General features: G+C 48.2%; 3 protein-coding genes across 7 annotated transcripts in view; 2 read left to right on the top strand and 1 right to left on the bottom strand.

The window, feature by feature from the left end:
• LOC137344340 (DENN domain-containing protein 2D-like) overlaps positions 1-15,426 on the top strand; it is a 74,242-nt gene extending 58,816 nt beyond the window's left edge. For all 4 annotated transcript variants that reach the window (XM_068007207.1, XM_068007210.1, XM_068007209.1 and 1 more), the window contains exons 9-13: positions 3,037-3,214; positions 9,237-9,278; positions 10,250-10,334; positions 12,712-12,948; positions 13,838-15,426. In XM_068007207.1, coding sequence (XP_067863308.1) covers positions 3,037-3,214; positions 9,237-9,278; positions 10,250-10,334; positions 12,712-12,948; positions 13,838-13,893 — 598 coding nt within the window. In that variant the 3' untranslated portion in view covers positions 13,894-15,426. The remainder of the gene's footprint in view (positions 1-3,036; positions 3,215-9,236; positions 9,279-10,249; positions 10,335-12,711; positions 12,949-13,837) is intronic.
• Positions 15,427-37,363: 21,937 nt separating this feature from the next.
• Positions 37,364-105,791, bottom strand: dram2b (DNA-damage regulated autophagy modulator 2b). Of its 2 annotated transcripts, XM_068007205.1 has the most exons (8): positions 105,454-105,791; positions 88,369-88,575; positions 78,482-78,549; positions 74,213-74,355; positions 62,868-63,045; positions 55,574-55,656; positions 44,028-44,120; positions 37,364-41,026 (listed from the first exon to the last, which is right to left on the bottom strand). In XM_068007205.1, exons 2-8 carry the CDS (start codon positions 88,497-88,499, stop codon positions 40,916-40,918), a joined length of 807 nt encoding a protein of 268 aa, XP_067863306.1. In that variant the 5' UTR covers positions 88,500-88,575; positions 105,454-105,791; the 3' UTR covers positions 37,364-40,915. The 2 variants fall into 2 exon arrangements, with proteins under 2 accessions (XP_067863306.1, XP_067863307.1); XM_068007206.1 differs by lacking the exon at positions 105,454-105,791 and having other exon boundaries at positions 88,369-88,643.
• Positions 105,792-108,124: 2,333 nt separating this feature from the next.
• LOC137344318 (choline/ethanolaminephosphotransferase 1-like) overlaps positions 108,125-144,179 on the top strand; it is a 140,416-nt gene continuing 104,361 nt past the window's right edge. The window contains exons 1-3 of the mRNA XM_068007179.1: positions 108,125-108,170; positions 136,484-136,627; positions 137,311-137,381. Of these exons, the coding sequence (XP_067863280.1) occupies positions 108,125-108,170; positions 136,484-136,627; positions 137,311-137,381 (261 nt within the window). The remainder of the gene's footprint in view (positions 108,171-136,483; positions 136,628-137,310; positions 137,382-144,179) is intronic.

The following is a 144,179-nucleotide window of genomic DNA, read 5'->3' as shown; positions in this document are numbered from 1 at the left end:
TCAGAAGGTCGTGGGTTCAGGCCCCACTCCAGTGACTTGAGCACAAAATCTAGGCTGACACTCCCACTGAGGGAGTGCTTCACTGTCAGACGTACCATCTTTCAGATGAGACGTTAAACTGAGCTCCGTCTGCCCTCTCAGGTGGATGTAAAAGACCCCACTATTTGAAGGTAGAGCAGGGGAGTTCTCCCCCGTGTCCTGCCCAATATTTATCCCTCAATCCACACCACTAAAACAGATTATCTGGTCATTTATCTCATTGCTGTTTGTGGGATCTTGCTGTGCGCAAATCGGCTGCCGCGATTCCTACATTACAACAGTGACTGCACTTCAAAAGTATTTAATTGGCTGTAAAGTGCTTTGGAACGTTTTGAGGTTGTGAAAGGTGTGATAGATATGCAGATCTTTCTTTCTCAGCAAACTGCGCACGAGTCAGTTACACAATGTGAACCGGTACGAACGATATCTGGGAAGTGCCAGTGCAGTTCGTCACCACATTGCCTGTGCTCTGAGCCCAGTACACAGCAGTACCCTGGCATCAGAGGGTGTGGCACAGAGCCTGCCCCAGGGTCTGAACTCTGTGTATTACAGCCTGGTGGGTACGGAGGGAATCGAAGAGTTGGGAGGAGCCCTTGACGCTGGTGAGAGATTAAACATTCAGTAACGGAAGGTATTTGACAGGAAACCACTGAAACCATCTGTTGCTGTTTACTGCTTGCAAAGTTATCAGCCTTAGAATCTCCAACCCAGTAAGAGCGAGATGGGGCTTGGGGTTTTACAACTCACCACCACCAGATCCTCAGGAGCACTGAGCCAGTGTGCGAGAGTACACAGTGGGCACTGAGTGACTGACACAAGCCGGGGTAGACAGGCCGCAGTCTCGGTATCATCAGTCGAGGGCCTTGCTGGTAAAGTGTTGACGTGAAGATTATAGAGAACTCAGAGTATGCCGCAATGGTCAAGACAAGGACATTACCAGGCACTGAGCTCAAACCAGTAACCCAGAGGGGAAATTGGTTTACAATGTGAGAAGTGCCTTTAGACTTTGTGTAATGTCACATCTGTGGTACTTACAGCATCAGGGCTAGAAAGGTAAATGACGAGGGCAGGTTGCATAAACTTGGCTTGTATTCCCTTGAGTTTAGAGGATTGGGGGGGTGATTTAATTGAGGTGTTTAAGATGATTAAAGCATTTGATAGGGTGGATGGAGAGAAACTATTTCCTCTGGCTATTTCACCGTGTCCCCAACAGTGGATCCAGAGGACGAGGCCTGTGCTTGAAGGGGGTGAATTCAAAAACTAATCTGCAGAAACAGTGGGGTCGATATTAACCCCCCCCCCCACCAGAGCGGGTGGGAGAGGGTCGGGGAGGGTTAAAATAAAATATCGCGTCGGCTGCCGTTTTTTTTGGCGGTGAGTTTTGAGCCGTGTCTGCCCGCTCTCGAGAGGCGGGACACCTCATTATAATATTTAAATCAGGCTCCCACTGCGCAGTTGGGATCCTGATTTAAATTTAACGCTGGCCGGCCGGGTTACCCAGGGCTCAGGAAACCCGGCAGCGAAATGGAGACGGGAGCAGCCGGATCCAGCAGGTAAGTACTTTCTCCAGCACTGCCTGTAGGCCGGGAGGAGGAGGAGCAGAGCTTCCCCACGGCCCCTCGAGTAAACCTTCTGCTGATCGAGGGCCTCTCCTCGCTACCGCGATTGGTCGACCTCCCCTCCAAACCCGCGATCGATCACTCCCTCCCGCCCGCCCCGCCCGCCCCTCCCTCCCTCCCGTCAGTCCAAACCCCCGCCCGCCCGCCCGCCCTTCCTCCCGTCAGTCCAAACCCCCCCCCGCCCGCCCGCCCTCCCTCCCGTCAGTCCAAACCCCCCCCCGACAACAGCAGTCCCCAACTGCAGCCTTCTGCTGCTGGCTTTCCCACCCAGCAGTCAGCCTGTCAATCTGACCTGATGCCAGGCCGGAAACACAGTAATAAAAAAGATAATGAGGTCCTGCTGTTAAATTTGCCAGGACCTCCGTGTCCAGGCATCTCCTGGCTCCCCGCAAACACACTCCCTCCTCGCCTCCCCTTAAATATCGGGGCCAATATTGCAGTGAGTGAGTGGTCAATCTGTGGAACAGACTCCCGAGGGATCCTGATCGATGAATGCTGACAGTTTGCGGATTCCAAAGAGTTGAGGCCTGGAGATCTCTCTACAGCCATCGAGCAGGTGGTGCAATCACTCTGCCCACTGCCCACCCAATACCCGGCCTGTACAGAAATCAGCCCCTCCAGTTCTAACTGTGCTGTACCTGCCCTGGGAGTGTTTGATGGGACAGTGTAGAGGGAGCTTTACTCTGTATCTAACCCTGTTCCTGCCCTGGGAGTGTTTGATGGGACAGTGTAGAGGGAGCTTTACTCTGTATCTAACCCTGTTCCTGCCCTGAGAGTGTCTGATGGGACAGTGTAGAGCGAGCTTTACTCTGTATCTCACTTTTATGTACCCTACTTGGGAGTGTTTGATTCTGGCTCTGTGCCAGAAATGGAAAGAGCCTGTTCCAGACAAACAGAACGCTCAGGGAGATGGAACCGAGATGAGAGTTACAGTAATTCATAGAGCACAAGTAGTGAAGTGACGAGGGCAATGGGGGTGGGTTTTGGAAGAGGGATCGGGTGTTGGGGGTCGGGGCGGGGGTGGGAGAGAGGGGGGAAGGTCACTGGGAGAGTGCGAGGCAGGTAGTGTGCGGGTCATGGAGAGGGTGGGGTAAGGACGAAGGCAGTGCAGAGACAGGATAGCACAAAGAGAGGGCGGCTGAGGAGCATTGGAACCCTGTGGAGCAGTCGTTGTCCTGGTTTGAAGCTGGTTTCCGTGAATGTAACAAGTTTGAAAGCATTAATAGGTGGCAACATGGCTTCACTAACTGGAAGTGACATCCCAGGTTTCTTCGCCCTACAATGGATTGTTGCCGTCCCATTGGCCGTGGTTGAGTGCCTGTCATCTTTTGTTGAGCTGTCTCTAACTGCGGGATCTTTCTGCTTCCTCCCCCTCCAGCGTCCTGTCTCAGTGTATCCATGCCATCGCTGCTCTGCTCTACCCATTCACCTGGCAGCACACCTACATCCCAGTGCTGCCCAAGGTAATGCTGGACACAGTCTGCTCCCCGACACCTTTCATGGTGGGCGTCCAAAGGCAGTTCCTGGACCAGCTACAAGAATTGCCCATTGAGGAGGTAAGTGTAAAAGAGCAGACCCCTCACCCGCTCAGACCCAATTCACTCAATGGCTAGCGCACAGGTACAAAAATCAATTAAAAAGGCTAATGGAATGTTGGCCTTTATCTCGAGAGGGCTGGAATACAAAGGGGTGGAAGTGATGTTCCAGCTGTTCAGAGCTCTGGTTCGACCCCATCTGGAGACTGGGTTCAGTTCTGGGCACCGCACCTCAGGAAGGATATATTGGCCTTGGAGGGGGTGCAGCACAGATTCACCAGAATGATACTGGGGCTAAAAGGGTTAAATTATGAGGACAGGTTGCATTGACTAGTCTTGTATTCCCTCGAATATAGAAGATTAAGGGATGAAATAATTAAAGGATTTGATAGGGTAGATAGAGAGAAACTATTTCCTCTGGTGGGGGAGTCCAGAATAAGGGGGCATAACCTTAAAATTAGAGCTCGGCCGTTCAGGGGTGATGTCAGGAAGCATTTCTTCACACAAAGGGGAGTGGAAATCTGGAACTCTCTTCCCCCAAAAAGCTGTTGATGCTGAGGGTCAATTAGACTTTTCAATACTGAGATCGAGAGGTTTTTGTTGGGTAAAGGTATCGCGGGATGGGGAGTAAAGGCGGGTAAATGGAGTTGAGGTACAGATCAGCCATGATCTAATTGAATGACGGAACAGACTGGAAGGGCTAAATGGCCTCCTCTTGTTCCCATTGTTCCGAGATGCCATCCTCATGCCCCCTCTACACACGTACAGACCAAGGTCCCACTGCAGACAATCCAGCTACTGGGTCAGCAATAACATTCGGTAGTTGTTGGCCACAAGGATGACTAGGATTTAATGCACACTCGTAATCAGCCGGGGCAAGGCTTAACCCTTCAACTGCCAGCAGCCTGAAGGACATTCCTGTCCCACTGACCAGTTTGGTTTGTTTTCACTTCATAAAATCCTGGATACGCTGATACTGAGCCTTCAGACTTAGGGATATGGGGATTGGGCGGGAAAGTGGAGTTGAGGTCGAAGGTCAACCATGATATTGAATGGCGGAGCAGGCTCGTGGGGCCATGTGGCCTATTCCTGCTCTTATTTCTTATTATTGTTCTTGTTATTGCCGTGCACTGTATGGAAACATGAGGACCGGACACTGACAAAGATCATCGCCTCCTGTCCCCATAACTAATAAAAGAAGCACTAAAAACACGGTTTATAATCAATAAAAATACTTTTGAAATTCTCTGGGTTCGATTCTCACTGCCTTCACCTGGTGTAAACTGGTCAGTAACGGCCTGAGAATGGGGTCAGTGCCCTCACCCATCATCGCCCCCACCCCCCCCCACTTCCCTCACCTCCTCCACCCCCTCACCCACCCCACCCCCTAATGATACAGCAGTGGGGGCCTCCCGCCGGGTATCCAGAGCGCCCGCCTGTTTCAGGCGATCGACCCCTTTTAATCTGGAAATCGGTATCTTGTGATGTAAAATGGACCTCAGCCGCCATTTTAGGCCAGAGCTGGGCGGGGCCAGCATCGCACTCACTCCCACATGGTCAACAGGCGATGGAACCAAAGAGGCCAAAGGTCAGGATCCAGTTATTATTGTGGGTCTCAGAGGAGCAGAAATGAAAACTAATCTGAGCCACTGCCACCCTGAGACCCTCACCCTCCGCGTTCGAGGCTGCCGCCTGCCGCGATCGAGAGCCCCCCCACCCTGGCGATCGAGATCCCCCACCCTTGCCTTACTGGCGATTGTCCCAATCTGGAGGCCTATATCCGCCAAGCTGCACCAAGAGGCCTGTTTGACTCCCACGGATCGCCGGCCGGATTTAAATGAGGCCGGAGCATCAAAAGGGCGGGGGCCTCTTCATCCCCGGAACGGACGAGCGACCAAACGTCAAAATGGGCGCCCTTAATTCAACCTCCTGTCATCTCTTCTCCTCCTGCCCATTCCACTCTTCCATTCTCCATCTCTCTCTTCTGTTTGATTGTGGTTTTTCTATACCTGGTGATGTTCGGACTCTCCCCCGATCCACACACTGATCTCTGACTGAGATCACAGCGAGCCGAGTGGCACCAGGCCACCTGATCTTTGACCGAGGCTCAGGGTGACTCTTCCGGTGACTCTCTGTGAATGAGCCACACTGCTGGTCCGTTTGGGAGAGGGGAGCATTCAGTTGCTCCAATTTTAGTAATGTGGTAACTGAAAGAAGAAAGACTTGAATTTCTGTAGTGCCTTTCATGACCTCAGGACATCTCAAAGCACTTTACAGCCAATTAGGTAGGTGGTGCCTGACAAACCTGATTGAATTTTTTGAAGAGGTGACTAAAGTAGTGGACAGGGGAATGTCAATGGATGTTATTTATATGGATTTCCAGAAGGCATTTGATAAGGTCCCACATAAGAGACTGTTAGCTAAGATAGAAGCCCATGGAATCGAGGGAAAAGTACGGACTTGGTTAGGAAGTTGGCTGAGCGAAAGGCGACAGAGAGTAGGGATAATGGGTAGGTACTTACATTGGCAGGATGTGACTAGTGGAGTCCCGCAGGGATCTGTCTTGGGGCCTCAATTATTCACAATATTTATTAACGACTTAGATGAAGGCACAGAAAGTCTCATATCTAAGTTTGCCGATGACACAAAGATTGGTGGCATTGTAAGCAGTGTAGATGAAAACATAAAATTACAAAGCGATATTGATAGATTAGGTGAATGGGCAAAACTGTGGCAAATGGAATTCAATGTAGACAAATGTGAGGTCATTCACTTTGGATCAAAAAAGGATAGAACAGGGTACTTTCTAAATGATAAAAAGTTAAAAACAGTGGATGTCCAAAGGGACTTAGGGGTTCAGGTACATAGATCATTGAAGTGTCATGAACAGGTGCTAATGGAATGCTGGCCTTTATATCTAGAGGACTAGAGTACAAGGGGGCAGAAGTTATGCTGCAGCTATACAAAACTCTGGTTAGACTGCACCTGGAGTACTGTGAGCAGTTCAGGGCACCGCACCTTCGGAAGGACATATTGGCCTTGGAGGGAGTGCAGTGTAGGTTTACTAGAATGATACCCGGACTTCAAGGGTTAAGTTACGAGGAGAGATTATACAAATTGGGGTTGTAATCTCTGGAGTTTCAAAGGTTAATGGGTGATCTGATCGAAGTTTATAAGATATTAAGGGGAACAGATAGGGTGGATAGAGAGAAACTATTTCCGCTGGTTGGGGATTCTAGGAGTAGGGGGCACAGTCTAAAAATTAGAGCCAGACCTTTCAGGAGTGAGATTAGAAAACATTTCTACACACAAAGGGTGGTAGAAGTTTGGAACTCTCTTCCGCAAACGGCAATTGATACTAGCTCAATTGCTAAATTTAAATCTGAGATAGATAGCTTTTTGGCAACCAAAGGTATTAAGGGATATGGGCCAAAGGCAGGTATATGGAGTTAGATCACAGATCAGCCATGATCTTATCAAATGGCAGAGCAAGCACGAGGGGCTGAATGGCCTACTCTGTTCTTATATTCTATGTTCCTATGAAGTACTTTTGAAATGTAGGAAACGTAGCAGTCAATTTGTGCACCGCAAGATCCCACAAACAGCAATGTAATGATGACCAGATAATCTGTTTTAGTGATGTTGGTTGAGGGATAAATATTGACCAGGACACAGGGGAGAACTCCCCTGCTCTTCTTCAAATAGTGCCTTGGGATCTTTTACATCCACCTGAGGGACAGACCGGGGCCTCGGTTTAACGTCCCATCTGAAAGACGGCACCTTTGACAGTGCAGCATTCCCTCTGGAATGAGACTTGAACCCGTGACCTTCTGACTCAGAGGCGAAAGTGATACCATGGAGCCAGGGCTGATACTGTAGTGACGGCAAGTGCTCATGAAATAAGATCGAAGTCTGAACTGGAGAAGCTGGGGTTGTCCTCCTTGGAGCAGAGACGTTTAAGAAGAGATTTAATTGAGGCGTTCAAAATTATATGGGGCTTTGATAGAGTAGATAAGGAGAAACCGTTTCCAGTGGCAGGAGGGTCGGTAACCAGACACAGATTTAAGAAAATCGGCAAAAGAACCAGGGGTGAGATGAGAATTTTTTTTACGCAGCGAGTTGTGATGATCTGGAATGCCCTGCCTGAGAAGGTGGTGGAAGCAGATTCAATAGTAACTTTCAAAAGGGAATTGAATAAATACTTAAAAATGAGAAATTTGCAGGGATATGGGGTAAGAGCAGGGGAGTGGGACTAATTGGATAGCTCTTTCAAAGAGCTGACACAGGCACAATGGGCCGAATGGCCTCCTTTTGAGCTGGGAGATTCTATGAAAGGATCTGTTTTGCTTTCTAAAGCAGCCCAGACCGATCCTGAAAGCATTCAGCAGAAAGGGAGAAAAGTTGAAACAAGAGGGAACCTTTCTCCTGAGGGTTTTAATAAACAGGGAAGATGAACGACTTGGAATAGTTTATAAACACGAGTAGAGTTGCTGGGAAAAGGACTGGCTGGTATCCCAGCCTTTCCCAACAATCAGGAATGGACATTCCCCTGGGGAATACCAGCTGTTATCTGGCAGAAGCACAGTGGAATTTTTCCTCCAGTGTGATTGAAGGAAGAGAATTGAGGAGCTCGGGCAATTGTCCAGAGGCTGTGCTCCCCGTTTTTGTGAAAGGACATGTAAGGATGTTTTTATTAACAAGCCCTCGGTTCAGGGAACGCCCTTCAGAGGGGGGAGGGTTTTCACACAGAATTTGCAGCACAGAAACAGGCCATTTGGCCCAACAGGTCTATGCCAGTGTTTAAAATCCACACGATCCTCCTCCCACTCTAATCACCCCTTCCCACCCTGCACCCCCCCATTCCTCTGTTCCCTTCTCTCTCGTATACGCATCAAGCCTCCCCTTAAACCCATCAATGCTATCTGTTTCAGCCACTCCATGAGGCAACAAGTTCCACATTCTCACCGTTCTCTGTGTGTAAAGAAATTCCTCCTAAGTTCACCACCCTATCGAACCCCTTCATAATTTTAAAGTCCTCCAACAGGTCTCCTATTAGTCTCTTTTCCAGAGAAAAGAGGCCCAGCCTGTTCAATCTTTCCAGATAATTACATCCCCTCAATCTCGGAACATCCTTGTAAATCTTTCCACACTTTTTCCATTGCTTCAATATCCTTTATGTGGTATGGAGACCAAAACTGCGCACAATACTCCAAGTGTGGTCTAACCAAGATTCTATATAAATCGAACATTAGCTTCCTGTTAATGTTAGATTTATATAGAACCTTGCTAATATTCGGAGAAGGTTCAGTTTTGAGGTTGTGCAGGGTTCCCTCTGTGAGGAACCCACCTCCTGGGTGAAGACTGGATCAGAGCTTTCGCAAGGCCCATCACACTCTCCTACACAGACTCAAGACTGTGGATCTCTCAGTCTCCCTCGGTGTAATCGCAATCTACGGTCCGAGCTCGGCCCATCAACTGAGGCTCCGCCCGATATAGTTTATACTCTACACTCCTGACTGTTCCTGCTGAATCCGGATCTTCCAATCAGAGTCATTCTTCAGCCCCCAGTTACCCACTTCCCCCTGGGATTAAAATAATCCCGATTGGAACATCCATGGTTTGGTCACTAGCGATTTTGAAGAGGCAAAATTCACTTACTGCAGATCAGTAACGTGTGCTGTCAGTGAGTGTTCCTGAAATAGAAGTGACGTTTGACCCTCCAATTCCATGAAATTAGAATCAGTTTCACTTTCTGTAGCAGCTCAGACTCCCAGAATCCAGACCCAATCCCTTTTAATGAACTGAGCAGCCATCCTTCTTCAGCCTTCTGCTTTTTTAAACACTCGCTCAGTGTCACTCAATCACTGAATCACCTTGTCTCTCCATTGACCAGCCACCCTACGCCATGAGCCTTATTATTTCTGAGTAACGAAAGCATAGTTGAGTGTGAAATGGTGTAGCTGTACTTCTGTGTTTCCTTGCCCGAGCTGCACACACTCTCCTTGTCTTATAACTGCTTCTGTTTTGTGCTGTTCTGTTTTAGGGTTTAATGGTGGATTTACGCACAGGGCAGTTCTTGAAAAAAGTAAGTAACTGCTTTCTGAATTTAAGTAGACCTTCCTACAAATGTCTTGCAGAGTTAGTTGGTAAGAATTGCTTTCAAAGAGCTTGCAAGCCTGTGTCGCGGCCTTGGGCAGGATCCACAATTCCCCCTCCACCTCCTTTACCATTTTCTGATTAAGGGAGTGAATGAGCATCTTGATCTCAGGAGCCTTGAGTTGGCAGGAGGCAGGTAAGAGAGGAGTTCGGTCTGGGGTGTTAACTTTGCTGGAAGCAGCTCCTTGTCACCCTCCCGTCCCGACCGCCTGACTGAGTTCAGGACTGGGATCTCGGAGTGGGAGGTGTCCTGGCCAAGGTTCCATGGGAATAATGTTCCCCCGATCGCGGTCCCCATTGGCTGCTTCAGGACCCACTCCCGTTCATGGCATCATTCTTTGGTGGCCGATACCTACACAAGAGTTGCTCAGCCGTCTCCCGCGGGCTACGGTCGGTGGGCACATCCCGCGAGGAAGGTTCGGGTTGCTGATTTCGAGACACATCTGGAACTAGCTGGATGTCAAAGCCCCCTGGTGGGCTGGTGCAGATAGCCCCCTCCCCATAGTTCTCTGGTGGTTTAGTAGAGAGAATGTGTCCAAGTTCCCCATTGGAGGGCGAATATGTGCAATTAGGTTCCTTGTGGGGAGGGAGGAGTCATACTTATTAAGAATAATAAGGCAGCTTCTGGATCTAATGGGTAACTGTTACTCAGGAGTAAATGTTATGATTCCATGTTCCCAGTACAGAGCTAAGCGTGATAGACTTGCTGACCAGGATTTTGAGCGTGATGGTCAGCGCAGGTTCACGGCCCAATCCAATCTTTCATCTGTTAATTGGAAAATCACACGCAGACTCTCAACAGACACTCTCGTCCCGCACAACTCTGCTCTGTTGGACAATGTACCCGTGGAGACGCTGACTGTGTGGGGGATTTTAATACTTTGCTCTTTCTCGCTGCAGGTTGGTGATGAGCGTGATATTCTGCCCCACAAGCTGCACAAGGAACTGCTGGAATCTCTGCAGAGCCAGAAAAAGACCTCCCAGTGTAAGAGACCCCAGTGCCGACCCAGCTCCCAGTGTGAGAGGCCCCAGTGCCGACCCAGCTCCCAGTGTGAGAGGCCCCAGTGCCGACCCAGCTCCCAGTGTGAGAGGCCCCAGTGCCGACCCAGCTCCCAGTGTGAGAGGCCCCAGTGCCGACCCAGCTCCCAGTGTGAGAGGCCCCAGTGCCGACCCAGCTCCCAGTGTGAGAGGCCCCAGTGCCGACCCAGCTCCCAGTGTGAGAGGCCCCTCGGTCACTGGAACTCTGTATTTTATCATTTTGGTGATTGGTTTCACACTACATTAGATGTGTCTACATTTGCAGGGTCTGTCACAGTGCACTTCTTACAAACAAAAAGTAACATTGTGATCTTCAGGTTGTATCCTAGTTCATTCTTTAATGGTTGCCTAGTTTGTTCTCAAATCACTCTCTCTGTGCTTTCACTGATACCTCATCCTCTGAATTTCTCTCCAACGACTCTGTCCTCTCTCCCATGGTCTTCCTTCTCTATATCAGTGGCCTCCTGCACTCATCGTCCATCCTTATCCCATCTTCTGACAACTCCACTCTGCATTCCTCATCTTCCTTCACATCACATCTCCTCAGTGTTTCCAGTCTCCCTCCCGTCTCCCCCCCGGACGGGGCGGCGTCTCCCTCCCGTCTCCCCCCCGGGCGGGGCGGCGTCTCCCTCCCGTCTCCCCCCCCCCCCCCCCGCCCCGGCAGGGTGGCATCTCCCTCCCGCCTCCCCCCCCAGGCGGGGCCAATGAAATCTTTCTTCTTTCACTTTTTCAAAGACACAGTTTCTTCAGGTCTCTGAGGTGCAGCCAGTGGCTGAACCTCTTAATGATGAAGGCTCTTCTGTTAGTCCTTCCAATCCACATTCTCGGTCTCACTGTCTTTTCTGATCTCCAGTGGAGCTCCATGTGTCCTCCATCACTAAAGCTTCCTCCAAGAAGCTCAGATTTCTCTTTCCTCTCAACACCTAAATCGGTATCAAGCTCAAGGCCATCCAAGACTTGGATCCTGCTCCCATATCTGGGGCGAGTCTTCTCGTACCTTTCTTGCACACCGGGATGGGATGCACGAAGAAGCTTATAATTTGATCAATTTTCTCCTCTCTTGTCCCTCTCCACACTGTGGTCAGTGGTGCTCTAAACTCTACTCTCTTTAAAGCTCCAAGAGCTGCACTCTTCAACCTCCCGCATCCTCATTCTGTTGAAATAAAACTCATCGCACTGCCTCCTACTCAAAAGCATTCTTTCCTCGAACCTCAAAACTCTGCACCTCTCTCTCTCTCTCCCAGTCTTCCCTCCTTCAGACCTGAAACTTGGTGTCACTTAATTGCTGTTATCTGATAATCTTCCCTTGGGGAACAGTGTGAAGTAGTGGAAGGAATCGCAGGCTGATTAACAGTCTGACAGGTAGCGATGTAAACACTCCTTCCGTGGCCATAACCATCTTTACACCAGTCTATAGTGGGGGTTAGTCCTATCCGGCAGGAGGGTCTTTGGGGCTCCCACACCCACACCCATGAGTATCCCGCTGGATGTCAACCCAGAATTCAGAGCCAGAGCTTCGGCCTCCCCTCGCCGGGACCGTCTGGAGCTCCGGCCTCCCCTCGCCGGGACCGTCTGGAGCTCCGGCCTCCCCTCGCCGGGACGGTCTGGCGCTCCGGCCTCCCCTCGCCGGGACGGTCTGGCGCTCCGGCCTCCCCTCGCCGGGACGGTCTGGCGCTCCGGCCTCCCCTCGCCGGGACGGTCTGGAGCTCCGGCCTCCCCTCGCCGGGACGGTCTGGAGCTCCGGCCTCCCCTCGCCGGGACGGTCTGGCGCTCCGGCCTCCCCTCGCCGGGACGGTCTGGCGCTCCGGCCTCCCCTCGCCGGGACGGTCTGGCGCTCCGGCCTCCCCTCGCCGGGACGGTCTGGAGCTCCGGCCTCCCCTCGCCGGGACGGTCTGGAGCGGGGATCGAACCCTGCACCTTCTGGCTCAGAGGCGGGAATACTACCACTGAGCCAAAGACTCACTCCACAGTTTACTGGTCACACTAAAAGACACCCACATGATGTCTATTTGCACAACTGCCTTTTAAGCAGCTGTGGGACGTTTTACTACGTTAAAGGCACTGTATAAATGCAAGTTGTTGTAGAATGGAGAAAGTTAGCATTTTGTGTCCTATTGACAAGGACCATAGTGCAAAGCACCAGCAAGGTTGACAAGAGTAGGAAGAAACATGAAGTGAATTAAGAGGTGCAGGTGTGGTGACGCCAAGTATGATCTTTAGGAGATGAGGACGGCCTTCCCTCTGAAGGGACAATATGTAGTGAGCCTTCCTCCAGTGACTCCATGGTGATATTAACCTGTCTCTCCATCTCATGTTTCCCACAGCCAGCCAAGAGTTGAACGATATGGTGACAAACACCTTTGTGCTTTTCTTTGTTAAAACTGTCGGACATTACTCCGCCTACCTCAAGCGAAACAAGGATGGGGCCACCTTCCAGGCCACGCCCTTCCGCAAATCCGTCACGTCCAAATCCATCCGCAGGTTTCTCAAAGACTTCATGGCGACGCAGATGTTCTCGTTGTTTATTGAGGAGCTCCAGAGGCACCCTGGGTCTCAGGAAGGTAAGACAGGGCGATCGGGTAACTCTTGGAACATTACTCCTCGTAGGGCCATGGGGAATGGGCATCAACAGCACATCACCCACAGACCCCGAGGGAGCCTGGCACAAAGCTCTCTGGCCCTGCACTGCCCAACCACAATTACACACTTTCTCTCCCATTCCTATCAGGCCACTTTCCATCCTGAACCCACCTCGTCCCCCAACTCGTGCTCAGAATCACAGTGTGCAATAAAACACAGAGCATCAATGGAGGAACCCACCGCATAAACACCTCCTGCCCTTAAACAGATTCCTCCCGCAGCCCACGGACGCCCTGCGCCCGCTCCTCCCGCAGCCCACGGACGCCCTGCGGCCGCTCCTCCCGCAGCCCACGGACGCCCTGCGCCCGCTCCTCCCGCAGCCCACGGACGCCCTGCGCCCGCTCCTCCCGCAGCCCACGGACGCCCTGCGCCCGCTCCTCCCGCAGCCCACGGACGCCCTGCGCCCGCTCCTCCCGCAGCCCACGGACGCCCTGCGCCCGCTCCTCCCGCAGCCCACGGACGCCCTGCGCCCGCTCCTCCCGCAGCCCACGGACGCCCTGCGCCCGCTCCTCCCGCAGCCCACGGACGCCCTGCGCCCGCTCCTCCCGCAGCCCACGGACGCCCTGCGCCCGCTCCTCCCGCAGCCCACGGACGCCCTGCGGCCGCTCCTCCCGCAGCCCACGGACGCCCTGCGGCCGCTCCTCCCGCAGCCCACGGACGCCCTGCGGCCGCTCCTCCCGCAGCCCTTTAATCTCCTTGCATACCACACCGATTCTGGGTCCAAAGACAGGCCCAGATGAATTTCTGCCTCATTGAGTCGGGGATTATTTCCACATGTTGAGAATGAATATCTGACTTCTCTCTCCACAGGGTTTTTTGAGCAGAAGATAAGAGAACATCAGGAGAAAGGGAAGAAGGAGAAATAAGTGACTAGGCACCAAACGGAGGAGATGTCATCAGGAGGACCGCCTGATATTGGCCTGCAACCTCTCCCTGTAAATGGAAACCTCACTCAGAAGCAAAGGGGGAAATTACAGGCCACAAAATCCCCAGGGTCAAAGAGGGAAGCGGATACCTCAAATCACCTCAAATCATTGCAAACTGCTTGTAAATATTTAATGCTTGTATTTAAATGGAGTATTTTCGGAAAGGACTGTTTGGAAAAGAGGATGTGATATGGAGGATATCTTCGAATATCATCCACCATGGTTTTATTGACCTCTTTGTACCCTGACCTCAAACTTTGATCCGTCTTTTTTTTTATGAATGTAGAATCAAGGCTGGGCAAACAATGATTACAGCCATCTGCGTTGCCCCTGCCATGCATGGATTCAGGGGTCGATTTGAACCCAGTGGGCAGTTGGGAACGAGCGGGTTACTGTACCCACTCCGATCCTGACTGTTTCCAGTTTTAATCTGCGGGTGGATGTGGAGGCCGTCTAAAGCAGGCAGGAATCTTGTAAATCTCTGCAAGCAATGGTCCTATTACACCAGGACCTCGGCAGTTTTAACCGGGACCTGAGCCGGCAATCAGCTGCGACTTTCGCACCAGGTAGTAGCAGGTCTGAAGAGAGAAAAGGCCATTAAGGTCAGTCTGAGACTCCTCTTTGGGGCCAGGTGTGCTCCCCTGACCCCCGGATTCCCCGCCCCTTCCCTTCCAGAAACCCCCCTTCCTGCCATCTACCCGGAAACCTGGGTGGGGGTGGGGTGGAACTGCCCTTGACGCCCGGTCTTCCCCATGTTAGTAGTCACTGTGCAGTGTCAGCTGTGGCTCTGTTGTATCACTCTCACCTCTGAATCAGAAGGTCGTGAGTTCAAGTCCCACTCCAGAGACTTGAGCACAAAATCTAGGCAGACATTCCCAGTGCAGTACTGAGGGAATACTGCCCTGTCAGAGGTGCCGTCTCTTGGATGAGATGTTAAACCGAGGCCCCGTCTGCCCCCTCAGGTTAATGTAAAAGATCCCATGGCACCATTCAATGAAGAGCAGGGGAGTTCTCCCTGCTGACCTGGTCAATGTTGATCCCTCAACCAACATCATTAAAACAGATTATCTGGTCATCATCAAATTGGCGTAAAACGCTTTGGGACGTCCTGAGGTCATGAAAGATGCTGTATGAATCCAAGTCTTTCTTTCTCTTCACACCTGTTCTAAGTAGGAACTGCGAGTTAAAATGTCTCAGACCTGAGTGCGTTTCGCCCAACTATGACCCCCCACCCTGGTTATAACCCACCCAGTGGTTTCTGTGCCACTCGGGCCTCTCTGTGGGGTGTTCTATAATTCGGACAGTGCGCTGTGATGTGATCGAGACTATCGTTAATTATGCCCACTGTGTTGACTTGTTTCTGATCCTGCTGTGATTTCTATTAATGCACAAATTATGGTGACACACTGGCTGTATATACTGTAAATAGCATTGGAGATGGAGATTTTAAATAAAATCCTTGATTCAAATCCACTTGCCGTACTACCGTTGTTTTAAAAAAAAGAGACCACGGAAGACTCCTGCAGACCAGGAAAGTTCATGGTTCAATCCCAGCCATAGGTTCGGGATTTCAAATGATGCCACCCTGGGTGAGTCTTGGTGTGATGCATTTTACAAATGCTACTGTTGACTAAACTTGGCTTTCGAGGTTAAATTGACAGGGCAGCAGGACTGGTGGGTGTATATTGGGTTTCTGCCGGGGTATCCTGCTCTGACCTTCAGACAACAGAAGATATTGTGACATTTCAGCGACTTCTTCAGCGATAATCCTATTTGAACTCATATGAGTTGTTGTCGAGTTAGGCTGGAGGATTCCGCTCTTGGAGGGGAAATGGGATAGTCAGTTTTGACTCTCGGTCATGGCTCAGTGAGTAGCACTCTTGCCTCTGATGCAGAAGGTCATGGGTTCAAGCCTCACTTCAGAAACTTGAACACAAAATCTAAGTTGACTCTAGTGCAGTACTGAGGGAGTGCTGCACTGTCAGAGGTGTTTCTTGAATGTGTTCAGGACAGCTTCCTGCAACAATATGTCCGAGAACCAACAAGGGGGCAGGCCATAATAGATTAAATAATGATTAATGAGCCAGATTTAGTTAACAGCCTAATGATTTATCTAACAGCAATCATAATATGATAAAGTTCAATATTGTGTTTGAAAGGAAGAAACCAGTAACAGCTACTAAGATTCTAAATTTAGCTAAGGCTGACTCCAAGGGGATGTGACAGAGACTGACCACAGTGAACTGGGCAAATCTGTTAATGGATAAAACGACAGAAGATCAGTGGGAGGTGTTCAAAATAGAATTTAACGTGATACAGAACCAGTTTATACCTCGAAGGGGCAAAAACTCTACTTGCCAAAAAAAAACAGCCATGGGTGATAAAAGAGGTAAGGGACAACATAAAACTAAAAGAAAAACATTACAAAAATACAAAAAATAGCACAGATACTGGCCACTGGGAGATATACAAAGAACAGCAAAGGGTGACAAAACAGATAAGAGCCACAAAGAGGGAGTATGAAAAGAAACTTGCAAGGGATATCAAAATCAACATAAAAAATTACAATTATATTAGGAAAAAAGGTGGTCAAGAGCAAAGTGAGCCCCTTAAAAACTGATACTGGTGATATTGTAAATGAAAATAAGGAAATGGTAGACATGTTCAATAATTACTTTGCATCAGTATTTACAGAGGGGAAGAGGAGAGCATGCCGGTCACCCCAAGGAAACTAATTTTGAATCAGGGACGGGGACTCACCATAATTAACATAAGCAAATTAACAGTAATGAAGGAAATAATGGCACTAAAGAGTGACAAATCCCAGGGTTTTAAAGGAAGTAGGTGAGAACATTGCAGATGCCCTGACTATAATCTTCCAAAGTTCTCTCGATTCAGGAACTGTTCCTTTAGATTGGAAAATTGCACGTGTCACTCACGGAAAGGTGAGCGAGAGAAACCAGGGAATTATAGACCAGTTAGCCTAACATCTGTTGTCGGGAAATTACTAGAGTCTATAATTAAGGATAGAGTGACTGAACACCTTGAAAATTTTCAGCTGATCAGAGAGAGCCAGCATGGAGTTGTAAAGGGTGGGTCATGCCTGACAAACCTGATTGAATTTTTTTGAAGAGGTGACTAAAGTAGTGGACAGGGGAATGTCTATGGATGTTGTTTATATGGACTTCCAGAAGGCAGTTGATAAAGTCCCTCGTAAGAGACTGTTAACTCAAGTTGAAGCTCATGGAATCGAGGGCAAATTATTGACCTGGTCAGGAAATTGGCTGAGTAGCAGGAGACAGAGAGTAGGGATAATGGACAGGTACTCGAATTGGCAGGATGTAACTGGTGGTGTCCCACAGGGATCTGTGTTGGGGCCTCAACTATTCACTGTATTTGCTCATGACTTAGTTGACGGGATAGAGAGCCACATATCCAAGTTTGCCGATGACACAAAGATAGGCAGCATTGTAAGCAGTGTAAATGGAAGCATAACATTAGAGATATTAATAGATTAATTGAATGGGCAAAACTGTGGCAAATGGATTTCAATGTAGGCAAGTGTGAGGTCATTCACTTTGGACCTAAAAAGGATAAGATCAGAGTACTTTCTAAATGGTGAAAAGCTTGAAACAGTGGAGATCCAGAGAGAGTGCCTGAGGTAAGGAGGGGACCTGTTTGGAGTCAAGGGCTGAGCGCAGAGTGTGGAGAGTTCGGGGCTTGAAGGAGTGAGGTAAGAAAATCAAGAGTGACGTCAGCACAAGCTAGCATTGGCTGCTAGCTGGTGAGGTTTTCTATTTCTGGTGAATGTCTTTTTTTTTAAGTCTTTAGTTTATTTTTGTTAAGTTTAGTTAATATAATAAATCGAGGCATGGTAGGGCAGCTCAGACCCGTGGAATGCGCATCCTGTACCATGTGGGAACTCCAGGACGCTGCCCGTGTCCTGGACAACCACAGGTGCAGGAAGTGTCGTCAGCTGGAGGAGCTCGAGCTCCGGGTTTCGGACCTTGAGCAGCAACTGGTGTCACTGCAGTGTATCCACGAGGCTGAGAGTTTCGTGGATAGCACATTTCAGGAGGTGGTCACCCCACAGCTTAAGAGAGTGCAGGCAGAGAGGGACTGGATGATCACCAGACAGACAAGGAGGACCAGGCATGTAGTGCAAGAGACTCCCTAAGGCCATCTCACTCTCTAACCAGTATTCAGTTCAGGGGGGAGGAGAAAGGTCAGGAGAGCAATTGTGGTAGGAGAGTCCATAGTTAGGGGAACAGACAGGCGTTTCTGCGGCCGCAGACGTGACTCCAGGATGGTATGTTGCCTCCCTGGTGCCAGGGGCAAGGATATTACTGAGCGGCTGCAGAACATTCTGGAGGTGGAGGGTGAACAGCCAGAGTTCGTGGTCCATATCGGTACCAACGGCAAAGGCAGGAAGAGGGATGGGGACCTGCAGGCAGAGTTTAAGGAGTTAGGAAAGAGATTAAGAAGCAGGACTTGAAAGATAGTAATCTCCAGATTACTCCCGGTGCCACGCGTTAGTGAATATAGAAATTGGAGGATAGAGCAGATGAATGCGAGGCTGGAGAGATAGTGCAGGAGGGAGGGCTTTAGATTCCTGGGGCATTGGAACCTGTTCTGGGGGAGGTGGGACCTGTACAGGTCGGACAGGTTGCACCTCAACGGAGTTGGGACCAATGTCCTCACGGGGAGGTTCACTCGTGCTGTGGGGGAGGGGGGGTTTAAACTAATTGACAGGGGGGTGGGCACCAGGATGTAGCAATGGAAAGGAGAAACAAGGTGCACAAAGGATCAGGAGAGACAGATAGCACTAGAGCAAGAAATAGTACAGTATTAGGTGGGGTCAGACTGAGAGAGAATACAAGAAGGTCTAAGCTAGGTTTACAGTGCATGTTGTAAACACACGAAGCCTGGTAAATAAGGTCGGTGAGCTGGAGACGCAAATAGTCACATGGGATTATGATGTGGTGGCGATAACGGAGACCTGGCTCAAAAAAGGGCAGGATTGGGTACTAAATATTCCGGGATACAGGAAAGATAGGGAAGGAAAGAAAGGAGGGGGAGGGGTTGCAGTATTGATTAAGGAGAATATTCCAGTGCTGGAGAGAAAGGATGTCCTGGAGGGGTCAAGGACAGAATCTATTTGGTTAGATTTAATAAATAATAGAGGTGCCATTACACTACTGGGTGTATTCTATAGGTCACCAACTAGTGGGAAGGAGATAGAGGAACAAATTTGCAGGGAAATTACAGAGGTGTGCAAAAGCCATAGAGTTGTGATAATGGGGGACTTCAACTATCCCAATATAGACTGGGATAGTAATAATATAAGGGGCAAAAAGGGGGAGGAACTTTTGAAATGTGTTCAGGAGAACTTTTTCAACCCGTACATTTCCAGCCCAATGAGGAAGGACGCATTGATGGTCTTGGTTCTAGGGAATGAGATGGGCCAAGTGGAGCAAGTGTCAATGGGGGAGCATTTAGGGAACAGCGATCATAGTATCATAAGGTTTAGAATAGCTATGGAAAAGGACACGGGCCACTCTAAAGTAAAAATATTCAATTGGGAGGAGGGCCAATTTCAATGGGATGAGAACAGATCTGGCCCGGGTAAATTGGAATCAAAGATTGGCAGGCAAAACTGTAATTGAACAATGGGGGCCTTTAAAGAGGAGATGGTTCGGTACAGTCTAGGCACATTCCAACAAGGGAGAAACGCAGGGCAACTAAAGCCAGAGCTCCCTGGATGACAAAGGAGATAGAGAGTAAGATGAAGTGGAAAAAAGGGGGCGTATGACAGATGTCAGGTTGATAACACAAGTGAGAACCAGGCTGAATATAGAAAGTTCAGAGGGGAAGTGAAAAAGGAAATAAGAGGGGCAAAGAGAGAGAGTATGAGAATAGAGTAGCGGCCAACATAAAAGGGAATCTAAAAGTATTCTATAGATATGTTAACAGTAAACGGGTAGTAAGAGGAGGGGTGGGGCCAATTAGGGACCATAAAGGAGATCTACTCATGGAGGCAGAGGGGATGGCTGAGGTACTAAATGAGTACTTTGCATCTGTCTTTACCAAGGAAGAAGATGCTGCCAGAGTCTCAGTAAAGGAAGATGTAGTTGAGATACTGGATGGGCTGAAAATTGAGAAAGAGGAGGTACTAGAAAGGCTAGCAGTACTTAAAGTAGATAAGTCACCCGGTCCGGATGGGATGCATCCTAGGTTGCTGAGGGAAGTAAGGGTGGAAATTGCGGAGGTACTGGCCATAATCTTCCAAACATCCGTGGATACGAGGGTGGTGCCAGAGGACTGGAGAATTGCGAATGTTACACCCTTGTTCAAAAAAGGGTGTAAGGATAAACCCAGCAACTACAGGCCAGTCAGTTTAACCTCAGTGGTGAGGAAACTTTTAGAAACAATAATCCGGGACAGAATTAACAGTCACTTGGACAAGTGTGGATTGATTAGGGAAAGCCAGCATGGGTTTGTTAAAGGCAAATCATGTTTAATCAACTTGATAGAGTTTCTTGATGAGGTAACGCAGAGGGTCGATGAGGGCAATGCAGTTGATGTTGTGTATATGGACTTTCAAAAAGTATTTGATAAAGTGCCACATGGTAGGCTTATCATCAAGATTGAAGCCCATGGAATAAAGGAGACAGTAGAATTGGCTAAACGACAGGAAACAGAGAGTAGTGGTGAACGGTTGTTTTTTGGACTGGAGGGAGGTGTACAGTGGTGTCCCCCAGGGGTCAGTGCTGGGACCACTGCTTTTCTTGATACATATTAATGACTTGGACTTGGTTGTACAGGGCAGAATTTCAAAATTTGCAGATGACACAAAACTTGGAAGTGTAGTGAACAGTGAGGAGGACAGTGATAGATTTCAAGAGGATATAGACAGGCTGGTGGAATGGGCGGACACGTGGTACATGAAGTTTAACGCAGAAAAATGCGAGGTGATGCATTTTGGGAGGAAAAATGAGGAGATGCAATATAAACTAAAGGGCACAATTCTAAAAGGGGTAAAGGAACAGAGAGATCTGGGGGTATATGTGCATAAATCATTGAAGGGGGCAGAGCAGGTTGAGAAAGCGGTTAAAAAAGTATACGGGATCCTGGGCTTTATAAATAGAGACATAGAGTACAAAAGCAAGGAAGTCATGATGAACCTTTATAAAACACTGGTTCGGCCACAACTGGAGAATTGTGTCCATTTCTGGGCACCACACTTTAGGAAGGATGTGAAGGCCTTAGAGAGGGTGCAGAAGAGATTTACTAGAATGATTCCAGGGATGAGGCACTTAAATTACGTGGATAAACTGGAGAGGCTGGGATTATTCTCTTTGGAACAGAGAAGGTTGAGAGGAGATTTGATAAAGATGCTCAAAATCATGAAGGGTCTGGACAGAGTGGATAGAGAGAAACTGTTCCCATTGGCGGAAGGGTCAAGAAACAGAGGATGATATGAGGAAAAACTTTTTTACACAGCGAGTGGTTAGGATCTGGAATGCACTGCCCGAGGGGGTGGTGGAGGCAGATTCAATCATGGCCTTCAAAAGAGAACTGGATAAATACTTGAAACGAAAAAATGTGCAGGGCTACGAGGATAGGTCGGGGCAGTGGGACTAGCTGGATTGCTCATGCATAGAGCCGGCGCAGACTCGATGGGCCAAATGGCCTCCTTCTGTGCTGTAACCTTCTATGATTTTATGACTTAGGGGTTCATGTACGTAGATCATTAAAATGTCATGGACGGGTACAGAAAATAATCAAAAAGACTAATGCAATGCTGGCCATTATATCTAGAGGACTAGAATACAAAGGGGGTAGAAGTTATGCTACAGCTATACAGGGCCCTGGTTAGACCACACCTGGAGTACTGTGGTCAGTTCTGGGCACTGCACCGTAGGAAGAATATAGGAGCATCATGAACTTAGAAGCATCATGTCGCTTTCGAAATTCACTGAGGCGGGGGCGTAAGGTGATGAACACTTTCGTTCAGTCTGCAAGTGTGATCCTGACATGCCAGTTGCTTGCTATTTTAATTCCCCGTCCCACTCCCACTCTGACCTCTCTGTCCTCAGCCTCTTACACTGTTCCAATGAAGCTCAACATGAACTCGAGGAACAGCACCTCATCTTTCGATTAGGCACTTTACAACCTTTATAACAGGCTATTTTAGATCTTGTAGTGTGTAATGAGATAGGGTTAATTAGTAATCTCACAGTAAAAGAACCTTTGGGGAAGAGCGATCATAATATGATAGAATTTCACATTGAGTTTAAAAGTAACGTACTTAAGTCAGAAACTAGAGTCTTAAACATAAATAAAGTCAATTAAGTTGTCAAAGGTAGATTGGGAAATTAAATTAAAGGGTTTGACAGTTGAAAAGCAATGGCAAACATTTGAAAAATATTTCAATATTCTCAACAAATATATATTCCATTGAGAAATAAAACTCCACGGGAAAAGTGATCCACCCGTGGCTAACTAAAGAAGTTAAGGAGAGTATTAGATTGAAAGAAAAGGCCTAGAATGTTGCCAAGAAGAGTAATAAGCCTGGGGATTGGGAGAGTTCAAGAAACCAACAAAGAACAACCAAAAAAATGATAAAAAGGGAGAAAATAGAATATGAAAGTAAACTAGCAAGAAATATAAAAACAGATTGTAAGAGCTTCTACAAGTATGTAAAAAGGAAGAGAGTAGCGAAAGTAAACATGGGTCCCTTAGAGGCAGAGACAGGAGAAATTGTAATGGGGAATCAGGAAATGGCAGATGAACTAAACAAATATTTTGTATCTGTCTTCAGTAGAAAACACAAAAAGCATTACAGAAATAGTGGGGAACCAAGGGGTAAATGAGAGTGAAGCACTTAAAGTAATTATTATCATTAGAGAAAAAGTACTGGACAAACTAATGGGACTAAAAGCCGACAAATCCCCTGGACTTGATGGCCTATGTCCTAGGGTTCCAAAAGAGGAGGCTGCAGAGATAGTAGATGCTTTGGTTATGATCTTCCAAAATTCCCTAGATTCTGGAATGGTCCCAGTGGATTGGAAGGTAGCAAATGTTACCCCGCTATTCAAGAAGGGAGGGAGAGAGAAAACAGGGAACTACAGGCCAGTTAGCCTGTCATCGATCGTCTGGAAAATAGTGGAATCCATTATTAAGGAAGTGGTAACAGGGCACTTAGAAAATCATAATATGATTAGGCAGAGTCAACATGGTTTTATGAAGGGGAAATCATGTTTGACAAATTTATTAGAGTTTTTTGAGGATGTAACTGGCAGGGTAGATAAAGGGGAATCAGTGGATGGAGTATATTTGGATTTTCAAAAGGCATTCGATAAGGTGCCACATAAAAAGTTGTTACACAAGGTAAGGGCTCATGGGATTGGAGGTAATATATTAGCATGGATAGAGGGTTGGTTAACGGACAGAAAAGAGAGAGTAGGGATAAACGGGTCATTCTCAGGTTGGCAGGCTGTAACTAGTGGGGTACCACAAGGATCAGTGCTTGGGCCTCAGATATTTACAATCTATATTAATGAATTAGATGAAGGGACCGAGTGTAATGTATCCAAGTTTGCTGACGATACAAAGCTAGGTGGGAAAGTAAGCTGTGAGGAGGACACAAAGAGTCTGCAAAGGGATATAGACAGGTTAAGTGAGTGGGCAAAAAGGTGGCAGATGGAGTATAATGTGGGGAATGTGAGGTTATTCACTTTGGTAGGAAGAATAGAAAAACAGAATATTTTTTAAATGGTGAGAAACTATTAAATGTTGGTGTTCAGAGAGATTTGGGTGTCTTCGTGCAAGAAACACAAAAAGTTAGCAAGCAAGTACAGCAAGCAATTAGGAAGACAAATGGCATGTTAGCCTTTATTGAAATGGGATTGGAGTATAAGAGTAAGGATATCTCACTACAGTTGTACAGGGCATTGGTGAGACCTCACCTGGAGTACTGTGTACAGTTTTGGTCTCCTTATCTAAGGAAGGATATACTTGCCTTAGAGGCGGTGCAACATAGGTTCAGTGGATTGATTCCTGAGATGAGAGAGTTGTCCTATGAAGAGAGGTTGAGTAGAATGGGCCTATATTCTCTGAAGTTTAGAAGAATGAGAGGTGATCTCTTTGAAACATATAAGATTCTGAGGGGGCTTGACGGGGTAGATGCTGAGAGATTGTTTCCCCTGGCTGGAGAGTCTCGATCTAGGGGGCATAATCGCAGGATAAGGGGTCGGCCATTCAAGACTGAGATGAGGAGGAATTTCTTCATACAGAGGGTTGTGACTCTTTGGAATTCTCTACCCTAGAGGGCTGTGGATGCTGAGTCATTGAATATATTGAAGGCTGAGATTGATAGATTTGTGGACTCAAGGGGAATCAAGGGATATGGGGATCAGGCGGGAAAGAGTTGAGGTCGAAGATCAGCCATGATCTGATTGGATGGCGGAGCAGGCTCGAGGGGCCGTATGGCCTACTCCTGCTCCTATTTCTTATCTTCTTATGTTTCAGACCTAACAATGATTTCAATAACTTCAGATCATAATCACTGCTCCATTTTTTTGGGGACAGCAGGTGCTGGTAATGCTGTTACCATTTACAGCTCCTCTAGGCCCATCGTTTGTTTTTTTTAAACTTATCCCATTACCACCCTTCTTGCCTTGCACCATCATCCTTTTTGTCATTTAATCACTCCTGCCCTCCACCCTATCACAGACCTTCCCTTTTGTTTTTTCCTCCCCTCCCTCCACCCCGCCACCCACCCACCCACCCACCTTTCCCAGCCTCTGTACTTGCTTAAAAACTGTTCAATCTTTCACTTCTTCCTGTTCTGACGAAGGGTCATCGACCTGAAACGTTAACTCTGTTCCTTTCTCCACAGATGTTGCCTGACCTGCTGAGTATTTCCAGCATTTTCTGTTTTTATTTCACAAGCTAAGGTTGTATTCTCTGGAATTTAGAAGATTAAGGGGTGATTTGATCGAAGTATTCAAGATATTAAGGGGAACTGATAGGGTAGATAGAGAGAAACTATTTCCGCTGGTTGGGGAGTCTAGGACTAGGGGACAGAGCGTAAAAATAGAGCCAGGACTTTCAGGAGTGAAGTTAGGAAACATTTCTACACGCAAAGGGTGGGAGAAATTTGAAACTCTCTTCCACAAACGGCAGTTGATGCTAGCTCAATTGTTAATTATAAATATCAGATTGATAGATTATTGTTAACCAAAGGTATTAAGGGATATGGGGCTAAGGCAGATATATAGAGTTAGGTCAGAGATCAGCCATGATCTCATTGAATGGTAGAACAGGCTCGAGGGGCTAAATAGCCTACTCCTGTTCCTAGAGATGCCTTCTTTTGGATGAGATGTTAAACCGAGGTCCCATCTGCACTCACAGGTGGACGTAAAAGATCCCACGGCCTCTGTTCGAAGAAGAGGAGGGGACTGTGAAGAAGAGAAGGGGACTTCAACTATCCTTATATATACTGGGATAACAATAATAATATAAGGGGCACAGAGGGGAGGAATTTTTGAAATGTGTTCAGGATAACTTTCTTATCCAGTATGTTTCCGGCCCAATGAGGAAGGAGGCATTGCTGGACTTGGTTCCAGGGAATGAGGTGGGTCAAGTGGAGCAAGTATCAGTGGGGGGAACATTTAGGGAGCAGCGATCATAGTATCATAAGGTTTAGAATAGCTGTGGAAAAGGACACGGACCACTCTAAAGTAAAAATACTCAATTGGAGGAGGGCCAATTTCAGTGGGATGAGAACAGATCTGGCCCGGGTAAATTGGAATCAAAGATTGGCAGGCAAATCTGTAATTGGACAGTGGGCGGCCTTTAAGGAGGAGATGATTCGGGTACAGTCTGGGTACATTCCCATGAGGGAGAAAGGTAGCGCGTCTAAAGCCAGAGCTCCCTGGATGACAAAAGAGATAGAGAGTAAGATGAAGCAGAAAAAAGGGGCATATGACAGATGTCAGATTGATAACACAAGTGAGAACCAGACAGAATATAGAAAGTTCAGAGGGGAAGTGAAAAAGGAAATAAGAGGGGCAAAGAGAGAGTATGAGAATAGACTGGCGGCCAACATAAAAGGGAATCCAAAAGTCTCCAAACAGTAAACGAGGAGGGGTGGGGCTGTGTCCATTTCTGGGTACCGCACTTTAGGAAAGATGTGAAGGCCTTAGAGCGGGTGCAGAAGAGATTTACTAGAATGATTCCAGGGATGAGGGACTTTAGTTACGTGGATAGACTGGAGAAGCTGGGATTGTTCTCCTTGGAACAGAGACGGTTGCGGGGAGATTTGATAGAGATATTCAAAATCATGAAGGGTCCAGACAGAGTAGATAGAAACTTCCCATTGGTGGAAGGGTTAAGGACTGAGGACATAAATTAAAGGTGATTGGCAAAAGAACCAAAGGTGACATGAGGAAAAACTTTTTTACACAGCGAGTGGTTAGGATCTGGAATGCACTGCCCGAGGGGGCGGTGGAGGCAGATTCAATCATGGCCTTCAAAAGGGAACTGGATAAGTACTTGAAAGGAAGAAATTTTCAGAGCTACGGGGAAAGGGCATCGAGCCAGCACGGACTCGATGGGTCGAATGGTCTCCTTCCGTGCTGTAACCTTTCTAAGATTCCATCATTCTAAGAGCAGGGGAGTTCTCCCCGGTGTCCTGGCTAATATTTATCCCTCAACCAACATCACTAAAACAGATTATCTGGTCATTACATCATTGCTGTTTGTGGGATCTTGCTGTGCGCAAATTGGCTGCCAAGTTTCCTGCATTACAACAGTGACTGCACTTGAAAAGTACCTCTTTGGCTGTGAAGATCTTTGCAATGTACTGAGGATGTGAAAGGCGCTATAGAAATGCAAGTCTTTTTGACTTAGATCTGACACTAGAGTCTGGCTTTTAAGGAGAGACAGACACCGAAAAATGACAGTCAAGCTTTGGAAACAGGAGCATGATCAGACAATCGGACAGAAACGGGTTGCAAAAGACAGGAGACTGCAAAGAGAGAGTCACTGGGCTGTAGAACAAAGTACAGAGGAGTTATTTTGTTTTGATAAGATGACTAACTGAAGTAGGGTAACGTAGCCCAGTTCATTGTTTCCATAGGATCACACACAGATAAACTGTATTGATTGAACTAAGTGAATTTGATCATAACTGCAGCTCTGTACATTCACCACACTGGAAAGAAGCAGCCCCTTGATTCCGATTAAAGATTTGAACCAAGTCTTGCCTCATCCAGTTTCGATTCTCACTGCCTTTGGTCAGAATGAAGAAATATATGTGTGAAATACACAAATATCCAGTCCACATCACAGGGAGGTTCAGTGTTACACCCCCAGGTCCCAGGATCATACAGGCGGATATATGTCAGCTAACTGCCATAAAAGTCAGATACTGCCAGGAGCATCTGATGTCGTTGAATCTGAGATGGTATCGATGGGCCGCCTGGAATTTGTAAAACAGCGCACTACGATTGACCTCAGCGATCCTGGGGTTGGGAGAGGAAAATCAGCCAGAGTTCCTGCTCTTGATCACTGACCTGCCAGCAAGTTCCTGTGTGCAACACCAGGTGACAAACCTCACATTGTGAGGCCCAACATGGTCAAATAGATCCAAACCCAAAATACGCTATTGGAAGATTGTCAGAGCTAGAATGCAGAGCACCTGTCTGATAAGCAACGTTTCACTGAGTAGCTCTTTCAAAGAGCCGGCACAGGCTTACTGTCCTCCTTCTGTGAACCTTACAAGACCTGGGAGTGATTATACAGATCGTTCCTTCAGGAGATTAAATGGGTGGGTAGAGTCAGTGATAGGGGAGAGTGTAAAATGTGGTGAACTTCGACCACTGAACGGTTGCAAACCGATATTCCAAATAGGAGTTTGGTGGTGCCTCCTGAGAGATCTAGCCCCCCCCCCAATTTGAGGTACAACATGTAGGAAATGTGCAAGGAAGCCTCTTAAAGCTGGCTGTGTGTATTTTTCAGGCATTTGTTTTGGACGTTTGTTGCCCTATTAGATCAGAACAAAGCTCTGTAGCCCTCCCATCTCCAGTCGAGAATGAGTGTTGGACAATCAGACAACTAACAGGAGGCTTCAGAAACATTTCCCTCCTCGAACATGGTGAAGCCCAGCTCGTGAGTGCAAGAGGTGAGGCTGAAGTGTTTGCAAGTGTCTTCAGCCAAAAGTACCAAGTGGATGATCCTACCTGGAGTCCCCCCCGAGGTCCCCACCATCCTTGGGCCAGAATCTGGTCAATTTGATTCACTGCATGTGACATTAAGAAGCAGCAAAGTGCAATGGACACAGCAAAGGCTGAGGGCCCCACTCTCCCCTCACTCCCCATACCCTTTAATATCCCACCCAGTCTAATCCCACTCTCCCCTCACTCCCCATACCCTTTAATATCCCACCCAGTCTAATCCCACTCTGCTGCTCTCTCCCCATACCATTTAATAACCCACTCAATCTAAACCCACACTCCTACCCTCTCTCTCCATACATTTTAATATCCCACAGTGTCAAATCCCGCTCTCCTGCTCACTCCCCATACACTTTGATATCCCACAAAGTCTAGTCCCACTCTCCTGCTCATTCCCCATAGCCTTTATTATCCCACCCAGTCTAATCCCACGCTCCCACACTCTCTCCATACCCTTTAATATCACACCCTTCTAATGCCATTCTCCTGCTCCCTCCCCATACATTTTAATATCCCACCTAGTCTAATCCCACTGACCTGCTCATTCCCCATACCCTATAATATCTCCCCTCAGTCTAATCCCACGTTCCTGCTCAATCCCCATAACCTTTAATATTCCACCCAGTCCTGCCCCACTCTCCCGCTCACTCCCCAGACCCTTTAATATCTCACCCAGTCTAATCCCGTGTCCTGCTCCCTCCCCAGACCCTTTAATATCCCACTTAGTCTAATCCCACTCTCTTGCTCATTCCCCATACCTTTCGATATTCCTCTTTTCCAGGGAATTATTTACTTTCCTGTTAAGGGAATGTATAGATGCTGCTTCAACAGCACTTTGTGGTAAATAATTTTAAATCTAACCACGCTCTGTATAAAGTAATGTTTTCTAACCCCCTCATTAATTCTTTTTGCGATTAGTGCCCGTTTGTTACCATCCCCCTGACCCATGGAGACAACCTATTGACCTCATCAGCACCCTTCATGACCTTGAGGACGTCTATCATCAGGTCAGCCCTCAGCTCGAGTAAAGACCTTACTTTTTGGCCTAGAAACTCAGCCGCACAGGGCCTGTTTTTCAGCCGCTAAACTGCCTCCTAAACCTCCAATATGACGCACAGGAAGCACACGCTCATTACGAGCAGGAAGTGAGCCACCCACCATGACGGTAAAGGCCAAGAAACGTCGGTGTCTAGGGGCCTAACACTGTTTGAGGCCTCCACCGGCCTCCACTGCGCGATTGACTTGCCTGAGGAAGCCAGCGCCGGTGCCAGGAACACCAGGTCTACCTGGTGAGGTAGATCTGCTCGAGTCCAAAGGCATGTGCTTATGTAAAAAAACTCATCTAAACACTGCGTTCCTTTGGTCTCAGTGAAGAATTTTTAAAGGAGCTGTGAAAATAAGTACAATATTATTATCTTTCATATTTCTTCACACAAAGGGTGGTGAAAATCTGGAATTCTTTCACCCAAAAAGGCTGTGGATGCTGGGGGTCAATTGAAGTTTTCAAAACTGAGGTCGATAGATTTTTGTTGGGTAAGGGGATCAAGGGATATGGAGCAAAGGCGGGTAAACAGGACCAGGCAGATGTGACTTGTGCGTTATGAGGCCGGCTCTGCTCGTTAATTAACTGTGGTAGATCACCACAGCACAGCACGTTCACTGAAATACAGATGTATAATACTGCTAACGTTAGCTCTGCTCGTTTCCTGTGTTCCAACCACATCTCCTGTAAGATGTGTTGTAATCTTAATGACAACGAAGCTATGCTTCTGTTAATTCTCTGGTGCTGGGGTAAATATCCAGCGTGTGGTGCAAGTTCTCAGGCACAGAAAACTTTTACCGGGCTTTTCTTGGAAGCTGTGACTATACAAGACTCCGTGCCTGCTCACCAAGTCCTGACCCTGCCTGCTTCACTCAGTCAGCTGATTTAGCCCATTTTACGGAGTGCCCTCTGGTTCTGCTTTGTGGGAACTATACCCCAGTGATTGTGGTACATGGGAATCATATCCCAGTGATTGTGGTACATGGGAATCATATCCCAGTGATTGTGGTACATGGGAATCATATCCCAGTGATTGTGGTACATGGGAATCATATCCCAGTGATTGTGGTACATGGGAATCATATCCCAGTGAACCTACCTCCTGTAATACCCATGACAATAGTGTTTTCCTCGCTGCAGTGGCCCCCATTACTGTAGTTCTATTCGTACCCCCTGTGTTTCCTTTTACTATTCTTAGTTCCGGTGATACCTTTTACAGTAGCAATATTCCTACCTCCTGTGATTCACTTGACAGTAGTATTATTCCTACCTATAAAAACACAAAATGCTGGAAATACTCAGCAAGTCAGGCAGCCTCTGTGGAGAAAGAAACAGAGTTAACGTCTCAGGTCAATGACCTTTCATCAGAACTGGAAGAAGTTGAAGATTAAACAGTTTTTAAGCAAGTACAGGGACTGGGAAAGGGCGGGGGGGGGGGGGGGGGGGGGAGAACAAAAGGGAAGGTCTGTGATAGGGTGGAGTGATTAAATAACAAAAGGGATGATGGTGCAAGGCAAGGAGGGTGGTACTGGGACAAGTTAAGAAACAAAAGATCAGTCTAGAGGAGCTGTGAATGGCAACAGCAGAACCATTACTTTCTGTCTGAAAAAATGAGAGCAGTGGTTCTGATCTGAAGTTATTGAAATCAATGTTGAGTCCGGAAGGTTGTAAAGTGCCTAATCGAAAGATGAGGTGCTGTTCCTCGAGCTTCTGTTGAGCTTCATTGGAACAGAGGCCGAGGTCAGAGTGGGAGTGGGACGAGGAATTAAAATGACAAGTGACCGGCAGGTCAGGGTCACATTTGCGGGCTGATCAGAGGTGTTGAGCAAAGCGATCACCCAATCTGCGTTTGGTCTCCCCAGTGTAGAGGAGACCACATTGTGAGGAGTGGATACAGTATAGTGAATTGAAAGAAGGACAAGTAAATCGCTGCTTCACCTGGAAGGAGTGTTTGGGGCCCTGGACGGTGGGAAGGGAGGAGGTGAAGGGGCAGGTGTTGCATCTCCTGCGCTCGAACGGGAAGGGGCCGTGGAAAGGGTGTTGGGGGTGAGGGAAGAGTGGACCAGGGTGTAGTGGAGGGAGCGGTCCCTTCGGAATGCAGAAAGGGGAGGGGAAGATGTGTTTGGTGGTGGGATCGCACTGGAGGTGGCGGAAATGGCGGAGGATGATCCGTTGAATGTGGAGGCTGGTGGGGTGGAAGGTGAGGACAAGGGGGACCCTATCATGGTTCTGGGAGGGAGGGGAAGGGGTGAGGGCAGAAGTGCTGGAAATGGGATGGACATGGTCGAGGGCCCTGTCAACTATAGTGGAGGGGAATCCTCGGTTGAGGAAAAAGGGAATACAATTCAGAAGCACTGGTGTGGAAGGTGGCATCGTCAGAACAGATGCGATGGAGACTGAGAAACTTGGAGAAGGGAATAGAGTCCTTACAGGAAGCGGGGTGGGAGGAAGTGTAATCAAGATAGCTGTGGGAGTCGGTGGGCTTATAATAGATATTGATTGACAGCCTCTCCCCAGAAATAGAGGAAGGGAAGGGAAGAGTCGGAGATGGACCGTGTGAAGGTGAGGGAGGGATGGAAATTGGAAGCAAAGTTGATGGAATTTTCCAGTTCAGGGCGAGAGCAGGAAATGGTTGCTTCCTGTGACCCATCTTTTGTTTCTTTACTTGTCCTATTACTACCCTCTGTGCCTTGCACCATCATCCCTTTTGTCATTTAATCACTCCTGCCCTCCACCCTATCACAGACCTTCCCTTTAATTCTTTCTTCTCCTCCCCTTTAATTCTTTCTTCCCCTCCCCTTTAATTCACCCCCCCCCCTTTCCCTGTACTTGCTTAAAAACTGTTTAATCTTCAACTTCTTCCAGTTCTGAAGAAAGGTCATTGACCTGAAACGTTAACTCTGTTTCTTTCTCCACAGATGCTGCCTGACTTGCTGAGTGTTTCCAGCATTTTCTGTTTTTATTTCAGATTTCCAGTATTTTGCTTTTGATTTTACATTATTCCTACCTCCAGTGATGCCCTTTACATTAGTACTATTCCTACCTCCTTTTATTTCCTTTACAGTAGTATTATTCCTAGCTCCTGTGATACACTTTACAATCTACTGAATAATTACCTTGCATACATATTTACCTGGGACACTAACAAGGTGGGCAGGACATTAGAAGAGGAGATCGAAAAAGATATTAAAACATTTAAGATAGAAAGGGGGGAGATAATTGATAAACTAATAAAACTTAGGGAGGATAAGACCCCAGGTCCGGATGGATTGCATCCGCGAATATTACAAGTTAGGGTGGAGATAGCAGAGGCACTATTACATATATATAAAAAATGACTAGAAAAGAGAATAATGCCAGAGGACTGGCGGACAGCTAATGTTATTCCTATATTTAAAAAGGGAGAAAGAACAAGTCCAGGGAACTGTTGACCAGTTAGCTTAATGTCGGTGGTAGGAAAGATAATGAATCTTTACTCAAAGATGTAATAGAAAAACATCTAGAGAACAAAAATATAATAAAGATAGTCAGCACGGATTTCAGAAGGGAAAGTCATGCTTGACCGACCTTGTTGAATTCTTTGAAGAAGTAACAGAAAGAGTAGACATGGGTAATATAGTAGATGTAATATATTTGGATGTTCAAAAGGCCTTCGATAAGGTACCGCATTGTAGCCTCATGGCTAAGGTCAGAGCATGTGGAGTCAGGGGACAGGTAGCAGAATGGATAGCAAACTGGTTACAAAATGGAAAACAGATAGTAGGTGTTAAAGGTAGTTACTCAGACTGGCAAAAGGTAGGAAGTGGTGTTCCACAGGGATCGGTGCTGGGACCACTGTTGTTCAAAATTCACATTGGATTCGGAAATACAATTTTAAAATTTGCAGACGACACCAAATCGGAGGGTGTAGTTAATACAAAGGAAGAATGCATCAAAATACAAGAAGACATTAATAAACCTGCAGAATGAGCGGGTAATCAGCAAATAAGTTTCAATATAGGTAAGTGTGAGGTGGTGCATTTTGGTAGGAAGAATAAAGAGGCCACATACTGCTTGGATATTAAGGGGGTGATTTTAAAACGGAGCCGGGAAGGGGGCGGGGGGTCAAATTGAGGTCAGGAAACCCATTAGTACGGGTTTCCCGGACGTCCTTACGATCTTGACGTAAGGATGTCTTTTATTTTTTATTGTCGGTTTCCCGTCCGACTGACCAGCTGATTGACAGGCTGGTCTCAGTCGGACGGGAGAGCAGCCAGGGAGAGGACGTCCTCAGGTAAGTCTGCAGATAAGTCTTTGTTTGTATGGATGGGGGGCACGGGGGGCATGGGGGCAAGGGGCATGGGTGGGCAAGGGGCATGGGTGGGCAAGGGGCATGGGTGGGCAAGGGGCATGGGTGGGCAAGGGGCATGGGTGGGCAAGGGGCATGGGTGGGCACAGGGGGCACAGGAGTTGCGAGTCATGGAGTCAATTTGAAAATTGAGCCCTAAGAGTCTAAACGGGATAGAGAAGCAGAGGGATCAAGGGGTACAGATACACAAATCACTAAAAGTAGTGATGCAGGTTAATAAGGCCATAAAAAAGGCAAATCAAGCACTAGGGTTAATTTCTAGAGGGATAGACTTGAAAAAGAAAGAAGTTATGTTAAACTTGTATGGAACCCTGGTTAGACCACGCTTGGAGCACTGCGCACAGACCTGGTCTCCATAATTATTGAAAGGATATAGAGGCTTTGAAGAGGGCCCAAAAAAGATTCACAAGGATGATACCAGAACTGAGAGGATATCCTTATCAGGAAAGGCTGAACAGGCTGGAGCTCTTTTCTCTGGAAAAGAGAAGGCCGAGAGGTGACCTGATAGAGGTCTTTAAGGTAATGAAAGGGTTTGATAGGGTAAATGTAGAGAAAATGTGGAGGAGTGCAAAACTAGAGGTCATAAATATAAAATAGTCGTTAATAAATCCATTAGGGAATTCAGGAGAAACTTCCTTGCCCAGAGAGTGGTGAGAATGTGGAACTCACTACCACAAGGAGTGGTTGAGGCAAATAGAATAGATGCATTTAAGGGGAAGCTGGATAAACACATGTGGGAGAAAGGAATAGAAGGATATCCTGATAGGGTTAGATGAGGTAGGGAGGGAGGGGGCTCGTGTGGAGTATAAACACCGACATAGACCAGTTAGAATCATAGAATGGTTACAACACAGAAGGAGGCCATTGAGCCCATCGAGTCCCTGCTGACTCTTTGTAAGAGCAATCCAGTTAGTCCCACTCCCCTGCTCTTTCTCCGTAGCTTTGCACATTTTTTCCCTTCGAGTATTTATCCAATTGCTTTTTGAAAGCCATGATTGAATCTGCTTCCACCGCCCTTTCAGGCAGCGCATTCCAGATCATAGCTACTCACTGCATAAAGAAGTTTTTCCTCATGTCCAGGGCGGACTGAACCCAGAAACTGACTGAACCGAGACGGACTGAACCCCGAGATGGACTGAACCCCGAGACGGACTGAACCCCGAGACGGACTGAACCCCGAGACGGACTGAAACCCGAGACGGACTGAAACCCGAGACGGACTGAAACCCGAGACGGACTGAAACCCGAGACGGACTGAACCCCGAGACGGACTGAACCCCGAGACGGACTGAAACCCGAGACGGACTGAAACCCGAGACGGACTGAAACCCGAGACGGACTGAAACCCGAGACGGACTGAAACCCGAGACGGACTGAAACCCGAGACGGACTGAACCCAGTGACTGCCCGAACTCCTAGAATGACTGAACCCCAAAACAGACTGAAGCTTGAGACTGAACGAACTCCGAGACAGACTGAACCCCAAGACTGACTGAACCCCAAAGGCGGACTGAACCCAAAGGCGGACTGAACCCAAAGGCGGACTGAACCCAGAGATGGACCGAACCCCAAGATGGACTGAACCCCGAGATGGACTGATCCCAGCAAATGACTGAACCCAGTGGCTGACTGATCCCCGAGACTGAACGAACCCCGAGACGAACAGAACCCCGAGACGAACAGAACCCCGAGACGAACAGAACCCCGAGACGAACAGAACCCCGAGACGAACAGAACCCCGAGACGAACAGAACCCCGAGACTGAACCAACCCCGAGACGGAATGAATCCTGATATGGATTGAACTCCGAGACGGTCTGAACCCAGAAACTGACTGATTCCCGAGACGGTCTGAACCCAGAAACTGACTGAACCCTGAGACGGTCTGAACCCAGAAACTGACTGAACCCTGAGACGGTCTGAACCCCGAGACCGAACGAACCCCGAGACCGAACGAACCCCGAGACCGAACGAACCCCGAGACCGAACGAACCCCGAGACCGAACGAAACCCGAGACCGAACGAAACCCGAGACCGAACGAAACCCGAGACCGAACGAACCCCGAGACCGAACGAAACCCGAGACCGAACGAAACCCGAAACCGAACGAACCCCGAGACCGAACGAAACCCGAGACCGAACGAAACCCGAGACCGAACGAAACCCGAGACCGAACGAAACCCGAGACCGAACGAAACCCGAGACCGAACGAAACCCGAGACCGAACGAAACCCGAGACCGAACGAAACCCGAGACGGACTGATCCCAGCAAATGACTGAACCCCGAGGCTGAACAAACCCCGAGGCTGAACGAACCCCGAGATTGACTGACCTCAGTGACTGTCTGAACCCCGAGACTGACTGATCCCAGCAAATGACTGAACCCCGAGACTGCCTGAAACCCGAGATGGACTGAACCCCCCGAGATGGACTGAACCCCCCGAGATGGACTGAACGAACCCTGAGACTGAATGAACCCTGAGACTGAACGAACCCTGAGACTGAACGAACCCTGAGACTGAACGAACCCTGAGACTGAACGAACCCTGAGACTGAACGAACCCTGAGACTGAACGAACCCGAGGTTGACTGAAGCCTCAGACTGCTTGAACCCTGAGACTGCCTGAACCCCGAGATGGACTAAACCCAGAGACTGAACGAACTCCAAGACTGACTGAACCCAGAGGCTGAACGAACCCTGATATGGATTGAACTCCGAGTCGAACTGAACCCAGAAACTGACTGAACCCCGAGATGGACTGAAGCCCGAGACTGAACAAACTCCAAGACTGACTGAATCCAGAAACTGAACGAACCCCGAGACGGATTGAACCCCGAGACTGAACAAACCTTGAGCTGGACTGAAACCCGAGACGCACTGAACCCCGAGATTGACTGAACCCAGTAACTTACTGAACCCTGAGACTGAACGAACCCCGAGATCAATCCCAATTACTGTCTCAGATGGCCTCGCTCGGCTCAGACCAGACACTGATCTTATGTTCGGACCTTCCGAGTCTGTCTAACCTGGTGGTACATTAGTTGAAGCCTTTATCCACTCAGCCATTGGGGATGATTCGGTTCACCTGGAGGAGTGCTCTCACTCCATCGATACAGTACGTACATGCAACAGCAACTTATTCTGTCCCTTTGAGGGTGTTTAGCTGCCCTGTGACATGAGTGGGTGTACACTGGGTTTACTGATTGATCGATGGCAGCTGTAGATCCCTCAGAACTGGTGGGGATTCCTGTCAAGTTACAGCTTTATTTCAAATGAATTCAGATGAGAATTGAAGAGATTACAATCTCATTAATCTGGCATAAACATCCACTTCCTCCCCCACCGGCGCACTGTGGCTGCAGTGTGCACCATCCACAGGATGCACTGCAGCAACTCGCCAAGGCTTCTTCGACAGCACCTCCCAAACCCGCGACCTCTACCACCTAGAAGGACAAGGGCAGCAGGTACATGGGAACAACACCACCTGCACGTTCCCCTCCAAGTCACACACCATCCCGACTTGGAAATATATCGCCGTTCCTTCATTGTCGCTGGGTCAAAATCCTGGAACTCCCTTCCTAACAGCACTGTGGGAGAACCTTCACCACACGGACTGCAGCGGTTCAAGAAGGCGGCTCACCACCACCTTCTCGAGGGCAATTAGGGATGGGCAATAAATGCCGGCCTCGCCAGAGACGCCCACATTTTGAGAACGAATTTAAAAAAAGTTCCTGCCTGTTCAGGGCCATGATTAGATACATGCCTGGACTCAGCTGGTTTCATGTAAAAATGGTTTATTTGTGAATTGAGGCAGTCTCCTTCAGTTAAAAGCACATCCTGGTTACACATCAGCCTGACTGAATAAAAAGCAATTCGACAGAGATCTACCACCCTGGACTCAGAGCAGAGTCTGTCTCACTGTTAAAGAACATACAACTCCCTCAGCCTTGGAGCAATGCAACCATATTCCTGAGCTGGTTATAGAAAGATATTGGACCCGCAATTTGACTGAGGCACTCGACAGTGTCAGCCATGACTCAGTGGGTAGTACACTTGCCTCTGAATCAGGAAGTTGTGGGTTCAAGTCCCACTCTAGAATTGATCCTATAATCCAGGCTGACAGTGTAGTGCTGAGGGAGTGCTGCACTGTCAGATGTGATATTAAACCGAGGCCCCGTCTGCCCTCTCAGGTGGACGGAAAAGATCCCAAGGCAGTTTTCGAAAAAGAGCAGCAGAGTTCTCCTCGATGTCCTAGCCAACACCTAAAACAGATTATCTGGTCATTGCTGTTTGTGGGATCTTGCTGTGCGCAAATTGGCTGCTGCATTTTTTACATTACAACAGTGACTACACCTCAAAAGTACTTAACTGGCTATAAAGCACTTTGGGATGTCCAGAAGTTGGGAAAGGCGCTATATGAATTCAAGTCTGACTTTCTTTCTAGACATAAAGCTAGTTAAACTCCAGTCAGATCCAGGAGCACGATGCTGTGATCACACGAGTGACAGGATGGCATTTACTGTGATTTACAATCACCTGCAGTACTTCAGCACCAATGGGAGCTGCTGGGTTTTCTTCTGGTTAACGGGTTACTGTTTGACATTAACTGTTTAATTACTTTTGTTGCATCCAGTGAGTAATAAATGCTTTGAAACAAGAAAATGCCACTTGGTCTATCAAATCCACGCCTCCCACAGCCCGTGTACACTCTCTCCTATCATGGACTCTACCCACCCATTTAATCTCCTCCCACAGCCCGTGTACACTCTAACCAATCATGGACTCTCCCCGCCCATTGAATCTCCTCCCACAGCCCATGTACACTCTCTCCTATCATGGACTCTCCCCGCCCATTGAATCTCCTCCCACAGCCCGTGTACACTCTAACCAATCATGGACTCTCCCCGCCCATTGAATCTCCTCCCACAGCCCATGTACACTCTCTCCTATCATGGACTCTCCCCGCCCATTGAATCTCCCGAGGGAAAGTTCTGTATACATACTTCCTGTTTTGCAAAAGTGATGAACTGAGACTCCAGAATATTTGCCCAATCCTTTCTCTTTCTCAGCTCATTCACAAGTTGACAGGATGCAGCTCCTATTCTTAGGTGTAAAAGTGATCAATAAGGGTGATGGGGCATAGCTCATGTGGGCATGAGAGATTGAGAGTGTGAGAGAGAGTGAGAGAGAGTGAGAGTGAGAGAGAGTGAGAGATTGAGATAGTGTGAGAGAGATTGAGATAGTGTGAGAATGTATGAGAGATTGAGAGTGTGTGAGTGCATGTGAGAGTGTGAGAATGTGAGATTGTGTGAGAAATTGGGTAAGTGTGAGAATGTGTGCGAGAGATTGAGAGTATGTGAGTACGAGAGTATGTGAGATTGAGAAAGAGCGTGAGAATGTGCGAGATTGAGAGTGTGAGAATGAGTGTGAGAATGTGTAAGATAGATTGAGTGTGTGAGAAAGATGGAGTTTGAGACAGATTGAGAGAGTGAGAATCACAGAAGCACAGAAGGAGGCCATTCGGCCCATCAAGCCTGTGCTGGCTCTTTGTAAGAGCAATCCTGTTAGTCCCATTCCCCCGCAGCCCTGCAGATTTTTTCCCTTCAAATATTTATCCAATTCCTTTTTGAAAGCCACGATTGAATCTGCATCCACCGCCCTTTCAGGCAGTGCATTCCAGATCATAACTACACTCTGCGTAAAAAAGTTTTTCCTCACGTCGCCTTTGGTACTTTCGCCAATCACCTTAAATCTGTGTCCGTCGGTTCTCGACCCTTCCGCCAATGGGAACAGTTTCTCTCTATTTACTTTATCGAAACCAGTCATGTGTGAGAGAAATTGAAAGTGTGTGAGAAAGTGTGAGAGAGATTGAGAGAGCAGGTGTGAGAGAGTGGGTGAAAGAGAGATTGAGAGCGTGTGAGAGTGAGAGAGATTGAGAGAGCGGATATGAGAGTGGGTGTGAGAGAGATTGAGAGTGTGAGAAATTGAGTGCGAGAGCAAGAGAGAGGGTCAAATTGAGAGTGTGAGACAGAAATTGAGAGAGTGAGATCGATAACGTAACAGGATGTGGTGTGTGTGAGAATGAGAGAGATTGATTTCCACATCTTGTTCTGTTTTGTCTCTTTAAGACTATAGCCATGATTTTAATTCCCTTGTGCTCTACTCACCCAATCCTCACTGGCCTCACTCCAGCACAGATTAGATACAGAGTAAAGCTCCCTCTACACTGTCCCATCAAACTGTCCCGGGGCAGGAAAGCATGGGTTAGATACAGAGTAAAGCTCCCTCTACACTGTCCCGTTTCTGTACTCTATCCCTTACCTAAGGACCAGTGTCCCACACTAGCCACTCTTAAGACCTCTCTGAGTGAGACAATCAATTTTGTGTCATGTGAGAAGCAATTTTTTTGTGGGAACATGGGTTGAGACTGAGGCCTAACTTATTTCATAGCAGGAGAGGAGAATTTCATGCCATCGTGGACTGGATTTGAACCCAGATGCCAGGGGTCACTCTCTCACTTAGCAAATTAATTTTAATGACAATAATTAAACTTGGACTATTAGAATATGGGGGCTGACAGTATTTACCCTGGATTCACACAATGAAGGGTTGGACTGTATCGTCATGGTAACTGGCAAGGCCTAAGCTACTGGCCTCAATCCAGCCAATGGTGAAGAGGCTACGTTAGGATGTGCGTAGATAAATTCTGTTCCTCCTTCATCCTGTCAATCCACTGGCCATCAAGCAACCGTCCCACACTCAGAACCACCGGTCGACACACCCGACCTCAGCGTACGAAAGCTGAGGCGAGGCCCTGCTCCAAACCAGTCTCCAGGCAACTAGGCAGATTCTCCCTGTAGGTTGCTGCAAGTGTCTTTCCGTGAAATTACTGACCTGTGCCCACTTAAATTTTTGGAGGGTTTCTTTGTTCTTTCTCTTTAATCCTGGCTGATCAGGGTTGATGAGCCCACTGTGTTTAGTCCAATAATGGTCTCCTCCATTGCAAAGCATTCTGGGCTGCGACCTAGTCACCTGAAGACTGCTGGTCACTGTGGTAAAGGCCTCTCCGAGGTCAGTGTTAGAAACATCAGCAGTCTGATCGTTATTACATTTAGTTCACAATTAAACTGTAAACTATTAATATTCTATAAAATTAGAAGGAAGGATCCATTTGTAGAATAAGTCCACTTGTGACATAAAACGGGTTAAAAAATGACAATGTAAAAGAGCCCAGCCGTTGAGAGGCAGGGGCTGGGCACTTCGGGCTGGTTTGGTGGAAAGCTCATGGTCTTGGAGGTGCTGGCGCTGAGGTCAATTGGGTGCATCAGGTCACAGGCTCCCCGCCAGGAGCGGAGAGTGCTCTCCGCTGTGCGTGTGCCCCTGGAGCCTGTCGTACAGAGTGTCGCTCTGCAAATCCACCTCTGTGTGCAAGGTGATCTTCTGTTCAAGGTGGGAGAGAGAGAGAGACAGAGGATTAGAGGGAGTTTCTGCGGCAAATATCAAATCGTGCAGCCCCAGTGTTTATATTTTAATCCATTCCCAGCCCTGTATCATTGCCTATAGTTATCCCTTTATTCAGACATGTGCTTGTTACAGGACTGACAGTTCAGGGCAGAGTCGAGGGGCATGCTGCACTGTCGGAGGTGCCGCTGTTTGGATGAGATGTTAAACCGAGGTCCTGTCTCCCTGTTCAGGTGGGTGTTAAAGATCCCATTGCACTATTTCAAGAAGAGCAGTGGGGTTCTTCCCAGAGACGAGGGGCCAATCTTCCTCCCTCAACCAACACCACCCAAAAAACAGATTAACAGGTCATTCATAGAATAGAATCATACAGCACAGGAGGCCGCTGTTTGGCCCATCGTGCCTGTGCTGGCTCTTTGAAAGAGCTATCCAATTAGTCCCACTCCCTTGCTCTTTCCCCATAGCCCTGTAATTTTTTCCTTTTTAAGTTTTTATCCAATTCCCTTTTGAAAGTTATTATTGAATCTGCTTCCACCGCCCTTTCAGGCAGTGAATTCCAGATCCTAACTCGCTGCGTAAAAGAATCTGCCGTCTGGTTCTTTTGCCAATTCCCGACCCTCTCACTGGTGGAAACAGTTACTCCCTATCTACTCTATCAAAACTCCTCAGTGCAGGGTGCCGGATGTTATTGGGACTGAACGACTGTATCCTTTGCTCAATAAGTGATTGCCCTTCAGAAAGGAACTCGCTGTAGGGGAATCACTTTGGGAAGTTTTGATCAGTTGCTCTATAAATGTAAAGGAAAGAAAAAGAACTTGCATTTATATAGCACCTTTCACAACCTCAGGACGTCTGAAAGCATTTTACAGCCAATGAACAGTGTAGTCTCTGTTGCAATGTAAGAAATGCACAGCAAGATCCCACAAATAGCAATGAGATAAATGTTTTAGTGATGTTGGTTGAGGGATAAATATTGGCCGGGACACTGGGGAGAACTCCCCTGCTCTTCTTTGAATAGTGCCATGGGATCTTTTACAGCCACCTCAGGGCAAATGGGGTCTCGGTTTAACGTCTCATCCCAAAGGCAGCATCTCCAACATTGTGGCACTCCATCAGTACTGCACTGGGAGTGTCAGCCTGGATTATGGGCTCAAGTCTCTGGAGTGTTTATGTGATCACTCGCAGGCATAGTGTGGGGCTGTGTTCACTGTCGTTTGTTTGCTGGTGAAGCAGTCTCAGGTCAGACCGACACAGACTCTCCGCGAGAACTGGTTGCCAGTGATGAGGCTTTGTGATCGGGTTCACACTTCACACTCGAACCTACAGCAATTTGATTACTGACGGAAAACCAGAGCCCGCCACCTCTTAAAGGTGCAGCACACGACCTAACTGTAACACTTGCTGCCCAAATTCACTGTAACATTAATGGGAGTGAAGTGCAGTGTCTGGGGTAGAACTTGGACCTCATTGGGCCCGATTTACGGGCATAAAACGGGTGCAATGAGGGTTAATTCCGGTGCCAAAGGAAGCTTAAAAGACATCCGACCCGATATTGGGTCGGGCGATTTTTCACGCGTTCCTGGTGGTGAATATGGCAACACAGAACATTCTGGAAATACATAGCAGGTATGTCAGCGTCTATAATAGAGACGACAAGTTAGTGTTTCAGGTGGTTTTGATGAAGGGGGCCCACCTTAAACCATCACTGAGGTTTCTCCGTCACACGCTGATTCACTCACTCTCCAACTCCAGAATATTCTATTTTATTTTTAAAAGATACGAGTCAATCTCGTACGGATTAACACACAGGGAGTCAAGGCCAAGTGTAGTCTTAAGGCCAAGTGGGGTAGGAGGGTGGAGGATAATTCGGCAAGAGTAACTGAGTCTCCATCTTAAAGTCCTACATTCTGCCCTTATTTTTATATATTTATATAGCACCTTTAATGTAGTAAAACGTCCCAAGGCGCTTCACAGGCGTGATCTCAGTCAAACAACTGATACCGAGCCAAAGGAAGAGATATTAGGACAGGTGGCCAAAAGCTTGGTCAAAGAGGTAGGTTTTAAGGAGCATCTTAAAAGGTGGAGAGAGAGGTGGAGAGGTTTAGGGAGGGAATTCCAGAGCTTAGGGCCTAGATGGCTGAAGTCACAGCCTCCAATGGTGGAGCGATGAAAATCAAGAATGCGCAAGAGGCCAGAATTGGAGGAAGAGTGTTCTCGGTGCGTTGTAGGACTGTGTAGGACTGGAGGAGGTTACAGAGATAGGGAGGGGCGAGGCCATGGAATGATTTGAACACAAGTATTTATAATTAAATAGCAAAACTTGTGGCAATTTGGGATGCAGAGTAGAGTTGATTGGAGCACAGGAATCCTGCGCAATACAGGCTGAGCAGCTGGGAGACAGCAAACTGAGGCACTAAAGCACCGCCACTGACAGGAGGGTATAATTACAGTGTGACAAGTTTACATAGGGAGTTCCCATTATAAATGTGAACACGGGAATTTATAATGGAAAAAAGTTGACACAAGTGTGACAACAGAAAGTAGGGCTTTTCAGGCAGGCATAAGATTTTTAACATAGTTTTCAAAAATATATAGGCGGAGAGGGACACTGTGGAACATCCAGTGGTAACGTGCTGTAGGATAGGGAAGATGGAGTGAAATTCCTAGCCGGAATGTGGAGTCCCAAAGAGCAAGTACGGGCCATCTGAAGAATTGTTCCTGGGCTGTGACGGGCCGTAGTGGTTCTGGCCCAGCGCAGAGCAGGACATTTCCCACCGCCCATGTGAGCACTCCCAGGTCCACTCTGATGCTGCCCCCAATAGATGAACCTCTTCCTCACTTATTCTTGAGGCCCACAAATAAGAGTTAATGGCCATATTGGTGAGACCTTCACAGTCTGAGCGGGGTTTCAGGACACAAGTTCCTTTGAGCTCCACCGACGTACACTGCACCAAATTAAACCTCGCTCAGCGGGACTCACCTGAAAATCTCGGATGTAAGTCAGGAAGAAACTGAGAAAGGAGAAGGCGAGGGACCATTCAGAGACCGTACTGACCATGTGCAACGTGTAACCCTGTCAGAAAAACACGAGGCCAACAGTTAGCATCAATACATCTAACCCGGAGAACATCCAGCCTCAGTCCAGACCATGGCATTAAATCCACATGAGCCAGCACAGTCAGGCCTTCAGGGCTGTCATTTTTACTTCACAATTTGGGAATCCCCAGTCACACATTCCTAGTGGGGCCAACAACGTCGCATTTGATGTGCGAATATACAAAAATGGAGGGCAGGAAGTGACCAGCTGGCCCATCAAGCCTGCCCCACACTCCTCGTGGTCGGAGCACCGTGACTGGACACTCCCTCCCCCTCCCCCCTCCCCCTCCGGTATATAATCTCATGGTCAGAGCACCGTGACTGGACACTCCCTCCCCCCTCCCCCTCCCCCTCCGGTATATAATCTCATGGTCAGAGCACCGTGACTGGACACTCTCTCCCCCCTCTCCCTCCAGTATATAATCTCATGGTCAGAGCACCGTGACTGGACACTCCCTCCCCCCTCTCCCTCCAGTATATAATCTCATGGTCAGAGCACCGTGACTGGACACTCCCTCCCCCCTCCCCCTCCCCCTCCGGTATATAATCTCATGGGTCAGAGCACCGTGACTGGACACTCCCTCCCCCTCCCCCTCCGGTATATAATCTCATGGGTCAGAGCACCGTGACTGGACACTCCCTCCCCCTCCCCCTCCGGTATATAATCTCATGGTCAGAGCACAGTGACTGGACACTCCCTCCCCCCTCCCCCTCCCCCTCCCCCTCCCCCTCCGGTATATAATCTCATGGGTCAGAGCACAGTGACTGGACACTCCCTCCCCCCTCCCCCTCCGGTATATAATCTCATGGTCAGAGCACCGTGACTGGACACTCCCTCCTCCCTCCCCCCTCCCGTATATAATCTCATGGTCAGAGCACAGTGACTGGACACTCCCTCTTCCCTCTCCCCTCTCCCCTCCCGTATATAATCTCATGGTCAGAGCACCATGACTGGACACTCCCTCCCCCCTCCCCCCTCCCCCCTCCCCCCTCCGGTATATAATCTCATGGTCAGAGCACCGTGACTGGACACTTATATAGAATCATAGAAGTTACAACATGGAAACAGGCCCTTCGGCCCAACATGTCCATGTCGCCCAGTTTATACCACTAAGCTAGTCCCAGTTGCCTGCACTTGGCCAATATCCCTCTATACCCATCTTCCCCATGTAACTGTCCAAATGCTTTTTAAAAGACAAAATTGTACCCGCCTCTACTACTGCCTCTGGCAGCTCGTTCCAGACACTCACCACCCTTTGAGTGAAAAAATTGCCCCTCTGGACCCTTTTGAATCTCTCCCCTCTCACCTTAAATCTATGTCCCCTCGTTATAGACTCCCCTACCTTTGGGAAAAGATTTTGACTATCGACCTTATCTATGCCCCTCATTATTTTATAGACTTCTATAAGATCACCCCTCAACCTCCTACTCCGCCAGGGAAAAAAGTCCAGTCTGTCTAACCTCTCCCTGTAAGTCAAACCATCAAGTCCCGGTAGCATCCTAGTAAATCTTTTCTGCACTCTTTCTAGTTTAATAATATCCTTTCTATAATAGGGTGACCAGAACTGTACACAGTATTCCAAGTGTGGCCTTACTAATGTCTTGTACAACTTCAACAAGACATCCCAACTCCTGTATTCAATGTTCTGACCAATGAAACCAAGCATGCTGAATGCCTTCTTCACCACCCTATCCACCTGTGACTCCACTTTCAAGGAGCTATGAATCTGTACTCCCAGATCTTTTTGTTCTATAACTCTCCCCAACGCCCTACCATTAACGGAGTAGGTCCTGGCCCGATTCGATCTACCAAAATGCATCACCTCACATTTATCTAAATTGAACTCCATCTGCCATTCATCGGCCCACTGGCCCAATTTATCAAGATCCCGTTGCAATCCTAGATAACCTTCTTCACTGTCCACAATGCCACCAATCTTGGTGTCATCTGCAAACTTACTAACCATGCCTCCTAAATTCTCATCCAAATCATTAATATAAATAACAAATAACAGCGGACCCAGCACCGATCCCTGAGGCACACCGCTGGACACAGGCATCCAGTTGAAAAACAACCCTCTACAACCACCCTCTGTCTTCTGTCGTCAAGCCAATTTTGTATCTAATTGGCTACCTCACCTTGGATCCCGTGAGATTTAACCTTATGTAACAACCTACCATGCGGTACCTTGTCAAAGGCTTTGCTGAAGTCCATGTAGACCACGTCTACTGCACAGCCCTCATCTATCTTCTTGGTTACCCCTTCAAAAAACTCAATCAAATTCGTGAGACATGATTTTCCTCTCACAAAACCATGCTGACTGTTCCTAATTAGTCCCTGCCTCTCCAAATGCCTGTAGATCCTTGTAGATCCTGTCCCTCAGAATACCCTCGAACAACTTACCCACTACAGATGTCAGGCTCACTGGTCTGTAATTCCCAGGCTTTTCCCTGCCGCCCTTCTTAAACAAAGGCACAACATTTGCTACCCTCCAATCTTCAGGCACCTCACCTGTAGCGGTGGATGATTCAAATATCTCTGCTAGGGGACCCGCAATTTCCTCCCTAACCTCCCATAACGTCCTCCCCCCTCCCCCTCCCCCTCCGGTATATAATCTCATGGTCAGAGCATCGTGACTGGACACTCCCTCCCCCTCCCCCTCCCGCTCCCCCTCCGGTATATAATCTCATGGTCAGAGCACAGTGACTGGACACTCCCTCCCCCCTCCCCCTCCGGTATATAATCTCATGGTCAGAGCACAGTGACTGGACACCCCCTCTCCCCTCTCCCCTCCGGTATATAATCTCATGGTCAGAGCACAGTGACTGGACACTCCCTCCCCCTCCCCCCTCCCCCCTCCCCCTCCGGTATATAATCTCATGGTCAGAGCACAGTGACTGGACACTCCCTCCCCCTCCCCCCTCCCCCTCCCCCTCCGGTATATAATCTCATGGTCAGAGCACAGTGACTGGACACTCCCTCCCCCTCCCCCCTCCCCCTCCGGTATATAATCTCATGGTCAGAGCACAGTGACTGGACACCCCCTCTCCCCTCTCCCCTCTCCCCTCCGGTATATAATCTCATGGTCAGAGCACCGTGACTGGACACTCCCTCCCCCTCCCCCCTCCCCCCTCCCCCTCTCCCCTCTCCCCTCTCCCCTCTCCCCTCTCCCCTCTCCCCTCTCCCCTCCGGTATATAATCTCATGGTCAGAGCACAGTGACTGGACACTCCCTCCCCCTCCGGTATATAATCTCATGGTCAGAGCACAGTGACTGGACACCCCCTCTCCCCTCTCCCCTCTCCCCTCCGGTATATAATCTCATGTTCAGAGCACAGTGACTGGACACTCCCTCCCCCTCCCCCCTCTCCCCTCCGGTATATAATCTCATGGTCAGAGCACCGTGACTGGACACTCCCTCCCCCTCCCCCCTCCCCCCTCTCCCCTCCGGTATATAATCTCATGGTCAGAGCACAGTGACTGGACACTCCCTCCCCCTCCCCCCTCCCCCCTCCGGTATATAATCTCATGGTCAGAGCACAGTGACTGGACACCCCCTCTCCCCTCTCCCCTCTCCCCTCTCCCCTCTCCCCTCTCCCCTCCGGTATATAATCTCATGGTCAGAGCACCGTGACTGGACACTCCCTCCCCCTCCCCCTCCGGTATATAATCTCATGGTCAGAGCACCGTGACTGGACACTCCCTCCCCCTCCCCCCTCCCCCCTCCCCCTCCGGTATATAATCTCATGGTCAGAGCACCGTGACTGGACACTCCCTCCCCCTCCCCCCTCCCCCCTCCCCCTCCCCCTCCGGTATATAATCTCATGGTCAGAGCACAGTGACTGGACACCCCCTCTCCCCTCTCCCCTCTCCCCTCCGGTATATAATCTCATGGTCAGAGCACCGTGACTGGACACTCCCTCCCCCTCCCCCCTCCCCCCTCTCCCCTCCGGTATATAATCTCATGGTCAGAGCACAGTGACTGGACACCCCCTCCCCCCTCCCCCCTCCCCCTCCGGTATATAATCTCATGGTCAGAGCACAGTGACTGGACACCCCCTCTCCCCTCTCCCCTCTCCCCTCCGGTATATAATCTCATGGTCAGAGCACCGTGACTGGACACCCCCTCTCCCCTCTCCCCTCTCCCCTCCGGTATATAATCTCATGGTCCGAGCACCGTGACTGGACACTCCCTCCCCCCTCCGGTATATAATCTCATGGTCCGAGCACAGTGACTGGACACCCCCTCTCCCCTCTCCCCTCTCCCCTCCGGTATATAATCTCATGGTCAGAGCACCGTGACTGGACACTCCCTCCCCCTCCCCCCTCCCCCCTCTCCCCTCCGGTATATAATCTCATGGTCAGAGCACAGTGACTGGACACTCCCTCCCCCCTCCCCCCTCCCCCCTCCGGTATATAATCTCATGGTCAGAGCACAGTGACTGGACACTCCCTCCCCCCTCCCCCCTCCCCCCTCCGGTATATAATCTCATGGTCAGAGCACAGTGACTGGACACTCCCTCCCCCCTCCCCCCTCCCCCCTCCCCCCTCCGGTATATAATCTCATGGTCCGAGCACAGTGACTGGACACCCCCTCTCCCCTCTCCCCTCTCCCCTCTCCCCTCTCCCCTCTCCCCTCTCCCCTCCGGTATATAATCTCATGGTCAGAGCACCGTGACTGGACACTCCCTCCCCCTCCCCCCTCCCCCCTCTCCCCTCCGGTATATAATCTCATGGTCAGAGCACAGTGACTGGACACTCCCTCCCCCCTCCCCCCTCCCCCCTCCCCCCTCCCCCCTCCCCCCTCCGGTATATAATCTCATGGTCAGAGCACCGTGACTGGACACTCCCTCCCCCTCCCCCCTCCCCCCTCCCCCCTCCGGTATATAATCTCATGGTCAGAGCACAGTGACTGGACACCCCCTCTCCCCTCTCCCCTCTCCCCTCTCCCCTCCGGTATATAATCTCATGGTCAGAGCACCGTGACTGGACACTCCCTCCCCCTCCCCCCTCCCCCCTCCGGTATATAATCTCCGGGAAGACACAAAAAACCCAGAGGGCCCAAAAGGGAAAAACACACCGGAGAGTTTCTCTCCACCCCCTCAGGCTCCCTCTCTGGTTCCACCGAAGCTCTAATTATCCAGTTCTATAAACTCCACCTCCTCACTGAGACTCTTTGCACTGTCGCCCCTAACCTGTTCTTTCCCAGGATTCAGAAACCATGGAACTCCTTAACCCCCCTCACTCCCCACTTCCTCCTCCGCTTGCTGGGCTTTTGGAAACCCAAGCTTGGCGTCACCTAATCACTACCATTCGATTTATCCCGTCTAATCCGAGCTCGGCGTCTGGCACTAGGTCCCTTTCTCCAGTTTCGATCCCCCGACTCAATGCTCTGAGCGGAATCGTTCCCTGGGAGATCCCAGGCCCCGAGCCTGCCATTTTCCAAACATTCAAATCAACAGTTGGAAAATCATGGCCTGGGGGAGGGTGCGGAATTTCCTGGCGTCTGGAAGACCCTGCCCCTCTCCCAGCAGAGTCTCTGTGAAATAGTTTGAACAGCATTGTGGATTAACACAGTTAAACAATCACCCAGACTCAGCAATTTAGCACAGACTAGGCGTTGGACCTGGCACCTCAGGTATTTCTGTATTTTAGTTGCTGATTAAACTCTAGGGGCCCAGGCAGCAGCTGCTCCCTCTGCCAGAGGTGAGTGATGGGCAGAAACAGTGGACTCCCAGCAAACTCCCAGCCCCTGCCTTTGTGTAAATGGGAGTCTCCCATCTCAGTGGATCCAAGTCATTTGGTCTGGAGGAGAATCAGGAACAAGAGGGCACAATCTTAATATCTGGTCACCTGTCCTAATATCTCCTTATGTGGCTTGATGTCAAATTTTGTTTGATAATCGCTCCTGTGAAGCACCTTGGGACGTTTTACTACGTTAAAGGCGCTATATAAATGCAAGTTGCTGTTGTTGTTGTCGAGCCAGGCCGTTCAGGGGTGATGTCAGGAAGCACTTTTTCACACAAAGGGTAGTGGATATCAGGAAATCTCTCCCTCAAAAGGCTGAGCTTTCAAGACTGAGATCACTAGACTTTTGTTAGGTAAGGGTATCAAGGAATAGAAACATAGAAAATCAGAGCAAGAGTAGGCCATTCGGCCCTTCGGGGCTGCTCCGCCATTCAAAATGATCATGGCTGATCGTCTAACTCAGTACCCTGTTCCCGTTTTCTCCCCATATCTCTTGATCCCTTTAGCATTAAGAAATATATCTATCTCTTTCTTGAATACATCTAATGACTTGGCCTCCACTGCCTTCTGTGGTAGATGTAAGGAATCTTACAACACCAGGTTATAGTCCAACAGTTTTATTTGAAAATCACAAGCTTTCGGAGGCTTTCTCCTTCGTCAGGTAAGTGTTACATAGGAACAGGAGTGGGCCATGCAGCCCCTCCAGCCTATTACATAGCAACATGAGGAAGCCATTCACTCACTCACCTGACGAAGGAGGAAAGCTCCGAAAGCTTGTGATTTTCAAATAAAACTGTTGGACTATAACCTGGTGTTGTAAGATTCCTTACATTTGTCCACCCCAGTCCATCACCGGCATCTCCACTCCTGTGGTAGAGAATTCCACAGGTTCACCACCCTCTGAGTGAAGAAATTTCTCCTCATCTTGGTTCTAAATGGCATACCCCGTATCCTGAGACTGTGACCCCTGGTTCTGGACTCCCCAGCCATCGGGAACATCCTCCCTGCATCTAGTCTGTCTAGTCCTGTCAGAATTTTATATGTTTCGATCAGATCACCTCTCATTCTTCTAAACTCTACTGAATATTGATCAAGGGCGGGTAAAAGAGTTGAGGTACAGATTACCCATGATCTAATTTAATAGTTGGAACAGACTCAAGAGGCTGAATGGCCTCCTCCTGTTCCTGAGCAAGAGGCTCGAGGGCTGAATGGCCTCCTCCTGTTCCTGAGCAAGAGGCTCGAGGGCTGAATGGACTCCTCCTGTTCCTATGTAATGGGCCCGAGGGGCTGCATGGCCTCCACCTGTAAAAACCGACGACTGAACTCTTAAGTGTGTGGGAGAGAGCTGTGCCCTCAGGTGTTAACTATTAGTAAATGTGCCTTAGTTGGCAATGGGTGATTGTATTTCTACTTCAGTTGACCTTTAAACGGTAGACCTGGTTGGCCAGCACCAGGCTGCATTGTATGTCCTTCAGTAGAGGCCCAACCACTGACACATGTCAGGGAACTCAATGCCTCTCCAAAGCTACTCCCATGGCTCTGTACCTGGTCTCCCAGGGTCTGTACCTGGTCTCCCAGGGTCTGTACCTGGTCTCCCAAGATCTGTTCCTGATTTTCCTGGGGTCTTTTCTTGATCTGCTGGGGTCTGATCCTGGTCTCCCAGAATCTGTTCCTGGTTTTCCCAGTTCTTATTTTTTCTGGGCCCAGTTCCTGGTCTCCCGGGATGTTTTCCTGCTTTTCCCAGTTCTGTTCCAGGTTTCCTGGGTTCCTGGTTTTCCAAGATCTGTTCCCCGTTCTCCCGGGCTCTGTCCCTTGTTTCTAGGGCTCTTTTCCCCATTTCCTGAGCTCTGTTCCTGGTTTTCCAGATTCTGTTCCTGGTTAATCTCCATTCTTTTCTACCTTCCCTCCTCTCCTGATGCTGATGACTATTAGGGTAAGTTTTACGAAAGCATTCCCTTGTATGGTTCCTGTTTGGCCCCTGCCTCCGCAGCAGCATTTACCACGAAATCCCGCTTGTGCCCCCGACCTCGATATGTGCTCCTGTGATTGGGGGAGTGAGGGTCCCATGCGGTCGAACTTCTCCATAACATTTACCCTATCCTGGGGAATGACCCGGGGGCTGGTGGCCCTCCAATACTTTGCCCAAGTAGCTGTTCACATTTGTATCCTTAGAGTGACTGTTGGCAGGATACTGAACTGTGGCAACCATCACAGAAAGTCCATTTCTGCCCTCACCTGGCATGGGAACAGGACAGAAGCTGTGTTTATGGAGGGCACATCACCCTTAGATAATGAGGAACATTGGGTGGGAGGCAAATGACCTATCCTTCCAAATTCGTCTTCTTAAACCTGGCACTGGGACGTGCACTCCTACGGGAAGGTTGCATAAACTCAGAGGGAGCTGGGTTTGAGGCTGTACATATAACAGTAAACAGCTGTAAAAACTGCGCTAAATTTCCTCTGAGCTGAGGCTTTACGCACAGTAAGCACTCAGGCTCTACGTCAAGCTGGTCTCCTTAGGACGGTAACTAAGGCTGTGGTCAGCAAGGTGACCACCGAGGAGCACGAGTCTGATACATGGTTTTGTAAGAATAGTCTGAAGCTGAAGTCCTGGTCTATGTACCAGAAATGAGGTTCTAGACTCAGAGTCAAACACTTGCAAATTCATTAAGAGTTACACGAACATCCAAACACACGGCGAAGATCACACGTTAGTCATGGAGCTCAACTTTCTCGATCTCTGGAGAACCTAGAACTTCTTGATAAAGTCTAGTGATAACCAGTGTAAAGTGTATCAAGATCATGTAAAGTAATGTACTAAACACTCCCGGGTTAGGGAGATGGGTTCGTTGGAGGGGAAGCAGCGCTTTATTCTACTTCAACAGCATGTCTCAAACCCAACGTCTGATAGCAGCTCTCCTGAACCAGTGGGAATTTTCCACTCTAACACAAGGCACCTTCTGTCAATTTAGAAGCAACTTGTGCAAATCAGGCTAGTTTTGTGCCTGAAACCAGCAACTGGGTTGATTGATTTTTTTTTGCGAGTCTGACATTCACAGAATCTCATTACTAAGCTTTAGGTTAGAAACTAAACCAGTGAGAAGCCCCTGGGAGCAGAGTTTCCACCTTCCTGACAACAAGTGCACACCTTACTGACCTCAGCCCAAGAACTTAAGTGCAAGTTAGCAAAGATCTTGGAGGCCCTTCACCCAATTTGGACACGATTACTGCTGGAGTGAACTGGCTAATACAACATGGCTTACTGCTTGCTCCTTGACATAGGAATATAGGAACAGGAGGAGGCCATTCAGTCCCTTGAGCCTGTTCGGCCCTTCATTTAGATCATGGCTGATCTGTATCTTAACTCCATCTACCTGCCTTGGTTCTGTAACCCTTAATACCCTTGCCTAACAAAAATCTATCAATCTAAATCCAGCCAGGACAACCCTACTTGTTGGGGCTTTGGGTCGCAGTGTGGGAAGAAGCCCCAGTGATACCTTCACCTTTCTAGATCCTATCAATGAGGCAGACTGCTCAATCATCGACCGCTCCCTTGGTCCTTCCTCACTGATTCTGATCTCCCATTGCTGGACACGGTTAGCTTTTTTTCCCCCAATTTGTTCTTAGGATGTGGGTAATACTGGCAAGGCCGTATTTATCACCCACCCTCCTAGATGGGCACGTTTATTGCTCATCTCTCATTGTCCTGAGAAGATGGTGGGCCTTCTTCTTGAATTGCTGCAGTGATGGTTCTGGTGGTAGGCAGGGCTTTGTAGTGATCATTTTTACAACTAAGTGGCTTGTTACACTACTAAGAGTCAACCACATCGAATCGGGCCAGGACCTACTCCGTTAATGGTAGGGCGTTGGGGAGAGTTATAGAACAAAGAGATCTAGGAGTACAGGTTCATAGCTCCTTGAAAGTGGAGTCACAGGTGGATAGGGTGGTGAAGAAGGCATTCAGCTTGCTTGGTTTCATTGGTCAGAACATTGAATACAGGAGTTGGGATGTCTTGTTGAAGTTGTACAAGACATTAGTAAGGCCACACTTGGAATACTGTGCACAGTTCTGGTCACCCTATTATAGAAAGGATATTATTAAACTAGAAAGAGTGCAGAAAAGATTTACTAGGATGCTACTGGGACTTGATGGTTTGACTTATAGGGAGAGATTGGATAGACTGAGACTTTTTTCCCTGGAGAGTAGGAGGTTTAGGGGTGATCTTATAGAAGTCTATAAAATAATGAGGGGCATAGATAAGGTCGATAGTCAAAATCTTTTCCCAAAGGTAGGGGAGTCTATAACAAGGGGGCATAGATTTAAGGTGAGAGGGGAGAGATACAAAAGGGTCCAGAGGGGCAATTTTTTCACTCAAAGGGTGGTGAGTGTCTGGAACGAGCTGCCAGAGGCAGTAGTAGAGGCGGGTACAATTTTGTCTTTTAAAAAGCATTTGGACAGTTACATGGGTAAGTTGGGTATAGAGGGATATGGGCCAAGTGCAGGCAATTGGGACTAGCTTAGTGGTATAAACTGGGCGACATGGACATGTTGGGCCGAAGGGCCTGTTTCCATGTTGTAAACTTCTATGATTCTACGATTCTACGATTCTACATAGCATTAGAATTGCGTGTAGGCCAGGCTAAGGACGGCAGGTTTCCTTCCCCGAAGGACATTAGTGAACCAGTTGGGTTTTTAAGACAATCCAGTTCCAGCCCAGAAATTCCCAGATTTATTGAATTCAATTCCACAATTTGTTATGGTGGGATTTGAACTCACAATCTCTGGACCATAAACACTGCACTATCGTGCCCCTATATTATGACATCTTGGAGCCCACCCGACCCACAGATCCTGCTTACTTATACCACCCAAGTAGGATAGTCACCATCAGGTCATTAGACCATCTGAGAATTGTAGGTTTGAGCCCTCGTTAGATGGATGGCAGGTACTAGGAACTCCTCCTGAGTGATCAAACTTATTCTAAAAGGTGTGAGTTCATTGTACCCATAGAATGGGCACTCACCATACCCAGAGAATGGTGCTTCCACCAGTTGGGGGGTACTACAACAACAACTTGCATTTATATAGCACTTTTAACATAGTAGAATATTCCAAGGCACTACTGCCCAATCTCATTTCACAAAGCCAACGGAGAGAGAAAACATTCATTCCATCAATCTGAATAGATTCAAACCCAGGTCCCAGAAGTGACAGCTCTCTGTGCCACCTCGTTCCTTATTCCACACAGCTTCAAAAACCTCACAATGAATTACAATTGCACATTGGGCAAATTCAAATAGCCATGGACACTTTAAACACGGAGCACAATCAATCAACAACATTAGAGCCACATATTCCCAGCATTGCATCCTGACCTATACCCAGCAATCCTCATTTGAACATCAAGATTTTAATGTCTTGCTTTGATCGTAGCACCAATTTGAGGGGGCAGTGGTTTCAGAGATGTCCCTGAATCACTCGCCCACTCATGAAATGGGGATTTAATTTTCTCTCCTCTATCTACTGGAGGACATGTGGTGCCCGAGGAATCAAACCTCAGCAGGAGAGGAGTGAGAATAACGAAGGGGAAAATGATGCTAACCGTGTAACTATTACACTTTCGACACAGCCTGGATGGAAGTAGCTGCATGGATTGAGACATTCACTTAGTCGAAGCTTACCTTCTCTGTTGGGTTCCAGTGTAGCTTCATTGCCATCTCAATGGTAGGAATCGTTGTGTAGAGAGCCACAGAGGAGATAAACACTGGACAGAAGGGAGTCATGGAAATGACATGTAGCATCAGGCAACTTTAGAAAGCAGTTACTTTTTACACCTTGAACTGGAACTGGCTAACCGAACTCAGCAAAAATCAATGACCACACTTTAACCAAATGAGACTTTCAGCGGATGAGTGGGGGACCGACAGGATGGTGTCCGATTGAAGAGTGGGGGACCAACAGGATGGTGTGCAATTGAAGCGTGGGGGACCGACAGGGTGGTGTCCGATTGAAGAGTGGGGGACCGACAGGATGGTGTGCAATTGAAGAGTGGGGGACCGACAGGGTAGTGTCCGATTGAAGAGTGGGGGACCGACAGGATGGTGTGCAATTGAAGAGTGGGGGACCGACAGGGTAGTGTCCGATTGAAGAGTGGGGGACCGACAGGATGGTGTGCAATTGAAGAGTGGGGGACCGACAGGATGGTGTCCGATTGAAGAGTGGGGGACCGACAGGGTGGTGTCCGATTGAAGAGTGGGGGACCAACAGGATGGTGTGCAATTGAAGAGTGGGGGACCGACAGGATGGTGTGCAATTGAAGAGTGGGGGACCGACAGGGTGGTGTCCGATTGAAGAGTGGGGGACCGACAGGGTGGTGTCCGATTGAAGAGTGGGGGACCGACAGGGTGGTGTGCAATTGAAGAGTGGGGGACCGACAGGATGGTGTGCAATTGAAGAGTGGGGGACCGACAGGGTGGTGTCCGATTGAAGAGTGGGGGACCGACAGGGTGGTGTCCGATTGAAGAGTGGGGGACCGACAGGGTGGTGTCCGATTGAAGAGTGGGGGACCGACAGGATGGTGTCCGATTGAAGAGTGGGGGACCGACAGGATGGTGTCCGATTGAAGAGTGGGGGACCGACAGGGTGGTGTCCGAATGAAGAGTGGGGGACCGACAGGATGGTGTCCGATTGAAGAGTGGGGGACCGACAGGATGGTGTGCAATTGAAGAGTGGGGGACCGACAGGATGGTGTCCGATTGAAGAGTGGGGGACCGACAGGATGGTGTGCAATTGAAGAGTGGGGGACCGACAGGATGGTGTCCGATTGAAGAGTGGGGGACCGACAGGGTGGTGTCCGATTGAAGAGTGGGGGACCGACAGGATGGTGTCCGATTGAAGAGTGGGGGACCGACAGGATGGTGTCCGATTGAAGAGTGGGGGACCGACAGGATGGTGTCCGATTGAAGAATGGGGGACCGACAGGATGTTGTCCCATTTATGATTGGGGGACCTGACGTTGATTGGTAGAGCTTTCTGGGTAGATGTCACATGGAGAGAAAAGGGAGAGAGATAAAGATACAGACAGAGAGAGAGAGAGACGAGAGACAGAGATAAAGAGAGAGACGGAGAGAGAGATAAAGAGAAAGAGAGAGAGAGAGAGTGTGAGTGAGTATGCATAAAAGAGATGGAGAGAGATATGGTGAATTCTATGTCACAAGCCTGCATCTGGGACTTGTCCCACTTCATGCAGTGGGTGGCCTTTAAAGAGGAGATGGTTCGGGTACAGTCTAGGCACATTCCTACGAGGGGGGAAAGGTAGGGCAACTAAAGCCAGACCTCCTTGGATGATGGAAGAGACAGCGAGTAAGATGAAGCAGAAAAAGGGGGCATATGACAGATGTCAGGTTGATAACACAAGTGAGAACCAGGCTGAGTATAGAAAGTACAGAGGAGAAGTAAAAAAGGAAATAAGAGGGGCAAAGGAAGTGTGAGAGAATAGACTGACGGCCAACATAAAAAGGAATCCAAATGTCTTCTATAGGCATATAAATAATAAACGGGTAGTAAGAGGAGGGGTGGGCCTGATTAGGGACCATAAAGGAGATCTACTCATGGAGGCAGAGGGCATGGCTGAGGTACTAAATGAGTACTTTGCATCTGTCTTTACCAAAGGAAGATGTAGTTGAGATACTGGATGGGCTAAAAATTGATAAAGAGGAGGTACTAGAAAGGCTGGCTGTACTTAAAGTAGATAAGTCACCCGGTCCGGATGGGATGCATCCTAGGTTGCTGAGGGAAGTAAGGGTGGAAATTGCAGAGCTGCTGGCCATAATCTTCCAAACATCCTTAGATAGGGGGGTGCTTCCAGAGAACTAGAGAATTGCAAATGTTACACCCTTGTTCAAAAAAGGGTGTAAGGATAAACCCAGCAACTATAGACCAGTCAGTTTAACCTCGGTGGTGGGAAAACTTTTAGAAACGATAATCCGAGACAAATTAATAGTCACGTGGACAAGTGTGAATTAATAAAGGTAAGCCAGCATGGATTTGTTAAAGGCAAATCGTGCTTAACTAACTTGATTGAGTTTTTTGATGAGGTAACAGAGAGGGTAGATGAGGGCAATGCACTTGATGTTGTGTATATGGACTTTCAAAAGGCGTTTGAGAAAGTGCCACATAATAAACTTGTCAGCAAAATTGAAGCCCATGGAATAAAAGGGGCAGTGGCAGCATGGATACAGAATTAGCTAAGTGACAGCGAACAGAGAGTAGTGGTGAACGATTGTTTTTCGGACTGGAGGGAGGTGTACAGTGGTGTTCCCCAGGGGTCAGTGCTGGGACCACTGCTTTTCTTGATATATATTAATGACTTGGACTTGGGTGTACAGGGCACAATTTCAAAATTTGCAGTTGACACAAAACTTGAAAGTGTAATGAACAGTGAGGAGGATAGTGATAGACTTCAAGAGGATATAGACAGTCTGGTGAAATGGGCAGACACATGGCAGATGAAAATTAACGCAGAGAAGTGCAAAGTGATACATTTTGGCAGGAAGAATGATGAGAGGCAATATAAACTAAAGGGCACAACCCTAAAAGGGGTCCAGGAACAGAGAGATCTGGGGGTATATGTGCACAAATCGTTGAAGGTGGCAGGGCAGGTTGAGAAAGCGGTTAAAAAAGCATACGGGATCCTAGGCTTTATAAATAGAGGCATAGAATACAAAAGCAAGGAAGTTATGATGAACCTTTATAAAACACTGGTTCGGCCACAACTGGAGTATTGTGTCCAATTCTGGACACCGCACTTTAGGAAAGATGTGAAGGCCTTAGAGAGGGTGCAGAAAAGATTTACTAGAATGATTCCAGGGATGAGGGACTTCAGTTAAGTGGATAGACTGGAGAAGCTGGGGTTGTTCTCCTTAGAGCAAAGAAGGTTGAGAGGAGATTTGATAGGAGGTGCTCAAAATCATGAAGGGTTTAGATAGAGTAGATAGAGAGAAACTGTTCCCATTGTCAAAAGGGTGGTGAACCGGAGGACACAGATTTAAGGTAACTGGCAAAAGAACCAAAGGCGACAGAGGAAAAACTTTTTTACACAGCGAGTAGTTATGATCTGGAATGCACTGCCTGAAAGGGTGGTGGAAGCAGATTCAATTGTGGCTTTCAAAAAGGAATTGGATAAATATTTGAAGGGAAAAAAATTGCAGGGCTGCGGAGAAAGAGCGGGGGAATGGGACTAACTGGATTGCTCCTACAAAGAGCTGGCACAGGTTCGATGGGCCGAATGGCCTCCATCTGTGCTGTAAGGATTCTATGATTGAGGATAGAACAGGATGATTAAAAGTTATAATAAGAAGCTTATTATTGTATCATGGATTTACTATACTGAGGAAGTTCAATTTCTGCTCTTATTTCAAATATTCCAAATTTCCTCTGAACGTCTATTTCCCTTCAGATGAAGAGCTGCAGAATTTCACTGCCATGATGTTAACAGGAGTGCACACACATTCTCAGGGCTCCCGGCACAATGCTGGCCTTGGCACATTCAATGAACAGATTCGAGTAATTACACCACAATGAAAGGTCTCGATGGAGCTGCCAAGACTCCCAATCTGATACTCCTACTGCCCCCAACCCCCTTCCTCCAATGAATCTTTCCTGATGGGACCCTCCTACTCCCACCCACCCTTCAATCTCTCTGATGGGACTCTACAGTACTGGGGAAAGAGAGCGCTGTTCTGTTGGGAAGGACTACACCTGAACCATGCTGGGACCAGAGTTCTAGCGAATCGAATAACTAGGGAGGTAGATAGGGCTTTAAGCTAAATAAGCGGGGGGAGGGTCCCGGTGGAGAGAAATCCAGAATGCTAAAGAGAAAAGACAAAGAAGCAGTGCAGGAAAGTGATTGGGGTAAGGATAACCAGAAAGTGTCAGGAAGGGACAGAGCGTACAAACAAAAGAGTGCACTAACAAATAGGGTCCGGGTAAGAAAAAAATAGGGCCATAGTACCAAAAAATGTTAATTTGTCTAAAAATGTTAAAAAGACAAATCTAAAGGCACTGTGTCTGAATGCACGAAGCAATCGTAATAAGGTAGACGAATTAACAGCGCAAATAGATGTAAACGGATACGATATAATTGCGATTACAGAGACATGGCTGCAGGGTGACCAAGACTGGGAGCTGAATATCCAAGGGTATTCGATATTTGGGAAGGACAGGCAAAAAGGAAAAGGAAGTGGGTTGGCGTTGTTAGTAAAGGATGAAATCAGAGCAAGAGTGAGAAAGGATATTGGCTCAGAAAATCAAGATGTAGAATCAGTATGGGTGGAGTTAAGAAGCACCAAGAGGCAGAAAACACTGGTGGGAGTTGTCTATAGGCCTTCAAACAGTAGTGGTAATGTAGGGGATGGCATCAAACAGGAAATTAGAGATTCGTGTAACAAGGGTACTACAGTAATCATGGGTGACTTTAATCTACATATAGACTGGCCAAACCAAATTAGCAATAATGCTGTGGGGGATGAATTCCTGGAGTGTGTACAAGATGGATTTTTAGACCAGTATGTTGAGGAGCCGACCAGGGAACAAGCTATCCTAGATTTGGTATTGTGCAATGAGAAGGGGTTAATTAATAATCTTGTTGTGCGGGGTCCTTTAGGGAAGAGTGACCATAACATGATAGAATTCTTCATTAAGATGGAAAGTGAAGTAGTCCAATCCGAAACTAGGGTCCTAAATGTAAACAAAGGAAACTACGAAGGTATGAGGAGTGAGTTGGCTATGATAGATTGGGGTGCTTCATTAAAAGGCATGACGGTGGATAGGCAATGGCTAACATTTAAGGAACGAATGCATGAATTGCAACAGTTATACATTCCTTTCTGGCGCAAAAAGGAATAACGTCCCAACCAGGGCTAACAAAAGAAATTAAGGATAGTATTAGATCCAAAGAGGAGTCATATAAAGTTGCAGAAAAAGTAGCAAGCCTGAGGATAGGCAGCAGTTTAGAATTCAGCAAAAAAGGACCAAGAGATTGATTAAGAGGGGAAAATAGAGTATGAGAGTAAACTTGCAAGTTTAAAAGTGGACTGTAAAAGCTTGTACAGGTATGTAAAAAGAAAAAGATTAGTGAAGACAAATGTAGGTCCCTTACAGTCAGAAACGGGAGAATTTTTAATGGGGAACAAGGAAATGGCAGAGCAATTAAACAAATACTTTGGTTCTGTCTTCACGGAAGAGGACACAAATAACTTCCCAGAAATGCTAGGGAACCAAGGGACTAGTGAGAAGGAGGAATTAAAGGAAATTAGTATTAGTAAAAAAAATAATGCTGGAGAAATTAATGGGACTGAAAGCCAATAAATCCCCAGGGCCTGATAATCTGCATCCCAGAGTATGAAAAGAGGTCGCCATGGAAATAGTGGATGCATTAGTTGTCATCTTCCAAAATTCTATAGATTATGGAACAGTTCCTGCAGATTGGAAGGTGGCAAATGTAACCCCACTATTTAAAAAAGGGAGAGAGAAAACAGGGAACTACAGACCGGTTAGCCTAACATCAATAATGGGGAAAATGCTAGAGTCTATTATAAAGGATGTGATAACAGGACACTTAGAAAATATCAACGGGATTAGACAAAGTCAACATGGATTTATGAAAGGGAAATCATGTTTGACAAACCGACTGGTGTTCTTTGAGGATGTAACTGGTAGAATAGATAAGGGAGAACCAGAGGATGTGGTTTATTTGGATTTTCAGAAGGCCTTTGATAAAGTCCCACATAAGAGGTTAGTGTGCAAAATTAAAGCACATGGGATTGGTGGTAATATACTGGCATGGATTGAAATAACAGACAGGAAACAGAGAGTAGGAATAAATGGGTCTTTTTCGGGGTGGCAGGCGGTGACTAGTGGGGTACCGCAGGGATCAGTGCTTGGACCCCAACTATTCACAATATATATCAATGATTTGGATGAGGGAACCAAATGTAACATTTCCAAGTTTGCTGACGACACAAAACTAGGTGGGATTGTGAGTTGTGAGGAGGATGCAAAGAGGCTTCAAGGCGATTTGGACAAGTTGAGTGAGTGGGCAAATACATGGCAGATGCAGTATAACATGGATAAATGTGAAGTTATCCACTTCGGAAGGAAAAACAGAAAGGCAGAGTATTATTTAAATGGTGATAGATTGGGGAATGTTGATTTACAAAGGGACCTGGGTGTCCTTGTACACCAGTCACTGAAAGCAAACATGCAGGTACAGCAACCAGTTAGGAAGGCAAATGGTATGTTGGCCTTCATTGCAAGAGGATTTGAGTACAGGAGCAAGGATGTCTTACTGCAGTTATACAGGGCCTTGGTGAGACCACACCTGGAGTATTGTGTACAGTTTTGGTCTCCTTACCTAAGAAAGGATAGACTTGCCATAGAGGGAGTGCAGTGAAGGTTCACCAGACTGATTCCTGGGATGGCAGGACTGTCGTATGAGGGGAGATTGGGTCGACTCGGCCTGTATTCACTCGAGTTTAGAAGAATGAGAGGGGATCTCATTGAAACATATAAAATTCTGACAGGGCTAGACAGACTGGATTCAGGAAGGATGTTTCCCCTGGCTGGGGGGAGTCCAGAACGAAGGGGTCACAGTCTCAGGATACGGGATAGGACATTTAGGACTGCGATGAGGAGAAATTTCTTCACTCAGAGGGTGGTGAACCTGTGGAATTCTCTACCACAGAAGGCTGTGGAGGCCAAGTCACTGAATATATTTAAGAAGGAGATAGATAGATTTCTAGACACAAAAGGCATCAAGGGGTATGGGGAGAGAGCGGGAATATGGTATTGAGATAGAAGATCAGCCATGATCATATTGAATGACGGAGCAGGCTTGAAGGGCCGAATGGCCTACTCCTGCTCCTATTTTCTATGTTTCTATGTTTACAATACACTGACAGTCACGGTGAAGGATACTGCTGAGGATACTCCCTCCACACCAGATTAAGAACACACACCGGATCCAGAAGATTCCTATTCCATGGAAGAGTGGCTGCATCTTGTAGGATATAATGGTGTGGAGCAGGATGTAAATGATCCCCATCCCAAAGGTCAGTATGGCACCAATGACGTGGGCTTGAATTAATGTGGTTTTCTAAGGGGGAGAAAACAGAACAATGAAATGACAAAGTGACACTTATGGCCGACAGACACCTTGTCTAGCAGAATAAACTAATTCACAACTATAACAGACTCCTGAGCTTTGAAATTCAACTCTATTTAAAGTTCTGCTGTATCGGAGAGTTCTCAGAAACTGTGGTGTTGCGCCCACGGTCAGTTCTGTGGGCGCACCACATGCTGTACGGTTTGGCGGTGTGCAGCTTCTGGACGTGTTTCAGTCACGGGCTCTCATGGACGATTTCCGCTTCAGTGCTGCACTCGCTCAGAACACTTCTCAAAATACACAGAGACCGAAGCTTTTCATGGGTCACCTGATACATCATCTTGATATTCTTCCTGTGATTATTACACAAAGATTTAGCTTTAAACCCTGTCTTATTGCGATGGAATGGGTATCATTACAGGGTTAACCATCACTTTCTGAAGGGAATTTCTGGACCATGCCTTAGGCTGTGGGATACTGGGACTTGCTCACTGGTGTCCAGGATAGCTTCTCACTGTTCTTCTCACTGATCCTCCTTCTCCCAGCAAGCACGAAAATTTAATCTGTGAGGCTACAAGAGCAGGTCAGAGGCTGGGTATTCTGCGGCGAGTGACTCATCTCCTGACTCCCCAAAGCCTTTCCACCATCTACAAGGCACAAGTCAGGAGTGTGATGGAATACTCTCCACTTGCCTGGATGAGTGCAGCTCCAACAACACTCAAGAAGCTCAACACCATCCAGGACAAAGCAGCCCGCTTGATTGGCACCCCATCCACCACCCTAAACACGCACTCCCTTCACCACCGGCGCACCGTGGCTGCAGTGTGTACCATCCACAGGATGCACTGCAGCAACTCGCCAAGGCTTCTTCAACAACACCTCCCAAACCTGCAACCTCTACCACCTAGAAGGACAAGAGCAGCAAGCAAATGGGAACAACACCACCTGCACGTTCCCCTCCAAGTCACACACCATCCCGACTTGGAAATATATCGCCGTTCCTTCATCGTCGCTGGGTCAAAATCCTGGAACTCGCTTCCTAACAGCACTGTGGGAGAACCATCACCACACGGACTGCAGCGGTTCAAGAAGGCGGCTCACCACCACCTTCTCAAAGGTAATTAGGGATGGGCAATAAATGCTGGCCTGGCCAGCGACGCCCACATCCCATGAACGAATAAAAAAAAGGCATCTGTTAGATATACTTATCGTGATTGTTACTAAGGTTAGTCGGTAACAAGCTAGAAAATACTCCAGAGCTTCAGGACATGCACTGTTTATTACTCATCCAACTTCAACTAGCCACGTGCAGCTGTCAATCATACAAACCCTTCCAGGTCAGAGGGCACTTTCTGTACTTGACTATGGGCAAAATGTTCGTGAAAAATATTCAACCACAACAACAATAAAATCTACTTCAACTATGCAGTCCAACAGTTCCAGCAATAACAGATCACACAGGCACTGATAGATAAAATTGCTGTTAGTGTATTTGATACTACTCTCCCGTTGTGTGCTCGTAGGGCAGTAAACTTGCTTTGTGCACTGTTCCCCACAGCCTTTTCCATTAGAGGTTCCAGCTGCTGAATGGCCTAGTTGATGAATAGCCACGGTCTACTCTTCGGTTGCCGCAGCTTCAGTTTGGTTACCGTGGTTGGGTAGCCGTGGCTCAGTGCTCGCACTCTCGCCCCTGAATGAGGAGATTGTGGGTTCAAGTCCCACTCCAGAGACTTAAGCACATAATCGAGGCTAACACTCCCAGTGCAGTACTGAAGGAGTGCTGCACTGTCGGAGGTGCGGTCTTTCAGATGAGATGTTAAACAGAGACCCCATCAGCCCTCTCAGGTGGATGTAAAAGATCCCACGGCCACTATTTGAAGATGAGCAGGGGAGTTCTCCCCGGTGTCCTGGCCAATGTTTATCCCTTAATCATGATGTGGAGATGCCGGTGATGGACTGGGGTTGACAATTGTAAACAATTTTACAACACCAAGTTATAGTCCAGCAATTTTATTTTAAATTCACAAGCTTTCGGAGGCTACCTCCTTCCTCAGGTGAACGATGTGGAAATGAAATCCTCGAAATGAAATCGCATTTATAATTCACACCAGCGAACAAATGTTATCTGTTTTTAATATAACGGGTCAGTTGCTGTCTTTTCTATGTTTCTACCTCTCTATCTCTGTTTTTTTTTTGTTTGTTGTTTTTTTTGGTGATTTGTATATTCTGAGACCTTGCAGGTAACACCTGTCTGTCTGCACACTGATTGCCTTGGCAACGGGCAGTTGAAAAAACTGTCTGTAATCACCAAGCATTGTTCTGTGAATTATAAATGCGATTTCATTTCGAGGATTTCATTTCCACATCGTTCACCTGAGGAAGGAGGAAGCCTCCGAAAGCTTGGTGAATTTAAAATAAAATCGCTGGACTATAACTTGGTGTTGTAAAATTGTTTACAATTATCCCTTAATCAACATCACTAAAACAGATTATCTGGTGATTATCTCATTGCCATTTGTGGGATCTTGCTGCTGTGTTTCCAATATTACAACAGTGACTGCACTTCAAAAGTACTTAAATAGTACCTGCAATGGCTTCTCTTCCCGCTCCCGCACCGTTACCTCTGGAGTCCCCCAAGATTCTATCCTTGGCCCCCTCCCAGGTGGATGGAAAAGATCCCAGGGCCACTCTTTGAAGAGCGGGGGAGTTCTCCCCGGTGTCCTGGTCAATATTAATCCTTCAACCAACATCACTGAAACAGATTATCTGATCATTATCACATTGCTGTTTGTGGGATCTTGCTGTGCGCATATTGGCTGCCACAGTTCCTACATTACAACAGTGACCATACTTCTCAAAAGTACTTCATTGGCTGTAAAGTGCTTTGGGATGTCCTGAGGTTGCAAAAGGCGCTATATAAATGCAAATTCTTTCTTTCTTTCTTGTTGCTATGATACGTGGTATATTAGAAGATGTCAGTGTGCACAGCTGCATATGCACCAGCCCATTTCAAACAGTGTGCGGAATCACACATCGTTGATTCAGCAACTGCAAAAATACATCGCCAGTATATAATATACACCGGACATCGAACATCCTGAAATATAACTAGGCTGTGCCATTAGTTTGAAAGTCACTCCGTTCTGACAGTCAGTACAGTTCCTCAACACCCCTAATGCCTCCCTGTGGTGGTGAGCCAGCTCTCGAATTCTAAGTGTTATTAATGTAATATTCCAGCTCAGTGACCCAGACAATCCGCAACTCCCGAATCACATTAAAGCAGCTCAGTGACCCAGACAATCCGCAACTCCCGAATCACATTAAAGCAGCTCAGTGACCCAGACAATCCGCAACTCCCGAATCACATTAAAGCAGCTCAGTGACCCAGACAATCCCCAACTCCCGAATCACATTAAAGCAGCTCAGTGACCCAGACAATCCGCGCCCCAACTCCCGAATCACATTAAAGCAGCTCAGTGACCCAGACAATCCGCGCCCCAACTCCCGAATCACATTAAAGCAGCTCAGTGACCCAGACAATCCGCGCCCCAACTCCCGAATCACATTAAAGCAGCTCAGTGACCCAGACAATCCGCGCCCCAACTCCCGAATCACATTAAAGCAGCTCAGTGACCCAGACAATCCGCGTCCCAACTCCCGAATCACATTAAAGCCCCAATTCTAATCCAGCCCGGCCGGCGAGAACGGGTCATTAAAATGGCGGTGGGGGGGAGGGGTGGGGTTTGAGGTCGTGCTGTGTTCCCCCACGACCCCCCTCCTCCATTTTAACCAGGTAGAATTCATGATGTGGAGATGCTGGTGATGGACTGGGGTTGACAAATGAAAGGAATCTTACAACACCAGGTTATAGTCCAACAGTTTTATTTGAATAAAAATAAAACTGTTGGACTATAACCTGGTGTTGTAAGGTAGAATTCAGGCACGGGAGGGGCCCACTTAACATGCTAATGTCGTGGCCAGATGATGTCACTCCAGACATGGGGAGATTCACCTGGCATTAAGCCCGCAGCGAAACCCAGCGGCAGGTGGCACAGCGGCCAGATCAGGCTGAGGTAAGTTGTTTTGTTTATAAATTTCTGTGAGGATTCCTTGAGGGGCCCGGAGGAGGAGCAGCAGAGCTTCCCGGCCCCCATGAGGAATCCTTGGACTTTCCACAGCCTTCCTTCTCCCTCCCAGCGTGGTCATCGGTGGATAACCCTCCCTCCCCCAGCTCCAACCATATGCCAGGGACCTTTCCCTTGGGTCCGCTCCTGCCCCAGTTCCCAATCCGGTTCCAATTCCCAATCCGGTTCCAATTCCCAATCCGGTCCCAATTTCTGCTCCTGCCCAACCTTATCCTGAGCCCAGACTTAAAATCAGGGCTCAGGATAAGGTTGCCTATCCCTCCCCATCCTCCTGGCTCGAGTAGGATTGTTCCAGCATCTGCGGGTATTGGTGATTAATCTCCAGGACATTGCTGCGAGCAACACTCGGGTGGAACATCATAGGAGCGTTAAAGTAAGTGTTTTTGAACACTTTCATTTATTAGTTATAAAAATGCATCCTAAGTTGCTGAGGGAAGTAAGGGTGGAAATTGCGGAGGTACTGGCCATAATCTTCCAAACATCCTTAGATACAGGGGTGGTGCCTGAGGACTGGAGAATTGTGAATGTTACACCCTTGTTCAAAAAAGGGTGTAAGGATAAACCCAGCAACTACAGGCCAGTCAGTTTAACCTCAGTGATGGGGAAACTTTTAGAAACGATAATCCAGGACAGAATTAACAGTCACTTGGACGAGTGTGGATTGATTGGGAAAGTCAGCACGGATTTGTTACAGACAAATTGTGTTTAACTAACCTGATTGAGTTTTTTGATGAGGTAACAGAGAGGGTCGATGAGGGCAATGCAGTTGATGTGGTGTATATGGACTTTCAAAAGGCGTTTGATAAAGTGCCACATGGTTGGCTTATTATCAAGATTGAAGCCCATGGAATAAAGGGGACAGTAGCAGCATGGATACAGAATTGGCTAAGGGGCAGGAAACAGAGAGTAGTGGTGAACGGTTGTTTTTCGGACTGGAGGGAGGTGTACAGTGGTGTTCCCCAGGGGTCGGTGCTGGGACCACTGCTTTTCTTGATATATATTAATGACTTGGACTTGGGTGTACAGGGCACAATTTCAAAATTTGCAGATGACACAAAACTTGGAAGTGTAGTAAACAGTGAGGAGGATAGTGATAGACTTCAAAAGGATATAGACAGGCTGGTGGAATGGGCGGACACGTGGCAGATGAAATTTAACACAGAAAAATGTGAGGTGATACATTTCGGAAGAATGAGGAGAGGTAATATAAACTAAAGGGCACAATTCTAAAAGGGGTACAGGAACAGAGAGATCTGGGGGTATATGTGCACAAATCATTGAAGGTGGCAGGGCAGGTTGAGAAAGTGGTTAAAAAAGCATACAGGATCCTGGGCTTTATAAATAGAGACATAGAGTACAAAAGTATGGAAGTCATGATGAACCTTTATAAAACACTGGTTCGGCCACAACTGGAGTATTATGTCCAGTTCTGGGCACCGCACTTTCGGAAAGATGTGAAGGCCTTAGAGAGGGTGCAGAAGAGATTTACTAGAATGATAGTCATAGAGTCATAGAGTCATACAGCACGGATAGAGGCCCTTCGGCCCATCGTGTCCGCGCCGGCCATCAAGCCCTGTCTACTCTAATCCCATATTCCAGCATTTGGTCCGTAGCCTTGTATGCTATGGCATTTCAAGTGCTCATCCAAATGCTTCTTGAATGTTGTGAGGGTTCCTGCCTCCACAACCCTTTCAGGCAGTGAGTTCCAGACTCCAACCACCCTCTGGGTGAAAAAGTTCTTTCTCAAATCCCCTCTAAACCTCCCGCCTTTTACCTTGAATCTATGTCCCCTTGTTATAGAACCCTCAACGAAGGGAAAAAGCTCCTTAGTATCCAGGGATGAGGGGCTTCAGTTACGTGGATAGACTGGAGAAGCTGGGGTTGTTCTCCTTGGAACAGAGACAGTTAAGAGGAGATTTGATAGAAGTATTCAAAATCATGAAGTGTCTAGACAGAGTAGATAGAGAGAAACTGTTCCCATTGGCAGGGGGGTCAAGGACCAGAGGACATAGATTTAAGGTGATTGGCAAAAGAACCAAAGGTAACATGAGGAAATACTTTTTTACGCAGCGAGTGGTTAGGATCTGGAATGCACTGCCCGAGGGGGTGGTGGAGGCAGATTCAATCATGGCCATCAAAAGGGAACTGGATAAATACTTGAAAGGAAAAAAATTTGCAGGGCTACAGGGAAAGGGCGGGGGAGTGGGACTAGCTGGATTGCTCTTGCATAGAGCCGGCACGGACTCGATGGGCCGAATGGCCTCTTTCCGTGCCGTAATCTTTCCATGATGTCAGACATGGCTGTTGACAGATAGTGAAGAATCATCCAATCGGGTAATGAAGAGTCTATTCACTTTCCGATTGGCATAGGAAGGCACTGTGCTGTAAGGATGGACACGACGGGTGACCAACGGGGGTATTTGGGGTCCCGGCGGTTGGAGGCAGGAGGTCATGTGATGAAACCTCCAGGAATATGTCCAACCAACCAGAGTTGGCAACCCCTAGCTCAAGAGTGGCCCACACTTCCCATGTCGCTGTCTGAGGTTTGTACTAACATGTGACCCAGGGACAATCCCACTGTCTGCTGAGAATTCCCCATCCCAGCTCGCACAGAATGGGATCACTAATGCTGTCCTTATACAGCCAGTGCAGGGCTGGAAGGAAGAGCACAGAGAGACCATCTACATTCCCTCGAATGTAAGCTCACATTCCTACCTAAGGCAAGACTGTCCTCTCTGCCCGTCCACATCTGTCACCCCATCAATCACTCCCTCTATCAGACATGGCCCCCTCACCCCCCTCTATCCAATCCGATCCACGGTCCCACAGTAAGATCTGACCCTAACTCCCCAACCTCTGAACAATGACTTGCACCCCTTCTTCAGCCCAACTGCTGTTGAATACAGAGTCCAGGAAATATTATTTTGGTCCTTTAACTGCAGCCCACCCCCAGCATGGTGGAGCATATTAGTTAAACTCGTACAGGGAGCATTCACTCTCTCTACCTGCTGCTACAGGCACTGTACGTAAGCACTGACTCGCATGAGATCCTGAATCTCCACAGTTAATGTAATGGAACAGTACCACACATGCTCCTGCATGAATCTCGTGTGTGAACATTTGATACAAGCTGTTGACTTCTCACAACTTGGAGAGCACAGCGTTCTGTGGGTCTCATGAAGGAAATAGTTTCCGTGAGGGGAATGAATAGTTAGGCCGCAGTACAGGCCTGCTCAGTGAGAGTAGTACAATAATTACTGAGATGCATAGCTTCATGTGAGGCAGTGCCTCTGTACACAGTTATTTGTGGAACCAGGTCCTGACTATTCAGTTCCCTGGCTGGTTGCTTCACAGTGTGAACACTAGTTCAGACCCAGCCCGTTTGATTTACAGTATTGGGTAACCTGACTACTCCTCTCTCTCAGAGACTAACTACAGCGATGGGTTCAAAAGCTTTATTAGAAAGAACGAACATGCATTTATATAGCATCTTTCATGACCTCAGGATGTTGTAAAGCACTTTACAGCCAATGAAGTACTTTTGAAGTGCAGTCACTGTTGTAATGTAGGAAATGCGGCAGCCAATTTGCACACAGCAAGATCCCACAAACAGCAATTTGAGAATGACCAGATAATCTGTTTTAGTGATGTTGGTTGAGGGATAAATATTGGCCAAGACACTGGGAAGAACTCCCCTGCTCTTCTTCAAAATAGTGCCATGGGATCTTTTACGTTAACCTAAGATGGCAGACAGAGCCCCGATTTAATGTCTCATCTGAAAGATGGCACATCCAGCATTGCAGCACTCCCTCAGCACTGCATTGGACTGTCAGCCTGGTTTATGTGCTCAGCTCCCTGGAGTGGGACCTGAACCCACAACCTCCTCACTCAGAGGCAGGAGTGCTACCCACTGAGCCACGGCTGACGCCACTAAAACTACAAAGGGATTCCCTAGTCTGGAGGTAACTTGTTTCTCGGACAAGAGATGAAGAATGGTTGACACTTCCCACAAATGAAGCCCTGTCACCACGGAAATAGATGGACAGTAATACAGAGTGGGACAATGGGAGGCAGCACAGGTCCGAGTGAAACACCAACACCCGGGAATCAAAGCACTCAGCCCTGCCCATTCCAATACACTGATGGGGACTCTTATGACTCAGGGTTTTTAAACACCAATTTAAGCCCCACCCCTAGAAAACAGGACATGTATACCTTGGGCTGTACAGTCCAAGGCTAACAATCACACTGTGTTGTGCACTGGAATTTGGGACTACATCTCCTGCATCTCAAAAGATTGTAAATACTACACTCTGGACTGTTAACTCAATTTAGTTGCACTAAAAATTTTACAAAGAGACAACATTAGACAATGACTATGAAGGACAATAACTGAATGAAAGATCTAGAGACAGTCCACAGGGGATTTATTTACCCCTTTCAAGCTTCAGACATCCGTTAAATTCAATCAAATGCCGCTTCCAACCTATATTTAATCTTGGCATCGAACAGATTCTTATGGTTCTCCCTTGGTAACCAGAACTCTGGATGTGAGATGGATGATAACCGTTAGACCCTAAAATTCTCACACAATTCTACGTATCTAAAGAGAACATGCTCTACGCTACCACTGCTGAAAACTGAACATTGAAATCCATTGAAGGTAGGGCTGTAAATCGATCCTGATCAAGAGCACAGATTCTCGGAACATTAAATCACAATTTTATGAACTAAATCTCATGGATTTTTAATGAGAAGTCAGTCACACAGGTCAGGATTTTCTGTTTCCCTGCTTACCTGCACATGGTTTTCCAACCAGAAAAACCAATGGGCGGAATGTCACAGGCTGGTAATCAGAGACATGGAAAAGCCTGGCCCTCTTGTCCATCACTTGGCCAGTTTCACATGAACCGTCCAGCCATTACTGACATATCTCAACACTGAAGATACATCATTTTCTGACATGAATCTATTAACAATTATCCGAGGCAGTGAGTCAGCAGCTGCCTTTTCATCTGTGAAACCTGGGACACAGCGTGTACCTGACCTGGGAGTGTACTCTCATAAACTTGAGCTCATCCTAAACTCTGCTGCCTGTATCCTAACTCGCACCAAGTCCCGTTCACCCATCACCCCCCGTGCTCACTGACCTACACTGGCTCCCAGACCCGGAATGCCTCGATTTTAAAGTTCTCATCCCTGTTTTCAAATCCCTCCATGGTCTCACCCCCTCCCTATCTCTGTGACCTCCTCCAGCCCGACAACCCTCCGAGATCTCTGCGCTCCTCCAATTCTGGCCTCTTGCGCATCCCTGATTTTAATCACTCCACCATTGGCGGCCGTGCCTTCAGCTGACTAGGCCCTAAGCTCTGGAATTCCCTCCCTAAACCTCTCCACCTCTGTCTCCTCCTTTCAGACACTCCTTAAAATCTACCTCTTTGACCAAGCTTTTGGTCACCTGTCCTGATATCTCCTTATGTGGATCAGTGACAAATTTTGTTTGATAATCACTCCTGTGAAGCGCTTTGGGATGTTTTAATGCGTTAAGGGTGCTATATAAACACAAGTTGTTATTGTTGATGAAAGAACAGTGTAGAGGGAGCTTTACTCTGTATCTAACCTGTGCTGTACCTGCCCTGGGAGTGTTTGATGGGACAGTGTAGAGGGAGCTTTACTCTGTATCTAACCTGTGCTGTACCTGCCCTGGGAGTGTTTGATGGGACAGTGTAGAGGGAGCTTTACTCTGTATCTAACCCGTGCTGTACCTGCCCTGGGAGTGTTTGATGGGACAGTGTAGAGGGAGCTTTACTCTGTATCTAATCCGTGCTGTACCTGCCCTGGGAGTGTTTGATGGGACAGTGTAGAGGGAGCTTTACTCTGTATCTAACCCGTGCTGTACCTGCCCTGGGAGTGTTTGATGGGACAGTGTAGAGGGAGCTTTACTCTGTATCTAACCCGTGCTGTCCCTCGTATGGGAGTATTGATGTTGACATTGGGTGTCTGAAATTGGAAGTGCTGCGTTCACCAGCATTAAAATTCCTCACCTCAAAGAAGTTGAACACAGCACCTGATAGCTCGCATGCAATAAATTCACAAGTGGATTAAAGAAAGGGAATAAACCAGCTGTTCCACCCTTAAATTCACAGGGGCTCTCTCTCCACACAAGGGATTATTCACACTGCTGTAGTCCATGCCCACAGGTGGGATAGTTACTGTACACCAACCTCTGCCAGATAACTTCAAGCTCAAAGGCAGATTGTTGATCACCCATTTCCTCCGCTCCTGCCCTGAAGACACTGACAGTCCCTGGACTCCAGTCCCACCAATAACTGCTGCTCTATAACTTGATGTGGAGATGCCGGTGATGGACTGGGGTTGACAATTGTAAACAATTTTACAACACCAAGTTATAGTCCAGCAATTTTATTTTAAATTCACAAGCTTTCGGAGGCTTCCTCCTTCGTCAGGTGAACGATGTGAAAAAAAAACTTGTCGAAGTAGCAGGTTATTTGACCATGGAAGGAAGCAGCATTGAGCCTGGTCCTGTCCCTACCCCAGTGTCCATGCACACAGTCCCAGCAGGAGTCGCTGGATGGCAGGAACCACGGCCGATTGTCTCCTCCCTCGCTCAAGACTCTGAGGGCAGCTTAATGCCACAACTGCTATGCTGACTGAGATAAGCTGGTTCAGCACAGACCAGGTATTGGCCCCCAGTGCTCGGTCCATATGACTAAACTATGTGCGTTTATCCAGCCCAGCTACTGGGGAGCCAGAGATATTATTTTAAGAAGTTCTGATAGAAATGCAACAATTAGCAAGAAATGATGTGTATCCCACTCATGGGGCAGATTTCGATACGTCTCCTGTGCCTTCTCTAGTTCTCTTGGTAACTCGGATAAAAAGGGTTTCCATTGTTACCACCGAATGTTGATGTCGGAATAAACCAAGTGTTCCACTCCTCCCCCCTCTGTATCATGGATGCGCACAGAAATTCCAAGCGCACGGATTATTACCTGGAAGTTCGCCACTATACAGAGTCCCAGGCAGCTGAGTAGGCCTAGCACTAGGCCTGCCTTATTCAGTCTGGAGATGGTGGGGTCGTCCTCCTGGTTCAGAGCCTCCACCTGTTTGTATCGTACGTACATCGTTGCAACACCTGCGGGGGGAAGAGACCAGAAAACATCAGGGCCTGAACTGGAGCCTACAAGCAACTTTACTCCTGTTCAGGTGGTAAGGCACACAGTCAGGTACAGTGGCGCAGTGGCTGTACTACTGGACTACTAATCCAGAGGCCTGGACTAATCCAGAGAGCGTGAGTTCAAATCCCCCCAGTGCAGTTTAAAAATTAGAATTTAGTTTTTAAAAAATCTGAAAATAAAAAGCTGATGTCAGTAAAAGTGATCATGAAGCTCTGAGATTGTCATAAAAACCCAACCGGTTCACTCGTGTCCTTTAGGGAAGGAAACCTGCCGTCCTTATCTGGTCTGGGCCTATATGTGACTCCAGTCCCACACCAATGTGGTTGACTCTTAACTGCCCTCTGAAGTGACCCAGCGAGCCCCTCAGTTGTATCAAACCACTATCAGCGGTTGAAGAAGAGGGCCCACCACCATCTCCTCAGGGCAACTAGAGACAGGCAATAATTGCCAGCCTTGCCAGTGATGCCCACATCCCATAAAAAATATAAATAAGTTTGAAAAGAGGAGAGAACTTAGGAGCATCAGAAAAGTGAAGGACGAGGAAATTAATGGAAATTAAAATCGTGTAGTTTGAACCGTTGTTCCCAAAAGCTGCCCACATTATCATTTCACAGTCTGGAAGTACTCGCTAAGTAACCACGAGCTGACGAGCTTTCGCTGACAGGCAATGTCAGAGAAAAGTTGCGTCCCTTTAGGCTCGTAGCTATGCTTAAACCTCAACTCCTGGAAAAAGTAAAAAAAAAATAACATAGAAGCAACTGACAGAGGTCTATTTTAAACTCTCAGTACAATGGCCTAACTACAATTTCTTACTATCATGAGATCAAAAAAAATACAAATATTTTATTGTACGTCAGATGAGGAATGGAACAAGCATGACCGTGATGCTCCTGTAGTCGAATTGCCTGCTCAATGACATGGTTCACCCATGAATAAAAGTCTCTTTGCATCAGTGGTGGAGGGTGTCCCTGGAACTGTCCGCCAGCAAGGAAAACCTTCACCAAAGTGGGAGAACATTTGCCGAGAACATTTTTTTAAAAAGTGAGAGCGACGTTGTGTGAGATTATTAATTTTATTCCAACTAGTGAGAACGGAAACTAACCTGTGCTAAACTCAGTCCACACTGAAACCCAGCTCACAGATGTGAAAGCCTAGTGTGCTCCTGCAGCAGCTGGTCCCATTTGTAAAGACTGGTGTGAAATTTTACCTTTGTCATTTTACATATGGCAGAGTGCAGGGAAATAAATATAAATTTCACTCTGTACTGTGGAAAATATGGGGGAAAATATGGCCCCTGCGCAGGCAGGACGGAACTTTCGTCTGGCCTCAGTACTTACCTTCCAGCAGCATTGAAAACTCAGCCTTACACGAGGATTGAAGTAAATGCGCACATTTCACCAGTAGGGGTAGCCCCAATCTCTTAAAGGGAGATTGGGTGTTAAATTGGGTCGTGTCGCGCCCGTTGTTTCGGCGCTACACGGCCTCTCCGACATCCAAGATGGCGTCTTGGATGCGCACGCACGTTTCCTGTGTGACGTGCGCCAGACGCCATCTTGGTATAGGAGTTAGCGCAGGCGCAGATAACGAACGCTGGAATCAATCAGTGTGCAACGCTGATTTAAAGTGACAGACACCATTTTGGGACTTAACGCTCAACTCAATGCACAGTCTTAACCCCGACCATCTGAACGTGTCTTCGAGAGCCTGGAGGACCCCCCACCAGCGCTATTTAAAGGGGCCATGCAGGATTTACAGGTTAGTGGCTGGATTATTGCTTCTGGCCGAGACATTTGTACCTGTTTTTGGAGGTCTCCTAGACTTGAATACTAGGACGCAGGGACATAGCCTAACATTTAGAGCCAGGATGTGCAGGAGTGCAGTTGGGAAATGCTTCTACACACAAAGGGTGGGAGAAGTTTGGAATGCTCTTCTGCAGACGGCAGTTGATGCCAGCTCAATTGTGAATATTAAATCTGAGATTGGTAGATTTCTGTGAACCAAAGGTATTAAGGGATATGGGGCTAAGATGGGTATATGGAGTTAGGTCACAGGTCCACCATGATCTCATTGAATGGCGGAACAGGCTCGAGGGGCTAAATGCCACTGCCACTTGCTGCCTCTTGATATGCTCCACCTTCTCCTGCAAGAAAGCAGGACATGTGTCTGGGTGATGTGCCTGCCATTTATGAATAGCTGTCAGTGTGTGTGGCCTGTGAGTTGTGGTTCGGCGGCTTCAAACAGTGGTAATGTGTAAGGGCAAGAGGAAGCATCTGGTTGGAAGAGTTGAGTACTGATGGAAAGAGTTTATTGGTATGTGGGTGATGGGGGTGTAGAGAGTGATGTAGTTGGTAGGAAACGCCACTTGACAGTTGACCTCACTCACCTTGACCACTCATGTCAAAGCATTGAACTTCTTCCTGCACTGCATCCATGTTCATGATGCTGTGCGCCTGGCATTGACTTCATCCCCCGCTGCCTCCCACTGTCTTTTGGGTATATGTCTGGAGGGCCTCTTGCACCCTCCCCCCTCCCAATGAGGATATAGGATGTCCCTCCTTCTGTCCACCTCTTGCACCCAAGGTCTCTAGTGCATCAGCAGAGAACCTTGGTGCATGCACTCTCAGATCGGCAGATTGGTGAGGTCTGGTGTGCAGATTGGAGGATGTGGGATTTAGTGTTGCGCAATCTTTATTCAATGTTTTAACATAACTCATTAGTATTTAAACATAAGGATGGGACCTATATCTGTGCTTTACGTGTGCGATGTCTGATCTCCGTTCAGACGATAGAATGTTAGATTCAGCAAATAACAGGTACCAGCTACCTTTAAGAGATTTCTAACAGACAGCCTGCCTTTAAGAGATTGGAGCTCCCTCTGCTGGTGGAAAGTGCAAATTGCATGGAATCCTCGTCCAACGCTGGTTTCCAACACAGATTGCAGGTGAGTCCTCAGGCCTGACGAAAATCTCGTCCTGCCTGCGCAGGGACCATTGGGTGTGGGGTAATAGCGGATCGTGCTACCCCCGCCCAAAAACAGGCCCCTATCCAATTTTCCCCCCGATGTCTCTTAAAATCTCAAAAGGTAGCTAGTACCTGTTACTTGCTAAAAATAACAGTCTGCTGTCTGGTTTGTCGATCGTTCATGATAAAGCTAGTTTGGAGAACCGAGATTCTAGGCCAGATATCCCGATAGGATATGAGGGGGTGGCGGCTATCACGGAATGTCCAGGATTGCTGACCTTCTTATTGCAACATTTTGATCATACTCTTAATCACATGGTGTGAACACCCACAAATTCACTATTTCCCTATGTTAGAGCAAAGCAGATATCACAAAATCCTGCTACTGCTGGACAGGGTGTGCAAACAGGATTCAGGAATATACAGGTAGGATTCAGGAACATACAGGTGGGATTCAGGAACATACAGGTGGGATTCAGGAAAAGCCAATCGGCTGCTGTTTGATGCAGCTGAAGTTAAACCAACTAATCACTTTTTCATGCAGTTCACAGTTGTCAGCTTTGTTTAACCAATTATAATGAGTAAACGTTTGATGAGTGATGGATTGAACAGTCAGCCGAACATTGCACAGACTCAGTACCTGGAGATGTGTTTACTCAAATACAATTTCATCCCAAATAACCTCCAATTTTAATTGCACTCTAATCCTCACGGGGCATATCATCAGTTACTGGTGATTCAAAGTTCTGTGCAGTGGCATGACTGTGGAATTCCACTCATAATCCATTACCCGGTCACACGAGGAGCAGGTCACACACAATGTCCTCTTCCAGCCCATCTCTGACCAGCAATTCTAAAGCATTAAACAGGGTAACAAGAGGTGACTGAGAGACACCGGTAAGTCAGCCCATATCTCCCTTTATTACAGGGGGGATTAGGGGATAATCGGTAGAGCTGACCTCTTTTACAGCAGCAGCAGTGAAAGGGTTAAACCCCCACCCCCCAATTTCAAAGGTTCCAATGAAAGTGAGCAGGATTAAAAATCTGATAAAGCTCCTTACACAAGAGCATTTAGGTGTGAAAACAGGTGCGTCACAGAGTGCAACTGAAATCAGTCCTTACCCAAGAATGCAGAAATAGACAGCATGATCCCAAACAAGCATCGTTCAGGTGGAGTTGTGCCAGTGTCACTGTGAGAAATAAACACAAGATGGTGAGAACTCAGCAAAAGGGCAATTACACAGGTTACAGTTACAGCCCCCGGTCCCAGAGAGAGTCACTCGGGGCTGTGTCCCAGAGTGAGAGAGAGACAGACAGAGACAGAGAGAGAGAGCCACTCGGGGCTGTGTCCCAGAGAGAGAGAGAGAGAGAGACACGGGGCCGTGTCCGAGAGACAGAGAGAGAGACACAGACTGAGAGAGAGCGAGAGAGACACAGACTGAGAGAGAGCGAGAGAGACACAGGGCCGTGTCCCAGAGAGAGAGAGAGACAGACACTCGGGGCTCTGTCCCAGAGAAAGAGAGAGAGAGACTCGGGGCTCTGTCCCAGAGAGAGAGAGAGAGAGAGAGACTCGGGGCTCTGTCCCAGAGAGAGAGAGAGAGACACTCGGGGCTCTGTCCCAGAGAGAGAGAGAGAGAGAGAGAGAGACTCGGGGTTCTGTCCCAGAGAGAGAGAGAGAGACACTCGGGGCTCTGTCCCAGAGAGAGAGAGAGAGACTCGGGGCTCTGTCCCAGAGAGAGAGAGAGAGAGAGAGAGAGAGAGACTCGGGGCTCTGTCCCAGAGAGAGAGAGAGAGAGAGACTCGGGGCTCTGTCCCAGAGAGAGAGAGAGAGACACTCGGGGCTCTGTCCCAGAGAGAGAGAGAGAGAGAGAGACTCGGGGCTCTGTCCCAGAGAGAGAGAGAGAGAGACACTCGGGGCTCTGTCCCAGAGAGAGAGAGAGAGAGAGAGACACTCGGGGCTCTGTCCCAGAGAGAGAGAGAGAGAGAGAGAGAGACACTCGGGGCTCTGTCCCAGAGAGAGAGAGAGAGAGAGAGACACTCAGGGCTCTATCCCAGAGAGAGAGAGAGAGACAGACACTCGGGGCTCTGTCCCAGAGAGAGAGAGAGAGAGAGAGACACTCGGGGCTCTGTCCCAGAGAGAGAGAGAGAGAGAGAGAGAGACACTCGGGGCTCTGTCCCAGAGAGAGAGAGAGAGAGAGACACTCGGGGCTCTGTCCCAGAGACAGAGAGAGAGACAGACAGAGAGAGAGAGAGAGAGAGAGACACTCGGGGCTTTGTCCCAGAGACAGAGAGAGAGACACAGAGAGAGACAGAGAGAGAGAGAGACACACACACACTCGTGCTTTGTCCCAATCACACAGTCTATCTACACAGTGTACAATCGCACAATCTCTGTACAAAGCCAGAGAGCGAAAGTAACAAGAGCGGGAGAGTCAGAGCGTGTCGGCAGGACAAGGGAACACCAGGTATGAACTGAGAAAAGTCAGTCAAAAACAATGAGCAATACCAGCAGTGGCCTCTGGGTGAGATTGTGGAAGCAATAACAGTAACAATTTGCATTTATATAGTAAAACGTCCCAAGGCGCTTCACAGGGCTTTGTCCCAATAACACAGTCTATCTACACAGTGTACAATAGCACAATCTCTGTACAGTGTCCAATAGCACAGTCGTTCTGTACAGTGAACAATAACACAGCATGAACTATATTTATAGGCAAGGATTGTGCTGCCCTGTTAACCGATGATTAAAGGCCCGACACAACACCAGATATGAAGTGTTTTACGCCGTGTAATTAGGGGGATAGTTTGTGCACCAAAGCAAGAGTTTGATCAAACTCCCTAACCTGAGTTGAGAGGCAGATGTTGAGTGTGTGCATTGGGTATTTTCATTTATTTTCGTGCCTGCCTCGAGTCTATTTCAAGAACAGACAGATGTCGAGGTTTCACATCCTGCACGATCCATGTGGCCTTGAGACGGAAACTCTAACCGAACGGCTGAAAGTGTTGTATTTTCAGATCAGAATCACAGAGAGACTCACAGATGAGGGAGGACATTTGGCCCAACTCATTCATCCACCCATAGAAACCTCTAGCCCCCATATCGTGATGTTCAATGGGCCTCCAACCCCCACCCCACAGGCCACTGCCAGGATTGTTCACAGCCCTACAACCCTCCAGGGATCTCTGCGCTCCTCCAATTCTTGCTTCTTGCACATCCCCGATTCCCATCGCTCCACCATTGGCGGCCGTGCCTTCAGCTGCCTGGGCCCTAAGCTCTGGAATTCCCTCCCTAAACCTCTCCGCTTCTCTACCTCTCTCCCCTCCGTCTGCAGGACGATATAGATGGGTTGGTCAGATGGGCGGAACAGTGGCAAATGGAATTTAACCCGGAAAAGTGCGAGGTGATGCACTTTGGAGGGACTAACAAGGCAAGGGAATACACAATGAATGGGAGGACCCTAGGCAAGACAGAGGGTCAGAGGGATCTTGGTGTGCAAGTTCACAGATCCCTGAAGGCGGCGGAACAGGTAGATAAGGTGGTAAAGAAGGCATATGGGATACTTGCCTTTATTAGCCGAGGCATAGAATATAAGAGCAAGGAGGTTATGATGGAGCTGTATAAAACACTGGTTAGGCCACAGCTGGAGTACTGTGTGCAGTTCTGGTCGCCGCACTACAGGAAGGATGTGATCGCTTTGGAGAGGGTGCAGAGGAGATTCACCAGGATGTTACCAGGGCTGGAGCGCTTCAGCTATGAAGAGAGACTGGGAAGATTGGGTTTGTTTTCCTTGGAGCAGAGGAGGCTGAGGGGGGACATGATTGAGGTGTACAAAATTATGAGGGGCACAGATAGGATGGATACTAAGGAGCTTTTTCCCTTCATTGAGGGTTCTATAACAAGGGGACATAGATTCAAGGTAAAAGGCGGGAGGTTTAGAGGGGATTTGAGAAAGAACTTTTTCACCCAGAGGGTGGTTGGAGTCTGGAACTCACTGCCTGAAAGGGTTGTGGAGGCAGGAACCCTCACAACATTCAAGAAGCATTTGGATGAGCACTTGAAATGCCATGGCATACAAGGCTACGGAACAAATGCTGGAATATGGGATTAGAGTAGACAGGGCTTGATGGCCGGCACGGACACGATGGGCCGAAGGGCCTCTATCCGTGCTGTATAACTCTATGACTCTATGACTCTATGACTCTCTATGACTTTAAGATGCTCCTTAAACCTACCTCTTTGACCAAGCTTTTGACCACTTTGTCCTAATATCTCCTTATGAAGCTCTGTGTCAAATTTTATCTGATAACGCTCCTGTGAAGCGCCTTGGGACGTTTTACTATATAAATGCAAATTGTTGCTGTTATTGCTGCCACAATCTCACCCAGAGGCCACTGCTGGTATTGCTCACTGTTTTTGACTGACTTTTCTCAGTTCATACCTGGTGTTCCCTTGTCCTGCCGACACGCTGTAAATTCAAACAGTGCCTGGGATTAACCTTTCCTCCTCCACTTAGTATGTTATATTTCTCTCTCCTTCACCTCCTTTCGAATAGGAGAGAGCTTTTGGCCCAGTGGGAGCATTCCCGCCTCTGAGCCCCAGGTGGCCAGGTTTCCAACCCCAGGCCACAGCAGGAAATAATGCTGGGGGTGGGTGATGCAGGAAAGTCAGGCCCAGGTCAGGACAGTGCACCTTGTACTCTCCTGAACAGTGCAGCTTAACAATCAGTTTGCTTTGTTAATTGCTGCTCTGTATTGACTGATCAGTGTTGAGTCTGTCAGCTGTGGCTCAGTGGTATCACTCTCACCTCTGAGTCAGAAGGTCCCATTCAAGAGACTTGAGCACATAATCCAGGCTGACACTTCAGTGCAGTACTGAGGGAGGGACAGCCTTTTGGCTGAGACAAAAAAAAATTGAGGTTCCATCTGCCCTCTCAGGTGGATGTAAAAGATCCCAAGGCACTATTCAAAGAAGAGCAGGGGAGTTCTCCCAAGTGTCCTGGCCAATAATTATCCCTCAACTAACATTACTGAAACAGATTATCTGGTCATCATCTCATTGCTATTTGTGGGATCTTGCTGTGTGCAATTTGGCTGCAGCATTGCCTACATTACAATAGTGACTACACTTCAAAAGTACTTCATTGGCTGTGAAGCGTTTTGGGACGTCCTGAGGTCACGAAAGGCGCTATAGAAATGCAAATTCTTCTAGTTCTCCCAGATCTCAATCAGCCTCATCACCAGCTGGTTTAATGCAATTCATTAAGTACTGTGGCAAAATTGATGCATTTTTGTCTGAGATCCAGCCTGATATAGGCTGTTTAATTCCATGATTCTTCCAGTTGCTGATGTAAAACCATGTGACCTGGGTATGTTCTGGCACTGTTCTTGAAAACAGGAACCTTGCTGAGTCACTTCCAATTCAATGGATCTCTCCCACCAGCTACCCCACCCCACCAACCTGGCACCATATTTGATTCTCTCCTGATGACCACTAGCATTCTGTATATTTTGTTCATAAACTCACTTCTTGGTTATGAACTACATGGAGTACAATCCCATGTGGTGTGTTTAACTGTGGACTGCAATCCCTCGCATTTTATCATCTTACACCGTGTTGTTTTAAATGTTTGATAATGTGGGCCCTGTTTGCACCCAATGCTGTCCATACATTTAAAAATTTCCAGCAGGCTGTGGAGGTCGGCACGAGCGGAACCCACGTGCAAGGCTCGGCACGAGCGGAACCCACGTGCAAGGCTCGGCACGAGCGGAACCCACGTGCAAGGCTCGGCACGAGCGGAACCCACGTGCAAGGCTCGGCACGAGCGGAACCCACGTGCAAGGCTCGGCACGAGCGGAACCCACGTGCAAGGCTCGGCCCTGGTGCCGAGAGACAGTGTGAGCGTGAGAGAGTGAGCAAGGGTTTGAGAGAGCAATGAGAAAGAGAGCACACGAGTGAGAAAGAGCAGGAAAAAGCCAGAGAGCGAAAGTAACAAGAGCAGGAGAGTCAGAGATAGAAGGAACATGACAGAGAGGGAACACAATAGCAAGACAGGGAGAGTTATGGAGGAAGGGGGGGGGGGGTGTGAAGAGGTAGAGAGAATAAGAGAGACAGAGACAGCACCAGATAGAGACAGATAAACAGAGAGACAGATGGAGAGAGAATTGTGTCCTAAATTATCAATCAGAGAAACAGAAAGGGAAGTATTGAGCAGCCTCAGTCTTAGTTTGGTTTCAGTCTACATCCTGTTCGGGGCAGACTGATTAACCCTTTTAGCCCCTTGCATTAGTCTGACTGCATTTCTGAAAATTATTTACTGCATCATCCACAAAACAAAACTATATTACACAAAATGGGTGATGTATTTAGGAATACGTCAAACTCTGTGAGGAATGGTAGCTTCGTGCACGAACTAATTCAGGACTGTGCTGCCAGATTACAACTGGGCAGTGTCTGACTAAATGCCTTACAACACAGAGACTGAAATCAGCAGACAGAGTCACTAAACCACACGCCCAGGCCAGGACTTCCGCCAAAAACATGTGCACGTAAAATGACTATGAATGCATTTGCCTTTCCCCCACACACTACTTATATGGTTCTATTTATATTAACCCACGACCCTGACCTTAAGATGGGAGGGATCCTGCAGTTAGTTCTAATTACTCTGACCTTCTAGGTCACTCCAGCTGAATGCAATTTAAAACAAAATAGCCAATCTTCAGTTAACCTGTGATAACTCACATTCATAAATGTTACCCAGAGTAACATGAATTCAGTTACTGGCATGCTCAGGATTTTTTGACCAATTATTACACAGAAAAGATTGGGAAAAAGTGTTACTTTGAAGGTGGCAGGACAAGTTGAGAAGGCTATTAAAAAAGCATATAGGATCCTGGGCTTATTAATAGAGGCATAGGGCAGGATTTTAAATGGGAAAAACCGGTGGGTTGGGGCAGGGAGGGGCATTGAAAATTGCAACAATTTCAGACCCGTCCCCCAACCCACCCATTTCCGGTTTTCACTGGGACAGGATGAGGGTGAGTTGGTCACTAAAACCTTTCAATTTTAGCCCCTGGGGGCCGGGATTCCCGGGCCTTCTCCTTCACACCGCTTCCCCCAGGCCCAATAAGCCTACCTGCAGCGACCCCACCTCCCCCACAACGATCGCGGACCCCTCCCAAACAATCTCGACCCACACCCCACTATCACAGACCCCCGCGATGACCCCTGATCCCAACCCTCCCCCTCGATCTCCCCCCCACCCCCCCATGACTGATTCCCCAGTGACTGACCTCCCCGTGGCCCCCATGCCCACCCATGACCCTCCCCATCCATACAATCTAAGACTTACCTGAACACTTACCTCTTCCTTCTTCTGCTCCCGTCCAATGGAGACCAGCCTGTCACTCAGGCCGGTCAGTCGGACGGGAAACAGAAAAAAAAAAGACATCCTTACGTCAAAATCGTAAGAACGTCCAGGAAACCCGTACTTCCGGGGTTCCCCTCCGCGATTCGATCCCCCTGCCCCCTTCCCGGCTCCGGGTAAAAATCCTGGCCATAGAGTACAAAAACAAGTTACCTTTATAAATCACTGGTCAGGTGGAGTATTGTGTCCCATTCTGGGCACCACACTTTAGGGAGAATGTCGAGGCCTTAGAGGGGGTGCAGAGGAGATGAGGAAACAAAAGCAGAGAATGCTGGAAACACTCAGCAGATCAGTCAGGATCTGGAGAGAGTGCAGACCAGTTAATGTTTCAGCTGTAACTATTCATCAGAACTGGAGAAAGATACAGAAGGACAGCATTTAAAAGAACAAAGGGAAGGGAGAGGGAAACACACACAGAGACGCACACGCACAAGAGGAAGTAAAATGACATGTAAAATGCTTAAATGGTAAACAGGAGCTGGTTAATTGGCTGTAATTTTATTAACACAAGTCAATCGGAAAGAGCAGAATAAAATAAAGAAAGTACTTGCATTTATATAGCACCTTTCACAAACTCAGGATGTCCCAAAGCGATTTACAGTCAATGAATTAGTTTTGAAGTGTAGTCACTGCTGTAATGTAGAGAAATGTGGCAGCACAGCAAGATCCCACAAACAGTAATGAGACATATGACCAGATAATTTGTTTTAGGTATCGATTGAGGGATAAACATTGGCCAGGTCACTGGGGAGAACTCCCCTGCTCTTCTTCCAATAGTGCCATGGGATCCTTTACATCCACCCAAGAGGGCAGACGGGGCCTCGGTTTAAAGTCTCATCCAAAAGACGGCACCTCTGATAGTAGAGCACTCCCTCAGCACTGTCGGCCAGGATTATGGGTTCAAGTCTCTAGATTGGGGCTTGAACCCACGACCTTCTGACTCAGAGGCGAAAATGCTACCAACTGAGCCAAGGGAATAAATTAAAGACATTGAAGAGACACGGAGAAGGTGTGGATAGCTGAGGTGAGGGTGGGGTGAGACAGGTCCGAGATGGAAACAGGAAGAGCTGGCAAAGTGAGACAGAATCCAGCAACCTGAGAAGAGAAAAGCCGCCAGTACGAAGGGAACTGTCCCGCCCTGTATCGCCCTCGCCCAGCTCCCCTGCCCTACATCACCCTCGCCTGGTCACCGCCCAAACCCCCCCACACAAAATGGTGTTCCGATAGAGGGTCCCCAACCCAAATACCAAACCATCTCTCTCTCCCCACCTGAACCACTGACCCATCCTACATAGTCAGCATTCCCTGCTGTAAATATCATGGGAGTTATAGTTAAGGTCTGAAGTTATTAAAGTCAATATTAAGGCCAGAGGGCTGTAAAGTACATAATGAAAGGACAGGGGGCTGTTCCTCGAGCTTGCGTTGAGCTTCATTGGATCAGTGGAAAAGGTCAAAGACAGAGAGGGCAGAGTGGGAGTACGTGTGTGTATATATATATGTGTGTGTGTGTGTATATATATATGTGTGTGTGTATGTGTATATCTGTATATCTATGTCTGTGTAAGTGTATATCTATGTCTGTGTAAGTGTGTGTGTCTGTATGTGTATATCTATGTCTGTGTCTGTGCGTCTGTGTTTCCCTCCCACTTCCTTTTGTTCTGTTCCCTTTTAAATGCCGTCCATCTGAAACTTTCTCCAGTTCTGATGAATGGTTACAGCTGAATCATTAACTCTGTTTCTCTCTCCCCAGATGCTGATTGTCTCCAGCATCCTCTGAATTCAGAAATATTATCCAGAATCACATGGATTCAGAAATCTTCACGCTTAAAGAACAATTAGAAATCCAGGTCCAACTCACTCGACCGGTTGGTTAAATGCAGCATCCAGTGTGGTTTTGAGCCTGACTGACCAGGAAGATCCCAGGATTTATCCCTGGTCTGTGCTGAAGCGGCTGGTCTCTGATGTGGCAGCAGTAGATGTGCTACAATTGGCCTCAGTATCCATGAGCTTGGGAAAGGGAACAATTAGCCAGGGTTCCTCGTGACCCAGTGACCCCTGCTGGAAAATGGGCACGTGAACATCTTGTGAGGGGAAATCGAGCTCGGCTGTGATTTCACCCTCCCTCCTCCCCCCATGGTCACCTACTGCCTGGACTCACAAATCCAGAGAGCCCACATGGGCCAGGGGCTGGTGGATAGTTGCCGCCTGTAGAATCAAGCCCAAGGTACGGGCAGTGCTTTCAGGAGAGGAGGGGAAAATATCTTAGCAGAAAAAAAAGTCAGCATCAACTTTACTGAGCAAAAGTCCTGCCCCAGGTTTTTCACACAAAGGGTAGTGGGAATCTGGAACTCTTCCCCCCCACCGCCTCAAAAGTCTGTGGATGCTAGGGGTCAACTGAAGCTTTCAAGACTGAGATTGATAGATTTTTGTTGGGTGAGGGTATCAAGGGATATGGAGCAAAGGCGGGAAAATGGAGTTAAGATACAGATCAGCCATGATCTCATTGAATGGTGGAGCAGGCTTGAGGGGGCTGAATGGCCTCCTCTTGATCCTATATCTCTTCCTCATAGGTGTTTTGGCCATCTCTCCAACACACTGTTACACAGGGCCTTATGGCCTTACACGAACATATGGAAAAAGACAAGAAAAGATTAGCTAGTCCATTGAGCCCACTCCATCCACCATCTAACCCCAGTCACGCCCTCCACAAACAACCGATGATTACTCGAGATGTGACGAGCCTCAAGGAACTGGGCCTGTAACATGTAGTGCAGTTAAGCACACTATCAGCAATCACAAAGAGGCAGACCCATTGTCACAGGGACTCTGTACAGTGCCTGCATTCTGATGACTCATCCTTTTATTTTGTTTGGCACCTTATTTTATAGTGTTTTCTGGTGTCAGCTGATATACGGAAATATCCAGAGTTACAATAACAATAACTTGCATTTCAATAGCGCCTTTAATGTAGCAAAACGTCCCAAGGTGCTTCACAGGAGCGATTATCAGACAAAATTTGACTGAGCCACATAAGGAGATATTAGGGCAGGTGACCAAAAGCTTGGTTAAAGAGGTAGGTTTTAAGGAGCGTCTTAAAGGTGGAGAGAGAGGTGGAGAGGTTTAGGGAGGGAATTCCAGAGCTTAGGGCCTAGGCAGCTGAAGGCACGGCCGCCAATAGTGGAGTGAAGAAAAACGGGGATGCACAGAAGGTCAGAATTGGAGGAGCGCAGAGATCTCGGAGGGTTGTAGGGTTGGAGGAGGTTACAGAGATAGGGAGGGGCGAGACCATGGAGGGATTTGAACATAACGATGAGAATTTTAAAATGGAGTGCAATGTGGGAGGGCAAGCACAGGGGTGATGGGTGAACAGGACTTGGTGCGAGTCAGGATACGGGCAGTAGAGTTAGGGATGAGCTCGAGATCACGGAGGGTGCAAGGTTACAGAATAATGTTAGAAATAAGGAGAAAAAAATGGAAATGCGGGAGGTGCACAGCAGGGCAGGCAGCAGCTGAAAGAAAAAGCAGGTTACGGTCTTAGGGATCTTGCACTGTGCCCAGTCACAGTCCCATCGCTGTACTGACCTGATGTACGGCACCAAGGGGTCGACGTGACGAAGCACGACGGCCGTAATGAAGGAGAAGACGAAGGCGGCCACTGACCAGATGACCAATGCGGCTGGAAGGAAGCTCATGCCCTGCTGGAACCACCACATCTCCGTAACCCCGGGGCTCGGACCCTCTGGGTCAAAGGTCACCTGCCGCCCAGGCTCAAACTCCCAGAACACCAGTCTGCAAGGAGAGAAACAGAAGGCCAGACTTCAGTGGATCTGGAAAGGGGACAATCCAGGCACAGCACTGAGACCAAGTCTCATTCAGCAGCTGCTTATTACAGTCGCAAATCAGTTTCACTTCCTCATTCACTGCTTCCATTCTTCCCTCCCACATATTTACAGGAAACCGATGTTCAGCTCTCCAGCACTTTAACCCTGTCCTCCTGTCAACCATTTCACAGAGAAAGTTTGGTGGTTGATGCTGCAGTCCAGCTCCAGTTCCTGGACCCACACTCTTTGAAGGTGGATAAGGCTGTTAAAAAAGCATATGGGATCCTGGGCTTTATAAATAGAGGCACAGGAGTCGATTTTAGCACCCGCAATCGGGTGTATTCCTGGCGGGGGGGGGGGGGGGGGGGGCTCTGAAAATCGGGGATTCCCGGGGCGGGTCGGGAGCCCGGCTCCAACCCGCCCACTTCCGGGTTTCCCACAGACGCGCTGACATGCGCGCGCAGCCCCCCCATGTGGGACTCCCGCAGGCAATTAAAGCCAGCGGGGTGCCACTTAAAGTATTTATTTAGGTATTTCAGGTCGTTTACAGACCTGATTAAGGAGATATTTCAGGAGGGGTGGGATTTTACAAACAACTGGGACTCTTTCCCATACTGGGGGAAACACTCCCAGTTCAAATGGACGTGTTGTAGCCATCAGCCTGTGGCAGCTGCAAAGGTCCATTTGACAGGTCGGGGCGGGGAGACCCTCACTCATTGCAGGAGGCCACTCTGTCACTTTGGACAAAGTTTGGCCTCCACCACCCTCCTCCTGACAATCAAATTCACCAACATGCACACTTACCCCGGTGTCCAGACACATGTACCTACCTTGCCGACCCCCTCAGATGTACATCTTCCGGATGGGGGCCGCCGTAGCTGCAGTCATGACCTCCTCGGAGGGCGAACAGCATCACAGCCTCGCCGTCCACCTCTGACACGTGGAGCTCCACAACACAGTGCTGTGACACATCCACCTGCACAGCAGGAGGGAGGGCAACTGCAGAGAGAGATGCGTCGCAGGGGGCACTACCCTCGCCACAGGGTCCACAGACCGAGGCTCAGCTTCCTGGACCTCTCTGAGCAGCAGTGCACACGGAGGCTCAGAGTCACTTGACATGTAGTCGTGGACATCTGCAGCCTCCTTCATGCCGAGCTGCTCCCGGCTGGCCCGAGCACCATCTTCTTACCTGTCGCTGTCAAAGTCACCACTGCCCTCAACAACTTCTCCTCCGCATCCTTCCAAGGTGCCACTGGGGACATCGCCGACGTCTCTCAGTCATCTGCACAAAAGAGCCCTGCAAATACACCTACACCCCCTCTGCAGTGACACAATGGGTGGCATCAGTTGTGGGTCTTCGTAGTGATCCTCAGGAAAGGGCATTATTGCACAAACCAGACAAGATTTGCAAAGACGTGGCAGTAGTGGTGCCAATATAATATGTAATGTGAGTTGCTTAGAAATTAAATATGAGTAAAAACCATGACAAACCCTCAAACACCCTTGTGCATCCCCTTCATGCTCACGACACGTTTGCCTTACGCTGCCTACTGCACATATGTGATGCATGCCCTGTGGCTGCAGCACAGGTAGTGGCAGGTTGAGTGAGGCTGACTGTGAAAGAGATGCACGAGAGGGTGAGTATGGGATAGAGCCATGAGATTGTATGAGGATTGGGTTGAGTGGTAGTGGCGGGATGAGTACTGGCGAGGTGAGTAGGTGCAGGTAAGATGAGGATGAGGTTTGAGTGGGTGTGAGGGGTGATGTGACAGAGTAGTGTTGGCACTGCAGAAGGAGATGTGGGGTGGGGGCAGTGATGTGGCAGACGGAGTGTAGGGGAATGAGTAAGTGTACTCACTTTGGCTGACCTACTGAGGTCATTGCAGCGCCTCCTGCACTGTATGCAGGTGCGCGATATGTTGGTGGCGCTGGTGACCTCCTCTGCCACCTCGAGCCAGGCCTTCTTGGTGGCAGAGGCAGGCCACTTCCTCCCGCCCGCCGGGTGGAAGATCTCTGTCCTCCCCCTCCTCCTCACCCCATGTATTGATATCTGGAGTGAGGCATCATTAAACTGGGAGCAGCCTTCCCCCTGGGCTGCTCCTTGCTGTAATTTTTCCTATTTGTGGCAGCATCAGTCAGTGGAGGACTGCCCCTTTAAATAGAGCTCCTCCAGCTGACAGACCTTACTGCACATGCGCAGCCCGCCCGACGCGCAGATCAGCAGTGGGGAACCCGGAGGAGCAGGTAAGTGGATCCAATTAGCCTGCGATTGCGCGCGGGGCAGACTGATTTCACCGGGCGCATCGCCCCCCCGCCGCAAACCCGCCGCCCTGGTAATATCGGGCCCATAGAGTACAAAAGTAAGGAAGTTATGCTAAACCTTTATAAGACACTGGTTAGGCCTCAGCTGGAGTATTGTGTTCAATTCTGGGCACCACACTTTAGGAAGGATATCAAGGCCTTGGAGAGGGTGCAGAGGAGATTTACTAGAATGGTACCAGGGATGAGGGACTTCAGTTATGTGGAGAGACTGGAGAAGCTGGAATTGTTCTCCTTAGAACAGAGAAGGTTAAGGGGAGATTTAATAGATATGTTCAAAATCAGGAGATTTTGACAGAGTAAATAAGGAGAAACTGTTTCCAGTGGCAGGAGGGTCGGTAACCAGAGGACACAGATTTAAGAAAATTGGCAAAAGAACCAGAGGGAGATGAGAATTTTTTTTACACAGCGAGTTGCAATCTGGAATTCACTGCCTGAAAGGGCGGTGGAAGCAGATTCAATAGTAACTTTCAAAAGGGAATTGGAAAAATACTTGAAAAGGAGAAATTTGCAGGGCTCTGGGGAAAGAGCAGGGGGAGTGGGACTAATTGGAAAGCTCTTTCAAAGAGCCGGCAGAGGTATGATGGGCCAAATGGCCACCTATTGTGGTGTATGATTCTATGACATGGGCTAACATTAGACCTTTCACTTGGTAAACTGAATCGTACTTCACTCAAGGCCTGATGTAGTCACCAGTGGAGGTCCGGGGATTCTGTAAATAATATCACACAGTGCCTGCATGGGAATGATTTCACAGTGAAACATGTTCTGCCATCATGGGTATAACTCCACAAAACCCCAAATACATCATTCCATTGGATCACCCCCTCCTACGTCTAAAACCACCACACAACCCCTGTCCTCCCCCCCCCCCAAGAACTCTGCGGGATACCTCACCCTCACCCCTTCACCGGGTCCAGTAACCCGATGGGACCCCCCTTGTCAGCCGTGGCTCAGTGGGTATCACTCTCGGCTCTGAGTCAGGAGGTCATGGGTTCAAGTTCACTCCAGAGACTCGAGCACAAAATCCAGGCTGACACTCCAGTGCAGTGCTGAGGGAGTGCAGCACTGTCAGAGGTGCCGTCTTTCGGATGAGATGTTAAACCTCTCAGGTGAATGTAAAAGATCTCACTATGTTATTTCGAAGAAGAGCAGGGGAGTTCTCCCCGGTGTCCTGGGCCAATGTTTATCCCTCAACCAACATCACAAACAGATTATCTGGTCATTATCTCATTGCTGGTTGTGGGATCTTGCTGTGTGCAATTTGGCTGCCGTGTTTCCTACATTACGACAGTGGCTACACTTCAAGAAGTACTTCATTGGCTGTAAAGCGCTTTGGCATGCCCTGAGGTCGTGAAAGGCGCTATATAAATGCAAGTCTTTCTTTCTTTAGTCGAACAACAGAGCATCTACCATCCCCCTGCACAAGTTCAACAACTCAGCAGGAAAATTCCCCTCCTCCATCACCTACTCGGCAGGACCCCTCTCCGCTCCGTGTACAACTGCTGCACATAAACCCGCCCCCCCACCTCCTGCTTCCTGTTGTTTCCCCAAACCCTACCCACACTGTGCTGCTGCTTCAATTTCTTCTGTTACTTAGTAACAGGGTTCAAATTGATTCTGTTTCCAAACTTTCATTTGGGCTTTATAAATAGAGGCATAGAGTACAAAAGCAAGGAAGTTATTCTAAACCTTTATAAAACACTGGTTAGGCCTCAGCTGGAGTATTGTGTTCAATTCTGGGCACCACACTTTAGGAAGGATGTGAAGGCCTTAGAGAGGGTGCAGAAGAGATTTACCAGAATGGTACCAGGGATGAGGGACTTCAGTTATGTGGAGAGACTGGAGAAGCTGGGACTGTTCTCCTTAGAGCAGAGAAGGTTAAGGGGAGATTTGAATGAGGTGTTCAAAATCATGAACAGTTTTGATAGAGTAAATAAGGAGAAACTGTTTCCAGTGGCAGAAGGGTCGGTAACCAGAGGACACAGATTTAAGGTGATCGGCAAAAGAGCCAGAGGCGTCATGAGGAAACATTTTTTTTAATGCAGCGAGTTGTGATGATCTGGAATGCACTGCCTGAAAGGGCGGTGGAAGCAGATTCAATAATAACTTTCAAAAGGGAATTGGATAAATACTTGAAGGGAAAACATTTACAAAGCAATGTGGAAAAAGCAGGGGAGTGGGACTAATTGGATAGCTCAATCAAAGAGCCAGCACAGGCACAATGGGCCAAATGGCCTCCTCCTGCGCTTTTCCCAGTACAATGCTATGATACTATCTCAGCGGAATTGACATGCTTTCTTGGGTCACGGTAGGTTAAAGGTCACACAGCATGTCTGACATGAGACTTGTGTCCGCTTTGTACGTTTCCATAGCAACATAGATTAAGAGCTGGGGCCATACTTTGGCAGAAGGCTTGGGTCGAGCAATGGGGTTACCAACTCTGGTTGAATGTATTGCTGGAGGTTACATCACATAACCTCCTGCCTCCAACCTCCCTGCCCCCACACTCCCACCATTGGTCGCCCGACACATCCCTCCTCACGGCACCCCGCCCCCAAGGCCAATCGGAAAGTGAACGGACTCTTCATTACCCAATTGGATGATTCTTGACTCTCAGTCAAACAGCCTTTTTTCCAATCTCAGATACTTTTATTACTAATAACCAAAGTGTTCAAAGAAATTTCTTCCTTAAAAACACAATTTTTTTTTAATGCCCCTCTGATTTTTCTCCCGAGTTGCTCACAGCAGGCAGTGTCCTAGAGATTAATCTTTAATTCCTGGAGACTCCTGCGCAATCCTAGTCGAGCAAAGAGGGTGGGGAGGGCCGAGCTCACTGGGTTTGGGTAACACCATTAACTGACGAGTGTGGAGCTGGAGCCTCCCCGTTTGGCGACTGACCCCAGGCGCTCTTGGGCTGTGAGGGGAAGAATTGGGAGAAGACTGGGCCTCTCTCTGCGTCCCTGATTGTACAGTGTCCATCCTCCCTGTCTGTTATATTGCCTCACCCGCTTGAAGGTTACGTCAATCCAAATATCACAGCCACAACACAAGCACATTCATTACAACGCAAAGCTGCGATGCTACAATTTATCCTTGGTCTCAGTCCTCGTTAGTTTTTACAAAACAAGTGTGTGGCAGCAGTTTCAGGAAGTATGCACACTAACAACAACAACAACTTGCATTTATATAGCGCCTAAATGTCCCAAGGCGCTTCACAGGACCGTTATCAAACAAAATTTGACACGAGCTACATAACGAGACATTAGGACAGGTGACCAAAGGCTTGAGGTTAGTTTTAAAGACCGTCTTAAAGGAGGAGGGAGAGGTAGACAGGTGGAGGGATTTCGGGAGGGAATTCTAGAGCTTAGGGCCCAGGCAGCTGAAGGCACGGCCGCCAATGCAAAAATCGCTCTAGTCTTTTGGGCACTGGTGCCCAATTTAGGTTGATTTAGACCCACCCCACACACTGGGCTGTGTGGGCGGCTCAGTGTGAGGGGTGCTCCCCTTGCCATTTGCTCATTTGCCTAATTTCAGCAGTCACTGTGCAGACAGTGAAGAACGCACTCGGTCTCTGAAACTCCAGCTAATGTTTACTGTTGGATAGCGAGCAGCAGGGGTCTGCTGAGTGCACGAGGCAAGAAACACAAACAGATAGAACCCAGCCTGTGACCTATTTAAATTCGATTAGTTCAGGAGCGCATTGGTATCACATATTTTCAATTCAGAGAATTATGCAAAATGAAAACAGCAGCACAGGGCAGTGTTACAGAGCAACTTTCTTCAGAACTCCTGCTGGAGAAAATGGGCCTGCACTCAAGTACGGTGTTACAGTCTGGGCTTTTTACCAACACCTCTCTTCTGTTCCCAGCTACACTCAAGTTTCCATAGGCCGACAAGGCTCTTGTAAATGGACCCCAGCCTTTATTCTGCTGTGAATGGGCTAGTGTAGCCTGTGATGGAAAGAAAGCTCGCAAAGTATCATTTCTTTCTTGTACATCTAAGATGATAATTAATTTTAAAATTGACTTTAATTAGCTGCATCCTTGAAAAAATTCTTTGGTGCTTTCTAAAGAAGTGAGACAGATGCTGTTGGTTTCAGGAAGAGACAGTGGGCCAGTTTCCCAAAGCACTGTCAATTGCCTATACTTACAACTCAGCGACATCAGCAACTCCCCCGTGTCTTTGAAATGTTTAAACCATGCAAAATTTGCAGATAATTGTCAAGCACTGTTGTGTTATTTTAAAGAAAACGAAAAACAAAGCTAACAGACAGCCAAGAGATTGCTGTTCACTCCGCAACCTGAGCAGTAAAATTGATTAACAACAACATAATTTGCATTCTTAATAGGAAGAATCTTTTGAGCCGTGTGTCGGGTTGTGTCTTGGGGATTCAGAACAATGATACAATAGGTGCAGCTTTTCCTTGTTTCATCTGTTTAGTTTTAGTTAGCTGCACTCCAAGGGGGCAGGAATACCTATGTACAAACAGAGGTGGGGAAATCTACAAAAATCAGATTTCTGCGTAAGTGCTGATTATCAGACTATGCAGAAATATGTTCTGAATATTTAAACTCTTTTGGAAGACTCAATCTGTGGTTTCTAAGAACTTGTACCACTAGGCTTGCCATAGTCCGATGCATCTGTGTAATTCTTGCAAATAAATTCAACTGCTGGTTGAGCCTGAACAATATAGTCAGCCAGTGTGGTATTTCCATCTTTCAGAGTGGACAAAAGCACATTGCGGGAATCCCACATGGGTCTCTGTCACTACTGAACAGAGTGGTAAAGGGTTAATCGGTAGGAATACTATCCCATACATTAAATAGTCAAAAGATGTCATTTTCGGATCATACGAGGTGCGAGTATGTAAACTGCCTTTTGTTACAAACACAAATAGAGAATAGGAGAGATCCCTCATCCCTCTGTTTATTATTCTGCAGACTATTTGAGTGTAATTCTGTACCTGTTACGCCAGGAGTCACCAACCTACTGCTCCGTATTAATGGCCTATTGATGTGCATGAAATAACACATTCCAATTTAATACAAGTCTGAGAAAGTAATTCATAGACCTTGTATTTTAAAGAAAGACTTGTATTTATACAACACCTTTCATGACCTCAGGGCATCCCAAAGCGCTTCACGGCCAATTAATTACTTTTGAAATATAGTCACTGTTGTAATGTAGGAAACACAGCAGCCAATTTGCGTTATAATGTACAACACAGCTGTGCTCAGTCAGGAACATAAAGCATCAAGCAGGACAAGGACATTTGGCCCATCAAGTCTGCTGCTTTCACAGACCATGTACAATCGACCCTATTATGGACTCTACCCCACTTTCTGAATCCCTAAGGATAAGGTGTGTGGAAATACCCCTGATCCCCAAAAGGTAAGAACCCCAGAATATTCTTCCATCCTCGTACCTTCACTATTAATCCTAACGTCAGTAACCATAAACTCCCGTGGAATATTTCACCATCTCTGTCTAGAGCAATCCTAAAACTTTCAATCCCATTCCCAATTAGATTCTTATCCAGCTTTTTTTTTTTCCCCAGGATTTCATCACGTGGTATTAACTGCTTTTGCCGGCAATAAGGTCGGTGCTGTGCCCTCTGCATGGCACCAACATGTTTTGTGTGTGGTACCATCAGTACAGTAAGGTTACATCTACTGGTCTTGGAGGGGGGGCAGAGCAGATTCATCAGAATGATACTGGGGCTAAAAGGGTTAAATTATGAGGACAGGTTGCACAATCTAGGCTTGTATTCCGTTGAGTATAGAAGATTGAGGGGTGATCTGATCGAGGTGTTTAAGATGATTAAGGGATTCGACGGGGTAGAGAGAGAGAAACTATTTCCCCTGTTGGGGGAATCCAGAACAAGGGGGCACAATCTTAAAATTAGAGCTAGGCCGTTCAGGGGTGAAATCAGGAAGCATTTTTTCACACAAAGGGTCGTGGAAATCTGGAACCCTCTCCCCTAAAATGGCTGTGGATGTTGGGGGTTAATTGGAGTTTTCAAGACTGAGATCGATAGATTTTTGTTAAATGAGGGTATCAAGGGATATAGAGTTAAGGCAGGTAAATGGAGTTGAGGTACAGATTAGCCATGATCTAACTGAATGGCAGAACAGGCCCGAGGGGCTGAATGACCTACGTACGTTCCTATGTACCAGGGGGTTAGTAAATACACGAGGGAATATCTATTAGTCAGGTGATGTATTAGTTAGATACATGAAAAACTCTGATCCCTTGTTAAGAGTGGGCTGTTATTAATGTAATATTCTCCATACAAGGCTGAGCTCCGTCTCTGCAGCAACACTGAACCCATCGCCACAAACACACCCTCCTCTTTAATTAACTTCATCAAATTAGCGCTGATCAGCACCTGTTATTTTGTTACAAAGTGCATTTCACTGTAAAGTGTGGATTACTGTTCAGTAACCTGAGTCACTGGCTCAGACTAACAGCCACCCATCTGCACCAAGCTAACTCAGGTGGGTTCCCATGAAATTTTTCAGTTTCCAATACATTCAAAAGGGAACCAAAATATTGGGGCCGAGATTAATTAAACAATACCGAGGTGCCAAGGCCCATAGTGAAGCTCAAAAAAAGAAAAGACTTGCATTTATATAGAGCCTTTCACAGGAAATCCCAAAGTGCTTTACAGCCAATTAAGTACTTTTGAAGTGTAGTCACGGTGGTAGTGTAGGAAACACAGCAGCCAATTTACACAGAGCAAGATCCCACCTATTAATAACCAGATAATCTACTTTAGGTGCTGGTTGAGGGATAAATGTTGACCAGGACATCGGGAAGAACTCCCCTGCTCTTCGAATAGTGCCGTGGGATCTTTTACGTTTAACACCTCATCCGAAAGACGGCACCTCCGACAGTGCAGCACTCCCTCAGGACTGCACTGGAGTGTTAGCCTGGATTATGTGCTCAAGTCTCTGGAGTGGGACTGGAACGCATGACCTTCTGACTCAGAGGCGAGTGTGATACCCACTGAGTCACGGCTGATGCCTAAGGTCACTCAAGAACTGCTTGTAGGTTGCAGAAAGAATGAAAGACTGAGGGCGGTAAGGAGTTTCAAGGGTTTGAGATCCTGAGGTTTACGACGGGGATATTTGGGAGTTTCGGAGCAGTGAGTGAGGAAAGTTCAGAAGAGCACTGACAATAGCAGTATCAATAATATAGGAGGTAGTGATGGAGACAGCAAGGCTGGAGAATGGAGCAGAGGCAGGAATTGCTGATCAGGTAACAAGCTTTGCCTGTATCAGATCCTGGTCTCACTAAGTTAGTGACTGATATTGGTTCACCAAGGTTTTGAGTTCAGTGTACTGGGATCATTCAGCGAGTGGATGTGGAGAAACTGTTTCCACTTGTGGGTGAGTCCAGAACAAGGGGCCATAATTATTAAGGTGGTCATTAACAGATTAAATATAAGAGGCCATAAATATAAGGTAGTCATTAACCAATCAAATATAAGGGACCATAAATATAGGATAGCCGCGATTAAAGAATTTAGGAAGAATTTCTTTACACAGAGTGGTGAGAATGTGGATCTCACTGTCACATGGAATGGTTGAAGCAGATTGCACTGCTACATTTAAAGGGAGGTTTGATGCATACACGGGGGAGATAGGAATAGAGGGATACAAGGGCAGAGTGGGAAGAGGTGATTAGAGTGCGAGGGGGCTCGTGGAGTATAAACACCAGCATAGACCAGTTAGGCCGAATGGCCTGTTTCTGTGCTGTAGATTTGATGTAATTCCTGTCCAGTGTCCAGCAGAATTCAATTTTTTTTAATGTTTTATTCGTTCACGGGATGTGGGCGTCGCTGGCAAGGCCGGCATTTATTGCCCATCCCTAATTGCCCTTGAGAAGGTGGTGGTGAGCCGCCTTCTTGAACCGCTGCAGTCCGTGTGGTGAAGGTTCTCCCACAGTGCTGTTAGGAAGGGAGTTCCAGGATTTTGACCCAGCGACAATGAAGGAACGGCGATATATTTTCAAGTCGGGATGGTGTGTGACTTGGAGGGGAACGTGCAGGTGGTGTTGTTCCCATGTACCTGCTGCTCTTGTCCTTCTAGGTGGTAGAGGTCGCGGGTTTGGGAGGTGCTGTCGAAGAAGCCTTGGCGAGTTGCTGCAGTGCATCCTGTGGATGGTACACACTGCAGCCACAGTGCGCCGGTGGTGAAGGGAGTGAATGTTTAGGGTGGTGGATGGGGTGCCAATCAAGCGGGCTGCTTTATCTTGGATGGTGTCGAGCTTCTTGAGTGTTGTTGGAGCTGCACTCATCCAGGCAAGTGGAGAGTATTCCATCACACTCCTGACTTGTGCCTTGTAGATGGTGGAAAGGCTTTGGGGAGTCAGGAGGTGAGTCACTCGCCACAGAATACCCAGCCTCTGACCTGCTCTCGTAGCCACAGTATTTATATGGCTGGTCCAGTTAAGTTTCTGGTCAATGGTGACCCCCAGGAAGTTGATGGTGGGGGATTCGGCGATGGTAATGCCGTTGAATGTCAAGGGGAGGTGGTTAGACTCTCTCTTGTTGGAGATGGTCATTGCCTGGCACTTATCTGGCGCGAATGTTACTTGCCACTTATCAGCCCAAGCCTGGATGTTGTCCAGGTCTTGCTGCATGCGGGCTCGGACTGCTTCATTATCTGAGGGGTTGCGAATGGAACTGAACACTGTGCAGTCATCAGCGAACATCCCCATTTCTGACCTTATGAAGGTCATTGATGAAGCAGCTGAAGATGGTTGGGCCTAGGACACTGCCCTGAGGAACTCCTGCAGCAATGCCCTGGGGCTGAGATGCTTGGCCTCCAACAACCACTACGATCTTCCTTTGTGCTAGGTATGACTCCAGCCACTGGAGAGTTTTCCCCCTGATTCCCATTGACTTCAATTTTACTAGGGCTCCTTGGTGCCACACTCGGTCAAATGCTGCCTTGATGTCAAGGGCAGTCACTCTCACCTCACCTCTGGAATTCAGCTCTTTTGTCCATGTTTGGACCAAGGCTGTAATGAGGTCTGGAGCCGAGTGGTCCTGGCGGAACCCAAACTGAGCATCGGTGAGCAGGTTATTGGTGAGTAAGTGCCGCTTGATAGCACTGTCGACGACACCTTCCATCACTTTGCTGATGATTGAGAGTAGACTGATGGGGCGGTAATTGGCTGGATTGGATTTGTCCTGCTTTTTGTGGACAGGACGTACCTGGGCAATTTTCCACATTGTCGGGTGGATGCCAGTGTTGTAGCTGTACTGGAACAGCTTGGCTGGAGGCGCAGCTAGTTCTGGAGCACAAGTCTTCAGCACTACAGGTGGGATGTTGTCGGGGCCCATAGCCTTTGCTGTATCCAGTGCACTCAGCCGTTTCTTGATATCACGTGGAGTGAATCGAATTGGCCGAAGACTGGCTTCTGTGATGGTGGGGATATCGGGAGGAGGCTGAGATGGATTATCCACTCGGCACTTCTGGCTGAAGATGGTTGCAAACGCTTCAGCCTTGTCTTTTGCACTCACGTGCTGGACTCCGCCATCATTGAGAATGGGGATGTTTGCAGAGCCTCCTCCTCCCGTTAGTTGTTTAATTGTCCACCACCATTCACGACTGGATGTGGCAGGACTGCAGAGCTTTGATCTGATCCGTTGGTTGTGGAATCGCTTAGCTCTGTCTGTAGCATGTTGCTTCCGCTGTTTAGCATGCATGTAGTCCTGAGTTGTAGCTTCACCAGGTTGGCACCTCATTTTTAGGTACGCCTGGTGCTGCTCCTGGCATGCTCTTCTACACTCCTCATTGAACCAGGGTTGATCTCCTGGTTTGTTGGTAATGGTAGAGTGAGGAATATGCCGGGCCATGAGGTTACAGATTGTGCTGGAATACAATTCTGCTGCTGCTGATGGCCCACAGCGCCTCATGGATGCCCAGTTTTGAGCTGCTAGATCTGTTCTGAATCGATCGCATTTAGCACGGTGCCACACAACACGTTGGATGGTGTCCTCAGTGCGAAGACGGGATTTCATCTCCACGAGGACTGTGCGGTGGTCACTCCTACCAATACTGTCATGGACAGATGCATTTGCGACAGGTAGATTGGTGAGGACGAGGTCAAGTAAGTTTTTCCCTCGTGTTGGTTCGCTCACCATCTGCCGCAGGCCCAGTCTAGCAGCTATGTCCTTCAGGACTCGGCCAGCTCGGTCAGTAGTGGTGCTACCGAGCCACTCTTGGTGATGGAGAGGGAGGACGGTAGGTGGTAATCAGCAGGAGGTTTCCTTGCCCATGTTTGACCTGATGCCATGAGATTTCATGGGGTCCAGAGTCAATGTTGAGGACTCCCAGGGCCACTCCCTCCTGACTGTATATCACTGTACCACCACCTCTGGTGGGTCTGTCCTGCCGGTGGGACAGGACATACCCAGGGATGGTGATGGAAGAGTCTGGGACGTTGGCTGAAAGATATGATTCTGTGAGTATGGCTATGTCAGGCTGTTGCTTGACTAGTCTGTGGGACAGCTCTCCCAATTTTGGCACAAGTCCCCAGATGTTAGTAAGGAGGACCTTGCAGGGTCGACTTGGCTTGGTGTTTTGCCGTTGTCGTGTCCGGTGCCTCGTGGTCCGATGCCGGGTGGTCCGTCCGGTTTTATTCTTATTATGACTTTTCGTCGCGAGATTTTACAACTGAGTGGCTTGCTAGGCCATTTCAGAGGGCAATTAAGAATCAACCACATTGCTGTGGGTCTGGAGTCACATATAGGCCAGACCGGGTAAGGGCGGCAGGTTTCCTTCCCTAAAGGACATTAGTGAACCAGATGGGTTTTTACGACAATCCGGTAGTTTCATGGCCATCATTACTGATACTAGTATTTTAATTCCAGATTTTTATTTAATTAATTGAATTTAAATTCGCCAGCTGCCGTGGCGGGATTTGAACTCATGACTCTGGATTTTAGTCCAGGCCTCTGGATTACTGCCCAGTAACATAACCACTATGCTACTGTACCAATTCTCTTCACCCCAACCAGGTACAGGAGCAGCAATGGAGAGGTCAAGTCAGGGAAGATTGGTGAACTGGGGAGGGGGGAGTGAGAAGAGTACTTGATCATTACAAAGTAATAAAGTTCAGTCTGATTACAGTGGTGAGCATATCAGGCTAAACAGGATCGAATGTTTGAAAACATCCAACAACTTTGAGAGAATGGTGAGAGCACACAGCTCCAGACTTCAACATTTACCGCTTGGGGTTTCCAGAAAAACACTCCAGTTCAGAATTTGGGGGTTTGTAAAGCAAGTAATAATCATCGAGGCTGAACCTGAATCCAGGTCCCAGAAGTGAAAAGTTGATTACTCATGACACACTGCAATGCCCGGCCTCTCGTCAGACATAAGAGTCCTCACCCCTTGTTTGGACTGGATACAAACCCCGGTCTGAGAGATCAGTCGTCTGCCTGGCTGCACCACAGTCTTTGCGAATGCAATACCTGGTCATTTCCAGACTATTTTGATTTTATTGCAATAGCTGCCAGTGTGCTTGAGATTTAGCCATTCCAATTCCATGAGTGTCTTCTCCAAGACAGTGACGCTGTCCCGCCTCTGAGTCAGAAGGCCGTGGGTTCAAGCCCCACTCCAGGGACTTGAGCCATAATCCTGGCTGACACTCGAGTGCAGTACTGAGGGAGTGCTGCACTGTCGGAAGTGCCATCTTTCTGATCAGATGTTAAACTGAGGCCCCATCTGCCCTTGCAGGTGAACGTAAAAGACCCCATAGAATCATAGAAAGGTTACAGCATGGAAGGAGGCCATTCGGCCCATCGAGTCCGCGTGGCTCGATGCAAGAGCAATCCAGCTAATCCCACTCCCCTGCCCTTTCCCGTAGCCCTGCAAAATTTTTCCTTTCAAGTACTTATCCAGTTCCCTTTTGAAGGCCATGATTGAATCTGCCTCCACCACCCCCTCGGGCAGTGCATTCCAGATCCGAGCCACTCGCTGGGTAAAAAAGTTTTTCCTCATGTCACCTTTGGTTTTTTTTGTCAATCAACTTAAATCTATGTCCTCTGGTTCTTGACCCCTCCACCAATTGGAACAGTTTCTCTCTATTTACTCTGTCTAGACACTTCATGATTTTGAATACCTCTATCAAATCTCCTCTCAACCTTCTCTGTTCCAAGGAGAACAACCCCAGCTTCTCCAGTCTATCCACGTAACTAAAGTTCTTCATCCCTGGAATCATTCTAGTAAATCTCCTCTGCACCCTCTCTAAGGCCTTCACATCTTTCCTAAAGTGCGGTGCCCAGAACTGGACACAATACTCCAATTGTGGCCGAACCAGTGTTTTATAAAGGTTCATCATGACTTCCTTACTTTTGTACTCTATGCCTCTATTTATAAAGCCCAGGATCCCATATGCTTTTTTAACCACTTTCTCAACCTGCCATGCCACCTTCAACGATTTGTGCACATATACCCCCAGATCTCTCTGTTCCTGTACCCCTTTTAGAATTGTGCCCTCTGCATTAAATTTCATCTGCCACGTGTCCGCCCATTCCACCAGTCTGTCTATATCCTCTTGAAGTCTATCACTATCCTCCTCACTGTTTACTACCCTTCCAAGTTTTGTGTTATCTGCAAATTTGGAAATTGTGCCCTGTACACCCAAGTCCAAGTCATTAATATACATCAAGAAAAGCAGTGGTCCCAGCACCGACCCCTGGGGAACACCACTGTACACCTCCCTCCAGTCCGAAAAACAATCGTTCACCACTACTCTCTGTTTCCTGTCCCTTAGCCAATTCTGTATCCATGTTGCTACTGCCCCCTTTATTCCATGGGCCATGGGCACTTTATCAAACGCATTTTGAAAGTCCACATACACCACATCAACTGCATTGCCCTCATCTACCCTCTCTGTTACCTCATCAAAAAACTCTATCAGGTTAGTTAAACACAATTTGCCTTTAACAAATCCGTGCTGGCTTTCCCTAATCAATCCATACTTGTCCAAGTGACTGTTAATTCTGCCCCGGATTATCATTTCTAAAAGTTTCCCCACCACCGAGGTTAAACTGACTGGCCTGTGGTTGCTGGGTTTACCCTTACACCCTTTTTTGAACAAGGGTGTAACATTTGCAATTCTCCAGTCCTCTGGCACCACCCCTGTATCCACGGATGTTTGGAAGATTATGGCCAGTACCTCCGCAATTTCCACCCTTACTTCCCTCAACAACCTAGGATGCATCCCATCCAGACCGGGTGACTTAACTACTTTAAGTACAGCTAGCCTTTCTAGTACCTCCTCTTTATCATTTTTTAGACCATCCAGTATCTCAACTATATCTTCCTTTACTGAGACTCTGGCAGCATTATCTTCCTTGGTAAAGACAGATGCAAAGTGCTCATTTACTACCTCGGCCATGCCCTCTACCTCCATGAATAGATCTCCTTTATGGTCCCTAATCGGCCCCACCCCTCTTCTTACTACCCATTTACTGTTTACATGCCTGTAGAAGACTTTTGGATTCCCTTTTATGTTGGCCGCCAATCTATTCTCACATTCTTCCTTTTTCACTTCCCCTCTGAACTTTCTATATTCAGCCTGGTTCTCACTTGTGTTATCAACCTGACATCTGTCATACGCCCCTTTTTTCTGCTTCATCTTACTCTCTATCTCTTTTGTCATCCAGGGAGCTTTGGCTTTAGATGCCCTGCCTTTCTGCCTCATGGGAACGTGCCTGGACTGTACCCGAACCATCTCCTCCTTAAAGGTCGCTCACTGTTCGTTTACACTTTTGCCTGCCAATCTTTGATTCCAATTTACCTGGGCCAGATCTGTTCTCGTCCCATTGAAATTGGCCCTCCTCCAATTAAGTATTTTTACTTTAGAGTGGCCCGTGTCCTTTTCCATACCTATTCTAAACCTTATGATATGATCGCTGCTCCCTAAATGATCCCCCACTAACACTTGCTCCACTTGACCCACCTCATTCCCGAGAACCAAGTCCAGCAATGCCTCCTTCCTCATTGGGCCGGAAACGCACTGGTATTATTTCAGAGACGAGCGGGGGAGTTCTCCCCGGTGTCCTGGCCAATATTTGTCCCTTAACCAACATCAATAAAACAGATTATCTGGTCATCATCTTATTGCTGTTTGTGGGATCTTGCTGTGCGCAAATTGGCTGCAGCGTTTCCTACATTAGAACAGTGACTACATTTCAAAAGTACTTCATTGGCTGTAAAGTGTTTTCAGACGTCCTGAGGTCACGGAAGGCACTATAGAAATGCAAGTCTTTCTTTTATTTTATGAAGTCCCTGTAACATGGGAGTTAAATAATCTCCTCACCATCCTACAATGATCCTAGTGCAGGATCAGAGGCATCACAGGGAGCAGAGAGTTATTCATTACACTGCCAGAGAATAAAGTGCTCAGCAGAGTTGAACACCCATAGTCAGGCTGGAAGGCTCCAGTCCACAGCTCCAGATTCCAACCCGTTACTCAATGATAGGAAGGTGGGTTTTCTTACCAGTACGGAGATTCTGCAGCCAGAGCCCACACTTGCTGCAAGCTGGGCAAGGACCCACACAGGGTACAGTACCAGCCTCGCTGTGTTCACTGTCTTACTGGCAGCCTGTCTCCGAGGTCTGCGTTCTCTCAGCAGTGCCTGCTTGTATCCAGTTTCATGCCAGTCTCCACGAGTACCAGTTCTTTAGTGTTCTATTATCAGTGCTGCTGTTAAAAATCTGGCTGCACCTCTGCTTCAAAGCCTTCCTGCTCCAGTAACTCTGTATTGTGCAATCCCTGGATACATCTCCTGTCCAGTATTTACATCGGGTTACAGCTGGGATTCTTCCTGTATGACACCAATGAATTAAACAGGGTAACAGGGAGACATCTCAGCTGTGCAAGAAACTACTCCAGCACACAGCTCCATCTGCAGGATAGGGAGACTATCACTGTTACAATACAGAGCCCTACCTGTCGATAGGGAGACTATCACTGTTACAATACAGAGCCCGACCTGTAGATGGGGAGACTATCACTGTTACAATACAGAGCCCGACCTGCAGATAGGGAGACTATCACTGTTACAATACAGAGCCCTACCTGTCGATAGGGAGACTATCACTGTTACAATACAGAGCCCTACCTGTCGATAGGGAGACTATCACTGTTACAATACAGAGCCCGACCTGCAGATAGGGAGACTATCACTGTTACAATACAGAGCCCGACCTGCAGATAGGGAGACTATCACTGTTACAATACAGAGCCCTACCTGTCGATAGGGAGACTATCACTGTTACAATACAGAGCTCTACCTGTAGATAGGGAGACTATCACTGTTACAATACAGAGCCCGACCTGTAGATAGGGAGACTATCACTGTTACAACACAGAGCCCGACCTGCAGATAGGGAGACTATCACTGTTACAATACAGAGCCCTACCTGTCGATAGGGAGACTATCACTGTTACAATACAGAGCTCCACCTGTAGATAGGGAGACTATCACTGTTACAATACAGAGCTCTACCTGTCGATAGGGAGACTATCACTGTTACAATACAGAGCTCTACCTGTCGATAGGGAGACTATCACTGTTACAATACAGAGCTCCACCTGTCGATAGGGAGACTATCACTGTTACAATACAGAGCTCTACCTGTCGATAGGGAGACTATCACTGTTACAATACAGAGCTCTACCTGTCGATAGGGAGACTATCACTGTTACAATACAGAGCTCTACCTGTCGATAGGGAGACTATCACTGTTACAATACAGAGCCCTACCTGTCGATAGGGAGACTATCACTGTTACAATACAGAGCTCTACCTGTAGATAGGGAGACTATCACTGTTACAACACAGAGCCCTACCTGTAGATAGGGAGACTATCACTGACACAATACAGAGCCCTACCTGTTGATAGGGAGACTATCACTGTTACAATACAGAGTTCTACCTGTTGATAGGGAGACTATCACTGTTACAATACAGAGCCCTACCTGTCGATAGGGAGACTATCACTGTTACAATACAGAGCCCTACCTGTCGATAGGGAGACTATCACTGTTACAATACAAAGCCCTACCTGTCGATAGGGAGACTATCACTGTTACAATACAGAGCCCTACCTGTAGATGGGGAGACTATCACTGACACAATACAAAGCACCGTCTGTAGGATAGGGAGACAGTCACTGCAAAACTGCGAATCTTGGCTGTGTCAACTCTTCAACTCGGGCCACCCTCTATAAAACAAAAATAGAAAATGCTGGAAACACACAGGTCAGTCAGCCTATGTGGAGAGGGCTGGAATGTAATGCTACGGGTCTGAGCCCTTGTTGGGAACTGAAAGAGAAGATGTAACAGGCATATTAATACAATCGGAAATACGGGAGGGTGAAATCCATAGATATAAAAACAGAGAGGTGTCATTCGTTGTAACAGATGATCATCGAATCATAGTAAGGTTACTGCACGGAAGGAGGCCATTCGGCCCATCGAGTTCACGTGGAATCTCAGTCCAGTAGTGGAAGCATTGAGACGTTAAGGAGATGAAGGCTCTGTAAATAGCTAAGGAAGTTGGGAGCCTAGGGAAATGAGAAAGAATGGGAAAGATGAAAGAACACGGAAAATCTAGGGGTCAGGTATGAAATTAAATATGCATATATTGGTCACTATCTTATTTGGTCATCCAGGAAGCTCTGGCTTTAGATGAATTTATTGGTCAATGTTCAGACCAGTGGGTGATAGGGTGCCTAGGACAAAGATAAGACATTGTTTTTGTAACTTGAGTTGAGCTTCATTGGAAAAGTGTTCAAGACCCACGACAGAGAGGTCAGAGTGGGCATGGGAAGAGGAGTTAAAGTGGTAGGTCAGGGTCGCACTTGCAGACAGAATAGAGGTAAAAGTGGTCACCTAATCTGTGATTGGTTTCTCCAGTGTAGAGCTGGCCGCACTGTGAGAAGTGAGTGGAGTATACGTGAACTGCTATCTCACACTGAATGAGTGGTGTGGAAGGTGCTGAATGGACAGGTGTTCCATCTCCTGCGTTTGCAAGGGAAGGTGCCAGGGGAAGGGCTGCTGGAAGTAGGGTTGGTGGAATAGTGAACTGGAGCGTGACAGAGGGAATGGTCCCTCGGGAAAGTGGAGAAGGGAAAATGTGTTTGGTGGTGGGATCTGTGGCAGAAATGACGGAGGATTATCTGACGAATGTGAAGGCTGATGGGGAGGAAGGTGAGGACCAGGGTACTCTGTCATCATGAGAGAAGGGGGAGGAATCAGAGCAGAATCAGGGGAAATGGGACAGAACCAGTCAAGGGCCCTGTTGACCATAGCAGAGGGGGAATCCTTGGCTGAGACACTTCAGAAGCTCTGGTGTGTGGAGTCATCAGAGCAGATGAGATCTAATCCCATTTCCCTGTATCCTTGCTGTTGTGTCTGGCTCAGTTGGGAGGGCTGTAACTTATCTTACTGGACTAGTAATCCGGAGGCCCGCACTAATAATCCAGAGAATATGAGTTCAAGTACCACCGAATTTTAATTCAGTTTAAACAAAATCTGGAAACCCAGCTGGTTCTCGAATGAGCTTTAGGGAAGGAAACCTGCCGTCCTTACCCGGTCTGGCCTGCATGTACTCCAGTCCCACACCAACGTGGTTAATTCTTAATTGCCCTCTGACATGGCCGAGCAAGACACTCAGTTGTAACAAACAGCTCCACAGTCTTCTAAGGCCAGCTAGGGACGGGCAATAAATGCCGGCCTTGCCAGTGACGCCCACATCCTGAGAATGAATAATATCCACTGGGTGGGTCCCAGTCAGACTGGCCGTGCACGCGGTATTCCTGCAAATGTACACATTATCACATTTTGTTGAATCAAGTCCAATTCCGCACAAAGGGGAGTTGGCACAATTTCAGAACTGCTTCCAGTGTGTACGGGCGGTTAAGCTTGGTTGAGCAGATGAGCTTGTTAAAAACAGCCTGAATATTTACATTGCTTTGCGCAACTAGGAAAGAGAGGAGCAACATGCCCTCCCAAACAGAGATAACACAGGCAAAATCAATGACATCGATATGAACTTGATGCAAGTCCTTGACAGGCTGCTAGACTTCAAAAGAAATAAATCGCCAGGGATTTTTAAAAAATTTGTTCATGGGATGTGGGTGTCGCTGACGAGGCCGGCATTTATTGCCCATCCCTAATTGCCCTTGAGAAGGTGGTGGTGAGCCGCCGCCTTGAACCGCTGCAGTCCGTGTGGTGAAGGTTCTCCCACAGTGCTGTTAGGAAGGGAGTTCCAGGATTTTGACCCAGCGATGATGAAGGAACGGTGATATATTTCCGAGTCGGGATGGTGTGTGACTTGGAGGGGAACGTGCAGGTGGTGTTGTTCCCATGTGTCTGCTGCCCTTGTCCTTCTAGGTGGTAGAGGTAGCGGGTTTGTGAGGTGCTGTCAAAGAAGCCTTGGCGAGTTGCTGCAGTGCATCCTGTGGATGGTGGTGAAGGGAGTGAATGTTTAGGGTGGTGGATGGGGTGCCAATCAAGTGGGCTGCTTTGTCCTGGATGATGTCGAGCTTCTTGAGTGTTGTTGGAGCTGCACTCATCCAGGCAAGTGGAGAGTATTCCATCACACTCCTGACTTGTACCTTGTACATTGTGGAAAGGCTTTGGGGAGTCAAGAGGTGAGTCACTTGCCACAGAATACCCAGCCTCTGACCTGATCTTGTAGCCACAGTATTTATATGGCTGGTCCAGTTAAGTTACTGGTCAATGGTGACCCCCAGGATGTTGATGGTGGAGGGATTCGGCGATGGTAATGCCGTTGAATGTCAAAGGGAGGTGGTTAGACTCTCTCTTGTTGGAGATGGTCATTGCCTGGCACTTATCTGGCGCGAATGTTACTTGCCACTTATGAGCCCAAGCCTGGATGTTGTCCAGGTCTTGCTGCATGCGGGCTCGGACTGCTTCATTATCTGAGGGGTTGCGAATGGAACTGAACACTGTGCAATCATCAGCGAACATCCCCATTTCTGACCTTATGATGGAGGGAAGGTCATTGATGAAGCAGCTGAAGATGGTTGGGCCGAGGACACTGCCCTGAGGAACTCCTGCAGCAATGTCCTGGGGCTGAGAAGATTGGCCTCCAACAACCACTACCATCTTGCCTTGTGCTCGGTATGACTCCAGCCACTGGAGAGATTTCCCCCTGATACCCACTGACTTCAATTTTACTCGGGCTCCTTGGTGCCACACTCGGTCGAATGCTGCCTTGATGTCAAGGGCAGTCACTCTCACCTCACCTCTGGAATTCAGCTCTTTTGTCCATGTTTGGACCAAGGCTGTAATGAGGTCTGGAGCCGAGTGGTCCTGGCGGAACCCAAACTGAGCATCGGTGAGCAGGTTATTGGTGAGTAAGTGCTGCTTGATAGCACTGTCAACGACACCTTCCATCACTTTGCTGATGATTGAGAGTAGACTGATGGGCCGGTAATTGGCCAGATTGGATTTGTCCTGCTTTTTGTGGACAGGACGTACCTGGGCAATTATCCACATTGTCGGGTAGATGCCAGTGTTGTAGCTGTACTGGAACAGCTTGGCTAGAGGCGGACTAGTTCTGGAGCACAAGTCTTCAGCACTACAGGTGGGATGTTGTCGGGGCCCATAGCCTTTGCTGTATCCAGTGCACTCAGCCGTTTCTTGATATCACGTGGAGTGAATCGAATTGGCTGAAGACTGGCTTCTGTGATGGTGGGGATATTGGGAGGAGGCCGAGATGGATCATCCACTCGGCACTTCTGGCTGAAGATGGTTGCAAACGCTTCAGCCCTGTCTTTTGCACTCACGTGCTGGACTCCGCCATCATTGAGGATGGGGATGTTTACAGAGCCTCCCAGGGATAGATGGCATTTGAAGAAAGAACAAACTTGCAATAATTTATATAGCGCCTTTAATGACCTCAGGACCTCCCAAAACCAGGTACGATAGCATGGTGGTTATGTTACTGGACTGGTAATCCAGAGGCCTGGACTAATAATCCGGAGTCATGAGTTCAAATCCTGCCATGGCAGCTGGGAAATTTAAATTCAATTAATTAAATAAAACCTGGAATTAAAAAAACGAGTATCAGTAATGGTGGCCATAAAACTACTGGATCATCATAAAAACCCATCTGGTTCACTAATGTCCTTTAGGGAAGGAAACCTGCCGCCCTTACCCGGTCTGGCCGATATGTGACTCCAGACCTACAGCGATGTGGTTGATTCTTAATTGCCCTCTGAAATGGCCTAGCAAGCCACTCAGTTGTAAAATCTCGCTAAAAATGTCATAATAAGAGTAAAACCGGACGGACCACCCAGCTTCGGACCACTAGGCACTGGACACGACAACGGCAAAACAAGCCCAGTCGACCCTGCAAAGTCCTCCTCAATAACATCTGGGGACTTGTGCCAAAATTGGGAGAGCTGTCCCACAGACTAGTCAAGCAACAGCCTGACAAAGCCATACTCATAGAATCATACCTTTCAGCCAACGTCCCAGACTCTTCGATCACCATCCCTGGGTATGTCCTGTCCCACCGGCAGGACAGACCCACCAGAGGTGGCGGTACAGTGATATACAGTCAGGAGGGAGTGGCTCTGGGAGTTCTCAACATTGACTCTGGACCCCATGAAATCTCATGGCATCAGGTCAAACATGGGCAAGGAAACCTCCTGCTGATTACCACCTACCGTCCTCCCTCAGCTGATGAATCAGTCCTCCTCCATGTTGAGCATCACTTGGAGGAAGCACTGAGGGTAACAAGGGCACAAAATGTACTCTGGGTGGGGGACTTCAATGTCCATCACCAAGAATGGCTCGGTAGCACCACTACTGACCAAGCTGGCCGAGTCCTGAAGGACGTAGCTGCCAGACTGGGCCTGCGGCAAGTGGTGAGCAAACTAACACTGAGGGAAAAACCTATTTGACCTCGTCCTCAGGAATTTACCTGTCACAAATGCATCTGTCCATGACAGTATTGGTAGGAGTGACCACCGCACAAGAGAGAGTCTAACCGCCTCCCCTTGACATTCAACGGCATTACCATCGCCGAATCCCCCACCATCAACATCCTAGGGGTCACCATTGACCAGAAACTTAACTGGACCAGCCATATAAATACTGTGGCTACAAGAGCAGGTCAGAGGCTGGGTATTCTGCGGCCAGTGACTCACCTCCTGACTCCCCAAAGCCTTTCGATCATCGACAAGGCACAAGTCAGGAGTGTGATGGAATACTCTCCACTTGCCTGGATGAGTGCAGCTCCAACAACACTCAAGAAGCTCGATACCATCCAGGACAAAGCAGCCCGCTTGATTGGCACCCCATCCACCACCCTAAACATTCACTCCCTTCACCACCGGCGCACTGTGGCTGCAGTGTGTACCATCCACAGGATGCACTGCAGCAACTCGCCAAGGCCTCTACCACCTAGAAGGACAAGGGCAGCAAACACATGGGAACAATGCCACCTGCACGTTCCCCTCCAAGTCACACACTATCCCAACTTGGAAATATATCGCCGTTCCTTCATCGTCGCTGGGTCAAATTGCTGGGACTCGCTACCTAACAGCACTGTGGGAGAACCTTCACCACACAGACTGCAGCGGTTGAAGAAGGCGGCTCACCACCACCTTCTCGAGGGCGATTAGGGATGGGCAATAAATGCCAGCCTCGCCAGCGACGCCCACATTCCATGAACTAATAAAAAAAGCTCTTCACAGCCAATTAAGTACTTTTGAGGCGTATTCACCGTTGTAATGTAGGAAATGCAGCCGCCAATATACACACAGCAATATCCCACAAACAGCAATGTGATTATGACCAAATAATCTGTTTTAGCGATGTTGGTTGAGGGATAAATATTGGTCAGGTCACCGAGTAGAACTCCCCTGCTCTTCTTTGAAGTAGTGCCATGGGGTCTTTTACAGCCACCTGAGAGGGCAGACAGGGCCTCAGTTTAACGTCTCATCTGAAAGATGGCACCTCCAACAGTGCAGCACTCCCTCAGCACTGCACTGAAGCGTCAGCCTAGATTTTGTGCTCAAGTCTCTGGAGTAGGGCTAGAACCCACGACCTTCCGACTCAGATGGGAGAGTGCTACCACTGAGCCACGGCTGACACCTTCAAATTAATCCTTTTTCTGTTGCTGTTTTTGAATTCTTTCTCAGGTACACATCAATATACATGAATGAGAGAGATTCAACCATTAAAAACATACTACGGAATAAACACGCCATGCAAAATATCAAGTGCAAAGTTTCACTTGTCACACCCACTCCCTTGTGCCGCCTGTCACCTCTGCTGACCAATGGGGGAAATTTGTTTCTTTATTCCCTGCCACTCCATACTTGCTGCCCCTCCAGTGCTTTTCCCCCACCCTGCCACCGAATTTCATTGCTCCCACCCCCACACCAAACACCTGTACCTTTCCTCCCACTGCTGACTTATACCCAACAAAGACTCCCATTGCCGTGCTTCTTGCCTGCATCCCAGTACTCCCCTCTCACCCAGTGCTCCACTCCCAGTCCTACCACACCCACGTATTCTGTTTCAGCTGCTGCCGGATCCCACAGCCCTGATGCCAGTTCACCCAGTGCCTCGGACACAGCTCAATGCCACCATACCCTATGATCTCCACTCCCGGTGCTCCCAGACTCCAACCTCCCCAGTGCTCCATTTAAAGACGACATCCCAATTTCCTGCCTTATGACACACCCATGGTCAGACACTCACCATCCTTTCTCAGCACACAAACTGACACTCAAAAAAGGGAATCGGAAGTACAATTTCAAAATTTGCGGATGACACCAATTTGGGGAGTATGGTTAATACTGAGGCAGACTGAGTCAAGTTACAAGAGGACATTAATAAACTTGCAGAATGGTTATGTAATTGGCAAATTCATTTCAATATAGGTAGATTATGGTAGAAAGAATAAGGAGGCCACATACTCCTTGGAAAATTAGTCTAAATGGGGTAGATGCGTAAAGAGTTCCAGGGGTACAGATACACAGATCACTAAAAGTAGCGATGCATGTTAATAAGGCCATAAAAAAAGCAAACAAAGCACTGGGGTTCATTTCTGGAGAGATAGACTTTAAAAGCAGAGAAATTATATTAAACTTGTATAGAACCTTGGTTAGACCATACGGAGTACTGTGAATAGTGCTGGTCTCCAAATTAAAGAAAGGATGCAGAGGCACTGGAGAAAGTGCAAAAAAGATTTACAAGGATGATACCAGAACTGAGAGGTTATACCTAATGGGAAAGATTGAACAGGCTCGGGCTCTTTTCTTTAGAAAAGAGAAAGCTGAGGGGTGACCTCATAGAGGCCTTTAAGGGTTAAATAGGTTAGACGTAGAGAAGATGGGCGAAAAATTTGGCTGTGTAGCGTCTGTTGTTTCGGCACTACGCAGCCTCCCGAACATCCATGATGGCGTCTTGGCTGCGCATGCACGTTTCCAACGGGATGCGTGCTGGATTCCATCTTGGTATAGGTATTAGTGCATGCGCAAATACCGAACGCCAGCAGCATGTAAAGTAAGGAGAAAATGGATACAATCAGCGTGCAATGCTGATTTAAAGTGATAAACACCATTTTGGGACGTAATGCTCAACTCAACGCACAGTCTTGACCACGATCATCTGAACATGTCTTAGAGTGCCTGGAGGCTGGAGGACCCCCACCAGCGCTATTTAAAGGGATCATGCAGGATTTACAGGTTAGTGGCTGAATTATTGCTTCTGGCTGATTGTACCTGTTTTTGGAGGTCTCCTGAATACTAGGACACGGGGACATAGCCTAACATTTAGAGCCAGGACGTGCAGGAGTGAAGTGAGGAAATGCTTCTACATGCAAAGGGTGGGAGAAGTTTGGAAATCTTCTGCAAACGACAGTTGATGCTAGCTCAATTGTGAATTCTAAATCTGAGATTGGTAGATTTCTGTGAACCAAGGGTATTAAGGGATAAGGGGCTAAGACGGGTATATGGAGTTAGGTCACAGATCCGCCATGATCTCATTGAATGGCGGAACAGGCTCGAGGGGCTAAATGCCACTGCCACTTGCTGCCTCCTGATTTGCCGCCACCTTCTCCTGCAAGAAAGCAGGACGTGTGTGCCTGCCATGGTTGATGTGCCTGCCATGGTTGAATAGTTGCCAGTGTATGTGGCCTGTGGGTTGTGGGTGGGCAGCTTGCAACAATGGTAATGTGTAAGGGTGAGAGGAAACCTCTGATTTGAAGAGTTGAGTACTGATGGAAAAAGTTTGTTGGTATGTGGATGATGGGGAGGGGGGGGTGTAGTGCGTGGTGCAGTTGGTAGGAGACACCACTTGATGGTTGACCTCACTCACCTTGACTACTCGTGTCAAAGCATTGAACTTCTTCCTGCACTGCATCCATGCTCGTAGTGCTATGCGCCTGGCATTGACTCCGTCCCCTGCTGCTTCCCACTGCCTCGGGAACATATGTCTGGAGGGCCTCTTGCCCCCCCCCCCCCCCCCCCCCCCCACTGTGGATATAGGATGCCCCTCCTTCTGTCCACCTCTTGCACGACGGCCTCTAGTGCATCATCCAGAGAACCTTGGCGCATGCACTCTCACAGGTATGGTATAAACTCAGATTGGTGGGTTCTGGTCTGCAGATTAGAGGATGTGGGATTTAGTAGTGCGCAACCTTTATTCAATGTTTTAACATAACTCAACAGTTTGTAAACATAGGGATGGGACCTGCGACTGTGTTTTATGTGTGTGATGTCTGATCTCTGTTCAGACTCCGTTCAGACAGCAGACTGATATTTTTAGCAGATAACAGGTACCGGCCACCTTTAAGAGATTTTAAGAGACATCCTCCTTTGAAGAGATTGGGGCTCCCCCTGCAGGTGGAAAGTGCAAATTGCACTGAATCCTCGCGTCAATGTTGATTTCCAACGCTGCTTGCAGTTAAGTCCTCAGGCCTGACAAAAGTCTCGTCCTGCCTGCGCAAGGGCCATCGGGCGCAGGTTAATAGCGGATTGCGTTACCCGCACCCAATAATAGGCCTTATCCAATTTTAATCCCCCCCAATGTTTCCACTTGTCGGGGAGCATGTACCAGTTGGGCCGAATGGCCTGTCTGTGTGATGTAAATTCTGTGTAATGCTATGTAACATGTAAATCAAACAAATATAACATTTTATCTTGTTTATTTTACCTATCTACAAAATAATCCATACAAGTTATATTGAATGCGCAAATTATATAAAAATATTTACTCAACACAAATTATATCATATAAAAAATTGCATCTGTAAATACATTTTAATATTTTATTTCATTGTTTCACATTACTTTACCATTGATTGCCATCATTCATAAATCTCTGCAATGACATAAAAACATCCAGTATACAATTTTCTCTTAGTTTTCAATTAATCTCATTTCAATTCCTATTTAATTTCTCTTGATCATCTAAGAAGATTTATGTAACACCTTTCAGAACCTCAGGATATCCCAAAACGCTTCACAGTCACTGATGTTTTGTAGGCAAACATGGCAGCCAATTAGTGCACAGCAAGGTCCCATAACGAGCAATGAAATGAATGACCAGTTAATCTGTTTTGTTAGTGTTGGTTGAAGGATGAATGTTGGCCAAAGCACCAAGATAACTTCGGAATATAGGACAGGAGTAGGTCATTTGGCCTCTCGAGCCTTTTACGCAAAATTGCCTGTTCATACTCTTCTTCAAAAAAGTGTCATAGGATTTTTTTTTACGGCCCCCTGAACAGGCAAATGGGGTGTCAGTCTGCCAGAGTGGGCATAGCAATTTCCTCCAGGATCTGCCCAATGGCAGGAGTTTCCAGGGCTCATTGATGTTAATGTCATTCTGACACCTGAACAAAGGATTGGGACTTCCCTACAGTTTGCTGATGGCATTGTCATGTAATTATCCACCATGAGCTCAGAAATAGCATCAGAAGAATTCCAGACATACCAGGATGATATGGTGGAATGGGTAGCCAATGGTGAATTTTGCCAAAGCCCTCAAAATCCCAAAGCGTGCTAATCTCCAAAAGAAACAAGCACAAGGAACAGAGTATGAGGATTGAATTGCTGTCAAAACCAATCAAAACCAGCAGAGGTTACTGGTCATAAGTCGCCAAAGGAATATGATATGGACACTGCACATCGATGACATCACCCCCAGGGCATCGGACAGCTGGACCAACTTTGAGTCCTCTAAGGAATCACGGAGTCAGCCCAAGAACTTTCCTCAGACTGTACAGTCAGAAATCAGGAGGGCAAAAAGGGGACATGAGATTGCTTTGGCAGATAAGGCAAAGGAGAATCCAAAGAGCTTCTACAAATACATAAAGGGCAAAAAAGTAACTAGGGAGAGAGTAGGGCCTCTTAAGGATCAACAAGGTCATCTATGTGCGGAACCACAAGAGATGGGTGAGATCCTAAATGAATATTTCACATCGGTATTTACGGTTGAGAAAGGCATGGACGTTAGGGAACTTGGGGAAATAAATAGTGATGTCTTGAGGAGTGTACATATTACAGAGAGGGAGGTGCTGGAAGTCTTAACGCGCATCAAGGTAGATAAATCTCCGGGACCTGATGAAATGTATCCCAGGACGTTATGGGAGGTTAGGGAGGAAATTGCGGGTCCCCTAGCAGAGATATTTGAATCATCGACAGCTACAGGTGAGGTGCCTGAAGATTGGAGGGTAGCAAATGTTGTGCCCTTGTTTAAGAAGGGCGGCAGGGAAAAACCTGGGAACTACAGACCGGTGAGCCTGACATCTGTAGTGGGTAAGTTGTTAGAGGGTATTCTGAGAGACAGGATCTACAGGCTTTTGGAGAGGCAGGGACTGATTAGGAACAGTCAGCATGGTTTTATGAGAGGAAAATCATGTCTCACGAATTTGATTGAATTTTTTGAAGGGGTAACCAAGAAGATAGATGAGGGCTGTGCAGTAGACGTGGTCTACATGGACTTTAGCAAAGTCTTTGACAAGGTACCGCATGGTAGGTTGTTACATAAGGTTAAATCTCACGGGATCCAAGGTGAGGTAGCCAATTGGATACAAAATTGGATTGACGACAGAAGACAGAGGGTGGTTGTAGAGGGTTGTTTTTCAAACTGGAGGCCTGTGACCAGTGGTGTGCCTCAGGGATCGGTGCTGGGTCCGCTGTTATTTGTTATTTATATTAATGATTTGGATGAGAATTTAGGAGGCATGGTTAGTAAGTTTGCAGATGACACCAAGATTGGTGGCATTGTGGACAGTGAAGAAGGTTATCTAGGATTGCAACGGGATCTTGATAAATTGGGCCAGTGGGCCGATGAATTGCAGATGGAGTTTAATTTAGATAAGTGTGAGGTGATGCATTTTGGTAGATCAAATCGGGCCAGGACCTACTCCGTTAATGGTAGGGCGCTGGGGAGAGTTATAGAACAAAGAGATCTAGGAGTACAGGTTCATAGCTCCTTGAAAGTGAAGTCACAGGTGGATAGGGTGGTGAAGAAGGCATTCAGCGTGCTTGGTTTCATTGGTCAGAATATTGAATACAGGAGTTGGGATGTCTTGTTGAAGTTGTACAAGACATTAGTAAGGCCACACTTGGAATACTGTGTACAGTTCTGGTCACCCTATTATGGAAAGGATATTATTAAACTAGAAAGAGTGCAGAAAAGATTTACTAGGATGCTACCGGGACTTGATGGTTTGACTTATAGGGAGAGGTTGGATAGACTGAGACTTTTTTCCCTGGAGAGTAGGAGGTTTAGGGGTGATCTTATAGAAGTCTATAAAATAATGAGGGGCATAGATAAGGCAGATAGTCAAAATCTTTTCCCAAAGGTAGGGGAGTCTATAACGAGGGGGCATAGTTTTAAGGTGAGAGATTCAAAAGGGTCTAGAGGGGCAATTTTTTCACTCAAAGGGTGGTGAGTGTCTGGAACGAGCTGCCAGAGGCAGTAGTAGAGGCAGGTACAATTTTGTCTTTTAAAAAGCATTTGGACAGTTACATGGGTAAGATGGGTATAGAGGGATATGGGCCAAGTGCAGGCAATTGGGACTAGCTTAGTGGTATAAACTGGGCGACATGGACATGTTGGGCCGAAGGGCCTGTTTCCATGTTGTAAACTTCTATGATTCTATGATTCTATGTACATCAGTCTAATCCTGGGATATAGCCATCCAGCTTGGTGTACTGCCAGTCAGTCACAGATTAAGAGGCTGCAAAGAATCCAGAACAAGAAAGGTGGCACATTGCCTCCGACACTTTACCTGCTCAACCTACCTATGCAGTATCTGTGCCCCCCAAACAATGGAGACTTCCAGCAGTGGTACCTGCATGACACAAGGATTAATCCATCACAGTCAATGCTGATAGAGGAGGTACAGCAGAACCCACCCTGGTACACTGCTTAGTCTTTGGGCCTCGGGAACATTCAATCACAAGAGAAGATTCTGTCACTGGGGTTAGCTGGGCTGTAAGGGGTTTCTTTTTTTACTGTTTCTCGGGCTTATAATAGGTCAGCCAGTTATGTTTTTCCTGAGCTGCCCTGCCCGCAGTGCGGTTGCGAATCGCTTACCCCTTCCTGATTCTGAGCTGAGGACTTATCGAGTGGTAACAAAGACAGACAAACAGACCAGTGGATTGGTACAAGGAAAACCAATGTTTATTAATAAGAAAACTAAAACTACAAGGTAAACAGTATAATACAGAAGATAAAGAAATCGCTATGGATGTAATACAGTCTTACACTTATCGGGTTGAAAGAAACAGACACATCGAGGGAAAATTCTAAAATCACAAGTTTAGCAATATCCCTTAACCCCCAACCTTACACTTATGCTAGGTTGTCTTGTGGCAGCCAGAAAATTAATGCTCACCGGTGAAAACAGATGAAAAGGCCTGGCCCCTGTGCCTGCTGTTGCCGTCGACATGTGGTTGCGAGGTTTACTGGATGGCCTTCCTTCTTAGTTGCTAGCAGACAGACAGGATAGGGCCAAGAGGCCAAGAGAGCAGCTACTCCTACTACTACTACCCAGAAATATACTGGGCAGCTTCAGTTATACCCTCTTGGTAACAGGTTTTTTCATACCTTATCAGCTTGCTTCATTGTTTGATTTAAGCACGAAATGTAAGACAAAGGACCCCAACTCTGGCCCATTTACATTAATGGCCGGTTCCTGTATCGATCTGTTTGCTAACTGCTTTACCATTGTTCCGAATGTACCTTGATGGTTCACCTTTTGTCTTGCGATCACTTCCTGCTCGAATTTTGATGTGTTGACCGGCCATGTTGATAGCTTGCCTCAGGGCTAGAAAGCAGCTGCATTGTTTAAAGAAATCTGTCTAGACACGAAAACCTGCCAAGTTGTTGAGAATGCAATTTCAAATCTGCCGGTCCTTGGCCATGTGTCTGACTGCAGCCATTTTGAGAGACCTTGGATTTTTTAAAACAGTCACACCAGGGTTACTTTAATAACTCCAATAAATCTTCGGGGTGGGGGGAACATGTGAAATTTTGCGAATCCCTTCACTCCCCCCTGTGGATACTTAAACTTGCTTGAAGTGTCCATGCAAGGTGAGCAAAGATTTCTGACTGTCGCAAACAACCTTCCCCTTTATTTACCTATCCCTAATCCCTCGACACATACATTCCCTTACTTGGAGAGAACCCCAGTGTATGGCAGGCATTCGGATAGAAAACAAGGTTGAATTACAACAATCCCAGCACGGAGGGGTCCAAATACCCCTGCACCACTTGGGATGAAACAGTATTTCGCATACTATACAACACAACAATGAACAATCTTTATTCAAAATAACATCAAAACGTAAACATTACTTTATTGAAAACAACAAACGGAAGGGACCATCTTTATTAAAATAATGAAGCAGGCTGCCATCGCTCGCAAGGGATGCGTCCCCGAACTCACACGGGTGTTTCGTCTACCCGAGCATACTGGTCCTTCCATACCCTTTGTGTTCTAACTACTACCTCGAGACCCCTATTCCTACACTGGACGCAAACCAGGTAGAGGACAATCCCGAGCTGACAGATTACTGGCACGTGTGATGCCAGACGAATCCAGGAGGGGACCTCTATATTCTCAAAGATGTCCCACCAGGGTGGGGTCGTAATACTCAGAATATCGGCCCCTATCTGGACAGTCTTCTGTTCCAGCGTGTAAAAGTGTTTTTGGGACACCCCTACTGCTTTTAATAATTTAACGAGGTGTTCTGGGAGAGGGGGAATCTGATAGCCAAAGTGGGCTACATACTTTTGGAGGTTGGTGAAATTCTCTTTCACAGTGAGGTGAACAGTGGATGGTTCAGGGATGGGGACAATTCGTGTCTGTGCCACTTGAACTTCTGCCTGGGGTTTAAAGCAGAAACTGCTGTCACTCACCGCACACCAGCTGTGCTGACCATGCTGGTAGTGAGACGCTGCTGTGGTGATGCAATATGTCCCACCTCCTATATACGCCACCTGTGGGGGAACATGGCCTTGTGCCATGGCTTCCATGGTGCAGTTTATAGGCTTCGCGTCAGCAGCTCTGAACCCGCACTGCGGTTTTGAATAGGCGTTCAAGTGCTGGGGACACAGGATTATGTGTGATCCCCGGCTCTGGCACCCCGAGAGGTCAGTACCCGTCATAGCGTGCTCCCACTTTATGACGTAGGGCGGGACCGCTGTGAAACAAACGTGTGCACCCCCCTGAATGACACCAATGTTCTCCACCCTGTCTTTAATTGCATTTTTAAACCATTAATCTGGGTCTGCAGCTCGATGTCATCTCAGCTGTTGATGACAGGAGACCCCGTGTTAAAACCAGTTAAGACATCGTTAAAAACACCCCTTCTTTGTCTCCCAATCCCGTCCAAAAGCTCGTGGGTGTTTAGTCTGGTTCTGTCACCGTCTGAAAAATCAAACTGATAAAATTTAACATCTCCTTTAAGAGGGCTCATCCGAAGATGTGGTGGTCCTCTGTGTCGCCCCTTCTCGCGAGGCTCAGCCCAGACAGGGCGAGCAGGATCACGCCTCCGAACATTCCCTGTAAGAGATAAAAACATCTGGCCGGGCCCCATATCGGCTGCCTGGCTCGGGTGAAGTGTGAGCGGGTCCCTCGACCTCGGCTCACGTAGACAACACTGGAACGGTTCCATCTTAAAAATTATATTACGGTTCCACACCTTATAATAAACCTATACATCTTAACTTAAAACTACAAACTTAACTGCTAAAGTTATATACATCCGCCGCCCGTCTCCGAGCGGCCAGCTCAAATTCTGTCAGGACTGCTGCAGGCTGCTCCCTGCGGCTTGGCTGTACTGAGCTTTACTTCCGGTCTCTCACAGCCCGCGACTGCTGGCTGAGGACCTTTGTCTTTCGACTTAACTTTAGCACGGGAGGTAGCCCTTTTAAACTGGGGAGCCGGCGACCGTGCCTTCCTAGGCTGGGGTGTCCGAAGGGACCTCCTAGGAAGTGCTGTTGGTGGGGCTACCCTGGCGAGCGGACCCTTGCTGTGGGTCGCAGTCCTCGCTGGCTGGGGACTTTTCCCCTGTGGCTCCTCCCTTCCCAAGTCTGAGCTGTGGACAGGCAACCCCTCGCTGCCTGCTGCCGGAGGCTGAGAGTCTTCCTCTCCAGGTTCAAAACCTGGGTCGGGGGTGGGGTTACCTGCCTCGGGCTCCTCCTCCTCCCCACCTGAGTCCCAGAAGAGAGGGGGAGTGGTTTGGACAGGGGTCTGGGTGACTCCTCCCCTGACTGCACCTGCAGGTGCTGCCTGTGAGCTGTGACCTGCTGGGAGCTGGGGATTTCTAACCTCGGGTTGGATCCCAGCTGCCTGCTTTTTCACCTCCACAGTACTGGGGACCGTGTAGCTCTTGGACCGCTTCCCTCCTAGCCTTGTCTATGGCTCGTTCCCCTGCGCAGACGGTCAGGCCCAGGAATTTCACCTCCTGCTGACCGATCTGCGCTTTCTTCTCTAGTCATAGCGGGGCATCGTCAGAGGGGGCTGAGGGAGCTACCACACCGGTAGTGGCTGCTATTCTTCCCTGGCTGGCCATAAAAGATCGCATGGCCTCAAAAAATGACTCCATGGCAGCGGGGGCAATTCCTGTCTCTGCCTCCCCCGTCGCTGCCTTTTGGGCTGGGGCGGTGGGATTCTTTCCCTTAGTATCCTTCCAGGGGTTTTTACAATCTTTGCGCAAGTGGCCGTTCTTCCCGCACCCAAAGCAGTTTAACTTAGCCTGGGCGGGACGATTCCCTTCCTGGTGCCATTCCCTTTTATGCTGGGCCCCTGATTTAACCTAGTGGACTTTCCCCTTGGGTTGGGGCGTCTCGATACCCCTGATATTTTTAAATGCTATCGTGAGCTGGCGGATCACCGTTTCCTCGGTGGTCTGGGGGCTACGGGGGTCAAACCAAGCCGCAGCTCGTGTTCGAATTTGGGGCAGGCAGTTTGTCATGAGACAGCGGAGCCAGTGGGCTAATTGATCTCTGTTCAGGAGTGTCCGCCCTGGCATTCCCGGGCATGCGCTCCGGTAGACTGGTCACAGCCTGTCTGCGAAAGCCTGTGGGGACTCCCCAGGGAGCTGTACCGTTTTTCCCACCCGGGCGAACGGACTCCCATCATTTAGTCCCATGGCCTCCAATATCTCATCCTTTAACTCCTCGTAATCTTTCTGCCCCCTTTTGCACTCATCTGATAAGGTTTGGAGGAGGTCACCCCCCAGAGAAAACAGCAGCATTTTTGCTTGTTCTGCTTCATTGCAGTCATTAACGCACGCTGCCTGCTCTATCTCACGGAAGTGTAAAGAGGGGTCTCCCCTCACTGTAAGCTTAGGGATATGGCTAACCATGGCCCTGAACTGTGGGGTGCCATGCGGCACCACAAACTGGTTCTGGATGGCCCCTAGGTCCTCGCCATCGGTGGGCGGGCCGTACCTCCGTTGTCGGAGGGGGTACACTGGTCCCGGTCCTGGTCTATCTGCCAGGAATTGCTGGGTCTCCCCTAATGCTTCATCCTCCACCCCCGCTTGCTGCCAGACCTCCTGAAAACTCGGGGCTATGGGTGATGGCCGTGAAGCCTCTGGTTCCCTAACCAGTGTCGTTCTGGGAGCTGCCTGTGGGACTTCCCTGTTTGGGTTGCCGGTAAAATCCGACTGGCCCGCCTTCGGGCTAAGGAGGCATACCATGCCCTTCGCCCTCGCTAAGGCCATGCCCAAACGTTCTATTTCTTGCCTGCAGGGGCCATGATCTGCGTCCTCAAACCCCTGGGCGCAGGCCAGCTTATATGCTGCCTTTACCTCACCTACTTTCTCCTCCTGCTCTTTTAATTCTTGCGTGAGGCTGTGGATCTTATCCATTAACATAACCTCGCTGCCTCTCGCCTCTCTGACCTGGTATTCCAGGTGTTCCATTCTACCTCTAGCGCTACTTTTGAGCTCAGCGATCTGGTATTCCAGGCGCTCTACCTTTGCCTGGTGGTCCCTTGCCATCTGCGCCCTTTCTTGGCTAATTGCCTGGAGCGCTGCTACCCCTTGCTCTTCAGCTGCTGTCTTTTCCTGCAGCTCTAGGGTCAACTGTTTAATCTTGGCTGCTTGTACTGCTACAGCACGGTCTAGTACAAAGACCTGATTTTTAAAACACAAGAGCCAGACCGCATTCTCAATACTTTTCTTATACTGTTTACTTGCTGTCCACTGGATGGCTGCATCTATGGGACGCTCGGCCTTTAACATATCGCCCACCCACTTTTTTGCGATATTTACCTTGCCGCACACATAGGCAGACAACCTTATCTCCATTGCGGATTCCTCCTCCGCACCACTGTCTGTCTTGTTACACACTTTCGCCTCAGCTCCTGCCTGACTCGCCATTTCTGTAAGGGGTTTCTTTTTTTACTGTTTCTCGGGCTTATAATAGGTCAGCCAGTTATGTTTTTCCTGAGCTGCCCTGCCCGCAGTGCGGTTGCGAATCGCTTACCCCTTCCTGATTCTGAGCTGAGGACTTATCGAGTGGTAACAAAGACAGACAAACAGACCAGTGGATTGGTACAAGGAAAACCAATGTTTATTAATAAGAAAACTAAAACTACAAGGTAAACAGTATAATACAGAAGATAAAGAAATCGCTATGGATGTAATACAGTCTTACACTTATCGGGTTGAAAGAAACAGACACATCGAGGGAAAATTCTAAAATCACAAGTTTAGCAATATCCCTTAACCCCCAACCTTACACTTATGCTCGGTTGTCTTGTGGCAGCCAGAAAATTAATGCTCACCGGTGAAAACAGATGAAAAGGCCTGGCCCCTGTGCCTGCTGTTGCTGTCGACATGTGGTTGTGAGGTTTACTGGATGGCTTCCTTCTTAGTTGCTAGCAGACAGACAGGACAGGGCCAAGAGGCAAAGAGAGCAGCTACTCCTACTACTACTACCCAGAAATATACTGGGCAGCTTCAGTTATACCCTCTTGGTTACAGGTTTTTTCATACCTTATCAGCTTGCTTCATTGTTTGATTTAAGCACGAAACGTAAGACAAAGGACCCCAACTCTGGCCCATTTACATTAATGGCCGGTTCCTGTATCGATCTGTTTGCTAACTGCTTTACCATTGTTCCGAATGTACCTTGATGGTTCACCTTTTGTCCTGCGATCACTTCCTGCTCGAATTTTGATGTGTTGACCGGCCATGTTGATAGCTTGCCTCAGGGCTAGAAAGCAGCTGCATTGTTTAAAGAAATCTGTCTAGACACGAAAACCTGCCAAGTTGTTGAGAATGCAATTTCAAATCTGCCGGTCCTTGGCCATGTGTCTGACTGCAGCCATTTTGAGAGACCTTGGATTTTTTAAAACAGTCACACCAGGGTTACTTTAATAACTCCAATAAATCTTCGGGGTGGGGGGAACATGCGAATCCCTTCAGGGCCAATGGCACTGAAATACACACACCCGTCAGGAAAGACTTTTACAAATCCCAGAATATCCAACATTAATAGGAAGCAAAAAGGGTAACATACCCTGGGCAATCATTAGCCTCATTCAGGAGAATGAGAGGATGAGGAAAAGGGTGAGAGCTTGAACTTGTGTTTGGGGGTGTTGGAATTTATATGCATGGGGGTCTCTTTTTTTGTCCATTGGCATCCTGTTTAATTGTGTATGGAGGGACCTCACGTCTTCAGTGGGGGTCTTGGCTTTTGAGCGTATGGACAGGAGTTGCTATTTTTGTGTACGGGGAGGTGGCTTGTTTTCTTATCAAGATGAAAACGCTAGATGAGGGGAATAGTAATCTGACAAAAAATGTCTTCCATGGCTTCTTATTGTTTCTTTACTGTGTCTTTTAATTAAGATTAGTTTTAAACTATCACACTCAAAATGGAAGTTATGCATTCATTTGGAATGATATACAACACAGAAGGAGGCCATTCGTCTCATTGCACCTGTGCCAGCTCTCTGAAACAGCCATCCACTTTATCCCATTCCCCTGTCCTCTCCCAATATCTTTTAAAGGACCCAATATTCTAACTGCAGCTTAACAAATCATTTAAATAGTTTAGCCTTAACTCTTTGTTTTTGTTGTCCATACAACAACAACTTGTATTTATATTGCACCTTTAATGTAGTAAAACATCCCAAGACACTTCACAGGAGTGATTATCAAACAACATTAGACACCAAACCACATAAGGAGATATTAGGACAGGTGACTAATAGCTTGGTCAAAGAGATAGGTTTTAAAGAGCCTCTTAAAGGAGGAGAGACAGGTAGAGAGGTTAAGGAGGGAATTCCAGAGCTTAGGGCCTAGGCAGCTGAAGGCACGGCCTCCAATGGTGGAGCAATTAAAATTGGGGATGCGCAAGAGGCAAGAATTGGAGGAACGCAGAGATCTGGGAGGGTGGTAGGGCTGGAGGAAGTTACAGAGATAGGGAGGGGTGAGACCATGGAGGGATTTGAAAACAAGGGTGAAAATTCTAAAATCGAGGTGTTCCCGGACCGGGAGCCAATGTAGGTCGGCGAGCACAGGGGTGATGGGTGAACGGGACTTGGTGCAAGTTAGGATATAGGCAGCAGAGTTTTGGGTGAACTCAAGTTTATGGAGGTGGAAGATGGGAGGCCGGTCAGGAGAACATTAGAATAGTCAAGTCTGGAGGTAACAAAGGCATGGATGAGTATTTCAGCAGCAGATGAGCTGAGGCAGGGGCAGAGATGGACGATGTTATGGAGGTGGAAGTAGGCGGTCTTGGTGATGGAGTGGTTATGTGATCAGAAGCTCATCTCAGGGTTAAATAGGACACTAAGGTTGTGAAAGGTCTGGTTCAGCCTCATAAGGGACCAGGGAGAGGGATGGTGTCAGTGGCTAGGGAACAAAGTTTGTGGTGGGGACCAAAGACAATGGCTTCGGTCTTCCCAATACATATCCCTATCCCATTTGTTTTTTACAACTTTATCAACTTGTCCTCCCAATTTTACAGATCTGTATCCGAACCCCTAAGTCTCCCTGCTCCTCTTAAAGTTTTACCATTTAGCGTAAATGTCCTCTCATTCTTCCTCCAAAAGGTATCGCTTCACATTTCTCTTTATTAAATTTAATTTGATGTTTAAAAACCAACAAGTTGGTTTAAGAGATGAGGGGGTCTATTTTCCTTTGTGTGCCTGAGGTTCTGGGGCAATTAGCAGAATAAATTGGAGCAGAGACCCGCACTCATGACACGCATTTCCTGGGGTCCATCCCTGCTGTTGGCAGGAAGCTCCTCTCTGAAACAGGTGTTTCAACTTATATTTTACACAGGAGTGAGGTCTTGATGTCTCTTGCATCGTTATCTGGGGCTTCCGCTGAGCGTCCAGCAGACACGAAGAGCACCCATGGAAACTGGGAATTGGAGGGCTAGCCAGCCCCTTTAGATCAGAGGTTGTGTATATGGACTGCCTCCCGGGGAGTGGGTGGGAGGATGAAATCAGGTCAGAGGTGTTTACGTAAAATGTGCTGGGAGGCAGTATCCTCAATATGTGAATATCTTAAATGCAACCGTAATGGTGAATATACTATAAGAAACAATCGCAGCAATCCAATTGGGGAGGCTGTTTCTAGTCCTTATCCGAAGGAGGTCAACCGACTTAAAAGTACTTTGTACCAGGTGTCAACGGGCCACGTGAGATGGCCCAAACAGACTGCAAGGACTGATGACATTATTCAAGATTTCCTGAGTCTCACAGATTGCTCTTCAAAGCAGGACCTGTTTCTCAAAGAGTTTTAGGGGTGTGTAAAAAAACTACTTTTTGGTGTCTTTTGCCTGGTCATGAACTGCAGGGACAGACTTGGTTTCATAAGCGTGAGTCCCACAAAGACTGCGTTGTTTGTTTGCTGAAGGAATGGAACTGCTGGTTGGTTTCTGAGAAACACTGCACTCCAAGTACTGCAGCAGACACTGATACAAAACAATCTTATCTCACTGGTCTCTCTATTGAACCCATTGTGAACTGGTTTCAGATTAGACTGTTTCAAATGCCTTGCTTGTATTCCCTATATTGCTTTCGGCTGTAAATATTTCTATTCTTGAAAAACCTGTTTAATAGTTTAATCTATTATGAAAAATGTCTGGCACGGCAGATATTATTTGTCTTCTGAACTGACATAAGACATATTGGAATTGGTACATGCTATTGGGTATCAACAATCAGGTTCACTGCCCAAGGCAAACTATCCTGGGGCACTTCGTGCAAAACATAATTGTGGTTCATAGGAGTGAAGGCTTATCTACGAAAGGGGACTTTTTGTTCTAGTTCTATCTCTATTGATGAATGGGTCAACACCAACCAATAAAATAGTGCACAGAAGAATGTCATGTGAATATGTTAAGCATTTGTTTTCCAATAGTAATTTCTGACCTAATATTTCTGCTGATATTAATCCAGTTCCCTTACACTCAGTCAGTAACCCCTCCCCCCAGCACCATGTGTTATTGACTGTATCTCTACTGATATTAATCCAGCTTTCATATTCAATCCAAAGGAATACCCATGTTAGCTTCAATAAGAATTAAAAATGGGCTATTCAGCTTATCAGTATGATGTCAAGTTTAAAATATTGAAATTGAATGCCAATGCAGATTTTTTGTCCTGCCTACTTATAGTAGATTCCCTTATTGCCGAAGATTTGACCATCAAGAAGTTGGTTACTGAGCAGCTGAACTCATTCCCATCACGGCCAGTGACATATGCAATTATCTAGCACAAGACCCTGTTAATTACTGCGTTGTGAATGGCTGGTCTGATGATGGAGTTTTGCCAGAACTACGATCATACGGTAGATATCGAGATGTATTGTCGATCGAAGATGGGCATTTGCTTTGTGGATTTCCTGTTGTTATTCCACCTAAAATCCGAAACAGTGTGATCTAGGAATTACATGCTGATCGCCCTGGTATAACGAGAATAAAAGGATTAGCTAGGATGTACATGTGGTGGCTTTCCCTAGATAGAAACAGAGAAGATGCTGTTCATGTGTGTCAAGCCTGCCAGATCCACCGACCTGTGGATACTAGTACTTGGCAATGGCCAACAAAACCATGGCGGCAAATTCATGTTGATTTCACCAAGATAAAGTAACAGAATTCTCATTCTAATTGGCTCGAAGTGGTTCCAATGCATCAAGAGTTGCAATGGTGACGATTGGTGCGCTACGGTATTTGTTTGCCTGATATGGACTTCCTGTAGAGTTGGTCTCTGACAATGGATCACCTTTTCAGTCACTTGATTTTTCTCAATTTTTGATTAAGAATTATATGTCACATGTTAAGGCAGAAATTATTCACATGTGAACGGCGTTCCTCAATGCATCCTCTGTCTCCAACGACAAATCGATGGAGCAAGTTCACGCATTTGTACATGCGCACTAAAACCGTGAACTTGCTCCTATTGGTTCGCCGGTGATTTAACAGCTGATAATTAAAGGGGAATCACACGCTGCAATCATAGAAACCACAGAAAAATTGTAAACTTGTCCATCTGTCCAGCTGGAACGTAACTACTTACACCACCAAAGGGTACCCTGAAAAATACCAGGTCTATACTACTTTTTAAAAGCGCGATGACTCTTAATATATGCCAAACAACCAAAAATTAAATTTTAAAAACGTGGAGTCTCATATTACTCCTTATTGTAATATTTTTTGGTCATTAAAAATTTTTTTAAAACTTTTAAAAGTTTTAAAATTTTGTTTTACTTTTCCCTTCGGTCTCTTTAATTTAATTAAATTACTTCTCTGGCTTTTTATTAAAAAAAATTAAAATTTTTATTTACAATGATTTGCAGAATATTACTTTAAATGAATGAACTTTGCTTGCCTGTTTGTGTGCATGACTTCTCCTCCTGACAGATTTTGTGGGCGTGTCTTCCATTATCACAGACTCAGAGGCTGGGTTGATGTCGTGCATTTTTTAAAAACTTCCAAATCACGCAGGTCTATGCCACGAATCCACAGTAAGTAAACTCGTACATTTAATTTGCAAGAGCTGCGGCCGACGTTGCCACGCTGCTCTGAGCAAGTTCCGGCTCATTATTTCTCCACCCACAGTCAAATGGGGAAATTGAGAGGGTTGTACGTACGTTCAAAACTTCTCTAAAGGTGTTACAAGGTCCTGGCACCATGCATCAGTAATTAGCTGCATTTCTTTTGAGTTATCATATGACATCTCATACTGTCACTAGCATGACACAGGCTGGGTTATTCACTGGAAGGAAGTTACATACTCATTTTCATAGTTTTAAACCTGACTTGGAAACATCAGTGTCGAGAAGGAAACTTTGTGATGCTGGATAGCCAACTTGGAACAATATCGCATGGGAGAAAGACTATTATGTGTTGAATTCCGCAGGAATGTGATGGTGTTATTGAATAGAAGAGTGGAGCTATTACCTTTAGTTTTGGTGGATGGTTTACTGTGGAGAAATCATAAGAATCAATTACAGGAGCTGCATGAATTGACTGCCTTTGATGTACTCAGTGATAATGTTGCATGTGACCTACTACCAACGCCTATTCCACCTAAGGCAGTAGCTGTTACAGCCCCTCAGAAAGTTTCAGATGTTTCACCTATTCCCATGGGTAACGAATCCACGGCGTTGTTCATGCTCCTGGTTCTGGAGTGAACTCTCCAGGACAGACTCCAAAGAAAGTTGCGGACCCTGACAGTGGTGAAACCAATCCCAACAAGCTACTGTTATTAGTCCCAGCTCACCCATTGTCAAACCTACTTGAAGATATTCTCAAAGGTAAAGGAAACCTCCAAATCTTTCCGACTTGTAGATAGTTATAAGTGTAATGGTTTTCAATATGGTTCTAGTGTTGGCATCAACCATCTTTCCTGTGCTTTACTGGGAGAGTGCCATGGTTTTTTTGATCTTGTTATTGTAAGATGTAGTTACTGAACTTCTTTACTTCATGTTTTTTAGCTGGTAACCAGGCTCATTCTTGGAGATAATTATTTTCGCCTGTAATTCTGAGGGGGGAAAGTGATATGTAGGATACTTGAATATTGTTAACTGAACACTAGCTAGCTCCCTGGTGGGAGTAAGCGCATTGTAGAAATGACACTCCAATGTCTTCTCTTGTATTACTTTGTAATTCATTGACGGAAGATTGTAGAGGGTCTGGAAATAAACACAATTGGAATGTTTATTCAGACATAATGTAAGGTTCAGTGGGGACTTCAAATAATTACAAAACTGAGCATGTACATCTACTGCAACAAGATAGTCTTCTATTTATTACAGCAATGTATAAGAGATATGCAATGCTAAAATACCAGTGCTACACATGCAGATTACCCAACTGCATATATGGCTCATTAGCTTCATCAATTGTAGAGGAGGCAGGCAGTTTATTGAATAATTAATTGGTGATTGGCCTTGGGTATCATGATCCATGCTGCTCATTCCTCTCACTGGAGCTGAAACAGCTGTTGGGAATTGTAGGGGGTGGTGGTGTGTGCCAGCTTCACCTCTGACTTCCGAGTGGTTCGAATCGCTCCCACTCCCTTGGTTCTAGACCTTGGACTTATTTGGGGGTTGTGACAAAAGTGCAGCAGACAACTGGTTTTAGTGCAAGAAACTTTGATCTTTATTCAAGAGAGAAAATACAACACAACAATCTTAACACTCTAATAGAATGGGGAACACTTCGGTACACCCGAGGGAAATTACTGTAGAAAGATACCTCACCCCTCCCAATCCCACTTTACAAGCTAAGTTGGGCTCTAAAGGACCAGAGAGAATGCTCACCAAACGAATCCTTGACAGTTGAGTTGGTTCGCAATTTCGGGGTTCGCTGTATGTGTTGATTGGTGTCTGCCGTACCCCGGACACGGTAGAGGACTTCAACTGCGTAGCTCGTCAGTCTTCGCGAGCCCGCTGATGCGGTCGGGTGCGTCTTGGATCTATCGGGTGAGTACCCACTTTTCTTTGTAAAGTGATAGGATTTAGAGTCTTTTGAGTAGAAAACTCACCCAGGGGTAAGTCAGGAATAGATTGTAGAGTGGAAACTTTGCGGATCTTCGGTTTTCTCCCGAGTTGGTTTTCTTTGGTCGCGGTGGCCCAATATTACCCGATTGGTTGGTGGCAATATTCGGTTGGTTGTTTCGTAAGGCCCTTGTTGCCGTGAGGTGTCTGATGGTCACTGGGGCTGTTGCTCTGGTTTCTTCTTGTGTGTCGGCCTGCTTCTAGAGCTGCTGACCTTCTCTGTTGAACTTCTTTCTGTTGCCCCCTCGCCTTGTTGAACTGTTGTCTCCCGAGCTGTCGAACTCCTGGCTGAACTGAACTTCTTGAGAAAATGGGCCTTCAATTATACTAATTGAAGCCTCCTTATCTGCGCGCCAAATCTGACCTGGTTTATTGTAAGATTTTGGCTGGCTGTTTAAGAGTAACTTGTTTATGAAATGTGTGAAGTGGTTTCGGGATGGTTTCATGAGTTGTTGAGCTCTTGCTTGATTGTAGTCATTGTGCTCAGGTTTCGAGTTTCCTGACTGGGCCTGAGATTTCTATGGAGTGGGCTGATTGGATTTGTTTTATGCATGTTTTGGATGGGTCCTGTAATTTGGGTGGGGACTGCTCTTCCGTGGGTCTATTGTCTGAATGTAAATGTCTGGTAGGGGCTGAGTGAGGTCACACAGTTCCCCCAGACAGTTTGATTAACTCCAATACTCAAAACGTCTATTACAGAGGTTGATCCCAACTCCTGTTGCAGCCTTTTTTTCCTTTACAAGCCCAAACATGCCTTTTTAAAATACCAAATCTTGGTTTTTGACCTTGAATCACCCTCTGTTAGGCCCAATATGTCATCACCCTGAAATGGTTAGAAAAGAGTCCAAAGTCCTTTTCTTTAGGGTTTTTCTCCGAGTTTTGGGGGATCTGTGAATTTTGAGAATCTTACAGAATCAAGGCAAAGTATTCAAGCAGGGGCACCTTTTTTTACATTGAATGGAAAGAAAATCAAATTCTGTTTTTATTACCAGCATTCGAGGAAAAAGCTAATCAATGCACATGGTTCAGCACTGTAACGCCCATAAAACATAGCCAAGTTCCGCACCCATGAGGACGGCCTCAACCGGGATCTTGGGTTCATGTCACGCTACACGTTACCCCACCAGCGAACAAATGTTATCTGTTTTTAATATAATGGGTCATTTGCTGGCTCTCTCTGCCTTCCGGATGTTTCTGCCTCTCTCTGTTTTTTTTCTCTGTTTTTTTTCCCTGTTTGTTTTTTTGTTGAATGTGTATTCGGGGGTTCTGCAGGTGACACCTCTCTGTCTGAACACGGTGATTGCCTTGGCAACGGGCAGTTGCAGGGGCAGTCTGTAAACACCATGTATTGTTCTATATGTATAAATGCGTAGGCTTCAAGGAGCTCTTGAAACATTTGCCTGAGGAAGGAGGAAATCTCCGAAAGCTTGTGAATTTAAAATAAAATTGCTGGACTATAACTTGGTGTTGTAAAATTGTTTACAATTGTCAACCCCAGTCCATCACCGGCATCTCCACATCATGTTTTTAAAAAATCCAAGGTCTCTCAAAATGGCTGCAGTCAGACACATGGCCGAGGACCGGCAGATTTGAAATTGCATTCTCAACAACTTGGCAGGTTTCGTGTCTCAGACAGGTTTCTTTAAACAATGCAGCTGCATTCTAGCCCTGAGGCAAGCTATCAACATGGCCGGCCAACACATCAAAATTCGAGCAGGAAGTGATCGCAGGACAAAAGGTGAACCATCAAGGTACATTCGGAACAATGGTAAAGCAGTTAGCAAACAGATCGATACAGGAAACGGCCATAATGTAAATGGGCCAGAGATGGGGTCCTTTGTCTTACGTTTCGTGCTTAAATCAAACAATGAAGCAAGCTGATAAGGTATGAAAAAAACCTGTTACCAAGAGGGTATAACTGGGCTGCCCAGTATATCTCTCTCTGGAGTAGCTCTCTCTCTTCGCCTCTTGGCCCTATCCTGTCTGTCTGCTAGCAACTAAGAAGGAAGGCCATCCAGTAAACCTCGCAACCACATGTCGACGGCAGCAGCAGGCACAGGGGCCAGGCCTTTTCATCTGTTTTCACCGGTGAGCATTAATTTTCTGGCCGCCACAAGACAACCTAGCATAAGTGTAAGGTTGGGGGTTAAGGGATATTGCTAAACTTGTGATTTTAGAATTTTCCCTCGATGTGTCTGTTTCTTTCAACCCGATAAGTGTAAGACTGTATTACATCCATAGCGATTTCTTTATCTTCTGTATTATACTGTTTACCTTGTAGTTTTAGTTTTCTTATTAATAAACATTGGTTTTCCTTGTACCAATCCACTGGTCTGTTTGTCTGTCTTTGTTACCACTCGATAAGTCCTCAGCTCAGAATCAGGAAGGGGTAAGCGATTCGCAACCGCACTGCGGGCAGGGCAGCTCAGGAAAAACATAACTGGCTGACCTATTATAAGCCCGAGAAACAGTAAAAAAAGAAACCCCCTTACAGGTACAGTGTCTCTATGACAGGGTGGGGAGCTGGATGGGGTACAGTGTCTCTGTGAAAGGGTGGGGAGCTGGATGGGGTACAGTGTCTATGTGAAAGGGGGTGGGGAGATGGATGGGGTACAGTGTCTATGTGAAAGGGAGGGGGAGTTGGATGGGGTACAGTGTCTCTGTGAAAGGGTGGGGAGATGGATGGGGTACAGTGTCTGTGTGAAAGGGGGTGGGGAGATGGATGGGGTACAGTGTGTGTGTGAAAGGGAGGGGGAGTTGGATGGGGTAGAGTGTCCATGTGAAAGGGGGTGGGGAGATGGATGGGGTACAGTGTCCATGTTAAAGGGTGGGGAATTGGATGGGGTACAGTGTCAGTGTGAAAGGGGGGAGTTGGATGGGGTACAGTGTCTGTGTGAAAGGGGGGAATTGGATGGGGTACAGTGTCAGTGTGAAAGGGGGGAGTTGGATGGGGTACAGTGTCTGTGTGAAAGGGGGGAATTGGATGGGGTACAGTGTCAGTGTGAAAGGGGGGAGTTGGATGGGGTACAGTGTCTGTGTGAGAGGGGGGAATTGGATGGGGTACAGTGTCAGTGTGAAAGGGGGGAATTGGATGGGGTACAGTGTCAGTGTGAAAGGGGGGAGTTGGATGGGGTACAGTGTCTGTGTGAGAGGGGGGGAGTTGGATGGGGTACAGTGTCTGTGTGAGAGGGGGGGGGAGTTGGATGGGGTACAGTGTCTGTGTGAGAGGGGGGGGAGTTGGATGGGGTACAGTGTCTGTGTGAGAGGGGGGGGGAGTTGGATGGGGTACAGTGTCTGTGTGAGAGGGGGGGAGTTGGATGGGGTACAGTGTCTGTGTGAAAGGGGGGGGGGAGTTGGATGGGGTACAGTGTCTGTGTGAAAGGGGGGGGGAGTTGGATGGGGTACAGTGTCTGTGTGAAAAGGGGGGAGTTGGATGGGGAACGGCGTCTCTCCAGAAGTGTGGGGAGTGGGATAGTAACTGCCTGGTCTGTGTGTTTAGTCTGTAAATTGCTCGGAGCTGCTCCCGCACTGCTGGCGGTACTTCATAGGAACAGAAGGTCATTCATCCCCTCGAGCCTGATCTGTAGAACAACTCCATCCCTAAATATCCTCATCTAACAAACATTTACCAATCTCAGTGTTGAAAGCTCCAGTTGTCCCCCAACTTTCACAGCCTTTTGACGGAGTTTTCCAAATTTCTACTACCCTTTGTGTGGAAAAAGTGTTTCCCGATTTCACTCCGACAAGGCACCAAGCCTGGGTTTAAACTGGTTTTAAGGTCCCAGGAGGGAGACATGACATGTGCTGGGAATTCCGATGGGGACTCTCTGTGTGAATTGGGCTCCAGCTCTGGATGGTGAGGAGTCCGGGCCGGGGGACCGATTATTGGACTGATCCTCGAGCAGGGCTGCCGGAATTTCATGGCAGCTTCTCCCACTTCGTCACCGCAACCACCGTAAACCGGAGTTCCCCACTTACTTGCGCCAGATTCAGTCGAGAAAAGGCCGGGAGCAATGTTCCGCTGGTGCGGCCGTGTGACGGGCTCCGGGCTCCGGGCTCCGGCCGACAAACAGCGGACAGCCGCCTCCGCGCGCCCGGCGTCCCGGCCTAACCCCGCCCCGCCCAGCCCACGTGCCGCGCCTCCCGGCCCCGCCCCGCCACGTGCCGCCCTTCCCGGCCCCGCCCCGCCACGTGCCGCGCCTCCCGGCCCCGCCCCGCCCCGCCCACGTGCCGCGCCTCCCAGCCCCGCCCCGCCACGTGCCGCCCTTCCCGGCCCCGCCCCGCCACGTGCCGCTCCTCCCGGCCCCGCCCCGCCCACGTGCCGCGCCTCCCGGCCCCGCCCCGCCACGTGCCGCCCTTCCCGGCCCCGCCCCGTGCCGCTCCTCCCGGCCCCGCCCCGTGCCGCGCCTCCCGGCCCCGCCCGCCCACGTGCCGCACCTCCCGGCCCGGCCCCGCCCCGCCACGTGCCGCTCCTCCCGGCCCCGCCCCGCCACGTGCCGCTCCTCTCGGCCCCGCCCCGTGCCGCGCCTCCCGGCCCCGCCCGCCCACGTGCCGCTCTTCCCGCCCCGCCCCGCCCACGTGCTCATTGTATGCCGGGAGACGGCGCGCGAGCTGTTGGGGACGGGCGCGCCGCTTCACCGCCCTGGTGTGGATCCGCGAGAAGATCGAGTGCAGCTTGTCATCCATTGTAGGTGGACGGTCTTGGCATTGGGATGGTCTCTCGGTCGTTAAAACAGCGACCAGTGTTGTTGGGAACGGTCAATTAGTTGAGGTGTTCGGGGTTTAATCCTTCGTTAGTGTCGTGATGCTCACAGGTGTGATCTCACGGCGGGTGAAGGGGCACACGGTGGCGGGAAGAAAGTCGAACGTCGAAAGAAGACAGAAAGTGAGGTATGGAGAGAGAGTGAGTGAGAGTGAGAGTGAGGTACAGGGAGTGAGAGAGTGAGGTATGGAGAGAGAGTGAGAGAGAGTGAGAGAGTGAGGTACAGGGAGTGAGAGAGTGAGGTATGGAGAGAGAGTGAGTGAGAGTGAGAGTGAGGTACAGGGAGTGAGAGAGTGAGGTATGGAGAGAGAGTGAGAGAGAGTGAGAGTGAGGTACAGGGAGTGAGAGAGTGAGGTATGGAGAGAGAGTGAGAGAGAGTGAGAGTGAGGTACAGGGAGTGAGAGAGTGAGGTATGGAGAGAGAGTGAGAGAGAGTGAGAGTGAGGTACAGGGAGTGAGAGAGTGAGGTATGGAGAGAGAGTGAGTGAGAGTGAGAGAGTGAGGTACAGGGAGTGAGAGAGTGAGGTATGGAGAGAGAGTGAGTGAGAGTGAGAGTGAGGTAGAGAGAGTGAGAGAGAGTGAGAGTGAGGTACAGGGAGTGAGAGAGTGAGGTATGGAGAGAGAGTGAGTGAGAGTGAGAGAGTGAGGTACAGGGAGTGAGAGAGTGAGGTATGGAGAGAGAGTGAGTGAGAGTGAGAGTGAGGTACAGGGAGTGAGAGAGTGAGGTATGGAGAGAGAGTGAGAGTGAGGTACAGGGAGTGAGAGAGTGAGGTACAGGGAGAGAGAGAGAGTGAGGTACAGGGAGTGAGAGAGTGAGGTATGGAGAGTGAGAGAGAGTGAGAGTGAGGTACAGGGAGTGAGAGAGTGAGGTATGGAGAGAGAGTGAGAGAGAGTGAGAGTGAGGTACAGGGAGTGAGAGAGTGAGGTACAGGGAGAGAGAGAGAGTGAGGTACAGGGAGTGAGAGAGTGAGGTATGGAGAGAGAGTGAGAGAGAGAGAGAGTGAGGTACAGGGAGAGAGAGAGAGTGAGGTACAGGGAGAGAGAGAGAGTGAGGTACAGGGAGTGAGAGAGTGAGGTATGGAGAGTGAGAGAGAGTGAGAGTGAGGTACAGGGAATGAGAGAGTGAGGTACAGGGAGTGAGAGAGAGTGAGGTACAGGGAGTGAGAGAGAGTGAGGTACAGGGAGTGAGAGAGAGTGAGGTACAGGGAGTGAGAGAGAGTGAGGTACAGGGAGTGAGAGAGAGTGAGGTACAGGGAGTGAGAGAGAGTGAGGTACAGGGAGTGAGAGAGAGTGAGGTACAGGGAGTGAGAGAGTGAGGTACAGGGAGTGAGAGTGAGGTATGGAGAGAGTGAGAGTGAGGTACAGGGAGTGAGAGAGTGAGGTATGGAGAGAGAGTGAGAGAGAGTGAGGTATGGAGAGTGAGAGAGTGAGGTACAGGGAGTGAGAGAGTGAGGTACAGGGAGAGAGAGAGTGAGGTATGGAGAGTGAGAGAGTGAGGTACAGGGAGTGAGAGAGTGAGGTACAGGGAGTGAGAGAGTGAGGTACAGGGAGTGAGAGAGAGTGAGGTACAGGGAGGGAGAGTGAGGTACAGGGAGAGAGAGTGAGGTACAGGGAGAGAGAGTGAGGTACAGGGAGAGAGAGTGAGGTACAGGGAGTGAGAGAGAGTGAGGTACAGGGAGTGAGAGGGAGTGAGGTACAGGGAGTGAGAGAGAGTGAGGTACAGGGAGTGAGAGAGAGTGAGGTACAGGGAGTGAGAGAGAGTGAGGTACAGGGAGTGAGAGAGTGAGGTACAGGGAGAGAGAGAGTGAGGTACAGGGAGTGAGAGAGAGTGAGGTACAGGGAGTGAGAGAGAGTGAGGTACAGGGAGTGAGAGAGAGTGAGGTACAGGGAGTGAGAGAGAGTGAGGTACAGGGAGTGAGAGAGTGAGGTACAGGGAGTGAGAGAGAGTGAGGTACAGGGAGTGAGAGAGAGTGAGGTACAGGGAGTGAGAGAGTGAGGTACAGGGAGAGAGAGAGTGAGGTACAGGGAGAGAGAGAGTGAGGTACAGGGAGTGAGAGTGAGGTATGGAGAGAGTGAGAGTGAGGTACAGGGAGTGAGAGAGTGAGGTATGGAGAGAGAGTGAGAGAGAGTGAGGTACAGGGAGTGAGAGAGTGAGGTACAGGGAGTGAGAGAGTGAGGTACAGGGAGAGAGAGAGTGAGGTATGGAGAGTGAGAGAGTGAGGTACAGGGAGTGAGAGAGTGAGGTACAGGGAGTGAGAGAGTGAGGTACAGGGAGTGAGAGAGTGAGGTACAGGGAGTGAGAGAGAGTGAGGTACAGGGAGAGAGAGTGAGGTACAGGGAGAGAGAGTGAGGTACAGGGAGAGAGAGTGAGGTACAGGGAGAGAGAGTGAGGTACAGGGAGAGAGAGTGAGGTACAGGGAGTGAGAGAGAGTGAGGTACAGGGAGTGAGAGAGAGTGAGGTACAGGGAGTGAGAGAGAGTGAGGTACAGGGAGTGAGAGAGAGTGAGGTACAGGGAGTGAGAGAGTGAGGTACAGGGAGTGAGAGAGTGAGGTACAGGGAGAGAGAGAGTGAGGTACAGGGAGTGAGAGAGTGAGGTACAGGGAGTGAGAGAGTGAGGTACAGGGAGTGAGAGAGAGTGAGGTACAGGGAGTGAGAGAGAGTGAGGTACAGGGAGTGAGAGAGAGTGAGGTACAGGGAGTGAGAGAGAGTGAGGTACAGGGAGTGAGAGAGAGTGAGGTACAGGGAGTGAGAGAGTGAGGTACAGGGAGAGAGAGAGTGAGGTACAGGGAGAGAGAGAGTGAGGTACAGGGAGTGAGAGAGAGTGAGGTACATGGAGTGAGAGAGTGAGGTACAGGGAGAGAGAGAGAGAGAGTGAGGTACAGGGAGAGAGAGAGAGAGTGAGGTACAGGGAGAGAGAGAGAGAGTGAGGTACAGGGAGAGAGAGAGAGTGAGGTACAGGGAGAGAGAGAGAGTGAGGTACAGGGAGAGAGAGTGAGGTACAGGGAGAGAGAGAGAGTGAGGTACAGGGAGTGAGAGAGTGAGGTATGGAGAGAGAGTGAGTGAGAGTGAGAGTGAGGTACAGGGAGTGAGAGAGTGAGGTATGGAGAGAGAGTGAGTGAGAGTGAGAGTGAGGTACAGGGAGTGAGAGAGTGAGGTATGGAGAGAGAGTGAGAGAGAGTGAGAGTGAGGTACAGGGAGTGAGAGAGTGAGGTATGGAGAGAGAGTGAGAGAGAGTGAGAGTGAGGTACAGGGAGTGAGAGAGTGAGGTACAGGGAGAGAGAGAGAGTGAGGTACAGGGAGTGAGAGAGTGAGGTATGGAGAGTGAGAGAGAGTGAGAGTGAGGTACAGGGAGTGAGAGAGTGAGGTATGGAGAGAGAGTGAGAGAGAGTGAGAGTGAGGTACAGGGAGTGAGAGAGTGAGGTACAGGGAGAGAGAGAGAGTGAGGTACAGGGAGAGAGAGAGAGTGAGGTACAGGGAGTGAGAGAGTGAGGTATGGAGAGTGAGAGTGAGGTACAGGGAGTGAGAGAGTGAGGTACAGGGAGTGAGAGAGAGTGAGGTACAGGGAGTGAGAGAGAGTGAGGTACAGGGAGTGAGAGAGTGAGGTACAGGGAGTGAGAGTGAGGTATGGAGAGAGTGAGAGTGAGGTACAGGGAGTGAGAGAGTGAGGTTTGGAGAGAGAGTGAGAGAGAGTGAGGTATGGAGAGTGAGAGAGTGAGGTACAGGGAGTGAGAGAGTGAGGTACAGGGAGTGAGAGAGTGAGGTACGGAGAGTGAGAGAGAGTGAGGTACGGAGAGTGAGAGAGAGTGAGGTACAGGGAGTGAGAGAGAGTGAGGTACAGGGAGTGAGAGAGAGTGAGGTACAGGGAGTGAGAGAGAGTGAGGTACAGGGAGTGAGAGAGTGAGGTACAGGGAGTGAGAGAGTGAGGTACAGGGAGAGAGAGAGTGAGGTACAGGGAGTGAGAGAGAGTGAGGTACAGGGAGTGAGAGAGAGTGAGGTACAGGGAGTGAGAGAGTGAGGTACAGGGAGAGAGAGAGTGAGGTACAGGGAGTGAGAGAGAGTGAGGTACATGGAGTGAGAGAGAGTGAGGTACAGGGAGAGAGAGTGAGGTACAGGGAGAGAGAGTGAGGTACAGGGAGAGAGAGTGAGGTACAGGGAGAGTGAGAGAGTGAGGTACAGGGAGTGAGAGAGTGAGGTACAGGGAGAGAGAGAGAGTGAGGTACAGGGAGTGAGAGAGTGAGGTATGGAGAGAGAGTGAGTGAGAGTGAGAGTGAGGTACAGGGAGTGAGAGAGTGAGGTATGGAGAGAGAGTGAGTGAGAGTGAGAGTGAGGTACAGGGAGTGAGAGAGTGAGGTATGGAGAGAGAGTGAGTGAGAGTGAGTGAGGTACAGGGAGTGAGAGAGTGAGGTATGGAGAGAGAGTGAGTGCTAGTGAGAGTGAGGTACAGGGAGTGAGAGAGTGAGGTATGGAGAGAGAGTGAGAGAGAGTGAGAGTGAGGTACAGGGAGAGAGAGAGAGTGAGGTACAGGGAGAGAGAGAGAGTGAGGTACAGGGAGTGAGAGAGTGAGGTATGGAGAGTGAGAGAGAGTGAGAGTGAGGTACAGGGAGTGAGAGAGTGAGGTATGGAGAGAGAGTGAGAGAGAGTGAGAGAGTGAGGTACAGGGAGTGAGAGAGTGAGGTACAGGGAGAGAGAGAGAGTGAGGTACAGGGAGTGAGAGAGTGAGGTATGGAGGGAGAGAGAGAGAGTGAGGTACAGGGAGAGAGAGAGAGTGAGGTACAGGGAGAGAGAGAGAGTGAGGTACAGGGAGAGAGAGAGAGTGAGGTACAGGGAGTGAGAGAGTGAGGTATGGAGAGTGAGAGAGAGTGAGAGTGAGGTACAGGGAATGAGAGAGTGAGGTATGGAGAGAGAGTGAGTGAGAGTGAGGTACAGGGAGTGAGAGAGTGAGGTACAGGGAGAGAGAGTGAGGTACAGGGAGAGAGAGTGAGGTACAGGGAGAGGGAGTGAGGTACAGGGAGAGAGAGTGAGGTACAGGGAGAGAGAGTGAGGTACAGGGAGAGAGAGTGAGGTACAGGGAGAGAGAGTGAGGTACAGGGAGAGAGAGTGAGGTACAGGGAGAGAGAGTGAGGTACAGGGAGAGAGAGTGAGGTACAGGGAGAGAGAGTGAGGTACAGGGAGTGAGAGAGAGTGAGGTACAGGGAGTGAGAGAGAGTGAGGTACAGGGAGAGAGAGAGAGAGTGAGGTACAGGGAGAGAGAGAGAGTGAGGTACAGGGAGAGAGAGAGAGTGAGGTACAGGGAGAGAGAGAGAGTGAGGTACAGGGAGAGAGAGAGAGTGAGGTACAGGGAGAGAGAGAGAGTGAGGTACAGGGAGAGAGAGAGAGTGAGGTACAGGGAGAGAGAGAGTGAGGTACAGGGAGAGAGAGAGAGTGAGGTACAGGGAGTGAGAGAGTGAGGTACAGGGAGAGAGAGAGAGTGAGGTACAGGGAGAGAGAGAGAGTGAGGTACAGGGAGAGAGAGAGAGTGAGGTACAGGGAGTGAGAGAGTGAGGTACAGGGAGTGAGAGAGTGAGGTACAGGGAGTGAGAGAGTGAGGTACAGGGAGTGAGAGAGTGAGGTACAGGGAGTGAGAGAGTGAGGTACAGGGAGTGAGAGAGTGAGGTACAGGGAGTGAGAGAGAGTGAGGTACAGGGAGTGAGAGAGAGTGAGGTACAGGGAGTGAGAGAGAGTGAGTTACAGGGAGTGAGAGAGTGAGGTACAGGGAGTGAGAGAGTGAGGTACAGGGGGGGAGAGAGTGAGGTACAGGGAGTGAGAGAGTGAGGTACAGGGAGTGAGAGAGTGAGGTACAGGGAGTGAGAGAGTGAGGTACAGGGAGTGAGAGAGTGAGGTGCAGGGGGGAGAGAGAGAGTGAGGTACAGGGGGGAGAGAGAGTGAGGTACAGGGAGTGAGAGAGTGAGAGTGAGGTGCAGGGGGGGAGAGAGAGAGTGAGGTACAGGGGGGGAGAGAGAGAGTGAGGTACAGGGGGGGAGAGAGAGAGTGAGGTACAGGGGGGGAGAGAGAGAGTGAGGTACAGGGGGGGAGAGAGAGTGAGGTACAGGTGGGGAGAGAGAGAGTGAGGTACAGGGGGGGAGAGAGAGAGTGAGGTACGGGGGGGAGAGAGAGAGTGAGGTACAGGGGGGGAGAGAGAGAGTGAGGTACAGGGGGGGAGAGAGAGAGTGAGGTACAGGGGGGGGGAGAGAGAGAGTGAGGTACAGGGGGGGAGAGAGAGAGAGAGTGAGGGAGAGTGAGGTACAGGGAGTGAGAGAGTGAGGTACGGGGGGGGAGAGTGAGAGAGAGAGTGAGGTACAGGGAGTGAGAGAGAGAGTGAGGTACAGGGGGGAGAGAGAGAGAGAGAGAGAGTGAGGTACAGGGGTGGAGAGAGAGAGTGAGGTACAGGGGGGGGGCGAGAGAGTGAGGTGCAGGGGGGGGCGAGAGAGTGAGGTGCAGGGGGGGCGAGAGAGTGAGGTGCAGGGGGGGGGCGAGAGAGTGAGGTGCAGGGGGGGGCGAGAGAGTGAGGTGCAGGGGGGGGCGAGAGAGTGAGGTGCAGGGGGGGGCGAGAGAGTGAGGTGCAGGGGGGGGCGAGAGAGTGAGGTGCAGGGGGGGGCGAGAGAGTGAGGTGCAGGGGGGGGCGAGAGAGTGAGGTGCAGGGGGGGGCGAGAGAGTGAGGTGCAGGGGTGGGCGAGAAAGTGAGGTGCAGGGGGGGGCGAGTGGAGTGAGGTGCAGGGGGGGGGCGAGTGGAGTGAGGTGCAGGGGGGCGAGAGAGTGAGTGAGAGAGAGTGAGGTACAGGGGGGGGGAGAGAGAGAGAGAGTGAGGTACAGGGGGGGAGAGAGAGAGAGTGAGAGAGAGTGAGGTACAGGGGGGGGAGAGTGAGAGAGAGTGAGGTACAGGGG

This window comes from Heptranchias perlo, chromosome 27 (genome assembly GCF_035084215.1).
Source record: "Heptranchias perlo isolate sHepPer1 chromosome 27, sHepPer1.hap1, whole genome shotgun sequence".
Taxonomy (NCBI): Eukaryota; Metazoa; Chordata; class Chondrichthyes; order Hexanchiformes; family Hexanchidae; genus Heptranchias; species Heptranchias perlo.
This window is presented reverse-complemented; position numbering and strand designations above follow the sequence as displayed.

Excerpts from the sequence above, each read along its gene's own strand:
- dram2b (XM_068007205.1), bottom strand. The coding sequence starts at position 88,499 with ATGTGGTGGTTCCAGCAGGGCATGAGCTTCCTTCCAGCCGCATTGGTC. Across the intron at positions 74,356-78,481 it reads GTCTATTTCTGCATTCTTGG|GTGTTGCAACGATGTACGTA; the intron begins GTAAGGACTGAT and ends TTCCCCCCGCAG. Across the intron at positions 44,121-55,573 it reads ACTGGAACCCAACAGAGAAG|GGTTACACGTTGCACATGGT; the intron begins GTAAGCTTCGAC and ends TTTTTCTGACAG.